This window comes from Acinonyx jubatus, chromosome D2, assembly GCF_027475565.1.
Source record: "Acinonyx jubatus isolate Ajub_Pintada_27869175 chromosome D2, VMU_Ajub_asm_v1.0, whole genome shotgun sequence".
NCBI lineage: Eukaryota > Metazoa > Chordata > Mammalia > Carnivora > Felidae > Acinonyx > Acinonyx jubatus.
Genome location: NC_069393.1, coordinates 71,330,945 through 71,475,123, shown reverse-complemented (window position 1 = coordinate 71,475,123; position 144,179 = coordinate 71,330,945). Strand labels below are relative to the sequence as shown.

At 37.9% G+C, this 144,179-nt stretch overlaps 2 protein-coding genes across 4 annotated transcripts; both read right to left on the bottom strand.

Annotated features, from left to right (window-relative positions):
* Positions 1–4,273: 4,273 nt before the first annotated feature.
* PNLIPRP3 (pancreatic lipase related protein 3) lies at positions 4,274–39,644 on the bottom strand. 2 transcript variants are annotated; one of them, XM_027063198.2, is made up of 12 exons: positions 39,160–39,644; positions 29,313–29,467; positions 24,451–24,570; positions 23,665–23,796; positions 21,278–21,386; positions 17,234–17,353; positions 17,028–17,150; positions 13,800–13,918; positions 10,635–10,767; positions 8,722–8,833; positions 6,197–6,364; positions 4,274–5,940 (listed from the first exon to the last, which is right to left on the bottom strand). In XM_027063198.2, exons 1-12 carry the CDS (start codon positions 39,206–39,208, stop codon positions 5,859–5,861), a joined length of 1,422 nt encoding a protein of 473 aa, XP_026918999.2. In that variant the 5' UTR covers positions 39,209–39,644; the 3' UTR covers positions 4,274–5,858. The 2 variants fall into 2 exon arrangements, with proteins under 2 accessions (XP_026918999.2, XP_053063257.1); XM_053207282.1 differs by lacking the exon at positions 39,160–39,644 and having other exon boundaries at positions 29,313–30,851.
* A 33,614-nt stretch (positions 39,645–73,258) lies between these two features.
* CCDC172 (coiled-coil domain containing 172) lies at positions 73,259–141,526 on the bottom strand. 2 transcript variants are annotated; one of them, XR_008292399.1, is made up of 11 exons: positions 141,333–141,526; positions 140,793–140,931; positions 140,529–140,614; positions 116,976–117,092; positions 115,646–115,811; positions 99,139–99,240; positions 98,678–98,780; positions 84,240–84,327; positions 83,340–83,405; positions 75,294–75,383; positions 73,259–74,116 (listed from the first exon to the last, which is right to left on the bottom strand). XR_008292399.1 is itself a non-coding variant. In XM_015071308.3 (9 exons), the coding sequence occupies exons 1-9, from the start codon at positions 141,423–141,425 to the stop codon at positions 83,370–83,372; spliced, it is 930 nt and encodes a 309-aa protein (XP_014926794.3). In that variant the 5' UTR covers positions 141,426–141,525; the 3' UTR covers positions 82,027–83,369. The 2 variants fall into 2 exon arrangements, 1 of the variants encoding a protein (XP_014926794.3); XM_015071308.3 differs by lacking the exons at positions 73,259–74,116; positions 75,294–75,383 and having other exon boundaries at positions 82,027–83,405; positions 141,333–141,525.
* Between the last annotated feature and the right edge of the window lie 2,653 nt (positions 141,527–144,179).

Sequence of the window (144,179 nt, the reverse complement as noted above, 5' to 3'; positions counted from 1 at the left end):
CCTGTGAACATAACCCTTGTCCTGTTAAAGGTCTAATTCTGGTCTGTTGACTTAAATACGTTTTGTTGTGGAAATAAAATTTCAATTTCTTCCTGTTCTCCAGAGGCTCTACATACGCGTGCCTTTTCATTTTCATTTTTAAGCCAGAAGGGAAGCACTAACCTTTCCTTTTCTCACACTGGCATGTGGAATGATGACTTAGTGGGAGCTCTTAATTAACGAAGAGAGTCTTACATCGATGAACGGTGTCCAGAAGGGTAGCCTACTCCTCTTTGAGACAAGAGTGTTCAAGTAGCATTCTCTGCCGCCACACAATCACACGTTTCTTCATTTCTTTTCAGCGTGAGGTTTCCTGTAGTCGTGGCAAAATGGTGGACAGAAGCTTGGTAATACCATCTGTTTTCATGATCCGTGGGCATCATTCGGCCGTTGACTCAGTTGGGGTCCCTGAACTGTCAGAAGTGAGCCTGAGGGGAGTTTGCTGGAGTATGTTGTCCTGCTCTGGGTGGTGTCATCCTGAATCTACTGAGCGTGGCCTCTGCTTCCTGTGCCTGAGACCCTCAAGGAAATGATTGCTTCTCTGGCCACAGTTCACAGTCAACAGACCCGGATGTGTGTGTGTGCGTGCGTGTGTGTGTGTGTGTGCGTGTGTGCACGCATATGGGTCAGCGAAATTCCAGTTCTATTTCTCCGGGATCTTAGCTATTGCAAAAATAAAGTACACCGAATTCCAAACTGGAATCATGTAGAATAATATATGTGGTAACGACAGAATTCAGAGATGAAACCTTACTGATTTCTGTCTGTTTTGGCTTCCACAAGAGATCATGGAGCAGAGGGTGAAGATGAGAAGAGCAGTCTTTTCTTTGCTTCTCTCACTTCTGTGCCTGCTTCTATCACAAGAGCTTGTCATGATGAATTCTAATCGAGGATCTCCTTTCCTGTGTCCCTGTCTGTGCTGCGCACACCGTGAGAGCAGGGCCCAGCTCTTGTTTCACATATAACTTGCTACTGAGCACAGTGCCAGGCACGTGAAGACAACAGAAGGAGAACTCAGTAAATGTTTGTTAAATGAATAAAAAAAAAAAAGCCTATGGACAGAAAGGAAAAATATGTGACTATGTAAATGTTTGCAACACACAAACATAAACAAATAGGCTTTGCAAAGAAGTAAACATTTGCCCCACATCTTTGGCTCAGTCTACGTGGACATTTAGCCTCTCTCATATTAGAATGAAATCTAATAGAAGCTCCACTCTCCTGAGTCTGAGACTTAAATCACATACAGCAGAACTTTTAGAGAAGCGTGCGTAAAATAAAGAAGCCCATCTTGTGTTATAAGTATGTATTTGGGGAACAAAAAACGTAACGCAGGCAAGGCATACCTATCATTTTTATTACACGAGTTACAGAAAGTGAAGATTTACAAAATCTTTTTAGTCAGAAGGTATATGAAAAAAGATTGATTTTTCCCAAGTGGAGGAGTAAAGACCCCAGGAGGGACAGGGGATTTTTCTGTTTATCTAGCAAGAGCTGAGGTTTTAAGAGGCTGGGAAACAATAACTTGGCAGACATCCCTGTTCCTGATGCCCTGGGCTCGTTCTGGAGAGTTGCAGAGTCAACAAAACCGGAGGGCTCTATTCAGCAGGGTAATTCCTATTGTTCACTCTGATCTGAGGAACCCCGGGGGAAATAGTCACACAACGCCACTGGATATCTGAATTTTCCTCAGCTTCTGCAGGACCCTTAATATCTGCTTCCTCCAGCCCCGGCCAGAGGGCAGAGTTCAGTGCCTCTTGCGGTCACTGGATCTTCACAAGGCCATATGTCCTTTCCTCCACTCTTCCCAGAGCACAAACTCTTGCGGACCTTCTTCCAGGCACTTTCTCCTCTTAGCCTGATGTTTTAGCAACCAGGTTCCCTGCCATCCGATATTCTGTTCTACCCATGACTCTAATTGGTATCACCCTTTCCAATATATAAAGTGCTACCATATACATTATCCTTGAAATAAGAAGAGAAAGAGAGAAAGCATGAGCGAGCAAGACAGAGCTGCAGGTCAGGTGCAGAAATTGCCCGTCTCACAGGCCGGTAGGCAGGTGCTCAGTCCCCACTGCCCAGCATGGAAGAACCTGAACCTTGTCACGTCTCTCAGCCTAAGAATTAATTTACAGGAAAGAAATGTGGGAAACGATACCAAGAGGGTTCCATCGGTTAAATGTGAGAAAATGTACAGGACGAGTGACCTGGTTTATTTAATAACTAGTGTGCAGGAAGGGGAAGGAGGAATTGTTATAGGTAAAAAAAAAAAAAAAAAAAAAAAAGAGACTTGGGACAAGTCAATCGGAGGCAGTGTTTTGATTTTGCTTGGTTCCCAGTTTAAACAAACTCACGGCCCAAAGACATTTTTCAGGAAATCTTGGAAATTTAAAAACAATCTCAGTCTAAGATGATATTAAGGAATTACTGTTCAATTTTTTTTCAGTTAATCTGAAGTTCATTTAGAAATGATTATTGTTAAAACTTTATAAAACGGATATTGCAGCAATGTTAAGCAATTTGAAGTATAAATGGAAGAAATAGTATTATGCCTAGAATTTGGCTTAAATTATTCCAACAAAAAACAAACACAACAAAAACAGGGAGTGTGTGTGCACACACTCATAAATTGGCAAAATTTGAAAATCGTTAAACTATTTGACAAGAACCTGGGGGTTCTATTTAACCGACTTCTCTGTTGCTATGAATATCTGAAAATTTCTACAATGAAAAGTAAAAAGCAAAAATAATTTTTTTTTTAATTTTGAGAAGCAAGAGAGCAGGGGGTAGTTGACAACAGGGCTGAATTCTGCTGAAGGATGGAATAAATGAGTAAGATTTCCTATTCAACTTAGTGATCGGCGGTTGCCGGGAATGTTGGGGAGAGTCGTTCTGAGGTCAGATGGGAGTAGAGGGCAATTTAGGGTTGAACACAATTTTTCCCCCATGGGAGAGACCTAGGCTTTTAAAAATCTGATGCAATGAGAGGTTGCATATACAGAAGAAGGAGATGTAATCAATACCCAAGAAAGCAGGGGAGGGTGAGAGTCAATGCATGGGGCAGACATTGACCTTGGATGGGAGAAGGGGGAGCTCTTCCTTACTAGAGTGAAAAAGGATGGGATGGATGGCCTATGTAGGTAGTTGATAGATTTGGATCAAAAGAAGGGAGGGGCGCCTGGGTGACTCAGGGGAGCATCTGACTCTTGATTTTGGCTCAAGTGATGATCCCAAGGTCATGGGATTGAGCCCTGCATCAGGCTCAGTGCTGAGCACGGAGCCTGCTTGGGATTTTGTCTCTCCCTTTGCCCCTTTCCCCCACTTGTCCTCTCTCTAAAAAACAAACAAGTAAATAAATACATCAATTAATTAAATAAGTAAATAAAGAGGGGAGATTTATTCTCTGATGACCTCTGTTTTCTGTACAAAGTAGGGGGAGAGTTCAGGGTAGGAGGTATAACGTGGACATTAAACAACAACAACAAAAATAGGTAGAATTTAAGACAGTGTGGATGGCTGATTTATAGTTATATCAGCCCTCCCGTGATGTGACTGTCTCAGTAGGACTCAATGGTTCGGGTGCTGCCTACAGAAAGGGAACCCTGGTGCATTTAGGTCGAAGTTTTGCTTAACAGGATACAGAAAAAAAGAGATGGGGTTTAGGGCATTATAGGTATTATTACTGAACTAAATTATCATGCACTTTACGCTGGGATGGAAAGGAAAAGGTTTGGTTGGTGGATTTCGAGAAAGTAGATGGGTAATGGAAATGGATCAGAAGTCACCAGGAGGTCTGAGAATGTCAGTGAGCCTGAAGGGACACAGTTGTGGTCAGAGAGGGGGACGCTCACATTAACAATTTTGGAAGTGGGCATTTGGGGTGACATGATGACAAGGTCTGAGTGAGTCAATGGCAATGAGTGTGGAGGAAGTAAATGGCTCACTGGATTGGAAATCAGTCTTCAGCATTAACGGTAGGTCATTCAAGGAGCAGAAGAATTTCTTAAAATTCCTTGCGCCAACATCTGCTGGCTCAAAATGCTAAGTTACTGTAACGCAGGGCACTCAGAGAGAAAGGGAGTCATTTTTTTTGTGTTTTCCTAGGGAACAATACACACAGAAAATAATGCTGTCACTCTAAACTTTCAGAATCCCTTTGCCTACATAGTTCATGTACAGTTTTTCATCCTCACAACATTCTAATATGCAGGGGGGACAAAAAAGGACAGATAGTAAGATCTATGGAATGGAAAGTTTGTACTTTATTAAAATAGGGTTTCCAGAAGTTAATTGGTTCCCATTCGTCTTTTCAAGCTTAGAAAGAAGCAGCCAAGAAGCCTCTTGGGCAAGGAGGCAGGCCAGGACTCACGGAGCCTCATGCTGTGACTTGATCCAGAACTCTTCCTGCTGGTGGCCAAGCCGTTTTTGAAAGAAAGAAAGGCTGAGCGGGGAACAGCGCAGGCTCAGGACAGCTGCTTTCACAGGAAGGTTTCTTGTCCCCAGAGCCAGGGGGCGGACTCTACCGCCAGGTTGCCAAGGTATGCTGGGTCTGCCACAGTGTTAGGAGGACTCGGACTCTCCCATGGGGCTGCTCATGGCCATCCTGCTCCTGCACTGGCCAAGGCCTGGGGCTGACACGCCCACCAGAGAGCATTTGATCAACCAGACCCCAGACCCTGCCAAATGTGTCTGCAGCTCCTTCCCTCCTTCCAGCGAGTCTTGGGCTCCCATCAGTCGGCTAGCTCCTATTTGCACAGTGGGAAAGAGCCACCCCATTTTGTTCTCTACTGTCTGCCCCAACACAAGTTTAAGTACATCCGGGGGCCTCTTCTTGAGGTTGACTTGGCATTAAGGCATCAAGGAGAATCAAGAAAACTTCTGCAGAGGATCTGTCATCATTTCTTTTTAACAACATTTACAGTAGAGTGCTGCGGGCTAACCACTGAACCCATTAGAAAACAGAGCAAATAAAAACGTTCATCTGTCATTTGCCATGGATAAGGACAACTGAATTACAAAAGACGGAAGGAATTTTTTTAAAAAATTGGTACATTTAAATATTACAGTACTTTATTGCAAACACAAAGGGATAGTCAAGTGCTTTACAAGTGAAATGCTGCCTTTAGGTTAAATGCAAATTTGCTATGGAACTTACAAGGCCCAGAGAGGAGTAATTCTTCCCTGGCAGGGGAGCTTCTAGAGAAGGGGCTGATGATCCTCAGGGCCTATTGCTAACTGGTGTACACGTCACAGATAGGCCCCCCAAATCTCGTTTACTTTACATACACCTGAAGACCAAGGAACAACTTGGAAATACTAATGTACTCTCATCGGTTTTCATTATTAATACATAAGCATATTAACCCACAGGGTTATCATCACTATATATCATGAACTACAGTCATAATTTGTCCTAGCAAGATTTAACAACAGAATAAATATTCTTTAAATCATTTTAGAACAATGATTATTTGACCTGGAAATACTCAAAACGTACTTCAAATACTCAACCAGAGTCTCGCTTTTGCCCAGTGGATTTATTCCAGCACACTTGGGCCTCTCCTCTTCTCATTCAGGGAAATTCCCACACAGCTTTATTTTGTCACTGATACTCAGATTCCTTCAGATTACCTTACCATACCTTGTCCTAGGACTCAGTCTGTTATTAAGGCACTTACGAAGTTTATCCGTGAGGAAAAAATTCTATATAAAAAGCAACAACAACTGTACTTGTCTATCTCATTCACAAAGGCCAAGTTTGGTTCGGATACCAGCTAGAAGGAGATTCTTTCTTTCACTGCTCCCATTAAATAAATCCATCAAGACTGTATCTGAGATTGGCATGGCTTCAGGATCTGAGCAATATTGGGTCCCATAATGTCCTGGCTACAGAAGGTAGATCTGAAAAATTTTATGAGGAAAAAAAGGATATTAATATGATTCTAGTGGGAAAGAGAGACATGGGAGATCTAATTTAATGAGCAATTATTATTTTGTAAACACTTTTGCAAATACAATATTGGTTTCTTAAATAATTTACTTTTTTTAATTATAAAATTTCAAGATATACAAATTTGTAGGCTGGTTGCAAATTTCAAATTACATGTAGGTTTTCGATACCACTAAAAGTTTTAAAAAAGGAAAAAGTAATACTTACTCGTATCCATATTTTCCAGATATATCTATCACCGTTTCTGCTCCCAACTTATTCTGAGAGCGTCCAAACAAAAGTTCCTTCCAAAAGAACTCGATATTGGTAACATTTCCAACATTAACGTCTGCGTCAATTAATTTTGTGTAAGTCATGCCTGGCTTAAGTGTTCCACTGTAAACAGAAAAATTAGACTCAAAAGCTTGCCTTGGGTATTCTTGACGGTGTAGTGAAAGAACATTTGTGGTACCATGAAAGAGAAAGTTGCATTTGCTGGCATTTGCTTGTAGGAGATTTATTCTTTTCGTTCATATTTGATAAGCATCGTAGAATAGCACGGTTATGAAGCTTGAAACAAGGGTGAGGTAAAAGGGAGGCTTGACTAGTTCATGTTGGGGGATGCCTGGAGAGGCATTATCTTGATGGGGTCTCTACAATGAAAGGTCTGGTCTTGGCTTTACAGTATCAGGAACCAGATTTTATTGACCCCAGGAAATGATCAAACTGTCAAGGAGGAGCTAAATTCACAGAAAACTGATCTATCCAGTTCACAGTGGGGAAGTGCTTTCTCTTTACTAGTATTCCAACACTTTCCCTGGTAACTTCTTTATCTGGATAAAAAGAATCAGGTAACCAAACTAGTCATCAAAAGATGTTTTGGTGAACACGGCAATAAAAGAGAGAGAGGTGGATTATTTTGAGGCATAGGGCATACCTAATCCAAGCCCAAATTAGACCAGATGAGATTTCCTCATTCCTGTTGTTTCCCTCTTCCTTTGTTAATTTCATCGTAATGCCTATCTCCTCTAACTGGAAGATAGGTTCCACAAGAATAGGACCTATGGCTCTTTCCTTAGCAATCAGAACAATTCCTGGCACACAGTGGGCATTCAAATGTTTGTTTGTTGAGTAAATGAATGAATGGTGCTATTCCTAGGGCCTGTCTTACTCCATTTCACGTAAAATTAATTGCTTTAATTATCAGGAGGCAGCTTTTCTTTCGAATTCTTAAGGATAATCTTCCTGTTGCCCCCTGAACTGCCTTCACTCAGTGTGAACCTACCATCCATTCTTCATAACAGTGTCGTTAGAAGCCCCAATGACTAAAATATAATCCACAGGGAAGGGCCAGACTCTTGGCACTTGACTGAAATATAGGAATACGTACCATGCAAATGCATTTAACTGACTGCGTTTCAAGGTGAGACATCTACTGTGAACCAGAAATGCTGAATTATCCTTAAAAGAGGATCGGGTGGCTGTGTCACAAGATGACAAGTAGTTTCTTTAGATTTTTGCAAAAGAAATGCAGAGATGTCCACATATTCTTATGCGTTTTTAAGGGGGCAAGAACACCTATCTGTCCCTACCTGCCCCGGGTCAGGTGCCTCTCTGCAGAGCTCAAACTGTCCAGTGTTAGGCAATATTCGTTGGGCCTCAGAGCCACAGGCACATGATTGTATTGAACTGCTCTCAGAGGACTGCTTAATGCAGACATGAAGAACAGGCAGAAATGAGATATGCTAAGACAGGGAAGGGTATTTGGAAGAAAGGAACAGCATGGGTGAAGTCAGGAAGGGAGGAAAGGGTGGGATCTAGTCAATGCTGGGGAGTGCAATCAGGGTAATGTGGCTGAGCTGAAGATGCACAAAGTCAAATGGTGGAAGACAGGGTTCGAAGGGTGGGCTGGAGCCTGTGCATTGGCCAGGATCCAGATGACCACCAACCGAACCCATATGTACAAGCAGCAGCACTGAGGCAAGATGACGTGCACAGATTGCCAGAGCAATTAATCTGTTGCATCCTTCGACTGACAAGTAACCACAAAATCTGTGTTTTTCATACCTCTGCCCACTATTTGAAGATGATGGAAAGCGTAGAGGCAAAAATCGAATCCACTGATTGGTTTACCAAAAGGTAGCATCTAATTAGCGTGCATAATGTTAATTCAGAAATGGATTATAGAATTAAACGACAAAAGTGAAATATGTTACGCAAAAATGCTAAGGCTGACCAAAGGGAAGATTTAGGAAAACTCCGGGTAAAAGGGGACTTCAGCCAAAGGTACACAGTGAACGTCTCTACCGAATTATTCCCGCCTTTGACTATTCCAACACATGTCCTATATCTGTGGGTACTACTCAGCTTCTTAGCAATCTGGCAATTTATATATAAATGTCTTATTCCAAAAGTAAGTTGAATCTACACAAGCAAAAACATATGCTCAAATCTATATGATATTAATGGACTGAATTAACAATATATCTTGTTTATATTGTCTTTATATTATCTTGCTTTATTGTCTGCATCTGCCATCATTTTCTAATATTTTCTGTTTGTAGTTGGAGCCACAGATACCATGATTTCTATTTTATGCCTAGAAAACATGAAGTGGAAAGAAAAGGCAAATGTGGCCTGCCAGCCATGTGGTGTTCTGCTCTAGGAAAACACCGAGCTGCCGAACGAGCCAGTCTGACCAAATGCTCAGTGCTGTGCCACCTGCCGCTTCCTCACCCTTGGCCCTGGCCTACCTGGCTATCACCAATGCCCCTGTTTTCCCAGTGGTTCCACCTACACGGAGAAACATGCTCCCTTGGGTGACATTGTTCCCGTCGAGTCTGACAGATAACTTGTGACTCCAACCTGGAAATTTAAAAAAGAGAGAGAGAAAATGGAGAGGTAAAAACATGAGAAAAGCATGACCTTCAGAGCACATGGATGTGAACTCAACTCTCAGCCTTGAATGAGGCTGTTCATGTTCACGAAAAAAAGACAACTTTATATAAATTGAGTGAATTTTAAACACTGCCTTTAAAATACATATAAATGTGCATATTTTCATTTTACAAAAGTAAATAGTGGAATGACATTCTTTCAAGAAAATTCTTTAATTTTCGAGGCATTTTTATGTCTTTTTAAAACGGATATGGGTGTTTCCTTTCGTCTATTACATTTGTATTCTGCAGCATGTATGCTTTGCACAGCCAGGTTTTTATTGGCCATGGTCTGGCAACGGCTCCAGAACAAATCTAGAATGCCTATTGGGCAAGAGGGTCTGTGCTTTTATATTGAGAAGCAAAGTGAGCCTCCCTTCCTCTCCCGCAGGGCTCTGCGCTCAGAATGCCGGGTTAACGCAGGTCTGGGGCAGTACAAAGCCTGCTAGCAGAATAAATCCCTTGCAAGTGGCCAAGGGTGACTTTTTAAAAAATCTAGAACGAAACAGATCTTTCATTGTGAACCCTGAAATGGTTGTATGTTTAACAACACGTTGAAAAAAAATGCAATTCTTCCAAAAATTGTTTGAAAATGTCTGAAAGGGGAAAAAAACCTACAAGAGAGAACTTTCAGTTCCTGCGTTCAGGGTTGCCAGACTTGTCCTTCCCTCCTCAGCCCATCTCACTGTCACATCTCCACTGAGACCACTCGCCCCATGTTCCCAGTGACAGCAGTGGGGCTTCACCCCGTGAGCCCTTTGGGCCCCCCTCTCATCTGACCTTTTAGCCTTTTTGGTGATGCATCTTCCGTGTCCCATACCTCTGACTGCCTGCCGGGCGCACACGCTCCCACATCCCGGGGCCTCTCAAAACCTTCATCCAGCTAGTCAGAATCATCCTTGACTTCTTGACTTTCTGCATCCCTCAAATCCATTCACCAAGTTCCATTTTGCTTCTGCCTCCCAACTATCTCTGTACTCTCTTGGCTTCTCCTACCTTTCTGTCCAGCTTTACTGAGATGTAACTACCATATAGCACTGTGTAAGTGTCCAGTGTGATATACATAGAATGATATACATATCTTGTGAAATGATCACCACTCTCCGGTTAGTGAACACATCCATCCCTTCACATGGTGGTGAGGCAACACTCGTTCTAACAGGTCATTCTGCTTCCATCTTGTGTCCCTCTAATCCATGCGGCCACGAGAATCATCTTTTAAGAAACCAATCCAATCATCTTAACACCTTCGGTGGCTTTCCATTAGTTCGTAGATGAAGTCCAAACTCCCCACATGGCACACGATTTCATTACCTGACTTAATTTATTTCTCTTGCCTCATCTCATATTACTGTCCTCCTGGTCTCTCCAGTCCTGTTGGGGGAATCTTCTTTCTGATTTAGTTCTCTCTCACCTCATGGCACTGAAATGTGTACTTCCTTCCTACCGGAACGCTCCCATTTCCTTCTCGCTCTTACTCATCTTTCAGGAGTCAGCTTAGAAATCACCTTCCCTCAGAAAGCTTCCTTGACGTGGTTGTGGAAGTTCCTCCCTTGCGTGTCTCCCACCGCGTTTATTATTCGGGATTGAAACTCCCCACTAGTCTCCTCACTGCATCCTCGGAGTCTGGCCCAGCGCCCAGTTATTTAGTAGACACTCAGTAAAAACTGTTGAATTTTTAAAGATAAGTACCTTGAAGCATTACAATAAAACTGAGCTACAATACTTACGGGCAAATGGGGAAAGAGTGCCTGTGTTTAAAAAATAATACCATCTATTAGGCTGCATATTTTTGAGGTGAAATCTATCAGCAAAATGACCCATTGTTGGGCAGCCTTCTTTGGGACAATGGAAGCAATTTCCCTGGTGACAGAAAATAAGAGGTAGTTAGAAATGTAATTAGAAATGTTGACCTTCAATAAACTCCTAATATATTATTAAACTATGATAAATCTTTGAAACTTAAATAAAGCATATGCATTTCAAAATGACTGAGCTGTTGGGATGCCAGGGTGGCTCAGTCGATTAAGCGTCAAACTTCAGCTTAAGTCATGATCTCACAGTTTGTGAGTTCAGCACGGAGCCTGCTTCAGATCCTCTGTCCCCCTCTCTCTGCTCCTCCCCCTCACGCACATGCCCTTTCTCTCTCAAAAATAAATATCTGAAAAAAAATGACTAAGTTGCCTAATAGGCCATCCCGTTTGCAAAAACAAAACCAAGGAAAACAAATGTAACAGAGGGAAAAAAATGGCCTATTAGAAACATAAATAAGTGATATGAACAGACAAGCCATAGAAGAGGGAAGTCAAATAGTCAATAACTATGCTCAGTCTTACTAGGTGTCAGGGACGTGCTAATGAAATCAACACACAATCTCATACTCAGCAGATTTGCAAAAATTAAAAAAAATTGGCGATATGAAGTAGTGGTGAAGACATGGAGTGTGGGATTCTCATTTGCTCCTTTGGGGAATATAAATTGACAGACAATGTCTAATAAAGACAGGAATGCACATATGCTTTGACAATTTCACTTGTATTACCTTCCATAAAGAGACTTCTACACACACACACTAGCAGACATACAGAAGTGCTTACTACAAGTTGCTTTTAATAACAAAAACTGGAAACAACCAAAATGCCCCTTAGTAGGGGAATGAATAAACAAATTGTGGTTGATTTCTCTGAAATAAATACATTAGATCTACATATATCAGTGTAGATCTCAAATTTATTTTATTTTATTTTAAACAATTTTTAATGTTTATTTATTTTTGAGACAGAGAGAGAGAGAGAGAGAGAGAGAGAGAGAGTGCACACAGGCATCATGTACACAAGGGTGAGGGGCAGAGAGACAAGGGGACAGAGGATCCTAGGCGGGCTCTGTGCTGACAACAGTGAGCCCAGTGCAGGGCTCCAACTCATGAACCATGAGATCACGGCCTGATCCGAAGCCAGGTGCCCAATCAACTGAGCCACCCAGGTGCCCCTCGATCTCAAATTTATAAAATTTAACAAAAAAAGCAAATCCAGAAAGATACAGTATAATACTATTTATTTGATATAATATCGGATTCACTTCAAACACTTCAAACACGGCGTGAAGGGAATGTTAGGTAGTTCAATTTTATCTGTACATTTTGAAATCTAAAGCAAGACTGACAAAATGTTAACTTGAAAAAATCTGCATAGCGGTGTTTCAAAATTTTTATTTGTTATTTTAGGATTCGAACGTTCAGATTTATAAACCATGGACATTTAGGTTAAGATGATAGTAAAATATCCCAGGTAAAACTCTATTTTAATGAAGAAACATTCTAACAATAATAAATGAGCTCCTATTTATTAAGAGCTTACCACGTGTCAGGCACTTTTTTAAGCACTTTATGTGCATTTAACTCAATTAATCCTTACAAGTTCCCTTTATTATTATGGTGCTTTTTGTCTCCCTGTTTAACAGATGAAGAAACTGAGGTGCACAGAAGTTAAATTTAATTCATCCAATGTCGTGTGTCTAATAAGCGATGGAACAAGACTGTGAACCACATAGCCTCGTACTAGAATTCCTATTTATGCTATTCTATTCTATTCTATTCTATTCTATTCTATTCTATTTATTTTATTCAATTTTATTCCATTTTATTTTAATTTCTTTTGTTTTATTCTATTTTATTTTACTCTCTTTTATTCTGTTCTATTTACTTTATTTCATTTCATTTCACTTCCTTTTTATGACTGGTTAGAAGCACGATAGAACAGGTCAAGGACATTGACTCCCTGTTCTCTAGTTTGTAGCCATAATTAGCACCCATGTGGCACAAGAGCCTAAATCTCTCCAGTCTCACAGATTGCACCCCATTATCTCTGAATATACTGTGACGCCGAGGGCCTCTTCCAGCTGCCTTCATATAGTAAATGCCAAGATCGCTTCAGCCACTCAGAGCAGCATCTGGGGCCGGAAGGTTGAGGAGGTGGTGTGGAACGAGGTTCCTGGGGAAATGCCAGTGTTTGGCTGGCAAGCTTCCTGAGCATGGCAGTTCATGGGCATGCCATGAGCAAGAACTGGCTGGGGAGACAGAGAAGGTGGCCTGAGGGCATCCAGTCGCCTCGCTCTGTAAGAGCAGGGAAATGCTTATTCCTGTCTAAACACTGCACTTATTCACAAAGTGCTATTACTTACCATAAACTTCAGCTGGAAACCCCACATTTTTCTACCCTGATAAAACAGGGAGTTTAGGTCTCTAAAGCATCAGAAGGAAAATCTTTTCCACTTTTCACTACAAAATAGATTTTCTTTCTCCTTCTCATAGTGATAACCAAATGAAAAATACATTTAGCTCAGATCTGGCACTGTGCACTTTATGACTCGAGCAAAATCAGATTTGGTATTTTGTCCCCTTATTGATCTGTGTGGAGCTCCTGTGAGCTATCTGTGCCTTAGTTCTGCTCTGTATAAATAATTAAATTTTAATAAAATAATTTTCACGTTCCAAGTAAATAGTAACATATTTTGTTGTAGCTATTGATTGGTTCAGCCTTCTCAGGGCATCTTTGAAGATGACATTTAAAATATGTACACAGAAAAATTTTTGCCCCGAACTTATGTCTGTTACGCAGTAGCATCTAATTACTGCATAACAAATGGCCCCAAACGCAAAACTGGATATAATCTTCAAAAGAGCTGAAACAACCAGAATACAAATGGTTGGTTTAGTTATTTAAGCCCTTTAGCAACCTAGCTACTGTTCAGTACTCTGCACAGAGAAAGAACCTATTATTTCCCAAAATGGCAGATGCATTTTTTGCCACATACTCAAAGCACTAATTTTTAGTTGGCTGATCGTGCTTCAAAAACTGACTTGCTAATTAAGTTGCACTACAAAATGCTTTACTTACCGCTTTAAAAGATCTGTAGGATCTACAAGGATAAGCAATAAATGCATCAGGATTGAGGATGCTTTCAATATAAAAGCGATGACTTCGGGCATGGTTGCAATCAAAGAAGGAAGCCACTTCTGTGAAGACAATTTCCAATTAATAGATAGCAGTAAACTGATGAACTGATAGCTGATTGTGTGAACCATTTCTTAGAAAAGTAACTTAAAAAAAAACAGATTATTGACTTGGGAAGTCTAGAGAGCCAGATCTTGTATGCAGGCTTGTATATTGCACAATATTTATCAATGTTACGTATCATTTTCTTTGTATCAAAGAATTCTTTGTGTGAATCTCAAGGGACATTCAAGCAGGGTAAATAAACACATGCAACCACAGATGACTCTGTGTTTGGAGACTAATATCTTCAATGCCTCCCGGATCTTTGACTTAGAGCTTTAAGTATTCTTGCGCACACAGCATCTCTACCTTAGACCCATTACTTCTCTGCCTCTCTCTCTCTCTGTTTCTGCAGGAAGGCTGAACTCCCTCCTGTTCAATCACAAAACAGCCAGCAACAGCAACATTAACCGGTGCACAGCTTCAGCTGACCTTCCAGGTGTGACAGGTAAGAGGTATTATAAAGAATGCTAAGGACAAATTAGTTTTGTCATTGTCAGGCATGACATTATCGCCGCTAATAGTTAAGATTGTTGCAATAATGAGGCATACCTAAATACATTTGTGCATTCTGAAGTTATCATAGTATTCTAGTCATTTATGCTCTTTATCTTGTACAGCAACATGTCTGGCATGGACCATTCTTCTACACAGCTTGGCTGACCTTTGAGAAGTTAGATTTTGTTTTAGTATGTGTGGTAGATCATTATACTACAATAGAGGCCTCCAATGAGTCACTCTTTTTTTAGGTCCTCACCCCTTTGCAGTATCAGGTTACCATTCTTCCTTTCAAGAACAAGGAGCCATTTTTTTTTTCACACACTCTCCCCACCCTGGATTACTAGCTAATCTTGTGATTTGCTTTGACCAACAGAAACATGGAGAAATTGACCTGTGCAAGTTCAGGGTTCTCAGTCTTAAGAGGCTTTCTAGAATCCACTTTTGTTTTCTTAGAATCCAGTTTTTATGTTAAGCAATCCTGGTTAATTGGCTGGGAAGAAAGGCCCTGAAGGATAAGAGACCACTTGAGACAAACCAGTACCAAGACCCCAGATAATGGAAGACCATGTTGGACCTTCCCACCTAGTGCAGCCCCCAACTGGATGCAATCACATGACTTGCATCACAAAGCAAAGTCTCTGCAGAGCTCTGCCTGAATCTTGACCCTCAGAACAATGGGCAATAAAACCATTGTTCTTTGAAGCCATTACGGTTTATCATGCAATAGATAATTGAGACAGGGTAATTTCAGAAAGCAGAGATCAATAATTGGCATTATATATATATATTTTTTAACAAGGACTTCTCTTACATCAGGCCTTTTTGTGTTCAGATTTATGTTCATAATTGTGATTTAGACAAGATGGTTCACTAGCATACAGGAAAATACAAATTTTAAAAGTAAATGATTTCTTAGTAACAAATGTAAAATAGAATATCTTAATATCTTCAAAGTCTTCTAAATCATAACATGAATGATATACATACTTAAATAAAGTTGTAGGGAATTTTATGATGTCTTAAAAGGATAGCTTGTGATCAATGTATTTTACTTGAATCAATTCTTTACAGAATTTCAAATGTCCTGTGTATGTATACACTTACATAAAGAAATATAATGATCTATATTTTATCCTAATAGAAAGGGTTTCAAGTCATAATATGGAAAATAAGAAGACAAATAATTTTTATAATAGGCCTTATTTCAATGAATTTTGCTTCTCTCTTCTAGATGGAATTGGCTTTCTCATTTTGAGTATCTGTAATTCACTACTTGTTTCTTTCCTTCAGAAGGCATTGCAAACAGACCTCTAATCACGTTTATTTTTCTGAACAGATATTAAAACTTTGAAAGTTGTCTCTAGAGAAGAGGAAATTCAAGCTACTCTCAGTGTCATATCTGTGTCTCTTTCCACTACACCAGCCAACTGGAAGTTGAAATAATTAAATCATCTAGATATTCTGACCACATGGAATCAGATAGTGAGATTTAGGGTAATCCATTTATTATCACATCATCATACATTCTACTATTGTGTATTTTATATATTATTGTGTGATATGTTTCATTATTTACGTGATGGTAATATGTAGATATAGAGAATAATGAAATTCCCAAATAATAATTTTTGGTGCCTCATTACCAAGAGCTCTATAGGTATTATTGTTATTGGAAACTACTATAAAGGGCTAAATACTATTTGTTTAATTTGTGGTTAATTTAAATTGTGGATCTATAGTGATTCTGTTAAAAAGTAAGTCAAACCGTATCTCTCCTCTGCTCAAAATCCTCCCATGGCTCCCAACTCAATTGAGTAAAAGCTGAAACCTTTACTATGGTTTATAAAGCCCTGCATTATCTCCCTCTGCCCCTGTTCCTTTTCTAACCTCATGCCTGCTATTCTCCTCTTTCAATTTACGCCAACCACAGTAGGCTCCTCACTGCCATGAACTTCCCAGGCAGGCCCCTACTGCAGGCCCTTTACACTTGCTGCCTCCTACCCATTGGCCTCGAATGCCTTTCTCCCGGGTATCCACATGGCTAACTCCATTAGGCCATCTTGTCAGTAAGGACTCCCTGGCCACCCTATCAAGAATCTCCTCTCCCCACTCAACCTCTACCATCACCCACACCTCATATTCTATTCTATGCTTTGCTTTGTCTCCTTACTCTGTTATTTGTTTTTCTAGCAAATTAGAATATTAGCTCCATCAGGGAGGGGTTTTTGTCTTTTGTATTCACTCCTACATCTGCTGCTCCTGGAATAATGCCTGGCACAAAGTAGGCACTCTCAATACATATTTGTTAAAAGAATGAGCACATCCTCCTTGTTTATACTGAGTGCCTACAATATGTGCGATATTCTGATAGGACCTGGGGATGTGAAGATAACTAAGACACAGACACCGATCTTGCAGATCTCACAACCGGTGGGAGCTTCATACATGTGACTGTGTTTTGCACGAAAGTGTATTTTTATAGTATACTATGTGCAAAAAGGTGTGGATCCTGTCCAACGAGGGAGCTGAATATATAATAGCCAGCTTCATAGTTTAGAAAGTATTTACCTTCCTTATAAGCATTGAAATCAAAGCTAAACAAAGGTGTAATTAAGTCTTCACATCCTGGCATGTGCTTTCCTCCATTTGGGTAAAAGTCAAGGTGACCACAAGCATTAATAGTCCCAGCACCTGAAATCGTTAAAAGCAGGATAAGTGCTTCTAAAATTCTCTTCCACGCTTCAGTGTAGTTTCTGTTTGTTTTAAAAACTTACCAAACTCAAAGAGTAAGCGAACTGCATTTGTATGAATAACATCAACAAAGTTGGCATCTGAAGGGTCCAGCCTAACTTCATTTGGAGTGTTGTGGAAATATGGCCCAGCTGGGTCCAACCCTGGGAAAAAGCATAATGTCTTTTAAGCCAAAACATGTTCTATACAAGAGGATACTGATAGTGTTATTTTGGAAGTACAGATGATAAAGGCAAGGTAGTCATTCCTATAAGATTTATATAGGTCAAACACCACCCAAGGCTAAGTATAGACATACAAATTGAGTATATAAATGCAGGTCTCGATATATTACAATATCAGATTCCTATATACAAGAAGGGCTGTATCTAGTCAATGGCAAAATAGCCAATAAAGTCAGAAAAATCAAAGAGGCTATTCTGGGTCTGTACAGAGACTACCATATTCATAATTAAACTTATGGATTGCGGATGATCTCAAAAGCAACATCTGTACGTAAAAACAAAAATAAAAGATAAGAGCTCTTCAATGTGTAAACGTGAATCTACAAAGCCACACACTTAAAGTAACAGAATCCTAGTTTTCAGCTATGGCTCACTTAGTTTCACTTCATTATATCACAAATGAAAAGCTTGACGTCCAGGAAAGTGCAGTGACTTGACAAGGTCACCATACATTGGAAGCAAAATAGACTAAGAGCCCAGGTGTCTATACCCTCAGCCCACTGTCTCCTGGTCAAATGTCTAATAAAGATAAAGGAAAGATATCTAGAGGTCCCTAAGATGTTATGACCATTCACATACCTACTCATTTACACATCTGACAATTATTTATCGAGCACTTAATATGTGCCAGGTTTAGCACTTGGATGCAAGGAATAAGGCCTAGCCTTGTCCTCAAGGATTTTTCCATCTGATGAGGAAGGCACCCCAATCCGCTCAGTGCCGAGACAGAGGTGAGCATTGGTCTTTTGCAAGCACAGGGAAGTGACATGTAAACCAGTCTTGGGAAATTGGGGCATGCTTCTGCTGGAGATGGGAAATACAAGCAGAGGTCTGAGGGCCCAGAAGAGTCTGCCAGGGTCAAGAGGGGTCACCAGACCTCCAGGGGTAAAAAAGAGACTCTCCATGGCCTCCAGGTGAGGCAGTTAAGCACATTTGGGAAACTATATAGTGAACCAGATTTTGAGGCTGGTGTGCAGAGCTTTAGAACTGGGTGAAAGACGAAGACAGCATTATAAGCAGGAGCCGGATGTAACCTGAACCATGGGAAAGGGTTTGGACGTGATCTGGTTGGCAATGGGAAGCTCTCACAAGTTTGCAACAGGAGAGATATATCTATATTTTAGCAAAATCTTTTTGCTGTGAAGTGGAGACTGGATCCTAGATTGGAGAGGACCCCAGAGCACAGCCCCCTGTGGACATGTGGCATGAGTGGGAAGTGAATATTTGCACACCACACTCCTGGGACACAGCAGCATTTACCTGCCTCATAATCAACCTTCAACTTTAGGAAGTCTGTCTGGCTGTCTGTGTGTTTAGTGTACAGTTACTGGTTAGTTACAAACTTCTGATGGAGTCAAGAGCCCTGTAGAGATGTATCCAAATATAGCAGACACACTTCAGACTCTATCGATCGGAGGACAGGCAAATAGCAGGGAAGAGGGGATCCTGGATTTTTGGTTCTAGCGTGTCTCTGGAGGAAAGGCAACAGAAGGTTCAACTTACAGGTGTCTTAAAATCTATCATTTAGGGACACGCGGGTGACTTGGTAGGTTACGCGTCAGACTCTTGATTTTGGCTCAGGTCATGATCTCTCGGTTCATGAGATCAAGCCCTGCTTCGGGCTCTGCGCTGACAGCATGGAGCCTGCTTGAGGTTCTCTCTCTCCCTCTCTGCCCCTCCCCTGCTCATGCTTACTCTTTCTGTAAATAAACTTAAAAAAATCTATCGTTTAATTTTGCTTTTAACTGGTTTTATTATAAAGCTAGTATCTTTCTTGAAGTTCAGTTCTTTGGTCACTCAAGGAACATGATTGTTCAAAAATTAACCACTCGGAAGGAATATAGGTCAGGACATCCAAATTATAGCAATCTTTGGACTTTCGAGACATTTAAAAATGCATCGTTTCCTGGGGTGCCTGGGGGGCTCAGTTGGTTGTGTGTCCAACTTTAGCTCAGGTCATGATCTCATGGTTTGTGAGTTCGAGCCCCACATCAGGCTTGCTGTTGTCAGCAAGGAGCCCAATCCTCTGTGCGCCCCTCTCTCTGGCCCTCCCCCACTTGTGCTCTCTCTCCCAAAGAGAAATAAACATTTAAAAAAATGTAGTGTTTTCTATTTACTCAACAGGGTAATTCACTTGGCAGGAAAAAAATTGGAGTTAGACAGTTTCTGATTTTTGGAATCAAAATTGAGAAAGGCAAAATCTTCATAAATTTATTGTAACCCAGTGTGATTTTCAATACATGAACAGCAATATTCTTCCCTTTCATTTATGGCTGACATGCCCAAGGTTGGGTAGGCCCCATGAACTTCTGACTTCACACACTGTGCCCATTTCTTCTTTCCCCAGGCTTGAAAACTTAGAGCCAAGGGGGATTTTTGCTACCCAATGACTTCAGAATAAAAATACAGTTTATTATCCCCAGAAAGAAGGGTGGCGGTGGGCTGGTGCTAGGTCTGGGATTTGGGAACTAGGAGAAAGAGGAAGCGTTCAGTGGGAAAAAAACCTGCTGTTCTAAGAGCTGCAGAGGCAAAACCCTTTGTACCCAATTTGGAGTTCTAAACTAGTTTTAGGAAAAAATACGTAATGTTCAAATTTGAATTTAAAGCATATGTATGTATGTGTGTGTAGGTATGTATGTATATTGTTTTAACCGAAAGGAAATGTGCGCCTCGTATGTGCCCGGGTAGGGTGGGGGTGAGGGAGACTTTCTAGGTAGTTCAGAGTCTATCAAAAATGACAGGTGCATGAATAATTGTAAGACCATGCAATACAATAGTTGCATTTCCAGATATAATAGAAGCATATTTCAAAGGGTATGGTAAGCACAGAGAATTAGCTCAGCCTGAGGAAGGTGCTTTTGAAATGAATCTTGAAGGATGAATAGTGGCTGTTTAGGCAATAGCATGCGCTAGGGCACAGAACTGTGAAAGGCCCCAATGAAACATGAACTATTTCTATCACCAGCTAAGAGGCTTTGGGCAATGGAAAGTTCCAGCAGTGAGTGACACGGCCTGTATTTGGAAACATGATGACTTGGCAGCACTCGTGGGGGACTGGGCTGGGGGACCAGCCGCGAGCGGCCAAATCCAGGCAAGAGATGAAGAGAGCCTGAACCGGGTCCAGGGCCAGGGCACGGAGAGGTGAAAAGCAGACAGGGAGACATGGCACGTGCCCACAGAGCGTTGTTGGTTGGGAAGGCAGAGGAGACAGAGGCCAGCCCAACCCGTTGATGTCGGAACTGATATTTCCATCTCCATCCATCTTGGAAGTCAGAGTGCAGGGAACGGATATGATTAATTATCATCCTCAAAAAACCGAATCCACAGTATAAACTAATTCATACTAATTCATCGTCCACACTTGCCTCTGCGATTTGTTTTTAGACTTAACGGTGTATCCAGGAGTAATATCCAACATTTTAGCAACTGGAACAGCCTGGGCACAGGCCTTCAACGAGTCCCACAGAGGCAGCACCCATTGTGAGTGGTGACCCAGATGCGTCACAGACGCCATTCCAGGACCATCAGCCGGACTCTAACTCATCCTCTGTATTAGCTAGTGGTGCAGCGTTGCAAAGCATGGTGTGTGTGTCAGAATGCGTCAGCCACCCTCCACAGCTGGGCGGTCACAGTTGCCATGACTTTGCTGCCCCGGATAATGCTGCCGTGAACACTCCTGAACGTGGATCTGCACGCTCATACTTTGAAAACACTTTTATGTTTTACTTTAGTTGAGTCCCATTTTCTCCTACCTTACATTCGCTTCTGCTACTTCACTCGGTGCGTCAGATACTTGATTTTGTGTGTAAACAAATTCAAGGCCCAACTCCAGCGCAAGCTTACCAGTTATTCTTCCAAGGCCTGGTACCCTTGACCCAGCTTCCCCAGCCAGATGTGCTCCCACGCTGTGGCCAATCAAGTGCACTTTTGAAGGAGAATATCCAAACTTTTTCTGGTAGGGATTTTAAAGGAAAACAGAACAAGTATTTTTAAAAGACCACGTGGAGTGGCTTACATTTTCTTGACATATGCTTGGCATAATTGTCCTTCTCGCACACAGACTGGGGACCAGTCAGGTGACAACGTGACCCCCACATCCACCCACTTCCTCATCTGGCTGCAGGAGCAAGCACCAGGCAGGCCTGGAGGAATGGCTTCTGTCAGGTTCTTCCTGCTGTGCTAAGCAGCCTCAAGGCCCCCCGGAAAAGAACAGCCCAGAAATGGCATCTGTGGCTCTCAGCCCATGTCCATTCTTCCTGAGACCCAACCCTTCCAGCATCCTCCCAATACAGGCCAAATGCAGTCAGACCCAGGCTGTTACCTACCCTACCTGTGTCTGTCTCCTCCAGTTGAAGGCGAATTGATCAAATGTCTGGGATGACTTTGGTCTTCAAAGAGGAGTTTTTAAGAATATTCACAAAATGGCTATGTCCCTAAGAGTTACACACACACACACACACACACACACACACACACACACTCAACTTAAAGGGGAACAAAGGAGCACGCATTTTTAGTTTTATCTAAGCTTCAAGTTCTCTTCATGATAATAGTGAATATCAAGCAATCGCCTTCACTTGGATAAATGTGTCATTTGATCAAATGTTCCACTTTTTATTTTTGCAGTGATGGAAAATAATGACAGTAATGACAATAATCTGTGCTGCTTTATAAAGAGTATTTTCTCTCTGGTTCACAGGGGAATGGCTGCCCAGGATGTCTCCTGGTCCTTAGGCAGCCTACCTTCCACTGCTGCCGTCCTTTGAAATCTCTGCTTTCTTTCCTGGGCTCCTCTCCAGCCCTGGTATCTGAGATCAGCCCTCCTCGCCCTCAGTCTTCCCCTCCTCTGTCTCCATCAATTTCCTGCACATTTAGCTCAGCAAATGCTTTCCCCTTCAGTCCAACAAACATTTCCTCTCCTACGAGCCACTCCTACTTTTTGTCCAGGCCCTAGAAAAGTCCACAGCTCAGGCCTCAGGGTCAACAAAACAATTCACGAAAGTTTAGGACGACTTTTTCTCAAAGAGGAGATGAATCTGATTTCATCCTTTGGGTACAAGGACCCATTCTAAGTACCTTCTTGTGCCCTGGTCTCCTTTGACAGCAGGAAGAGCTGCCGAGCGGTGTGGGGGAGCAGGTGAGCACTTGGCTCCCTGACCCCTCACTGCGCTCGGGGTCCCAATATCACCTCCCATGGCCTCCCATCTAGGTTAGCTGTGGCTCCAGTCTCTCTCCACCCCGTTGCCTTGGACTCATTCACAGCACCGTCCCCATGCTTTGTCAGAGCAGGAACACGGTCTCGCTTGCCGTGTACCTTCGGGGACTAGAACAGTGCCCAGCCCACAGCAAGTGCAGAGAAAAATCTTTGTTGAGTGAATGAATGAACCCTCCTTAAGAGTCTGAAAGGGTCATAAATCTTTAGATTTTCCTTCACTGCATTTTATGGTGGGAAATTACTTTCCATTATGGTAGGGCATTCGGAGATTTATAAATGTCTCAGGGTATATCCCTCATAAATAGCAAAGTCTATTTGATTCTTTTAGAAAACGTATAGGTCATTGTGCCTGGACTGGACTACAGACCTAACTAATTCACTGCCGTAGAACCCAATTTCTGGAGGAAAATGTATTTCACATTCTAAACAAATAACATTCATAAGAGGGGAAAAGTTTCTCATCATCAAAGATAGGTTTACAATGCAACGAAAACTACCCAGCATGAGAGGGTCCTGCAAGTTGGTCCAGGAGGCCACCTTGGGGGTGGGGGTGGAGAAGCATTTGGTGAGGAGCCTGTGAAGGGACACTGCCACCAAGTGGCGCTTTGTAGAACCACAGGCGCTTCTTTCCCAGGAAGTAATCTCCCTTTTCCAGTCACCGTACAGGAATGCTTATAGTATCCCACCTGTTCAGAATTTGTGTAAGCTAATATAAAAGCCATACAACTGACCCAAATTCTTGGTGTTATGATGCAAAACCAATTACACATAATTTTTGAAAAAATCAACTTTTGGGGCACCTGGGTGTCTCAGTTGGTGAAACGTCCAACTTTGGCTCAGGTCATGATCTTAACGTGAGTCTGGGTCCCGCATCGGGCTCTGTGCTCAGAGCCTGGAGCCTGCTTCGGATTCCGTGTCTCCCCCTCTCTCTGCCCCTCCCCCGCTCACGCTCTGACTCTCTCTCTCTCTCTCAAAAACAAATATTAAAAAAAATTTAACACTCAACTTTTCTTACCATGAGAACATCAGTAAGATATGCCACCTCGGCACCGACAACGCGGAGGTTGTTTACCGCATGGATATATTCCAGTGAACCGTTAATCCAGTCTACGTTAATGCAGTTCACATCTTCCACTTTGAGTAGCACCTGGGGCAAAGATTTATTACAAGTCTCGGAGAGATAAGAATTGAAGAAAACCAAAGTGACCGAACAAGGGATTCCATAATAAGAAATAACACTACCAGGTACTGAAAACCTCTTATGTGCTAGGTCCTGTCCTAACCCTTTTACATATATGAACTGATTTCATCCCCAGTTACAGATACGGAATCGGAAGCACAAATAGATTAATTAAACTTGCCCAGGATCATAGTAAGTAGAACCATGGTATGAATTCAGGCGGCCTGACTCTACTATACTATATGGCCTTACAAATAATTGCTTACTATGTTAGCACTCTATTAATCTTGAGTATCAGAGAGGAAAATTAACTTCTTGGAGTGAACCTGGAAAATTTTCGCCCTTAAGTGAGAAATTTATCGCATCATTTAATCTTTTGTCAAAAGTGAGAATTTATCAAAGAATAATTATTAAAAGAATATGCTCCCCTTATAATCTACGCAATTCATAATAAGTGAGCATAAATGGGAAATGGATAATTCACTTGGGGCCTTGGGACAAGGACAATGTGAGTAACTGAACGGAGGGATCTCCATGAATGGGCATTAATGTATGTGAAGTACATTCCCATTTAACATAGAGCTTTTGTCTAGTAGAGGGAAGAGTTTATTCACATCATACATTGCACATGTCTTGCTGCCATTTTCCATCTGATTTCCATCCGGGTATGTTGATATGGGTCATCTTGTCTGTCCCAAAGTGTGAGGCTTGGATAGTTCGATAATTAACTGCACTGATCTCCTATTTCAAGCGCAAAGAGATGAAGGTTAAAAAAAAAAAGAATTTAAAATTATTTGATATTTAGTAGAATTATTCTGTCTGCTCAAAAGTCTTCCACTAAATTGGATTGTTAACAACCTTATTGAAAACATTTTAACCAAAGAAATAGTTACTGTGACACACTGCAAAATACTAAGAAGTTATTAATGTGTTATAAAATACAAAATACAAACTTAATCACCAGGAAGGGCAAGTGTGTGGTTTTAAGGCACTGTTTAGGTCAGGGCTTTAGGACTGTGTTGGGTCAGTTTCAGTCAGGACTTCTGTCAGCCTTACTTTTGTACAGCATTTCTCTGTTGCCGACGTGATTCATGAGTAGCGTGTTACTTGAGGCTGAAAAGCATGCTACAAAGGTGGCAAAAACAGGTTGTTCACCCCACTTTAAGAATGAGGAATAGAGGTTAGGATCTCACCATGTGCAATACAACAGCTAACAATAATTTTATGTAATTACAGTAAATGCTCTTTTGTACTTCTTGTGTTTTGTTGGATACTTTTTATAACCAAACTCAATTTAAGTGATATGATGAATTTAAGTAATTTCATTATTAAGAGAAAAATGAAAAGGCACAAGAGAAGAAATGCGCAAAATTCTATTTTGAGAAAAAGTGAATAGTCTAATCAGCAAACTGCAAATTTGACAACGGTGAATCCTAACACTGGAAAGCAACACATTTAGATACCTATGAAATTCAAACAAAGAGCCTATTACCAGCTACCTGTGATTAATAGGAACGTGCAATTAATCATATAACTTGCCGGCTAAAGTATCTCCCAAGATGGTGAGCAAACAATTATGAGAATCCTAAATTAGTTTACATGGCAATTGTAATAGAGCTACACTTAGATGTGCCTACATGCTGGGAATTGTTCTAAGTACTTTGTAGAGTAGCTCATTTAACTTTCACAACACTGTGAGGTAGGCACTAACTTTACAGATTAGGAAAGAACATGATGAGAAGTCACTTGCCCCGAAGCACCTGGAGTGGGTGCTGAGTCCTGGAGTGGGGGCTGAAACCCTCATGGTCTTTCTCTGAAGTCATGTGCTTCACCACTGAGCTCTCCAGTTAGGATCTGATCCTACTGTTCTTTACTGATAGGGCCCAGGGCAGATGTGGGATTTGCTGAGGCAGATAATAAAATCAAGTGTACCTGGGCCTTCCCAGAAACACTATTCTGCTAAATAATGGAATTCTAGTGCAGAAACCTTTGTCCATCTATATACCTAAAAGAATCCAAATGCTCATTCCAATTCCAGCTGAAGTCTCTTAAACACCAACTGTGTTTCTACTTCTATGCTCCCCCTCAAAAGAGTCTTATTTGGGAAAAGGAATTTGGTAGAGAAAGTTTGTTTAATCTTTCCCCATCACAAGACTCGCGGGAAGCGGGACCTTGTGATAGCTTCAAGGTAGCAATCTGACAAGGATTGTGAGGTCCGACCATCCTCCACTGTCACAAAAGCCCTGGAAGAATTTAATAAAATAGAAAAGGTAGAAAAAAACACTATTTTTCACTTTGTATGCCATCTGGCACACCCCTATGAAGTGGCATACTAACTTAGAAAATGTGAAACTTGAAACAACATCATGGAATCAACTCAAAGAAGACAACTCAGATTCTGCCATCACAAGGACAGAACCTTAAAAGGGTGTTGGGACAGAACAGGTCATCCAGAGAAAGGGCTAGTTAAAGTCTCAGTGTTTAGCTGGGTGCTCAGGCCTTTACTTGGAACGTTCTTATCTTTGAGGAGTTAGAACCTAACTGGAATGAGATCAACCCATCCTACAAAGCATGACTGGATGATCTCGTTTCTAGTACGTCAAAAGTAGTCACTGGTTAGATATGTTCTAGCCTGGAGAAAAGCTGCAGGCACAGAAACTACCATGATTATGTCAAATGTGCATCACCAGCAGCGACTGCATGAGCCACTCTGGGGGACAGTAAGTTGGTTTTATTCTTGCAGAAATGTAGCTGTGAAGACCTATGACTCTCAGAAGAGTCAAGTTTATTGCACCATGTTCAGCTTTAACAATTCCTCTATCTGAGAAAAGAGTACATTAAACCATTGCCCAGTTTACCTCTGCTTCCTCATAAACGAAGTCAGATTTGCACAGTGTAGCATATGGGTCAATTCTGGTTTTTACTACTGCATCCTGACTCATCCTATATCCTCACTTGTTGTTATAAAACACTCTAACAACAAACCCTTAGGCTTCCATCCATTGCAAAATTCAAGTACAGATCTGGTTTGTCACATGGGTTTTTCCAAATGGAAGGGAGTGGTAAAGATATGAGTAACATTGTTTTTATGGTCCCTTTATTAGGAAAGTGCTCAGTGTCTGATATTCTCTACATTGCCTTTAGGGCCCAGACTGTCCTAAAGACTGACCTTCATCACCTGTTTTAGTGCCCGTTCTCTACAAAACTTCGGGTGCATGGCCACTGTGCAGAAAGTGAAAGGACCCATGAGTCCTATGAGGACTGAAAGTCAAGACTAGGGGTATAGTTAGTCCTGAATGCACACATACACCCTGGAAGTCCTAAGCAAACAGTGAAGGTGCTCCAAAACATTTTTATTCAACATAGATTCTCTTTACATTAAAAAAAATTGTGGTAAAGTATATGTAATGTAAAAATTACCATTTTAACCATTTTCAAGTATACAATTCAGTAACGTGAAGTCACTCACATTGTTGTGCAACCATCAACACCATCCCTCTTGAGGAATTGTCTATCATCCTAAACTGAAATCCTGCACCCATTAAACAGTAACTCTCCATTATCACCTCCCCTAGCCCCTGGTAACTATTATTCTGCTTTCCATCTCTATGAATGTGACTATTCAAATAGGTGTTTCATATAACTGGAATTATACCATGTTTGTCCTTTTGTGTCTAGCTGATTTAACTTAACAAAATGTTTCTAAGGTTCATCCATGTTGTAGCATCTACCATAATTTCATTTCTTTTAAAGGCTGAACGATATTCCTCTCTTCGCTTCTTGATAGTTATAAAAATCAAATTTTTAGGTACAGTTGCTTTGTAAGTTTCTCCATACCCAAAATAAGAATTTTTCTTCTTTGTTTTAGATAGAGCCATCATCTACAGCGCAAATGGCACATGTCAGTGAAGAGTCATGTGTCCCCGTGTATGTGTCTGGTACGTAGATAGCTACAAATCAGATCCTGTTTGTAAGAAGGCAGAGCAGAAGGCTGTCTCGGCTGGGTCTGATGGAAAGTAAGCCTCAAGGTTTTATAGGTGAAGGTAAAAACTGGAAATGTCATTGCACTGGGGAGTGCTCTTTCTCTGGCTCGCGCTCCACCTGGGTCTAGTATCATGCTTTGTTTTTTCTCTGCCCCTAGGATAACATCATTCTTGGGTTTCAACTGTCACCACTGGGTAGAAGACTTTGGATCCTATTTTTCCAGGTCTAGATTCCCACAGAGTTGCAAGACGAAAATCTCCAATAGCCTACACGAACCTCACTTGTCCAACATGTAACTCATTCTCTGGCATCCCCAATCAAGTTTTCTTGTTAAAAGGGTCATTATTCTTCCCATAACTCATGTGTAAAATCTCCAGGCAGTTTATGATGTTTATCATGTCAATTTTCTATTATCATACTCATGTTCATTCCATGGCTCAGGCTAGTTCCCCGAGTCCATTCGGAATCGCGCCGTAGTTTTCTAGTTAATCGCGAATAGCACTTTCTGTGATGGTGGAAATATCCCGTGTTTGCACTGTCCAAAATGGTATCCACTAGCCACATGGGACTATTAGCACTTGATATGTGGCTGGTGCAACTGAAAAACTGAATTTTTAATTTTATTCCATTTTAATGCCACACGTAGCTCACGGCTACCATGTTGGGGGGCATAGTACCAAACAGTCAGGAAATCACCTGCAGGCTTGCCCGGCTCCAGTCAAGATGGTGCACTGCAGCCAGATGACTCTTCAGAAACTACCCGTGGGACCCCCTGACTCACAGGATGAAATCCAAAATACCCAGGAAGGAGTTACACAATTTGTCTCTAAACTACTTTTCTAACTAACTCCATATTTTGAGGACTTCCTTTCAGTCTAACTCAACATATTGTCATTCATCAGATGTTCTCTCCTTTATGTATTTGTCCACGCCTTTTTTTTTTTTTTTTTTTTGGTCATTTCTCTGTCTGCCTCTGCTTATGCAAACCCTTCCCACCTTTCAGGACACACCTCAAAACACGTCTTCCTCAAAGCCTTTCTGGCTCTTGTCCCACCCTCAAGGGGAAGGTAAGCCTTTCCTCACTGCTCCCAGATTCTTTTGTTTGTATCTTATGTAACAGATCATAATTTGTGCTGCAACAGAGGTATTTATATACCCCCTTTCCCCTAATATAGTAAATTTAGGACACTGTCTTATTTATTCAATTTAATACACGAGGAGCCTGTTGCCTATTTACAGTCTTACATGTGGAAAGCTCCCAATTAATATATGTATCAAATGAAATATCAAATTTACCTCCTACGAAACGACATACTCAGACCAATCTTTATACTTAAATACTAGGGCAAGTATGATGAGAAAAAAAAAATCTAGCTCACAATATTAAAAAGAAATATTTGCCTTTAAGTCAATAGTTTATCCCAGTGTAGGCTACTGAACCTATAGCTACATCTTATATCTTGGAATAACCTATGTGCGAAGGCAGCAAGTTATCTTACCTGATAAGCTTTGGGATTATGTCTCGTGTAGAGCAGAAAGCGAGTGTTTATCTCTTCTGGAGACCAGGGTAGACCTGCCAACTGTCTTGACAAAGTCCCAGTCCATGGGAAACCATCTTTAAAGCACCCCACCCTTTCATAGCAAACTTCTTTTCCTGTGGCAGAAAGATTGAGTGTCAGTATTGTAGGAACCAGGCCCAGAGAGAGGTTGTTTCCTACCATGAGGCTTAATTGAAACTGGTCTTTAAGTTAAACAAGTCTGATTTAGGGGGAGATGCTCTTCAAAAACTGCTCTCCTCTCTCCTTCCCCCACCACCCTCCCAATATCATGACCATGACCTTGTAGATCACAATGTTGCGGATGAGAGCACAGGGGTTGTGGGATCAGACGTTCCTGGCTTTGGGCAATTATTTTGCCTCTTTAGAGTCTCAGTTTCCTCCTCTGTGATGTGGAGATAATACCACTTACCTTACAGCCTTGTTGGGAAGCCTAAACGAACTATCACACGGGACAGCCCTTGTCAATGGGCCTGGACATAAGAGGGATACTGTGTGTTCCCTGAATTTCTGTCTTTTCTTATCAGGCTGAAAGTTTTGGATGAAATGGACCCTGGAGTCCCCAGGACCTAGCACTATGCCTGACACACTGTAGGAGTCCAACGTCGGTCTTCTGGGAGTATAGATAACAGCAAAGTTTCATTCAGTTTTAACCAAGTCTTTTCTGGAGCTCGCCTCACTCATGTCTAAAATGAGACGCTTTGGGCAAACTGAGTCTTAATGTTTCTGTCATCCACCGACTCTGATTGATCTTTTCACCATGGCCTTTCTTTTTCATTTACTTTTAACAGCCCAAAGCAAATAACTTTATTTCATACTGTTTTATGGAGACATAGTTTAACTTGTTCAATTATAACGATAATTATTTATTCAATTTAGCATTGAATTATGTATTCAATGTGTTATTATGATTTACTAAATTGGTTGGCATTTATTCAATATATGGTTATTCATTAGTATTGGCTACAACTGTTTGAAGTCTTGAATTTGAGCATTTCCTTTTCTCACTTACCAAAAAATGCTGAATAATTCTTTCACTCTTAAGTCCACCAGATTTTACTTTAAAATCTTAGGAGATTTTGCATTTTCTCCATTCCCTAACAATGAGATTACCCGCTAAACATGAAGAGAGAGGATAAGGAATTAAATTTTTTTTTAATCAAACAAATGTTTATACATTAAAAAGAAATTGTACAGATGAGCAACATCCGTGCTCACTCCCAAACGCAGCCCTCTCCCTAGAGGTGGCTACTTTTAAACATGTCTGCTGTTATTCTCGTGGTTACCCCCACATCTCTATATAATGTGCTAACACTGCCAAGGTTTGATTTATTAACATTAGTCACACATGATCTATTAACTTGCTGCAATAATAAATGAGGATTTAACCCACCTATTCTTGGGATCAGTCAGGATCAAGGCAAGAAACAAATCATACCGGTTATTTTAACTGTGAGAGTTTAATACAATGAATTGCTATCAATCAAGTGTTGGAGAAATGAAGGCACAAAGGGGCCCATGTGGTTGCTCACAGGTGGCAATTGCAGAGAGCAGCTGCTAGTGGAAGGCTGGTGGAAGAATCAAAACGAACCAAACCAAAAGAACCAAACCGAAAAGTCAGTCAGATGTAGAAACTTGAAGGAAGGGCTGCGAGACCCTGGCGGGGAGGGGTGCTGTCTCCAGAGCTGGGGTTTGGCCCGTGAAGAGGGGTGCTGGCTGGCTAGCACTGGCATCTTTGAGTAGGCACCGTGTGCCTGCTTCTGGGTGTTTCTGAACAACTGCCAGCTGGAGCCACCGGCTGCTACCCGGATGATTATTTGTCATTTCTGGAAAAACAGACAGGAACCAGGAGCAGAGAAGAAGGAACACCATCTTCCTCCCTCCTGGAACCTCAGTGTCCCTCTAGTGTCTCTATTGACAGAGCTTCTCTGGGAGTGGCCAGACAGGCTGCACTGTGGTGGCACGTCCCAGCGCTGGCCAAGCAAGGGCTGGCCTGAAACTGCTGGGGGACAACAGCTCCTACAAGCCCTGCGCTCCACGCTGTCTCAACTCCTCCTCCTCTATAGTCAATAACCCTGTTTTTAGCTCATTAACTGGCTTCCACTGTGAACTGAAATAGTAATAATCTATTTCTTTTTTTTTAATGTTTATTTTTGCGAGACAGAGCGAACGAGTGGGGGAGGAGCAGAGAGGGAGACAGAGAATCTCAGGCAGTCTCAGTCTGCTGTCACTCAGGCACTGACAGTCTGCTGTCAGTGCAGAGCCCAACGTGGACTTGAACTCACGAAGAGTGAGATCATGACCTGAGCCGAAATTAAGAGTTGGAAGCTTAACTGAGCCACCCAGGTGCCCCAGTAATCTTCTATTTCTTGATTGATACCTCATACTCCTTATAACCTGACTCTCTACCTTTGCAAGACGAAGTTTTAAGCCATGTTACCTCTCTTCCCTTCCATCTTCCAAGGTCCGCCAGCAGCACTTTGACTTCATATTGTCAAAGTTGACAACATTCAGACTTTGTTCTATGATCATAATTAAGTCTTTTATGTTTTGTGGGTAGGCTGGCTCCAAAAAATTGAAAGCCAATAAACAGAATTTATACGATTATGACTAGATAAATATTTTTCCTTTCACAGCCAGCTAGCATGCTGTAATTACATTTGTTTATCTGCACTTTGTTGTATGGTTACCCATTCGCTTCAAAAGGGGAATATTCACATGAATTATCTTTTCTTAGACATGAATTGCTCGAGATCAGTGTCACTTTGGTTTGCTTCATATTTGGATCATGCTTTTCTTGTAGCATTTTCATTTTCCTGGATTCTCTGGTTGCCTTTGTTTTCTCTTGTTGTAAGTGTAAACATGTGCCTTCTTCAGTATATCTCTACTATAGCTCCTCAGTCAATATTTCTCATGCCTGGAATCCATTCTGTTTTTTTTTCTGTTGAGGCACACATATGTCCAGTTCTAATTTGGATCAATGAGTTCACATTTGGATCGTTCTTTTCTAATACAACCTTCTGTTTTTTTCTAGAATGTCTACCTGCCCTTGCTTTTTGCACGCCATGTCTCCCCCTCCCCCATACACCCAAATTCTCCACTACATTATTCAGTCTATGGAAAGGAGTTTGGATTTGGAAATAAAGACTTGTAAAAACTGTATGTTTCTTATGTTTGTAACTTACCAGGGTTATTGGTCACTATGCCTTTTTCCATAAGGAAATACCCATAAAAAGAATATAAAGGTAGAAGAAACTAGATATGATGAAGGAGACTGATCAAGATTATAAAGTATCAAAGCCATTTAGTGAAAAAATGGAAAGATTAATAGTTCTTTAAAAATAACATGTTTGCTACAAAATCAGTAAGTTGATACTGGGCCAATAACTTAAATGGCCCACATGACAAAGAATATAGTTTTAGAATGGTAGCGTTAACGGTATTATGCAGCCATTGAAAATGCTTACAGAGATTTGTAATGAAATTTGTAATGACAGTGATTATGTTAGTGTGTTGTGCTGAAAAGGCAGGCTGCAGAACTATGCATGGTTTTATTTAAAATGCATGGGGAAAAAGAAAATTTAAAGGAAGTGCATCAAAATGTTAATAATGGTGAGAAAGCATGGGTTTTATTTATTTTTTGAGAGAGAGAGAGAGAGAGAGAGAGAGAGAGAGAGAGAGAGAGCGCAAGTGGGTGAGGGGCAGAAGGAGAGGGAGACACAGAATCCAAAACAGGCTCCAGGCTCTGAACTGTCACCACAGAGCCCAATGCAGGGCTTGAACTCACGTACCATGAGATACGTGAGTCGGACACTTAACTGACTGAGCCACCCAGGCGCCCTGAGGATGCGTGGTTTTTATTTTCTTGTTTACCCTTATCTATGGTCTTAACTTTTTAATAATTAATAATGGTAACTCTTAAGTCACAAAAGAAAAAAGACTACTTCTCCAAATTATGTTTAATTAATAATAATTTAATTAATAATAATTAAAAGGGCAAAAACAGACTGAGCCCTAAGTGTCACATATGTGAGGAAATGAAGACTTAAAAAAGTGACCACCCTGCCCAATGCGTCATTGTTATTAAGTTGGTGGGGGGGGGGGGGGGAAGAACCATGATGCAGCTCACTCTATCACTAAGTAGAATTGGGAGGTGCATTAATTAGCTTTTGTTAGGTTATGTTGTAACAAATAGTCCCCAAATCTCCTCGGCTTCCCAACATGAAGGTTTAGTTCTCGTTCATGTTCTATTTTGGCTGCAGTAGTTTCCGGTTGGCTGTGGCTCTGATTTACCAGTCTTCTTCCTTCCAGGATCTAAGCCAAAAGAGACCCTGTCTGGAACATGTTGCTCTTGGGGCAGAGGGAAAGGGCAGAACCATGGTTGAACCATGCAAATGCTCTTCATACAGGCATTCGAACTTGGCACTGCTCTCTGCAGGTCATGTAGCCAAAGGTGGGGCTGTAGCATCCTCTTCCGGGGAGGGGGAGTAAAGAGTGGGGAACAACACTACCATCTGCAACAGAAGGGTATGCAGGTTTACATTTTTATAGGTGCCACTGGAAGGAAAACCTTTTGTCATTTTCATTTGTATTCCTTGAATTACCTAAATACCTGAATATCTTGTGCATTTCTGGCCCTTGCACATGTTCTGTGGGTGGGGACATCTTTGTTTCTGATGTACATTTTTCTAAAGTTTGCTTTTTTCTTATTTATTTGTAAAAACTCTTCAAATAGTAGAGAGATTTGGTCCTTTTCAATCAGACATTGAGAAAAAATATTCTAGTTTGCTGTTTTTGTTTTTGTTTTATAGAAATTTCACATTTCACTCAACAAAATATCAGTCTTTTTCTTTATGGCTTTGGGGTTTCATCTTGTTTAGAAAAGCCTTCCTTACTTCAAGATCATTAACAATTTCACTTTGTTTTCGTTTATATTTTTCTTGTTTCACTCTTTTACTTTAAATGTTCATTGATCTGGGGTTTATTCTGGTATAAAGAGAAGATTTCATCTAGAAGTTCAATTCTCTTGGCCTGAATTTATACAAAGTATAATCATTTCAATGTCTTCCACACCTGTGGTTATTTCTCTTTATTTAAATCTGTCATCACAGTTTTCCATTTTTTAGTTTTATTAGACAATCACAATATACATTTATCAATTGTATTGCTTTACTCCTGTTCTTCTAATGTGTTAACCTTTACTTTTATTTTTATTCATGAAATTCTTCCTTCAATGTTACTTGTTCTTTTTCTAGTGTCTTCAGTTCTTGGGTCATTGCATTTTGATATATTCTGCAACTGAAGTGTTTTATTTACTCTTTGACTTCAACGTTCTTTACTATAGCACATTAGGTTTAATTGGTTAAGAAATCATATAAGTTGGTATATTAGTTCATGTTTTCTTAACTTCCACTTTCTAAATGAGTAATTTTTCATACCGTGAGCAGCCTTTCCCAATGACAAGAAATATCTTGAAAATGGACTCATTAATTTATTCAAGAAATATTTATTTGAGTGTCTATTATGTGCCAGATATTGTTCTCAGCATTAGGGAATCAACCGTGGAAAAAACAAGCCTAGCCCTGGTGGAGTATAGCCCAGTGGGTGTGTGGGGACAAGTAAATAAATAAATTTATTTATTTATAAGTAAATAAAGTAAATAAATAAAGAATAAGAATAAGTAAATAAAATGAAGATGTGTATGTGTTCAGGTGAGGAAGGTGTTGCTATTCAAATAGGGTGGCCAGGGAGGATCTCACTAAAACAGGTAGCATTTGAATCTATAGCTGAAGGGGGTGAGGAGCAAACTGTGGGGATTTCTGGAAGAGGGCTGAGGGAAGAGAGCACACAAGCCTCTGGGGGAAGGAGCATGGCTTAGTGTGACAGAGGACTTATGACACGGCCACCCTGATCAGAGCTGATGGAAGAGTGGGAAGTGACAGGTCCGTAACACCTTACTCTGCAATTGCAAAATCTAAAATCCTCTGGGGGAAAGAAGTGGGATTTTGATTTTTTCATTCGTTTTTCAGTTTGCAGAAAACTCATTTGGTAGCAAAAACTGACCTGAGGCTATACATATTCGTCATCCTAATTAATGAATGTTCATAGATTTTACTACAAAAATATCCATGTGGTTGTGCTACCCAAGATTCCTCTCAGGGTTTTGTATTTTACAGTATACTTAAAATTAGAAAAAAAAAAGTCTGAGTTCTGGGACATATCTGGCCCCAGGGAGTTGAACAAGGGATGATGGACAAGGGATGGTATTAGGAAGGTAACAGAGGGCTAAAGCATGCAGCACTCGGCAGATCATTGGAAGGACTCTGGCATTTACTCCAAGGTGAGGGGCATAGCCATCAGAGGGCCATGAGCAGAAAAGTGATGCAGACTGACTTAGGTTTATTTTGTTTTAGGAATATACTGAAGCAGGACAAGGGGGGAGGCACAGAGATCATCTGGGAGGCGACTGTAGTAAATTAGACAAGAGACAATGGTGTCCAAAGTCAAGGTGGCAGCAGGGGAAGTGGTGAGAAGTTGTCAGGTTTTGGATAAATTGTGAAGGAGGATCAATTTACTGATTAATTGGCAGGAAGGTGTAATAGAAAAGTAGAGGATGATGTCAAGGTTTTTGGCGAAGTTCCTGGAAGGCTGGAGTTGCCATTACTTGGGGAGACGCTAGAATTCTAGACAGATTTGGGAGTAGAATCAAGAGCTCAGCTCTGGGGACACCTGGGTGGCTCAGTAGGTTCAGTGGCCTACTCTTGATTTCGGCTCAGGTCATAATCTCACGGTTCGGGAGTTTGAGCCCCATGTCAGGCTCTGCACTGAAGTGCAGGGCCTGGTTGGGATTCTCTCTCTCCCTCTGCCTTTCTCTCTCTTTCTCAAAATAAATAAACGAACGTAAAAAAAACTTAACAAAAAAGAGCTCCGCTCTGGATATGCAGCTTTTATATGAATTAGATACATAAGTGGAGATGCCACAGAAGTAGGTAGATATATGAGACTGCAATTCCAGGGAGAAGTTCAGTTGCACATAGGAACTTGGCAGTCATAAACATAAAGTTGGTGTTTGACGTCATGAATATGGAGGAGATCACCAAGGGAGTGATGGTAGGTACAGAAGAAGGATGACCTAAGGACAGAGTCCTAGGACACTCCATCATTGAAACATCAGGAAGGCGAGTGGGGATAAGCACAGAACACTGACAAAAAGGCCTACAAGAAGTAGGAGGGAACCCAGAAGAACGTGGAATCCTAGATGCCAACTTAAAAATGTACTTCCAGGGGAGACAGCAATCAAGAGTACCAAATACTGCAAAGTCTAAGTGGATGAGGATGGAGAATTGACCACTGGCTTGTCAACATAGGAGTAACTGGTGACAGTGACAAGGGAAGTTTCTGGGGCGAAAGCCTGATTGGACTGAATTCAAGAAAGAAGGGGAGGAGAAAAAGAAACCCCATACACACAACTCAGAAGTGGAGTTTTAAAGATGGATGGGGTACCTGGGTGGCTCAGTTGGTTAAGTGTCTGACTTTGGCCCAGGTCATGATCTCACAGTGTATGGGTTCAAGCCCTGCATCAGGCTCTGTGCTGACAGCTCAGAGCCTGGAACCTGCTTCAGATTCTGTGTCTCCCTCTCTCTCTGCCCCTCCCCTGCTTGCGCTCTGTCTCTGTCTCTGTCTCTCTCAAAATTGAATAAACATTTAAAAATACATTTTAATTAAAAAAAACAAAAAGACGGATGAAATAACACATGTTTGTGCTGCTGGGAATGTTCCAGAAGACAGGAAGAAAATTGGTAAAGCAGGAGAAATAGAAGAGAGTGTGGTTGAGTGCACTCCTTGGGCAGGTGAGAGGAGAGAGTGTCTAATATACAGGAGGAAGGGTTGGCCTTTGTTGCAGCAAGAACAGCTCATCTCTTGTGAAAGAGAGAAGGCAGAACGTACAGGCAGGTGTATGCAGCTAAGTTGGATAAATGTGGTACTGGGAGCTCCGCAAAGGTCTCTTCTCTTTGTTTCCATTTTCTTATTGAAATGGGAAACCAGGCCATCAGCTGAGTGTTGGTAAGCAGGGAGGTGTTGGAGATTTGAGAAGAGGGGAGAAAAATGAAAGAAGCCAGGAGCCCAGGCAAATGAATGGATGAGGGAAGAACAGTAGGATGGCTTGGCAGCCTTAGGGTCACCTTCTGTCTGATAACCATGACTTTGCAGTGAGGCAGTCAGCATGGTGTGTGTTTTTCTCCAGGCACAGTCAGCTGCACAGAGATGATGTGTTGGATTTAACCAGTGTTGTGGTTAAGCCAAGTGAAGCAAAAGCAGCAAAGAAGTCCAATGTGTATACCAAGGAGTGATTATGATTGGCCATGGCATTAAACTGAGGAGAGAGTTGGCTGGCTGCCAAAAAACTTAAAAAAATAAAATCATAGTTATATTAAAATTAGATTATATATATATAATAGTTATGCATAGTTATATATATATGGGGAGTAGTATATATGTATATATATATATATATATATTTCTACTGCACACTTATATTCATTATAGAGCCGCTATCATTAAAAATTTGAGTCTCCATCACATTTGTATTATTACCTGCATTGGCATCTATTAAATTTGTAACAGAGTCCATTTGCATTTAGTTCTCTGGTACCTGCCAGAGAATTTGTGTTTAATTCAATAAACCTTCAAACAGAAATCACTTCCTACTGAAAAGTAAATTTTTCCGATGGGTATAGGGAAGTCTTATTAATCACAACTGTGTCTCCAGGGTTCAACACAGTGCCTGGCACATAGTAGGTGATTGTATTTGTTGATTAAAATAAAACATATTAGCATCCTTGTTCAGAGAGGACTTTGAGAGAGGACAAAGAGGCCTGAAGTCTGGAAGGAGGAGAGACCACCTGAGAAAAAAAAGGTGACAGTATAAGAACAATAGACCAGGCAAGACTTCACTCGATTCTGTTCTAGAACTGATCAGTCTAGCTGCTTTCAGTATTCAGTAAGGACTGTCGGGGGCAGGAACATTACAGAAAATAGAGCACAGTTCCAGGAATATACTGAAACCAACAATAGATCCATCCACTTTTATCCCACAGAAAAGATCTGGAGGGCAGGGAGTAAAAACACTGAAATTCTTCGATTCTATTTTGGTTAAAACATATCAACTAACTTTTGTTGTGCTTATAGGAAGAACACTGAACCAGGGAGGTAAAAACAGAGATAAACAACAGCTACTACATAGGAGATGCCTGAAGAGTCCACAATATAAAGAGCACAAGTCCATGAATATTGAGTAAATGTGTAAGAAATGTTCACAGACCAAAATCTCTTCACAAAAGCATGACCCAAAATAGAAAAAATCAACATGGAAGTTCCAATCACCATTAGTCATTCATTCATTCATTCATACATTCACTGAGCATCTACAGTGATTCAGATACTGAAACCAGAAATATGAATGTATTTTCTCATTTATTGCTACACACTTACCTTAGAAGTGAAGGAATCAAGACTTTAACAGATAAGTTGCTTCACCAAGGCCATAGGCTAGTAAGCATAGAGCTGGGAGCCCAGTACAAGCCATCCAGCAACTTTTATATTATTGGAAATAGATACTTCCTATATACTTATCAGATTTAGTATTACTAAATTGATTCATTTCCCTTAGATATTTTTATGACAAATAAATCAAAATATAAACAGAGCCAATATTCTGAAACCCGTATCAATCACATTCTGGATGTGACTATACTCCTTATTTTCAAGGAACTAATAAATTAAGTCTTACCCATTGATGTGCCAAAGAATAAGAGAGCAGCAATCCAAATTCCAAACATCGAAGTTGCTTTTGAAAATCACATCAACCCTTCTTGAAGATTTTTAATCACGAAGTCCCCTCACTATAAAATATTAAGCAATTTTCTTCAAAATGTTATCACCCAACATTTAAGTTCTAGGTCCAGAGGAGTGTGGAGTTCACACGACCTTCAATCCCGATGCCCTGCAAAGTAATGCGCCCTAGCCTAGACTACTGGCTCCACATTAAGAGATATAATTAGCAAGGTGTGCCTTCCATTAGGTGATTGGTAGTTAAAACCTCCGAGGTTTTGATGTTTCATCATTAGCAAGATTTTGGTTACACACAATCTGAGTCACTCTTGAAAGTTATTTTAAGGCTTTGGGAGGGTAGATAACAAACATCGAAAAGGCACAGTCTTTCCAAACCAGAACCATAACTTGGAGTATTCTTCCCCTCACACATGTCGAAGGGCAAACAAGCAGACCCTCCTGAAACATGTTAGGACTTAAATAATGAACGTGGCTAATAATGGCTAATCTGCACATCTTGTGTGGCAATACAATGTTGCAGCTGCCATCATCTGGAGCCCAACCACCTGGATCCAAATTCTGGCTCTGCCACTTATTAGCAGTGACCTCACACTAGCAAGCCTCACTGCACCTTTCTTCACTTGTAAAATGGGGATAATCATGGTTCCCAACCCACAGGGTCATTTGGTGACGGAATTACTTATTATATAAATAGTATCTCGTGTATAGTACTGTAGTGGAGTTAATTTTATTAGTGATTTTTCAACTATGTTAATGGTTATAAGAACAAATTTATGTCCACATAAAATACAGCGTTACATCATGGCACCTGGGCCACGTAACCAACTCTAATGTGATGCGAACCTGCATTTTTGGCTGCTACATTGACTTAAAGTGATGCAGTTCACAGATATCCTCAGTCGAATTCTCAATTTCTAAATGCTCATAGAAGATGGCTGAAAATATTTCTTGGTGTTTCTTTACTTTTTCCCTCTTACCATAATAACATGACGATATTGAAGCATTTATGAAGCATTCAGCCCTTTCATACAAACCTTGTTACATTATGCAAGGATCAGACAAAGAAGAGGTTAAGACCAAGAGTAGTTACAAGTCTTGGGTGCTTTATTTGGTTGAACTATTTCCTGGAACTGGTAGCAGCCAGTCCACCATGGCATTCAGACACACAGTAATTAGAGAAAGGGCTATTCAGCAGCTCTGAGCTTGGTGTCTGGGGTGCTGAATGTCCAGCGACTACAAAACACATGCTCTAAAAGCTTCACCAGTTGCCACTGGTCATTTTTCCAGGAATCAATGTTTTTAGCCACGCACGCAGGATCAGCATAAATAGCATCATCATCAATAGCACCTCTCAGAAGACAGCCTCTTATTCGCGTCTCCATCCCCAGGGACAAGCACAATGCCTGGAATCTAGCAGGTGCTTAATGAACATTTTTATATGAAAAAAAAAAACAACAAAGATCTATAGTGATAATACAGGAATTTTTTTCAAGCCACGCTCTCTTCCATGTTTTCATAGCACTTTTCAATGACTCTGCTATAGCTCTTAGCATGTCATGGAATTGCTAGGCATTTATCTGTTAGTTTCCTCCCCTAGACTGAACTGTTCTGAGACAAGGACTAGGTTTTGTTCATCTCTGGGCCCCCAGGGTCTAGCAATAGATCTATCACAGCAGACACATGGTCAATATTTGTTGATAGAAAAAAAAAACAGTAGCCTTAATTTTCATTGATCTCATATCATTTGAGGAAATTCTTACTCTAGACAGATTATCATTCTGAGAGTGGAAGACTCATTATACTTTAACAATTATATTTAACGAGGATCAGATACTGATGATGACATGGCTGCTTGCTGAATTCATGGTAGTTCTGCCTGAAAAAATGTCACACAGAGCAGTTTAACAATAGCTTTTAAAAGTTCATCACAAAATCAAAGCTCTGCTTATATATGACAGCACATCAAAATGAGGAAAAACAGCAAATCAGTTGTATTCTTGATTCAAGAATAGAGAATAATTCAATTAATTTTGTCCCTGATATGATAAATTATGTTTAGGATTTAGTAAGGCAGAGAACCTTTAAAGATGTCATGATGAATATTTCAATATTAATGTCAGAACCCTGAAGAATATGGCTGTAATTTTAAAAAGCACTTTTTAGGCTATTTCTTAATGCATGGCATTTTAAATTATCCAAGATTTCAAGGAGGCTGGCATCGTGGCCATTTTGGTGAAGCAGAGAAAGAGTGACATACAGGGGCGCCGGGGTGGCTCAGTCGGTTGAGCATCTGACTTCAGCTCAGGTCATGATCTCACAGCTCATGGGTTTGAGCCTCGCGTCAGGCTCTGTGCTGACAGCTCAGAGCCTGGACTCTGCTTCGGATTCTGTGTCTCCCTCTCTCTCTCTGCCCCAACCCACTCGCATTCTGTCTCTGTCTCTCTCAAAAATAAATAAACATTAAAAAAATTTTTTTTTAATTTTTTTTTCAACGTTTATTTATTTTTGGGACAGAGAGAGACAGAGCATGAACGGGGGAGGGGCAGAGAGAGAGGGAGACACAGAATCGGAAATAGGCTCCAGGCTCTGAGCCATCAGCCCAGAGCCTGATGCGGGGCTCGAACTCACGGACCGCGAGATCGTGACCTGGTTGAAGTCGGACGCTTAACCGACTGCGCCACCCAGGTGCCTCTAAAAAAATTTTTTTAAAAAAGAGTGAAATACAGTGACAAAAACCTGAGTAATTTTAGCACTCATTCATTCATTCACCAAATATTTGACTGGCTACCTCATGCTCGGTACAATTCTAGTTTCTAGTGATACATCAATGAATAAAAGACAATAAGGACCCTGCCCCCTTGAATTCTACAATGGGGGAGGCAGCCAATAAACACAGGAAACAAGTAAAACTCTAGAGTACAGGGAAAGGTGGTTCAAGTAATTGGCAAAAAAATAAAACAGAGTGAAGCAGGTTGGAGAATTTGGGATTTGACTGGAGGAGAGGGTTGCTATTAAGTTTGGATGGTCCAGAAAGGCCTCCTTGAGAAGGTGATGTATGAGCAAAGAACCTGGAGGAGGTGGGGGAGGTAACTACGTGATTCTCCAGGGAGAGGGGCAGGTGGTCCCAGGCCCTGAGACAGGAGTGTGCTTCCCGTCTTTGAGAAAGTGCAAAAGGCCAATCTGGCAGGAGCAGAGGAAGAGGAGTAGGGGATGAGTCACGGAGGCACTTGGGGCCCGAGTGGGTAAGGCTTTATTGGTCATTTGTGGCAACTTCAGCTTTTCTTCTCAGGGAAAAGAGAGCTAGCTGTTGGAGGGCTCTGAGCAGAGGAGACCTGGGCCGACTGTGGCGGTAATGGTCGTTTGGCTGTCTGTTGCCAAGAGACAGAAGTGGGGCAAGGGCAGAAGCTGGAAGGCCAGCTAGGACGCTATTTCAGTAATCCAGGTGACAGATGACGGTGGTTTGGAGTAAGAGGTTGCCCATAGAGGTGGAGGGAAGCGGACTGACTCAGGATACAGTTTGAAGGTAGAGCCATTAGGTTTCTTTCTATCTCTGTTCTTCAACTCAGCTCTTGAAGGATGCAATGATACAAGAAAGTCCTCAGTGTGTTTTGCAGAGGTAGAAAAATCTACTCACTTTTTTTTTTCCTGTTTCATTCTTGAATAACAGATTTTCGCTCATGAGTATTGTCAGAACAGTTCTTACGACGTTTGAAAGGACAAGAGTATTTTGATGAATTTGTTTGGTTTGGTTGGTTTAAGGAATGTAAGTGTTGGGCAAATTTTTAGAAATGTATTTCTGAAACAGATTATGCTTCTAAAGTCAATCTTTGTGATAAGGCTTTATTTGTATGCACATTTGGTAGTAATACGCCTCTTGTAGGCAGACATAAAGCAAGAATCTCATGTGGAAGTATAACCTCTACCAAGGAAATATGATTGTAAACTATTACTTTGTGAACTATAGGCTATAATTAGATAGTCATCACACACTTGTTAAATTATACAGAGTAAAAACGTATACTGCATCAGCACGACTCATTATAATTACAAGTTACTCTAGAGGGCTTCTTGAAGTTTCTAAGTAGTACACTTTTCATAATAGTAATTTACTATATTGGAATGTGTATTAACATTACACCTTGAAAAATTAATTTCAACTTTCCCACATTCAGCAAAGAATTGGGAACATCTAGAAAAACATCAGTGGCAAAGAGGCAATCGCAAGGGAAGGAGAGGTTAGGAGGATTCATAGTGACAGATGATGCGTGAGACTGCAACACAGTTTGAAAAGATCTAAATTCTAGAAGCAGGCTCTCACTGAAGCAATATAGCATGGGGATTTGGAGCCTGGACTTCTGAGCTGGATCTGGATTCACGGCCTGGCAGGACCTCTTTAGCTGTGCGATCGTTGGTAACTTAACCTCCCCGAGCCTCAGATCCCCTGTGCACATTGGTTAAATAGGTAAGTGCCCTCATCTTCCAGGCACTGATTGTGTTTTGAATGTTTGCAAGTTTGCCCTTTCTCCTCTATCCAACTCTTCGTTTCTGTCCTTCCCTCCCTGCCCAGGTTTATCGAGGTGCAAGTGACAAATTAAATTGTATATAAAGTGCACGATGTGATGGTTTGCCATACATGCATTGTGGAATAACTACCATCATCAAGGGATGTCAGGGTGTTCTTGGGAAGATGAACTGAGCACATGTTCCCAAAGAGGCACACGTGCCTCAACTCAAATGCTCCTCGTGCCCACATGAGGCACGCAGTAAACGATAAAGGGAAGCTGCAACAATAATTACTATTGTCGTAGGTCCAACCCAGTCTCCTGTTATGTGTGGGGTGCTACGCCACGAATGTTATTGAGAGAGGCTGGGCTACTTGTTCAAATGAGCCCAGGAGAAAGGCAGGACTGGAAGGGAGGGTCATCCATGGGTAAGTATTCCGTGGGAGCAGAGCGACAATAGGGAAGTCTGTATGTGGACAGCTTGTGTAATTACGTAGGAATTGTGGGCCCAGTAGAAACAAACCACAGGGAGAGAGAGTCACGGAAAACAGGCTCATTGGGAAGCATGATGTAGTAGTTAGATACGGTGAAGTGAGGGATGATTGCCGGGTGAGGACATCAGGAAGAAGAGCAAGTATGCCCAAGGACAGGGAAGAAGAAGGTGACTTATAGGTTTAGAGCAGAGGGAGGAGACATGATTGGCTTCAGCAGGGATTGAACGTGTTCCTGTGAGACACTTGTTCCATGATCAACAGCATTCCTAACCTTGATTCGTTGTTCCGTCATATACTTATACTCATCACAAGGAAAACCAGAGCTTAAGTAGATTGGCATAAACCCAGCCCAACACATTTTAAAACAACTCCAATGTTCACCCATCAAAGGACTCACCACGATTTTCAGGGCTCCCCACTGGTATACGCGCTCTCAGGGCCCCTGCCGGGGGATTCACAGCATTTCACCTTTTTGCTAAGGGATCTAGACCTCATTTGCGTAAGTCTCTTTCTACTTTGGCTCGCCTTCTATCGCACTTCCTCTTGCATGGGTGGTGCTGGAGTGACTTGGGCATTTCTGGGGCCCAGTTAAGGGCGATTTAGGGAAACATTTTCTAAGTATCTGACTCCACTGTTTGATGCTTGGTTGCTGACAGCTTTTAAGCCTCACCCTAACCTCCTTCCTTTCTGTCCCGCATCTGGTAACCCGATAAGAAAGATAAGGATGCTCCCCCTTTGTGGCATGAGTGAGAAGTCCAAACATGGAATCCCCTGCACATACATGTGTGTGGGAGCCCTTGCCTCGGCCCCACCTCCTAAGCACCGTAAAACCTCCAAGCCAGTCTCCTTTTTCTGGTGATTTTTAGACCAGCATGGGTGTCACCCTCGCTCTCCCCAGTGATGCATAAGGTAAGCAGTATTAGCTCATTTTGTTCTCACGAGTCCCCACAAGGTTGCCATTGTATTGCAGTTTTTCATTCAGATAAGAAAGGTGAAGTTACAGAGGTTAAACAAGTAAACCCCAAGGTAATTATGAAAATTGAGCTAGGAATTGAAGCCAGTAAAGCCTCCAAACATTGCCCAAATGGTCAGTACCCCCTGCCCTCTCTCCTGTATTTACTTTTTTCTGGCTCTTGAAACACACCTCCTTATTTTCTGTTTTCCTACCTATTTTTTCTATGGATTCTCTGGTTCCATTGCTGGTGGCTTTTTCAATTTTTTTTTTCTTATTCTTCAAATACAATATTTCCTCCAAATTTTCTCCTTTCCCGACATGGTAGATTCCTAGATGTTTCCACCAGTGGCAAGAGCGTCCCCTCCTAGGATTTCACGTTTTGTCTCTATGTTAGAAACTTGCCTTCATCCTCTTTCCGAAGCTTCTGGCCCAGCAAGGCCAACTGTCTTCAGGACCTTTCCAACTGGGTGTTTTGAATGAATCAGAGAGTCATCCCATTAAGCAAAAAACTCTTTTCTCTCCAAGGAACTCTTCCTCACACCTTCCCTGTTTCTATTGTAGGAACTGTTATTCTTTGAGTCATGAGCTGGAAACATCCAAAGCATCTCTGATACTCTCAAGGGTCCTATTGGTTCTTCCTCTGTGGGGTCTCCCTCCTTCATTTCCTGTGAGACTCACCATCACAATCCCCGGTCAGGACTTCATCTCTTGCCTGAAATTTTGCTCTTCTCTCTGCAGTCATGAATTCTAGGTGTTATTTACAGACCCACCATCTTGAATCACATCTCCCATCACATTCTCCTCAACGTCTCTGTTGAACGAAGCTGAAACTATTTAACTTGAATAAAGGACCTCTTTGTCCTCCACTCAATTTAGCTTTTGAGCCTTCAAGTCCACACCCCTCCACACCCATTGCTCCTGTTGACTTGCTGAGGTTTTTGTTCCTGCTCGTTCTTGCACCTTGATGGCCCTTCCCCACCCTTCTCTATATGCTGAATCCTCCTCATAATTCAAGGCCCAGTTCAAGTGTGACAGTATATTTCCTGAATATTTCTCCTGATTCCCTCCAGTCATATAAGATTTCTTCAATTTCTGAATACTCACTGTAACTTGTATTATTTTTATTCTTATAACTTTTCATTGTTATTCACAATTTTAATATTGTACCATTCCATTGTGTTTTCTTTTCTTTTTTCTGTTTACCTTTGACCCCCCCCCCTTCACCCATTTCTCCCCTCCTTCATTCTCAATCTCTGGCAACCACCAGTCTGTTATCAGTATCCATGAACTTGATTTTCTTTTTTTTTTCTTTATTCCACATATAAAAGAGACCATAGGTATTTGTCCTTCTCCGTCTGACTTATTTCACTTAAGCATAATGCCCTCTAAGTCCATCCATATTGTTGTAAATGACAAGATTTCATTCCTTTTTTATTGCTGAATATTATGCCATTGTGTGTGTGTGTGTGTGTGTGTGTGTGTATGTGCGTGCATATGTGTATACCACAAATTCTTTATTCATTCATTTATCCACTGATGGATACTTGGGCTGTTTCCATATCTTGGCTATTGCAAAACAAAATGCAAATAATTATTTTTATCCCTCTTATAACTTAAAAAAGGTCTCAAATTATTTATTTTTTCATCTTCACTATTAAATTGTAATAAACTACATTGTAATGTAGTAAATTCAAGGCCAGGGATATATATTTGTATGCTTATTATGATACCTGATGAGTACAGTTTTTTTTTTTTTTTACAACAATGATCTTTTTTTTTTTAAGTTTACTTATTTATTTGGGGGAGGGGGGAAGGGCAGGGAGAGAGGCAGAGAGAGAGAGAATCCCAAGCAGGCTCTGAACTGTCAGCACAGAGCCCGATGCAGGGCTCGATCTCACGAACAGCGAGATCATGACCTCAACCAAAATCAAGAGTCAGAAGCTTAACCAACAGAACCACCCAGGCACCCCCATGTTTGATTACTTTATTCCTCTACTTTGTCTAAGTCCAAATTCACCAGCATATGGTGCATGGCCTTTCTTACACTACCCCCTTGGGCTTCTTCCACCATTCCTCACTTTACATGCCCTTCAAACGGAACCACTTAGAGCACTGCAACAAGCTAGCTCTGCCTTCATTTCAGCCATTTTTGCAACACTATTTCCTTCCCTCCTCTACTGGGTAAGATCTTAATCTTTCATCCAAATCCACTTCAGGTATTACCTACTCTCTGAAATCATACTCAACCTTCAAGTTGCATATCATCACTTACTATGGGCTCCCACATACTTTAGAGACATCTTCAACTCTGACACTATTACATTATAATTAGTGACATTTTGGACTGTCCCATCTGACCCCTCCTTCAAATTAAGGAAATCAATGCCTCATAGTTGTCTTTGTGTTTCTCACTACCATGTAAGGGGCCTGTCACTTGGTGGGCACTCAAAACTTCTAGAACAGATACTTGAATAAATACATGAGTGAAAGAATAAACAAAGGAAGGAAGGAAGGAAAGAAGTGGTCTAAATAAATATTGAATGGGCTCATCTTGATTTTGCTAAACATATCAAAAAAATAGAATTCTTGCCAATGGTCCAAATTTCTATTAGTCTTCAACAACTTTTGGGAAAGGAAGCAACTCTATGAGTTTATTCATCCCATTCTTCATGTTTCTAGTACATGAGGTTCTTAAAAAAGAAAATCAACTGCAGGCCTGGTTTCCATTCTCAAGGATCACTGTTATGTATTGCTCTCCTTGATATACTAAATAGGTATGTGTATCCCAATGTAACAAATGTATATATTTCCACAAAAAATAATTCCAAGAATTCAACTTTGGTATTGATGATCATTTGTCTCTAATCAGGCTAAATACTGATTATTTCATTAACTTGCTCAATATTATTTATTTGTTTCCATATTTCCACACTGTCTAGTTGCCATCTTTTTTTTGTTTTTGTTTTTGTTTTTAACTTTTAACTTTTATTTAAATCCAAGTTAGTTAACATATAGTGTAATAATGATTTTAGGAGTAGAATTTAGTGATTCATCACTTACATATAACACCTAGTGCTTGCCCCAACAAGAGCCCTCCTTAATACCCACACCTGTTTAGGCCATCTCACCAGCCGATACCCCTGCAGCAACCCTCAATTTGTTCTCTGTATTTGAGAGTCTTTTATGGTTTTCCTCCCTCTCTCTTTTTATCTTATTTTTAATTCCCTGCCCCTGTGTTCATCTGTTGTGTTTCTTAAATTCCACATATTAGTTGCCATCCTAATGAATTTAAATTTTCTGAGAAAAAGATGACCTATGGGTAACTTGAAGACAATTGGGCTTTCTCTTTTCACAAGAGACGCAGTATTTGGGCTGTTATAGGGAGAATGGAATGCTGCTATTTGAGGTTTATTGAATACATATATCCTTAAGCTCCTTATGTGATAAATCACAAAACACATTTTAACCAAGTGCTTATTTCCCTCTAGCAGATTTTATATTTAAATTTTACACGACAGTACATGATATAGAAAAGACAACTCAATTTGACATCTGAAGACAGTTATGTGAGAAAATTCTCTGGATACAGAGGGATACATAGAAATAAAAGGTCTTGGTCTCTATTTCTGATACAGCCTCTAGCTAGCTATGGCCTAGGAAAATAGACACTAGGTCAATAGACATTTTTTTTTTTTGCCATACTTTCTGAGTTTAATTTTCTTCTCTATAAAATAAAGAAGTTAAATGTTGTGATCTAAGCTCCTTTGTAGCTCTCAAGCAGTCTAAGCTTTAAATTCTAAGGATCACATTCTTAGATACTTGAATAACATCATCTTGTGAGAGAAGGAAAAAATTGACAAATTTGTCTCCCTCTCTCACAGTAATGCTTGTGCTTTAACCATAAGACCAACCTAAAGTATGATTATTTCTTGCTGTCTATGCTGACGCAGTGTTTATACCAATTAGGTAGTGTGACTGTTGCCACCACCCAGACAGGAGCTCCTCTGTTGGGGCAGGATATCGTTAAATAATTTTAAGAATTGGGTGGCTCAGTCAGCTAAGCATCCGACTCTTGATTTCAGCTCAGGTCATGATCTCAGGGTTTGTGGGTTCGAGCCCTGCACTGGGCTCTGTGCTGATGGTGTGGAGCCTGCTTGGGGTTCTTTCTCCCTCTCCCTCTGCCCTTCACCCCACTCACACTCTGTCTCTATCTCTCAAAAATAAGCAAATAAACACTTAAAAAAGTGAAGAATGAAAGACTTGAATTTCAACTAAAAAAAAAAAGGAGAAACAAAAAACAAAGAATCAGTATGTCTTGATGAGTAAAGGGACTGATTTAGGTTCAGTCAAACCTGAGACCTTGCAGTGGCATAAGGAAAATTGAAACCACTGTTATTTCAAAGGAACAGGAATTGAGATCAGCTTTTTCCCTTCCCATTGTGGAAGGGGATAACAAGGAGGCAGTAACAAGAAACTAAATACCTTGAAGCTCCACTTTAAGGATGAAGCCCCATTCTTAGGCTGGGAGTCTTCTAAGAAAAGAATGGGACCAGTTAACAGAAGATTTCAGGGGGAGTCTTCTAAAAAGAATGTGCCCAAACTTGTTCATTAATCACTTCAATAGTATCTTTGAGAACCTTATTGCAGGGAAAGCACTTGTTATAAATAGGATATTAGGGATTTAAATATTGAATCTGCCCTCAAGGAGACTATAGTTTAGTAGAAATCATCTGCCACATACAGTAAAAACTCCAAAACCAGACAGAAGGCAAAATTTATGAACTGAGTAGAAAGGTAATAAATCCAATGTCAGTGACAATGTTCAAGGAGAGGCTGCATGACTGTTTGGGGTGACGTAAGAGAGATTTATACATCCGGTAGGAAGTTAAACTACATGACCTTCAAGATCCTTTCCAACAAATGCTTTGTGGTTTTATTAAGACTGTCACTATAGTAAGGATTTTTTAAAACACAAGATTGTCTGATTTTCTGTTCTAGTCACATCTCAGTTAGACGTTTTCCTCGTACAAATGTATCTCTATTATTTGGTATCTTTTTCCAACATTAGTTTTTAGAACAAACATTCTTAATTAATTTACTTAAAGTATGTCTGAGAATTCAATCAGAAAAAGTCAACAGAGATATTTAAAACTATTTCTAAAAGGCTAATATAAACATTTTTCCCCAATATCATCACGATGGATTTTTTTAAAGGAAAACTTCATTATTTTATATAATACAAACCAGAAAAACAGGGCTAATATAATAATCTGACATACATTTATACTTTCCATTCACTCTTCATACTATTTTAGCTTTAAGATTAATTGTTCAGGGGCGCCTGGGTGGCGCAGTCGGTTAAGCGTCCGACTTCAGCCAGGTCACGATCTCGCGGTCCGTGAGTTCGAGCCCCGCGTCAGGCTCTGGGCTGATGGCTCGGAGCCTGGAGCCTGTTTCCGATTCTGTGTCTCCCTCTCTCTCTGCCCCTCCCCCGTTCATGCTCTGTCTCTCTCTGTCCCAAAAATAAATAAACGTTGAAAAAAAAATTAAAAAAAAAAAAAAAAGATTAATTGTTCAGAATCTTATTTCACAGCCACTCAACTTTTATTGACTTTGATATTGACAGACTTGGTACAAGTTATAAAGCCTTATGTGGCGTGATATATAATTAAAATACTTTGTCTCGTAACTTATATTAATGGGTGCATGGCAGAGAATGCTGATTTGCCTCTGAGAATGTAAACCTCCACTAATGAATTTATTGTGGAAAAGCCTATTAGGGCCATTAACCACCTTGTCTTTGCCTTCCATAGTCAAGTGCTAGCAGCTTAAATTTTTCAGAATGTAAAGCCACTGGATCTGGATTAGATGAAACTTAAAAAAAAAAAAAACTAGTAAAAGGGCAATTTGGTTTCTAAATTATTGCGGTAAGGAAGACTCTCACTGCTGTTCCTAAATATTCAGACGTGAATTCAGTTGAATGGCACTGAGTTATATAAATAAATAAGTAGCAGGATATGGTGCGTTGCTTATAGGTAAAGATGCATACTCTGTTCTTATGCCTGAGGGTGATAAGGCTTTAGCAACTAATTTAGCTACCCAAACTGAGAAGAGGATGCTATGTTAACCGGAAAGCAAATTTATTAATGTGTAGGAGAAAAATTCACTTTTGAGGAGAAAAGATACTCTGGTGCCTAGTCTGTCCCCCAGGCCAGATCAATAATGTTGCCGTTGCTTGGTGAGCACAGCATCTGATCAAGGATAGCTAGCTGAATGATATTTATGGCTACTGCTATCCATCTAGAAAAAGACCAGTGCATCTATCTCCACAGTAACAATATCCTTGAGGCCCCTGGTTGGGACATTTTTCCCCTAGATAGTGCTGGAGACACTCTGACAAATTCTTGCTATTTGGAATCTCTGCTTATAGATACCATAAAGGTTGCTTTCTTTAATACAGTCTTCCATCAAAGGATGATTGAGCATCATATAGAGGCATAGGTCAAAGCCAGAGTACTCATTCAAATGCCCACAGGGACCAGCTAGTCACAGAAAGAAGTGAGGTAAACGAGATGTGAGAGAAGTCAAGTGTTGGAAAATAACCAAACTTACTTTATTTTTCTTGAATATAGTGCGAACTGGTATGTATGATATTCTTAGAGATATCTGAAATTTTAAAATACAAAAAAAATCACAGAAATAGAAATGTTTCATTACTTGAGTTCTTTCTCATTTGTTACTTCTGGACTTATCATGGAGACATAAGATAATTACCATCAGATCATGTCAACCTACACCACAAGTCCGTCGACTAGGTGTACTCAGTGTCATATGCAAAATGTACTCAGTGTCATATGCAAAAATGGAGTTTACAGGGGCTCCTGGATGGCTCAGTTGGTTAAGCATCTGACCCCTCGGTCGCGGCTCAGGTCACGATCTCACAGTTTGTGACATCGGGCTCCGCGTGTCAGTGCAAAGCCTACTTGGGATTCTTTCTCTCTCTCTCTCTCTCTCTCTCTCTCTCTCTCTCTCTCTTTCTCTGGCCTCCCCCACTTGTACTTTCTCTCAATAAATAAATAAACTTTAGGGGCGCCTGGATGGCTCAGTTGGTTAAGCGTCCAACTTTGGCTCAGGTCATGATCTTGCGGTTCCTGAGTTTGAACCCCACGTCAGGCTCTGTGCTGATAGCTCGGAGCCTGGAGCCTGCTTCAGATTCTGTGTCTCCCTCTCTCTCTGCCCCTCCCCTGCTTGCACTCTGTCTCTCTCTCTCTCTCTCTCTCAAAAATAAATAAACACTAAAAAAATTTTTTTAAATAAACTTTAAAAATTTTTTGAAAAATGGAGATTACACACATTGGTGCTACTTAGCATGTATAGACTCTCTTTACACAACGCTTTGGGTCTGGAAATGTGTTTGTTCAGTTCTGGCATTCCAATACCATTGTATTTAACTTTCAGTTATGATACTCAGTTCAATAGTGTTAGTGGGTAGCTCTTGTTTTCATATTATCAGTCAGTCTCAAATTATAAAGGTAAATTTTCTAATGTTTAACTGTTACTTTATTTTCCTAAAGTTTAAAACCCAAAAACCTTTTCGGAATTCCATTTTCAAGCCCCTAGCTTTGGTAATGTAGTTCTAGCCATGACTTTCATTTTAGGAAAGTGATTTCAGTGCAGGATAATGGGCCAGATTATTCTTTGCCAAATTAGTTTCTTAAAGACACAGTTTCACTTCAAGTGAGCAAATTGAATCATACGTTTGTGTAGCTGTTTGTGAATGCCTTTGTAGAGAACTATTCAAAATTGATAGGTTCTAACATCCACCCGAAAGGCCAAGACTTTAATCCACTTTTCATTGTTAGAGATTGAGTAGAGATTTTCTCTTGAATGACATAAAATTATCCAAAAATATCCTTTAGCCCTCAGCCACCTAAGTCCATGTACTGCAACAGGCTACAACCGTATACATCTAACTTATAAAAAGAAGCCCTGGAATATCTGTATTTCATGCTACGGGGATTATCCAGTTCATGGTGTTAATTACAAGCACATTCATGGTATATTACATTTTAAATTCTTTGGCACAAAGCAATTCCTGGAAAATGATGTAATCAGGAGACCTCAATCCTAGGTTTCCTGGGGAATGATCCTTTCCTAAATTTCAGTTTTCACATTAACACTGTCCGTTGCAAGAGCTGAATCACACTGACTGATTTTGACCAACTGCGTTGCCTTTTGCAAACTTCCCTAGACAAAGATCAGTCATTTGCTGAGTCCAATCACAGCCTGTCATCTTCTGACACATAAGCATTCTTGTCAATATCACCAATTCAATATAGCTGACGATGTGATATTATTCAAATCTGTGCTCTCATCATCTTCAATAGAAAATGCTGCAACTGATTTAACTTTTTTTTTTTTTTTGGTACAACTTTTCTGTAACTGCTAAGACATAACTTCAATATTCAGGTCAACAGTACTTCCAGTAAGATTTCAATTTACAAATGCTTGTCTCTGCGCAGAACCCACAATTTCTGCTGTATTCTATGATGCTCTTTCATAAACTTGCCATCCATAAAAGCTTTTGTGGTCTGGGTAATTTTTTCACTTAATATATAACCTCATTTATAGGAGTATCAGATATTTTATTCATAATCAAAAACAATCACTGACATTTCAATCCTATTCTCAGGTTAAGTTTTTCATTTCTCATCTTCTCCATACACCAGTCATAAATCTTATGATTTGTTTCATAATGGTTTCAGATGGTTTATTTCATATGTCACAGCCTCTTAAGTTGTGGTTCTTTCAATACAGGTATCTTTTATTTGCATGTTATATATGGAATAATATTCTTAAGTTAATCAAAGAGAGATGATATCTTCCACTGTGCCTGAATCAAACATCTTCTCCCATATTTGGTGGAGGTAGGCATATAGAGAAGCAATTCTCTTCTAGAAGAAACAAGCACAAGTGGCAACTGAAATGGGCTTCAACATTAGAGAAGCAATAGAGGGTGATGGTGATTGTGGCTAACAGAAGATCCAATGCTCCATCTAAGGTAAGAGTCGCTGCTGCTCCATATAAAAAAGGTGGCTAATTATTTTCATGCAGGAGGGCAGATCTAGTAATGCCAACATTTATTTTTTAAAGGAGAAGCTCACAATGATTGACTAAATTAAAAAAGGAAAGGAAAGGAAAGGAAAGGAAAGGAAAGGAAAGGAAAGGAAAGGAAAGAAAAGAAAAGAAAAGAAAAGAAAAGAAAAGAAAAGAAAAGAAAAGAAAAGAAAACTACAGGCCAATAGGCCAGACAGAATAGATCAGCAAGTGGAATCAGTCCCATAGGCAATCAGTATACAAACTCTGCATTGAAGTGTTAGATATTTTCATAGAATTTTACTTTTCGGAGACTATATCAATCACTGTGATTAGGATATTATATATTCCCCAGCATCTCAAACATTTGCAAAATAATTTATAGATATCAGTTCATAGTGTGAATCTCTTATTTTCATCATCCCAACAGGTTCTCTCTACTGGTAGGGATGTCGAGCGCATGGACCTGCATTCTCTGCATCCACCATCATTTAGAGAATGTCATGTGATACGGTCTAGCCATAGTTCTGAGATTTATGAATGGGCACATGACCCAAGCCAGGCCAGTCAGAATCCTCCTTGGGTTTTTGTTTAAACGTTGATATACTCATTTTTCTTGGGGCTCACTACCAGAAAGTGCCATGGCATCTAGAATTACTTAAGGTCATTTTTGGCACAACACAAAAAAAGAGTATAATTCAAAATTATGCCAATATGGAGAAACCTATCAGAGCCTAAAATCTGAAGAAAAGAGATAAATAAGTTGATCATAATATCATTTGAACTGTTGAAGCACGCCATCTCTAAAACCAGAATTTTCCTTGGTCTTCCTAGTTACCTAAACTTCTTGTCATAGGCTGATTTAGTGTGGGTTCTGTAACGAGCAGACAGTCTTTACTCCGTCTGACTAGCGTGTTTAACTAATATTACCCATTATGTCTGAGTTGTTTGGCAAGCTATATGATCCATATAGTCCTAAATTTTCTCTATTACAATATACTATACTTAATCACAATCTCTATTTAACATCAATTTTATGTACTAGATTTGGAAAACTTTACCTGTAAAGAACCAGATTGTCAATATTTTAGTCATTTTGGGCCAGAGGTACTCTGCCACAACTAAGTCAACTCTGTCTGTTAGTGCAAAATCATCCATAAACAATCCATAAACAAATGAACCTGGTTAGGTTACAATAAAACTTTATTAGTGGCACTGAAATGTGAATTTCATATAATTTCACATGTCATGAAACATTACTCTTCTGTTGATTCTTTTCAACCACTTAAAAAATCATTCTTCACTTGTGAGCCATATTTGGCCTGCAGGCTATGGACTGCTGACCTTGTCATAGATTATAACCTTCCTAAGGTGAGGAAAGAGTCCCATCATCATCGTGTCCCCAGCAGTAAGAGACAGTGCTTGCATAGAGCAGCCTATCACTAAATATTGAATGGGTAAATTAAAACTCAAGGAAGATCAAGATTGTGGAAAATTCAGTTTTCACACACAAAAAAATAGTTACACACTAGAAATCATTAAAGATTTAAGGAACCCAGGGGCGCCTGGGTGGCTCAGTCAGTTAAGCGGCCGACTTCGGCTCAGGTCATGGTCTCGCAGTCAGTGAGTTCGGGTCCCGCATTGGGCTCTATGCTGACAGCTCAGAGCCTGCAGCCTGCTTCAGATTCTGTGTCTCCCTCTCTCTGCTCCTCCTCTGCTCACGCTCTCTCTCTCTGTCTCTCAAAGATGAATAAATGTTAAAAATTAAGAAAAAAAAAAAAGATTTAAGGAACCCAAAGGAAGGTCATCACTTCTACCCAGTTGTCAGGTCCCTCCTCTCCCCTTCTCAAATCTCTTTACAATCTCCCTCCTGAATTTCCCAGGAACCTCAACTTTTTCGTCTTCTGTTATGCAGATCCATTTTTTTCTCTTTATAACTTTTACCCCTCAGCTTGCATATTGAAACCAAAGTATTCGGCTGAACAGAGGGATCTACTCTATAATACATGACTAACCTTCCAGTTCTATTAGTGACGTCCTCAACAGGTCATTGGTCTCAGGCAACACGCTTAAAAACGTACTTTTTTTTCACACATAAAGTGGAGATGGTATCACCTATTGAACCAACTCCATACGTTTTCTTTTTTGGTTGTTTGTTTTTAAGCTTATTTATTTATTTATTTTTGAGAGAGAGAGAGAGAGACAGAGAGAGAGAGCATGAAAGGGGTAGGGGGACAGAGAAAGGGAGAAAGAATTTCAAGCAGGCTCCGTGCTGTCAACGCAGAGCCTGAGGTGGGGCTCGAACCCACGAACCATGAGATCATGACCTGAGCCGAGATCAAGAATCACACCTTAACCTACTGGGCCACCCAGGCACCCCTGAACTCCATACATTCTCTTAAAAGTTTCACATGAACTAGTAAACATATAGGATTCATAGGGTTTTTTTTTAATTCTCAAAAAAAAATTAACACATGAGTAGATTTTAGTAGTTTTCATGATGATCAGTGTTTATAAGGAATGTGATCCTGCCTGCTTAACAAAATAGATCGAATCTGTTACAAAGGGGTGGTCATCGTAATGGAATTTCTTGTCCTAAAAGAAAAACAAACTGGACTTCACAGGCTTTCTAAGAAAAAAAATCAACTACAACCAGGATAATTTTCATACTATATTTTTTCTGAACTGAAAATCTTGTATTCAACAAATTTCGAACTATTAATGCATGAAAATAAAAAATGACAACATCTAAATTTTAATTGTGTAAAAAAAATTAAAAACTCAGCCAGTCTAATCTCAAAAATATGAAAATTTACACTTTTAGAATGTTATGCCCTAGAAAAATGTGCATATTTCTAAACATCTTTTAAAATGACATTTGATTCTAGTGGAATCTTTTTCTCTTTCATTAAGCTAGAGGATAAACTTAGGATTAAACTGCCTCGGATTCTGTGTCTCCCTCTCTCTCTCCCCCCCTCCCCTGCTCACGCTCTGTCTCTGTCTCTCAAAAATAAATTAAAAAATGTTAAAAATTTTTTTTTTAAGTTTTAGTCTTTCATACAATAATGAACAAATCTCTTTTCAAAATCACCTTTAATGTTTTGCATAGCTACTGTTGCTAAGATTCTTCCTTGTTTCTTTTTCTTGAAAAAGAATATTATGTTATGTAGCCTATGGGGCCCTCTTATCCGATCTTAACTTCTGCTATCGTAAGTACATAAAACTAAAAATCTACACAGACATATCTTTGTTTAAAATAAAGACTGACACATGGAAGTGGTTAGATTTTAAATTGCTTTAAGTATTTGCATTATTGTCCAAACCATAAATTCTCACAAATGTAGAGTTTGGGTTTCTAGTCCATACCCTCCAGTTAATCTGTCCATTTTTGCACTTGTCTGTTTACGAAGTATGAAGCTAAAATATAAAATAACTAATTCTAAACAAATGTGGTTCCATTATTTAAGAATAAGATGAAAATAACTGGTTGCTTTAATACTAAATAGAATTATAATAGCTCTCACTGGTTGTCTCTGTTTGGCTCCACAAAATCAAGTGTGGACCTAGGATGAATATTATTTCTCCTCCTCTATTACTGTAGTAAGTAATATCATTTTCCGTAGCTGACATGGAGGAACTTTTCAAAAGAGATTTTACTCTCATCTTTTTTTTTTCCCCTTGAGGGGGTGGCATGGGGAAAAGAGAAACAGAGGAAGGAAGGAAACGAAACCAAGTCCAGCTGATTTTCCAAAAAAGATAATGTGTTCTCAGTACCTCTCAGTTGTAGCTCCTAACTGGTAGAAACCAAAGTTATTCACAAGTCTAACTTCCCCGTTACACTGTGAGTTCTTCAAGGACAGGACCCTGTTTTACTCATCTTTTTTTTACCCCCCGTGCCTAGCACACATGTGCAAGAGAAGTAGGAAGAGTTTAGCAAGAGTGTTGAAAGAATTAATGAATGGGCAAAAGGCCAATGGTTAAGATTCCAATGGGTAGCCACGGCCCTATGTCCCTCTAAAAGGTAAATAAAGACAATGTCTCATTAGCTAGGACTGTAGGGTAAGCCCCCCCAAAAGAATAATAGTTATTGTTATTGATATAGAAAATAATTAGTGGAAGCCCCTCAAAACTTTGCATTCATCTACTGAGATCTGAAAGGTTGGGTTGGTTTATGATTGATCACAGGTTAGTAGGGATGAAAGAAACGTCATTGGATTAGAAACTAACAAAAATTTTGCATGTCAAAGACCATTTTAATCAATTGTTAGAATTTTCATTCCTTTTGAATTCCTGTGTTGCTTATGACAATATTTTAGAACGAGGCAGGGTTAGAATCACTTTTTCACCAAGTAAAGAGCTGCTAGGAAAAACTGGTTTATCTTCTATATACTTTCTGGAGACAAAGGTGAGATTCTATTGAAAAGAAACAATACAGGAAAAGGCATAAATAACTAACTCATTCTCAGTATTCCTGGTCTCCATCCTGGTATTCAAGTAGATCTTTTGTTTTAAAATGAGCACTTTGGGACACACTGATGAGTTTGACATTGATCAGTATATGTCCTAAGATTTCCTTTGCACGAAAGAAACAGATGTCCCTGGGCAGTTTATGGAATCTGCTCATGTATTTGAATAACGCCTCCCATCGTTATTGCTTTACTTAGAATACTACCATTGATTATTACAGCCACAACATCATACATTGCTCAGAGATTATACCTTCAAAAATAGAACCAAAAACTATGCTGCTTATGGTAAAGGCTGGTATATCTATTTCACCATTTAACATTTTTGGATCTCTTTGACAACATAGGACAAAAATCGAATGTGGAGTTACCAATAAAATCCTCCCAAGTTAATTTCTGACTGAACTCAGCCCAATTAAGTTCACCAGCCAATGAGACCCCATAACCAAACACCACAATAAGTAAAAAAAAACAAACAACCATATCCGGACACTAATGTTGTCCATATCACACAGGCAGAAATCTGTTGCTCACAGAGTCAACAGAATGTAGGAAATTCATGTGTCAGAATGCAAGGAGACAAGCCAAATCTGGCTTTGATTATGCAGGACCTAAAGCTTTATCTGACTAATTCAAGGATACAATGTGTCCATCTTCTCAGGACGTGCCACTTTGAGTAAACATGCCCTTAGGATGAAGACTTACCAATATTATAACAAAGTCTGTAACTGGATGTGAATATTCATGTGAACTATAAACCGTTCTTACTCAGAGGTCCTCCACCAGGGCATAGGTTTCAGGACCTATGGCATAGGTTAGCAATAGCCCTTAGAAATGGCCATGACTTGTCTACGGCCATACCAACCTGAACACGCCCGGTCTCGTCTGATCTCGGAAGCTAAGCAGGGTCGGTCCTGGTTAGTACTTGGATGGGAGAAATGGCCATGACTTGGTGATGTCCACTGCAGTTCTTGGAGTCAATCAACAGTGAGTACTTCCTCACATGGTCTTTTGCACTGATGAACATCATATCTGACACGGCTAGAGACAGTGCAGAGAGCTGCAAAGGGAGACACAGCTTACGGGGGACAACTTACAAAAATGTCTTGGGAAAGACATGATTCATTAAAAATGCAGGTACAATAAAATGATAGTATGGCCTCAGTTGTTGAACAATTTCCCAAAATATAATCTGGGGAAACGGGCACTTACAAACTGTAATTCTATCTAGATTCAGATATTAAGCCATTTTACTTAAAAATGTGTATCTTTTTTGGGGGGGGGACTGAAAACCAATTAAATTAATAAAAAAGGGGGTATCAGACTAGTGAAACAACCCCGCAGGCTCTACCCAAGGCCCTACAGAAAGGTTTCAAACCTAAAGCCACAGAACATTTTGAGAGGCCACCAATGATCCATCAAATAAGAATCTAAGCACCCATATTCAGTGCTTACAAGGTACTCAGTTTTTACCATATTTTCATTCAATAAACATGAATTACTGCAGAATTATTTTACAGCCCACAAGAAAAATGTTGTTCCATGATATTAAATTTACCAGCACAGAGATGCTGTTGGGAATATCAAGCAGGTACTGAGTTCTGAATTTGTGCCAGAACATTACAAACACAAACCACAATTTCTTCGGCTTCACATTAAGAAATCAGACGGGGCTGAGGGAGAAAATGTGTGTTCTTCAGGGACAATGCCCTCCAAGTAAAGGAAGCCCTTGATACTATCTCAGAGTCAAGAGGTTCCAGAATTATGTCTGCAATTATGTCTATATAATTTACATTGATTACAAGCTGTTCTCTGGGCTGCAAGGAGGAAGCCTGGTGGGGGTAGGAAACGGGTGGTTAGATAAATAGGACTTGGACTTTCTGACAGGAATCGCAAGGAGAATCTCAGCCTTACTCCCATGGAGTCAAGTGTCAGTGCGTCAGTAGGAGGAGAGATCCAGAAGAGAATCCTCAGGCTCAGGAATATGTCCTTTAGTGGCCAGGACAGTGTCCAGGGATTGTGTGTGTGTGTGTGTGTGTGTGTGTGTTTTCCCAAATAGAAAGGAGACCAGCAGGCTGCATCAGAACCACGTACTAGAGATTTACAAGGGGGGAAAACCCACCTGACAGAGGTACATCAGTGTCACCCATACTTCCAATTTCCACAATAGCCTACAGAGGAGGGCCACCCAAAGGCGGAAAAAAGAATGATCTTTGGCTCTGAGCCACCGGCAACAAAACAGACCTTGATGCCTCAATTATAGTGACTTGCAACTGACAGATGGCTAGATAGGACAGTTTCTGACTCAGAATCTGAGTGAATGAATCAGTTTGTCTGTGTTGGTATTAGACAGTCTGTGAACTAAGGGGTTATTTGAACTGCCTTCATGGTTGCCTCCAGCAAATGGTCAGGCAGAAAGGATGCTGTAGATAACAAAGATGATCACAATGAAGAAGACTGCTGTTAAGACTCACTGGGTTTTGCATCACTCCAGGCTCATGTGTCCCACATTAAAAATCAGAGTCTGTCCAGGGCCGCCTGGGTGGCTCAGTCGGTTAAGCATCCAACTTCAGCTCAGGTCATGATCTCAGGGTTTGTGAGTTCGAGCCCTCCCGCATCATGCACACTCCTGTCAGTAACGGTGCCTGCTTTGGATCCTCTGTCCCCCTCTCTCTCCGCTCCTCCCTCCCCCTCTCTCTGTCAAAAATAAACACTAAAAAATAAATAAAATAAAATAAAATAAAATAAAATAAAATAAAATAAAATAAAATAAAAATCGGAGTCTATCCAGTGAAGACAAGGGGATGGTGCCTCACCTGGCTTTAGCGGTCTCTGAGTAAACTCTTGAGAATTCACAACACAATCCTAAAGGCTGTTCTACCTGTTGTACCTACTTTTCAGTCATTTTATAATAGTGGGTTTTGTAGAGAACTGTGGAGTTACCAGGGTTGTTTTCCACCATGGATATTGAGGAATCCAACTTGGAAACACATAGTACAGTATCCATATATCCCTACACTTCTTTAGGCATTCTATAATTTCTCAAAATAACATTGCATACTTTTCAATGTAGAAGTTGTGTACATCTTTTGTAATATATCTGTATTTTCCAAAGTATTTGATGTTTTTGATGCCTTTGTATTTAGTATTATTTAAAATTTAATTTTTTAAAGCTTATTTATTTTGAGAGAGAGAGAGACTATGAATAGGGGAGGGGCAAAGAGAGAGGGAGAGACAGAAAATCTGAAGCAGGCTCTGCACCATCAGCAGGGAGCTCGATATGAAGCTCGAACTCATGAACTGTGAAATCATGACCTGAGCAGAAACCAAGAGTTGGACGCTTAACTGACTGAGCCACCCAGCCTTCCCTAAAATTTAATTTTAAATTGCTCATTGCTCTTATACAGAATACAATTAATTTTTGAATACTGCCTGTGTATCTTGTCTTCATGCTAAATTCACTGGTTAGTTCTACCATACTTTTGGAGGATTCCATAGAATTTTTAAAATACTCACTGATGTTGTCTTTGAATGAGGATTTTACAACTTTTTTCAAATTTAGATGTCTTTTGGGGTGCGTGGGTGACTCAGTTGGTTGAGCATCCAACTCTTGATTTTGGCTCAGGTCGTGATCTCACAGTTTGTGTGTTCAAGCCCCGCCTGGGGCTCTGTACTGGCAGTGCGGACGGAGCCTGCTTGGGAATCTCTCTCCCCCTGTCTTTCTGCCCTCGTCTGCTCACACACTTGTGCTCTCACTCTCTCTCTCTCTCAAAATAAATAAATATAGAAAAATTAGATGTCTTTTTTTTCTTTTTCTTGCCTTAATGCACTATCAAGAACCTCTAGTACACTATTGAATGCAAACGGTGAAAGCAAACTTCCACACCCTGTTTCCAGTCTCAGGAGAAAGGAGTTAGCATTTCAACTTTAAGTATGATGTGACCTGTAGGCTCTTTTGTAATGCGTTTTACCGAACTGAGGAGGCTGTTGTCTATTCGTAGTGTGTCAAGAGGTTTCATCATGATGGAGTATTGAACTTTGCCAAGTGTTTCTCTGCATGTGTTACGAGTTTTTCCCTTTATTCTATTAAGGGGTGTACTCCATTCGCTTGGTGTTCAAGTGTTAAATCAACCTTGTATTTGTGGAATAAACCCCACTTCACCATGATAAATTATCCTTTGTGTATATTACCAGGTTGTTAACAATTTTGTGTTATGTTCGTGAGAGTTATTGATCTATACTTTGCTTTTCTTGTAATATTACTGTTAGGTATCTGGGTTATTCTAGCCTCATGAAAGAAAGTATAAAATATTCTCCCCTATTATACTTTATGAAAGTTTGTGTAGATTGGTTTTATTTCTTCCTCCAATGCTTGGTAAACCTCATAAATGAAGATATCTGGGGTGGTTGTTTTCTTGGTAGGAAGGTTTATGATTACAAATTCAATTTATTTAATAGATACAGGCTTTTAGATGTTCAAGACGTATATGTTTTGGTAATTTGGTTTTAAAGAAATGTGTCTATTTTATGTTGCAAAATTGATTGGCATAAAGAAGTCTGTAACATTCACATTATTCTCATACTGTATACAAAATCTGTAGTGGTGTCTCATCATTCCAAACATTGGTAACTTGTGTTTCCTCTTTTCCTTGATTATATTTGCTGCAGTGTATCAATTCTATTCGTCTTTCAAAGTATCACTTTACAGGTTTGTAAAATATTATTGTATGGTATTTTCTAATTTGCTTTTTTTTTTTTTTTTGCTTAAAAATGTATCATGGACATTTTCCAAACTGGTAATATAAATATTCTTCAATTTTTAATAGTTGTATAATATGCCCTTGATTTAAGTCATTTCCAAATTTTTCAAAACTATAAATGTTGCTGAATTCTCATTTACAAACGTTCACACAACCCATGCTTATAATTGGTAGTACCTGCTAGGTTATGAACCACAAATTAAAATGTTGAGATTCCCTGAAAATATCGTAAGAGGATGCTTTTTTCTTCCTAACTTCACCAATACTGCTATAATCATTTTTAAAAAAATTTTGCCAACTTCCTAAGTGAATTTATCTTGTTTTTATTTGCGTTTCTTTAATTATAAATGAGTTTAAGCATCTTTTTATATGAGTACCAGCCTTTGTATCTTTTTCTATTAATTATTGATATTCCTGGCCCATTTCTTTTTTTATTAAATTTTCTAGGTTCTCTCTGCATTATTCATGTTAACCCCCACTTATTACCTGTTGCAAATTCATCGTCCTGGTTTTGTGTGTTCATGTGTTTGTGCGTTTGTGTGTGTGTTGGAAGTTTTTCGTTACAAGTATCAGAAATAGATGAATGCTTATAAAGCACCTGGCATGGTGAATAGCAGGCATCCAGTGATAGAACTACTCTTATTAATCCCGTCATGTGAATGGTTGATGCCAGGAGCTAACCCCGTTGCTTGTCCTACTGAAGTCTGTTAGGAAGCTAAATGCTTCATTTTCTACACACTTCTGACTTATATCCGACTCCTCCCCCCACACCAGTCACGGAGAACGACTGCTTTCTTACTTCCACATTCTGCTAACCAGCTAACTTTAAATCTTCTACAGGAAACGGAGTTTTAATTAATATAACCCAACTCACACTAAAACACTGATACCATTTTTCATGACAAGCATCAGAAAACAATTTAAATTCTTATGACTCATACTTGAGAACAAAATGTCCTCAGACAGTGGAACACAGGTGTAACAGGTGTCGGTCAGCCCTGCAGTCTCTGTCTCATGCTCCCCAGATGAGAAATCATAACGTACTCTGGATAAGGAATGAAGAAATGTTGACGTAATTTGCTGTATTCCCTGTGTACCTTCTGCCACAGGAAAATATTTTTGTGGACTATCTTGCTCAGCTTGATCTGACAGGTCTCAATGACATAAACTGTTTGTGCAGCTGTTATTAGATAAGATGGGCATTTAAAAAAAAAGAATCACAGGATGCATGTGAACCCAGGTGAAAAAAGTGGTGGTTTCCATGAGGAATCAAGAGAGTGCGAGAGCTGACAGTTAACCACATTTGGAAACAAGACTTTTCAAATGGGAAACTCTAATTACTCCTGTATGCTCTACCAGTAAATCCTTTACCTAAGACTGATACCTTCCTTTGGCCCAGATTGATTAAGCCCAAACCAATTTTCTGTCATTGAGATGGTTCAGCTACTAGGAAATGTTGAAAGCTGGGTGAATATTAGGACACACAATGATGTGTGTCCTTACATATTTTATCCCATCTTCAAGCAACCTCATCTACATTTTTTTTTAAAGTTTTTTACATTTATTTGTTTTTGAGAAACACAGACAAAGCATGAGCGGGGGAAGGGGCAGAGAGGGAAGGAGACACAGAATCTGAAGCAGGCTCCAGGCTCTGAGCAAGCGGTCAGCACAGAGCCCAATGCGGGGCTCGAACCCAGGAACCGTGAGATCATGACCTGAGCCGAAGTCGGACGCTCAATCGACTGAGCCACCCAGGCGCCCGACCTCATCTAAATTTTTAACAAAAACAGTTCATTCAGTGACTCATTTATTCAACAAACGTCTTTTAACCACTCACTAAAATATTTTTTCCACTCTTGTATTTTTAGTACCTAGCACTGGCCTTGGCATAATCGTTGTTTAATAATCATTTATTTGACAAATAAAATAATAAATGAAATCAGGTGCTGTGCTAGGCAGGATGGGTATGTTTTCATCCCTACCTTAGTTGACAGCATTTGAAACAGCTGCCCATCCTTTTCTTCCTTAAAGTTCTGTTTCTAGGCACACTCTATGTCACACTCACCTGTTTCTGCTCCTACCTCTTGGGGAAATCCTCACTGTTCTTCCTCACTGTTCTTCCCTGACTCCTCCTCTACTTGCCCATTAACTTTTGGGAGTTCCTTCAGAGTCTGTCATAAGCCTTCTACTAAGTCTACTCCCTCTTCCCCGGTCATTTTATTCATCTCCAAGTCTTCAATTACTGCTTCTATGTGGACAACAAATCTTTATTTCCAATCTGTCTCTCTCTTGAGTGACAGATCATAGATCGAATTGTCTCTGGGTTTCTCCCCTTTGATCTTACAGACACCTCACATTCATCTGCATCAAACTGGAGCTTATCCTTTCCTCTTCACCTTGCTTCAACATGCTTCTACCCCACAACAGCAGTCCCATGCAACCTAGTGTTCAAGCTAGAAAACTGGGAGTCATGTGTGAGTCCTTTGTCTTCTTTACTTCTTTCTACTTCGTTCTATGCAACCAATCATGAAGTCTTCTTAATTCTAGGGCTTAAATTTCCCCCAAATCTGTCTCCTCTTCCCCAATCTTCTTTACAATGATTTTGGTCCAAATTGCTCTCAATGTTGACCTCCTCCTACTACAATAGGGTTCAATCTCTCTGCCTTCAGTCTCGTGCCTCTTCAATTTCTTACCCATACTGTAGTAGGAAAGAATGATTCAATGTAAATATGGTCATATTCTTCTCCTTCTTGAAACTCCTTGTCCATTGACCTCTAAGTAAATGCAAACAGCTGAAACAGCTTAATAATGCATTCCAAGATCTGGCCTATGCTGTTTCCGTACTATATGAGGTTCAGTTCCTTGAACACTCATGGTATCATTTCTTACCTCAGAGCTCTCACCCAGGTCCTTCTGTCTTCCCGAAACACTCACCTCCCATCTCCACAACACCCTTCATCATGCTAACTCATTCATTCTCTCCGTGCCTATTACCACAGTGCTCTTACAACTTGTGTCACACAATTTAACACATAATCTGTAATTTTTTTCTTCCCCATTAAAATAAGCTTTGTTAGCGCAGGGACAATATGTTTATTGAAATCCACCATCTTGCTGGCATTAGCATCAGTCATGTCCAGTACATTGTAGCCACTCAATAAATACCTGTTGACTAAATGAATGAAAAAAATGGCATTCAAACAAAAATAAAATAGAGTCTCTGCCCTCAAAGAGGCTGGAGGAAACAGAGAGGCAAAATGATTAATTATAATTGAGCCAAAATTATGTGTCATGACGTAGATATGTGTAAAAGTTAAACAAGAGGTGAAGGGCTGATTATTTTTGCCTGTATTGAGAAGGACCCAGAAAGGCTTTATTGAGAAAGTGACACCTGAAGCAAACCTTGAAGAATAAGTAGACATTCACAGTGCTTGGGATACAGAAGAGTACTTTTGCTGGTAATGCCCAACATTAATTCCACCTCCTCGTTGTAACAGCACTACCATTTTCTTTTGAAGAACTAGCTTTCTCTTTCCTCAGTGGACTGATCTCATTCCTTGGAACCCCCCCCCCCCCACTCTCACCCCCCGCCAGCCACCCCAGAGTGGCCTGGCCAATCAGAATCGTAGAGAGTGGTTCAGGTGCAGGCACCTAGTCCATGCGGGCCAATGAGAACCAGTTCAGAGACTTGCCAGGACTAGTAGAGAAGGAGCACTCTTTCCATGGGGATAGCTAGACTGCGGATAAAACCCTGAAGCTGCTAGTAGCCATCTTTGCCACCATATTGGCAGAGTTCACCAGCAGATGAAGCTGCAAGAGTGGAAAAAGTGGATCTCGCGATGGAGACAGAGTGTGGTCTAATTCCTTTGTTTAAGCCCTTGGACCTAGCTGTGCCGAAGGCTAGTACGTATTCCAGGACTTAACTACTTAAGCATGAGACAGCACATTCCTTCTTTGTTTTTTTAAGCTAGTTTGGGTTGGATATCTGATCTTTTACAAGTAAAAGTGTCCCAACTTACTCAACATTCAGTAATTAACTACTTGAACGTGTACAAAAGTAACAGGCAGAAAACACAAAACAAGGTTTCAGGTCAAAGGAATAAATGGCATTAAGTGAAGGAGGAAATTAAGTTTTAAACAGCTTAATTTAACTTCTCTTAAAAATGGGAGAACATATATACATTCCTGTTCTCAGCAGCCCATAGATGCAGGGCATTTCATGCTTCTTAAGGCACCCACCTGAAGGTTCCTTTTCCCCTGTCAAATTGTCATACATAATAATGATACATTATAAAGAAATTGTCCAGTTTTGTTCAAAGAAGGCTATGTATTTTGTTCATGTTCTGAACAAAAAGATTGAAGGCAGTGTTACAGAGCTCATTTATTATCTCTATTTTCAGCTATTACAATCAATCCTTAAACCAACCATTATGATGTCATTCCTCTTGACACGCACCAGGAAACAATTCCTATTCTTAATTTATAACCAAAAGATTTGCATAATCTGTACTATATTCAAACAGCATATATTATGACTAGAGCATTGCCAGCTTATGATGACGTAGTTTCACTACCTTTCCTATATGATCAAATTACACATCTACTGAAGTAGATCTTTTCAACTTGTCTTGTGTAACTTTAATATCACAACTTTTCTATACACACAAAACCTCATTTCTCTTTCCTAACATAGTTCAAACATGGTTCTGTTTTAGACAGTCTTATGCCTGGCACACCTTTCTTTTTCTTAATTGGAAATCCAAAATTTATATACTAAAGAATTTATGTAACAAAAAATATTAAAAGGGCCCGGTTGGCTTTTGTATCTCTACAACTCAGGTTCTAAATTAACTTCAGCATTTGCTAAAATGCTCTAGTAGACAGAAGTTCATAGGCTTAATACTAGTGCTGAAAATTATACCTGGAGATCCCACTAACTTTAAACATCATGATCTCTACAATCTTAAGAAGGAAACTAAATGTAATATAAGGGAAAAATAGATATGCCTTACTTTAACTGTAGCCTTGCCTAAACTTCCTCTAGTCATAGTACCCTATGGCCTAAAATATCCCATACTGGGTATAGATGTTCTAACATCTATATGTTATATAGTGAGATATATATATATATATATATATATACACACACACATATATATATATATATGTGTATATATATATGTATATATATATAATAGTGAATAATAAATGAAAACTAAGAAAGTTTTTGGCATTTATAAATTAGCTTGATAAATGAGACCTCATGGATTCCCAGTTAAAATATTTAATTTGTTCCAGCGTACATTAAAACAAAACTTTCAAAGATAGAAACTTATTATATAAGGCCTAATTAATAAAGGATTGATCATCTCACCGCTTCTCCATTTAATAGTCCAATTTTTGCCTGTTTTTACATTTTTACCTGGAAAAAAATAAAGCACATTCTGTGGTGGATTACTATAGACTGTAAGTTACCCATTAAAGCTCTATCCCCAATATCCAATATTCTTAAAATTACTGATTCCATCCAGTCAATAACTATAAATGAAATTGTTCTATCCCTTGCTTTGTGTAGAGATTACATGGGTGCTTCCATCGGTAAACACTTATCAAACTCCACTCAAAATCTGTGCATTTTATTGTATATGAATTACATCTCAAACGGTGACTTAAATTTAAAGAAAAAACAACTGCAAAAAAATATATAGAGCGTTGTTTCACATAGCAACAGTGTGCTTTTCACGTAAGCTAGAGAGGACTTTTTTCCTTTAAAAACAAAAACAAAAACAAAAACAAAAACATGTACTTTTACTGAAGTCATTATAAGTTGATTTATACTGCCTTGCATGAGCCCATTGTTGTATTTTAGGAACTTTGTGAGCCAGCTGTGAAGCTATTGTTATCTTGAAATTGGCCATGGTGGTAGCCTTTACAACACATTACAAATCAGGGCTCCTCCCACCCCCATCGTCTCAGAGAGCTGGTTTACTAGCACGTCACCGTATTTGATTTATATTAAAATAAAGATCTACTTTGCATGTCATGTTTAGAGTTATGGTCCATAAACAAAGCAAACTTCCCAAAAAATAGTTTTATAAAGATTATTTGTATTAACACAGACTATCAATCTCTCCTTGCCTGCTCCCCTTTACTGCTGCCAGGCAGTAACTTCAACTTTTTTGGCTGTTAATTTTTTTAATGTTTATTTTTGAGAGACACACAGAGAGAGAGAGCACGAGTAGAGGAGGAGCAGCGAGAGAGAGGGAGACACAGAATCTGAAACAGGCTCCAGGCTCTAAGCTGTCAGCATAGAGCCCAACGTGGGGCTCGAACCCACGAACCCTGAGATCATGACCTGAGCCAAAGTGACCCAGGTGGCCCTGTGGCTATTAATTTTTGAATTTGCTTTCATGTCACTAAATAACATGCTGCTTTTTGTTTTCTTTCCAGTTTTGGCATTATCTGCTGATTTTCTACATGGAGGATATGAATTTAGTCTTTTTTCCCACAAAACATCTACCATCATCACAAACACATTTCTTCCCACCTCTAGCCTTCCAACATTGTGTTATACTTTAGTTAGATCAATAGTCAGTGTTTACACTGATATGATTATGAAAATATGTATAGACAAGCTGTGTAGGATTATGATTGGTATTACTCATCCTTCCTTGCACACCTTTTTGTTTTCTCTGGAGTTAGTAATATTCTTGTGATTTATTTTATTTACTGAGTTTTCTATATACTTAGCACTGACCAAAACTCTACTCCAGTTGTTTAAAATTCCTCTCAATATTTCCAACATGTAAGTATCGTAGAAATTCCACTTTGGAAACACCTCTCTAGAGGCTACTCTCATTCAGATCAGTTGCTCTCCAGGCTGATACACAGCTTTGATCCTGAGAGTTATCGTCTCCTTATCTATAAGATTCTCATTACCTCGCTTGTGAATTGGTAAAACAATTGTTGGATCAGTCATCCTAATATTGTTGAGAAGTTCAAAGCATTCTGACTCCTGATCCCTTAGAGGTGACCTAGTTTTCACTTTGTAAGTTCACAGGATCTTACTTTTGTCTTTCATATTCTAAAATCGTGTGATGATGCCATTTGGACAGCAGGTCTATGCATTGATTCTATTAGGCTCTTAATGGGTTCTTTCAATCTAAAAACTCAGGTCCTTTAATTCTTGAAAAATTTCTCTGCTTTTTCTGTTCTCTTTCCAAACTCCTATTATTTAGATATTGAACAAAATGAACTGATTCTCAAAATTTACCTTTCTCTCCTAGTTTTCCTCTTTTTTGTTTTTATGCTCTACTTTCTGGGACATCTCCTCAACTTTACCTTTTAGCTCTTTTATTTTAAAAATCTTCTGATAACATTTTAAATTTCATTTATTTGCATCTTATAATGGCAAATATCTTCTCATATCTCAGGATATCAAGGATTTTTTTTGAAGTTTTCACTTCCCTGCATACTGTCTTCCAAGTTGCTTTTCCCCCTATTTGTTTGGATACGTCCTCTTCTTGTTAAAGGTATGTCTTGTGGATATTGATTGATTCCATTTAAGAATGAGGCTGTAAAATGTTTTAAAATTTCTGGACACATGGGTGGTACTTGTCAGCTGTGAATTTCACTCTAGAGTGATCTGGCTGGACTGTTTCATTGAAAACTTTCTTTCCTTAAGTCTTTTCTGTTGAGCTTCCTCAGAGAAGGATATTCCAGTCTTTTGCTTGGAGTGGTGTGGTTCTCAAACCTGAATGTATATCAGAATCACATAGGTGGCTTGTTAAAACATAGAATGCTGGGCCCCACCTATAGCTTTTCTGAGAGCCCTAAAATTTGCATTTCTAACACGTTCCTAGATAATACTGATGCTGTTAGTCCTGGGACCATCCTTGGAGAATATTGGCTGGCCCTTTTAAAGGATATAAATTTGATTGTCCAAAACAAGACCTAAGTTAAAGAGTTGGACTTACAACATTTAGAATGTAAGCTTTTCTTAATCTCTCTGTTTTCGGTAATTATACTCCATCCTCAACAGCGCCTGGTACTCTCTGTCCAGAGGCCTTCTGTTTTACAGTTTCCAGAAAATAAGCCTAAGATCTTTTGCCAGAGTTGGGGAGGGGCTGTTCCTAGCTGGAATGGCGAAGAGGATCTAAGGATCTAAGGGTCTCAGGGTTTCTTAAATACACATTCAACCAACCAATCCCTTTTCTTTTCAATTCTACCTTTACCTCCCTCCCCTTATAAAGGTACATAAGATTGCCAATTTCCAAGTGTTTTGAGAATTCTTGAGGGGAAAATCAAGACGGTTTTCACCTTTCTCTCACCAGTTTTGGAAACTGGATCTACTTTTCTCAAGTTTGCTAAGTCATTGGCTAAGTCATGTCCCACTCATCCATCTACTTCCAGCTTCCAAATTGTGTCACTACCAGCTCTTCTCCATCATTTTCTCTTTGCCGTTTTATGCTTTTAAAAGAAAATCATTAGGTTAAAGTTTGTGTTTAATCTGCTGCCTTTAACTGGAAGTTAGATAACTCTTTAGTATCCAATAAATGATATTCGCAGACTAATTGTATTTCAGAATATAGACGTAACAAAAGCAGATTGAACCATCCCCTAAAGTTCTGCCAGGCTGGTCAGTTCAGTTGTTGCCGACTTGGCAAAAGCTATAAACTATGTCTGCATGGGAAAATCTGCTTCACAGCTTCAGACTGCACCTCTCCCACAGCCAAATGTGTCATGGGTCTGGGATACAAGCCACACATAGAAATCCTGGTGTCTCAAAGCAAGACATCAACGTGATTGGACTAGAAGGTTCATCTTTGCATACAAAGAACAACACTAAAAACATTAATACCATGCTAAGGTACTCTATCTGTTCCACATGGTCTTCTGCCCAAGAACAATGAAAATGACTCACTGAGCATAATTATGCTAGCTCCTAAGGTCAGAATTATGCTAGCTCCTTTATACGCTCTGTCTCATAGAATCTTTACAACAACCCCACACAATAGGTATTATTTTACTCTTTTATTACCAGTTAGGTAACTGAATTCCAAAAGGGTTACGTAACTAACCCAAGGCCACACAGGACAGGGCAGAGCCAGAAGAGGAATGCAGGCCTGTCTAATTCAAAAGCTACCACATGACCATTTTGAAATTGAGTGAGTTAAAAGCAAATACAAATATTTACTTTGGACACAAAACCCAAGTGAATTTCATAAGGCAACACAGTGTACTTGAATTTAAGTTTTTTACAGATTTGGAACACATCTTATTTTGTGTAGGTATGACCTATACACCATCGGAGCAAAACTTCAAGAAATACTCATTAAATTGAATTGAAGACGGTTATAATATATTTAATAGCTCTATGCATAATACACAAGAACAGGTTCATTCAAGACTATTGTATCTATGTCTGGCAAGTCACTAGACAGACTTCTGCCAAGGGAAATCAAAAGGACAGATAACCCCTCAGAGAAGTAATACACAGAAGTAATAAAAGTAATATTACTTTTATTATTTACCATTACTTACTTACCATTACTTTGCAATATCTTCTGTCTTTCTAAATAAAAAGATTCCAAACATTTGAACCAACAAGGTGGTTTTTCCAAAGGGTACTCTGAGGGTGGATAATTTTGCTTTAGTATATAAAGGTCACTCCAAAGTTTTATGTTCTTTGGGGAGTCCTCCAAATGAAGATTTTTACCAGAGAAGAGAGATTAAACTAGGGGTAATGATCACATTTTCCAATCTAAAAAGGGGACCAAACTCCTTTTATTATCCGTGAAAGTAATCCAGTAAAACAGATAAACAAGATAAGAGTGGGCAACAAGGGAAGTGAAAAATAAGAGAAAAAAATTTATTAAAACATATTTGGCAGAAACTCAGAAAGACAGAGATGTTAACAATTAGGACAAAAGGAGATGAAGAAAAAAATGCTAACTTAGAACTGCCCATGAAATGTCTTTGTTATAGAACTACAAGACCCACTTGCCTGGGAGGGGGGGAAATCACTCAACTACATTATGTTTTCACTTTATTGCAGGCCAGAAGATGGGCCACAGAATCATAAACAGTAAAATGCCATTAACTAATATTGAATTTTTCTTTCAATTTAAAAGGACTTGCTAAGAAACTGAACACAAAATGTGCCACACAGGTAAGAAGGCAGCTTAGCCTGTTTTAGAGAGCACAAGCATTTCATCGATGTGCTAGGCAGAGTAACGCCCCCTTCCAAAGACGTGCACATCCTGATCTCCAAAATCTATGAATATGGTGAGTTACGTGGCAAAGAGAAACTGGCTGACCTTGAGGTAGAGAGACAAGACCGGACTGTCCAGGTGGGCCTCATAATCACAAGGGTCCTTGTAAGTTGAAGAGAAGGGCACAAGAGGGAAACCAGGGAGACTCAACGTGAGAAGGACGTGGCTTACTGGGCTGGCTGGAGTAAGGTGCAGGAAGGGGTCATGTGCCACAGAATGTAAGCGGCCCCCAGAAGCTAGAAAAGGCAAGCGTTCTATACATCCTACCCTAGAGCCTCCGAAGGAACGCAGCTCTGACATCTCGCTTTCAGTCCAGTGAGGCCCACGTCACACTTCTGACCTCCAGAACTGTAAGATAACAAATGTGTGTTGTTTTAAGCCACTAAATTTGTGGTAATTGTCACAGCAGCAGTGGGAAACTAATACATCTGACCAGCCACTGCATGTAAACTCATTGTTAGTCTTCCCTTATTCTTTAAAGCAAGCCAGTAGACCCTCATGTTTTGCACAGCAAAAATAAAACGATCACTTTTTTGTTACAACAAAAATTGACTCTATTTTTCAGTTTCAAATAAATGTATTCCCAGTTAAACTCAATTAAGGAGGTGTTATGAAAACAGAAATCAGAACTGAATTAAACATGTATTTGTAGCCTGTTTAGTACATCATCGTCATTGCATAGTATCGCTGTAGCGTAGCCAAATCTGCTTCTTTCTTCACTTGCAGAATGGAGTAACCAAACACCCTTCCCTAAGAAGAACTTCCTCCACTGGTTTATATGTAGTTCTTAATTCTTTAATTCTAGTCGTCTGTCATCAGCTATGTTTTTCTAGATGCTTCCTCCATTCCTTCTAAAGTGTTCCCATACTGGTGAGTATTCCCAACTCCCCTTTTAACAATATCAAGCTGTGAATGTGAATGGCCAATGGTAATTGGTTGTACTGAGAGCAAATTTGAATTTGGGGGTGGGGGAAATCACCAGAACAAGAATTTGAGAAAGAAAGAATTGTAGGTACCTATTCAAAAGTTAATATTAAGTAGGTTGTTTTTTATTTTGTTTCAAGTTTGTATTTCAATTCCAGTTAGTCAACATATAGTGTAACAGTTTCAGGAGAAGTACAGTTGTTCAAATCTTCCGCATTCCCCTCCTTTCACCAAGAGTACTGAAGATGATTAGGTTTCAAGCCAATCTATAAAACTTAATCAACCCGTTAAGTATGTGAAGTGCAAATTAATCATATGCATGAAGTCTTCCACACGTACTGGGTACCTGCAATGTGCAAGGCACTTTGATATGAATTCGAAATGCAAAGATAAATGAAAATTCTTGCCCTCATATAGTTCACAATCCAGAGGAGACTAATAATTATACCACTGCTAGATAGTACTATAATGTGCATTTAGCAAAGGTTCAGTGAGGCAGAGAGGGCATACTTGATTTGCCTGATGGTATAAGGAGACACGTGGTAGAGAAAGAAACACTTGGGCCATATCGGAAAGGAATGAATATTCTTATTCCAATTACCTCCACTTGCTGGGAAGGAGGAAGCAGTGGCCACCATTGGAGAAGAGGCAGTTTAAACAGCCTTGGTACCTGGTTAACTTCTCTCTGCATCTATGAAAACAAAACAAAACAAAACAAAACAAAACAAAACATCTCTTTGTTGCATTTCTAAACCCAGGCTACGTTTTATGAATTGGGAAAGATAGCACTTATTAGAGAGCATTGAATTTAGGTAGTCCTGGGTTCAAATGTGCCTGGAAACTGTCACTGCATTATCTTGGTAATTTTCTCAGGCTTTCAACCTCTGGTTTCTTGGCTATAAAGCAATCACCAACATCACCATCTTCCAAGATAGTGGTGAAGAGTAGAGATGGTTTATATAAATCACCTAGCATGAGAGATCAAAAATGGAATTCTGAATTCGGATTCTAACACCAATCCACACATAAGTCAAGTGTTCATGGATCAGGAAATTCACCGAACTCTTCAAGAATCTCTGCCAAGTTTAACCCAGGCCCCTCAGAAAATAAAGCAAAATGCAACACAACTAAATCCATCTCCTATTTAACTGAAGAATAAATCTAGCAGCTCTGAGTCTGAATTGTTTTGTCACTTGACAACAATTCTCAGGAAGAAGTGTAAGTTCTGTAAGCAAAAAGACCACATCTTTGTCACCTTCGGTCCCATACTACAATTATCATGATTTCTTGTGTAGTAGGTGCTAATTTTTCACCTTAAAATGTAGTGATAGCCTGCATGCATGTAAACGATAGAGATTATACTTTCTTGGACATTATAATTTTGAGCTAACAGCAGCGCCAAGAATATATCTCTACTAAATGATTTATAATGTGAGACAAGGAAAATCACTCAAACTAAATCCATTTATTTAAGAAATAAGCTATTTGAGTACATACTATGTGTCAGGCACTGTCCTGGGCACTGGGGAGACAGCAGTGAAAGACATAAAAATCTCTAACTTAATGAAGCATATATATTCTAGTCTGAAAGACTGAATATGACAGAGTTTATAACTAATAAAAATAATAGGATAAGCACTAAGAGAAAAAGCAGAAAGGAAAGGCAGGTTATCAGGGAGACTACGGCAGGGTGGTAGCCATGTTGTGATGGCAAGAGCTCCCCAGATTCTACAAATATTTTGAAGACAGAAACAACAGGATCTGCTGGTGGACTGGTCATATGAAATGCTGTCAAATATTCGACAACTAGGATATTCTTGGAGTCAACAGAGATTCACCCCAATTTCCCTTCATCAACAGAATTGTGCTAGAAACTATTTTAATCACTTAACTCCTGAAACAACATGAATTCTGTAGATGTTCAATGACAAGGAGACAGGAATTTTAAAGTAAAGCTTTAAAGAAAACACATATCTGGTGATAAAGGTGATGGGCAGGTCAATTGCCAAAGATCTTAAACAGAATGACTGCACTTCATTTGGTGGTCCACCAATTCATGAGTGAATCTTTGAAGATTAAAGATCAACAGTAAATAACAAAGGTTAACAAACTCAGAAGTTATATAAACAATCAATTTAATTTTACACTAACTTTTCATGCGGTGTCACAGCGCAAGTTTTATGTTTTTTAATTCAAAAATAAAGAAGATGTCTTGATTAAATAAGCTAGGTTCTTTTAATGTTAGCAAAAGTAGAAATAGTAGTATTACTAAAATTTCACTATTACAGCCCTTAAACTTTATATTTTCTGTAGGATACATGTCATACTAATTTGAAAATTAGTATCAAATACATATTTGAAAATTATATATGGAACAAATGAAAATTATAGATAGAGATTTAAAATCTATATCTACATAAATGGGGGAAGGAGGGAATAAAGGAAGGAAAGAAAGGAGAAAGGAAGAATCACTTGTTTATAAGGATTTGTCATTCCCAAATTTCCTCCATTTTTAGCTCATCTTGTTCAAGGTGGTACCAACGAAATCCAGCAGATGGCATTCATACATTTTTCTAAATATGGTGCTGCATAAAACCAAGATTGCTTAAACATTGTATTTCAGACCAGAAAGAGCGAGTAAATCACAGTCAGAAGCAAGTGCATTTCAAAATTTTCTATTACCATGGAGAAATAATGCTTTTAAGCTATTCTAATGCACATTCATAGCTTGCAAGCAACTTACAATTTTCACTTCCTATTCTGGTAGCTGGTGGAAAGTAGGCATTCAAAGCCATTACTTGCCAATCAACAGCTTGATAATAGAAAGCTGTAAGTAAACACTTAGAGACCTACAAACTTTTTCCATGATGGGATATGGAATCATTATTTTCTTCTAGTTTCTTTTCAACGCTTTTATTGGTTGTTCTACAAAGATAGGTTCTGAAATTAGCAAACATTATTACTGCCAATTTTTAGCTAAGTAAACATAAACTCAGAAAGAGTAAAAAATGAGAGGACAGAGTAAGAATCTATCAGCCAGGAAAGAATCAACAATAAATGAACCTAATTTCTTTAACTAGAGAATCAATAATTTATGTTCAAATTCTCAATTAATAAATATGGGTTACATGAACAAGTTAATTAAGGAGCCATATTTTCACATACACTTATTGAACACTTCCTAAATGCCAACACTGTTCCAGGCTTTGAGAAAAAAAAATGACGTATAAGTAATACCCCTGCTCTCATGGAACTTGTGTTTCATTGGTTAGAAACAGAAAAGAAAAAAAAAGACAAGAAAGATATCAGAAATGACAAGTAGTACGAAGAGCATTAAACTTGAATGTGAACATGTGACTACTTTAGATCGACTGTTTAAAGGAGGGCTTCTTTGAGGAGGTGACATTTCAGTTGACACCAGAATGATAGAGCAGAAAACCATAAAGAGATCAGGAGGAGGAGCATCCCAGGCAAGAGAAACAGTTCCTGAAATGATCCCAAGGCCAGAGTGAGCCTGGCCTATCTGGAGAGCAAAAAACCCAGTGTGTCTGGAGAGGAATGTTCAAGGAGGAGAGTGGCATGATACGAGTTCTGGGAGGTTGCCAGGAGTTGGGATGGATGGATGGGAGAATAGAAGGGGAACAGAAAGAAATGAACAAGAGTGCTAATTTCAGGTTAATCAGAGATTCTTTCATATGTTGCTCTTTTTGGAAGTTTTTCTGTTAGTTCACAATCCTGCCTTAGCAAGTACTGAAACATGAATATAACACTTATTATTTGATATTTTAAGAAGATGCCACCCCTTAGGTTATCACCTTAAATTATCAATGACCACAGGGTAGCATTGAAAAAAATACATCTGTAGAAAGTATAATAAAGTGGGATGAATAGGTATTAATTTCAAGCGATATCCGGGAGGTAAATTTTCAGTAATACTTGAATTGAGTCTGTTTTGTACTGATTTGCCCTTTTCTATTTATGGAGTGTAAAAGATATTCTTAGTTAATGATTTAGATTCACAGATTCTGATCGATGTTTTCTGGTCCACAAAGGTGTTTTAAGGGATTCTCAAATTTCTCTTATATTCTAATATTTATTTGTTGTGTAAGATTTTATTATAAGCAAATTTTCAAAAGCAATGTATTTTTAAGGCTGTTGGAACTGAAGCCCAAGCAATTAAAATGTAAATAAAGAGGCCCACTGCCCTCTGCGACCTCACACAAATCAGATTATCAATCAAAATCTCAGTTCCTCATGCAAAAACTGGGATATATGTTTAGTCTCCAACTAGAATCTCAATAAAGAGATGTGATTTTATTGGATAAAATTATTTTTATAAATACAACATTGACATTTTGCAAATTTTAATTGGCAATAGATTCTAGAGCTGACATTGCACTGACCTCAGGATTACTCCCATGTCACCCATTCCCAACCAGAAGCTTTCTTGTGTAAAGTCCACAAAAACTGTCAACAACCACACCATGTAATGGTGGTTTGAATTTGCAAATACTTTCTCTCAGCAATCACAAAGCCATATCCAGAAATATTCATTAGTAATTATATTTGCATCTATTAAATGTAGATTAAGAGGATTTTATTTTAACAAGATTTTATTTACCAACTAATTAGAATGACAATTTATTACAAGTATGAAAATAATTAACTTAGAATTAATAGAGTAGTATAGCTTTTCTGGTTGTAAGAGAGAAATAAAATCATTTCTCTCCCACTCTGTGGACCTTGTTTTGCACAGCTACTTATATCAGTCATTGTTATTAATTTCACATTTTTACTTACTCTTTATTTTCCTAGACATTTGAATTCTGGTGCTGTCAATTTCATAAAGGTCTTTTAAAGATAAATGTGCTATGTATCAAAAGCAGTTGTTTAAATAAGCTTTCAGTTCTGACAGCTTTGCTCTTGATACTTTTCACAGCAGCAGCAAGGAGAGCATTTTACCGTCAGTCATGGCTTTCTTTGTAATGCTTCCTTTTTCTTCCTCCAATCAAAGTAAATATGTCCTTACAACTAGCATTACCCTGCAAAATGTTTCCTCATGTTTAATGAACATGACCCTCAGTATAATGAACAACAACAAATAAACAAATGAAATCCCGATACTCCCTTATAGAACAGGGAGAATTATTACATTATTTCCTTCATACATCAGTCAGTGTCATCTCCATATTATTTGGTCAAATGTCAGTAAATGAACTTAAAAAAAAAAAGTTTCTTTGCCGGCATGATAATTAGATCATTAGTTGGCCAAGCAGAAATTTACTTAACTTGAAAGTATAATGTTTAGAAAGCGCAAATGCAAGTAACTATACATTCCTACCTCTGACATTTTCAAATACAACTTCATCTTCCCCTTTCTTCCATCAAAAAAAAATCTGTTGTCTTAAGATAAAAGGGCCACAAAACTCCAAGACTTAATCCCTGCTTCAGGCTAATGACAAAAAAAAAAATTTTCATTTTTTTAGTTCATATCCTGAAAAAAATTCCCTTGACAGAAAATGCTCTGAACTAGACTCCGAAAGGCAAATGCATTTGCTTCATTTCAGTTTTTCAGGATGACAAAGGAGAGAAGAGTCACGAAGAAACACAGAAGTTGACCTCAACAAAATCTGTTTCAAATATTAATATATTTTTTAGAACATTGGACAACTCCAAATTTCAAATGTTATGCTAGAAATAAATATTTGAATGACAGAACACCTTACCCTTGTACACCCAGGATTAAAAATCATATCATATTTATTTCTAATCATGTCACCGCACTGCTACTGTTTTCTGGGCTGCAAATAAATGACTTATTCATAATAATGTGACACAGTTATGTATGATTGATTGGTATGAAATAGAAAGGGACTTTGTCCTCAGTGTAAGCTTAGAACAGGGCCTGTTCAGTGCCCGCTATCCGTCCATCTGCAACCAGCCAGCTGAATTACCCTTCTGGTAAGAGACTCAGTAGATTTTCTCACAGTATAATATCCACTCTACAATAAATTACCAATCCCAATTGCCTCTGTTTTAAGACATTTCTAGATTGCAGTTCATCATAATTCTATGACTTGAACCTTATTTAGGACTCTTAACCATCTCATCATAGTTTTTCAAGGTTCAAGGAGAAAAAGACAAGCAGACAAAGTACTCCTCAATTTTTGTTTCTCTTATAAGAGAAAACACTGCTATTGATAAAACAATGAGTACTACAGAAATCTTCTTGACTCTCCATACCTTAAAGCTTTTCCTTTTCTTTGATTTTTTTCCTTCCGTTTCAATAATTAGGGCAGGGAAGGAAGAAAGGAATTTCTAGTCTAGTGGTCACGCTCCACATACTATAATTTTGTGGCTGTTTTTCCCCTAGCCAAATAGTGCCATTAATCAGCAGGAAAAATATGCAGCAAAGTATCTATACATCCTCGTATTATCCCCAACAGAGAGCTGAGAATGAAAAAGTTGCTTCTGGAAGAACTTCTGTCACAGTAAAGAACTATGGTGGCGTGCCCAGAACCTTGGAGCAGGATCACTGTTACTCTGGGTTAATTTGAGCTTTGGTTATAGATCAGTACAAGGAAAATTTAGTGAATTCACTTAGTGAATGAGCATTCATTTAAAAACTGCCTTTCTGTATAGCCAAAGTCTTGCTTCCAGAATAATTAAAGTCAGTCTGAGACACATTTTTACCCAGAAATTTCAGTTATTTATCCTACTTACGAGGTTTATGAATACTAATTCTTAAAAAAACTAAAAACTGACCAAATCTACTACTGATATTTTACTTTGACAGTACAGTTCAGTTTAGTACACTGTGATTTCTATTGATTGTTGTATTTCCTTTGTTTGGTAAAACTCTTCCTTTGATTACATTGATTCTAGAAGTCCCAGTTATTTTGTCTGGAATCACATGGGTAGTGCTTTGAATTACTCTAACATGTAACACTAAAATATTCATTTGATTGTTTGAAAATTACCTTAAATCTTAAAATATGCATTTTAAGCATTCTGAAATAATGAAAATACCTCATCTTCCATTTTTTCTCAAATTCAGTTCATATGAATCCTGATTCCATTAGTGAATATTTAATCTTGATATTCTGGATGATACACATATGAAAAGATAGTTGTATCGGTAAGAGTTTATTCTGCGTATATGTCATTGCATGTTAGTTATGCAAATAAGTGGCATATCTGTAGTTTACATTAATATTTAGCTACAAAACCAATAATGAACAAAAATTATTGGTAAGTGTAAGAGGCTTTATGTGTAAGCTCAATCTGCATATTAATAATAGAATACACATTTAATAAGTAGATATTCATGAGACTTAGAATTTAGATAGATAAATGGACTAAAATAAGACAAAACTGAAGTCACGACTAATCCCAATAACCACTTTCCGCTTTATATTTGCATATAAAATAGGGAGCAACTCCCTGGTACCATTAATTTTTTTCTTCTTAAGCAAAAATAATTTACTATCAAATATTTAAGGAATCAAAATAAGAAATCACTTCTGAAAATGCAAATTACTTAAACAGATGGCAACTGCTACACATCTCAAAGGAGAATTTTAACTTTACTAATTAAAAAAAATAAGAGTACAAAACAACATACACAGAAAACTATACCAAAATAGGACTTGCCCTGAAACTAGCCCACCTCACTGTCGGTAGATAGAAGACATCTGTAAACATCTCATATTTGATGTTAAACTAATTCAACTACAGCCGCAAAAGAAAACATGATTCTAACATTTGCACTCCGAACTTTGCAATATATCCCCAAATAGGTTTTGTTCCCCTCCCTGATTCACCACAGTTTAGGGCATTGTTGGACAATTTCCATCCACTTTTTTTTAGAAACTAGTGAAAAATACACCTTCCTAGGCGGGATTGCTAACTGTAGGAAGCTATGTGTTGCTGCAAATTTGGTGGAAATACCATGTTTGATCCAAACGTGAGTTTTAGTTGCGATGTTTCAGTCCACCAGCGAAATGAATCCTGATGGCCATAAGGAGATCATGCACCTCCCCAGGTGGATGACTTACTTCATTCTAACCAACACCGGCACTGGGAAGAGGACAGCAGGCACAAAATGCTGGGAAATGGCCGCAGGAGCCCCAGACTTAACTCTACAAAAATATCTAGAGAAAAGGGGAGAAAACTGGCTTTTGTAGATGAAAGGCCTCAGAAGACTTCTGTCAACAGACATTTTAAAGATTAGAGAAGGATTAAAATGAAAGTGAGCATCTTTGTTGAGGGAAATGGCACCAACAAAATGGGATCAATAATCTGATCGTTTCTCCCCACCGGTGTTTGACCAGACCCAAGGTAAACTGCAATAAAGAATGAACATCACAAAGTACAGATCAGCTTAAGGGTCAGGAGAGATAAGAAGCGGAGAGCACAATATCCACCTGTCCCTTCTTCTTCCTTTAGAAATAAAATCAAATCCCATAAGAAGCTTTAAAGTTCCACCAAGTAACAAGACATTACATTTTAAAAATGGTAATATGCCAATTCTAGATATCAACAACTTTGAACATTCAGAACCACACGTTTTCCACAAAAATCTGTTATAATGGGCACAGTTCGTGTATCCATCACAGGATTTGATTTTAAGGTGCTCTGATCAAACCTTGGATAGCTTTGGTCAATTGTCCACAAGTTATTTGTTTTCCTGAAGATCTTTCTGTGCCAATGTCTGAAAAGAAAAATATAATAATTTTTCATGAGGAAAAATGAAATTCTTATTGAAGGAATTCCATAAAGTTCATGTAAATTTAGCACAACAATAAATGGGCTTTTCTCAATTTTATTTTTGAAAATTTTCATAAAAAATTTAAATTTTAACATAAGCTATTGGAACACTTTTAAAAGAAATGTTTACAGAAAATAAATATGAAACAAAATGTAATGTAATAAATTAAAATGACATTTTAACATATTCTAAAGCTAGCTATATATGTCTTCCATTAAAATAGAGCATGGCAAATACTGCATTCATTTTATAAACAACCAAAGAGGTTAAAAGCAATTTAAAGTGCTCCCACACAATCCAAAAATAAGTTTCCAATAATTGAATCCAAAGTTCTTGAGATCATAAAAATCTGTAATAAAAAAGTTTTAAGATCAAATATAATAAAAGTATAATTTGTGCCTATCAAAAACAAAAAGCTTTTAAGCATTATGATAGTTAAAATCCTTCAGTGCATTAATCCTCTAACAACTGTTTCAGTCAAGGGAATGTTGTGAGGTCAGGTTTGAATTTTTTTGAAACTTAGTTTGAAATTGTATGTATTCGCTTTGAAGAGAACTTGCTTTATGTAGCACCTAACTCTCCAGGAACTCAAAAGACTTCACTGACTTAGATCCTGACTTTAGCCTGGTTCGTTGGTGCAGTTTTAATTTTTGTATCTAGTGAAAATCCATGTGAAGGGCAAACCACTAGATTGACGATATATCTCCCGGCACACCCATTCTCACCAATGGGTACAATAATACTGGACAGAAGTTAAAGAATCACTTGGTGGCTTACCAACTCCAGAAATTCTATTTCTGTTTGGAGAGCTTCATAAGCAGTTTGCATGTTGTCTTCCTTACAAAGTTCTAATTCTTTCTTAAGTCTGTTTTAAAGGAAAAATTCATGCTATGAGTTCAGCAATAAACTTTTACAGTAAGTTTTGGTTATATGGATAATGGCAGATTTGAGTTTAACACTAAAGAGTTTGGAAAGAAATTTTAATTCTCTAAAGACTATATAAAATTTGCAGAAGAAAAAAAAGCTTCCATAAAGAAAAAGGCAGACTAAATGCATAATAGGCAATTTTATGTTAGTTAAAAGAGCATCGCAGCTTAGTGGGAAAAATACAGTACTGTCTGAAGAGCTCTGTATTAGTCCTGGCCACTAACAAGCTGAATAACTTGGCTAACTCATTTCGCCTCTCTGAACCTAACCTGAAAAATTTAATTACAGAAAAAATTGACCTCTGAGATTTCTTCTTGCACTAAAATTAAACATTAACTTCATAGTACACACATGTAATTAGAATATATTTTAATTTTAGAGTAAGAAAGCAATACTTCTTTCTTCCAGTTAAGTCTTTAATCCTTAGAATATTCTGAAATTTAAAAAATATTTTATGTCTGTATTTCATGTAAAAAATAGTGAAAAGTCTTCTATTTCTAGCATTACAGACTTCCAAAAAGAAAAACATAAGCAAAAGCCATGAATGGCAATTGGAGAGGTAGAGAGCAAGGGCAGCCGGGGCAGGTGAGGCCAACCTAAGGGCGGATACCAAGAGCAATCCTGATGTCACAAACCTAAGCCAGTTGGGCCAGCCCCCAGGTGCAGAGACTAGATCAACTCGAACCTCTGCTGAGCTCCAACCCTTAAGGAAAGTCTGAAGGGGTCCTAGGCCAGTGGCATTCCCTGGACGCTAGGAGAAGCAAAAGAAAATCCTCTTGGAAGGAAAGTTGAACATATTTAGACCTACAGGCCTCCCACAGATTAAGAGGAAACCATGAGCTCAAAATCAGAGATCACCCAGCGTCCAAGAAGGCAAGTAAAAGTTAGAAGACACAATAAATAATACAGTATATCCGTAATATATGAAGAAGTACAAGTCAATAAGAAAAAGACAACACAATGGAAAATGGGCATACAAGTGCGTACACACACACACACACACACACACACACACACCCATACACACACCTCTACCAGATTATCCACAAAATGTGCTCAACTTTGTTAGTTATCAAAGAAACAGAAAAGAAAAACACAATGAAATGCTTGACACACATCAGAATAGCTAAAATGTAAAACAAGCAACAAGTATTGACAAAGATTATGACCATATGCCATAGGGGCTGCTTCTTCATATTTGGTTGCAGAATGAAGATGAGGAGAAATGTGGCTAACTCCCAATGAACATGTAGTGTGATTAAGAAATAAACACTCACTGCACATCACTGAGATTTAAGGGTTGTTTGCTTCTGAAGCATAATTTAGTCTAGGCCATTGGGGGTGGGGTGGGGGGCGGAATTAGAAAGTCTGGAGAAACTGAACATTGATGGCCACTAACACTCAAAAAACAAGAGGCACAAGGCCTCCTGATGGGAAAACATTCCATCTGTGCTATAGCTTTGCCAAAAAATCTCAACCTAAATTTGATCAAGCTTTTAGATCCAATTACCAATTTCCAAAAAATATATTAGGTCAAACAAATACATTTAACCATACAATGGGAACATAATCAACTACATCCAAATTGTGGGAAACTCTACAGGATAAAAAATGTAATTTCCTTAGGGTGCCTGGGTGGCTCAGTCGGATAAGCATCGGACTTCAGCTCAGGTTATGATCTCACAGCTCATGGGTTCAAGCCCCACATCAGGCTCTGACATCTCAGAGCCTGGAGCCTGCTGCAGATTCTGTGTCTGCCTCTCTCTCTGACCCTCCCCCACCCATGCTCTGTCTCTATCTCTCAAAAATAAATAAATGTTAAAAAATGTGTTTAAATCTTAATTTCCTCAACAAATAAATTACAAGTTTAAAAAATAAAAGAAAATAGGGGAGATTCAATATTAAAAGAGATTTAAAAGACATCAGGTCACTGTCATATGTAGACCTTATCTAGAACATAATACAGACAAACAAAAAACTGACAGCTATAAATTGTAAGTGTGAATACTGACTAGATATTTGATATCAGTTAATTATTATTTGTTCAATTGCTATTATTTTATGTGTAATAATGGACTCCATGGTTTTTAAAAGTTATTTCTTAAGAGACATACTAAGATAAATATATAATAATGATATGATGTATATGATTTGCTTCAAGTAATACAGAAGAAAAACAAGTGGAGACATAGATGAAACATGACTGGCCATAAACTGATAACTGTTAAAGTTGAGTGATCAGTACATAAGATTCATTATATTTTTCTTTTTTACCTTTGTATGTGCTTTAAATCTTCTAAAATAATTCTCTTAAGAAACAGAGCTTAGCAAAGATAGTGGTCATAAAGTCAAAACACAAAAATCTGTTATATTTCCATGCACCAGCAATAAACAATTAGAACATATCACTTAAATTAAAACCACCATTTTCAACAGCATCCAACACTGCAAGGTACCTAAAATTAAAACTTACCAATGATGTGCAAGATCGACAAACAGAAAATTCTAAAGTTTTATTAAAAGATATTAGAAAAACAAATTGAGGTATCCTAAGTTCATAGACAGGAAGTCTCAGTTTAATAAAGACATACAGTCTCTCAAAAGTAACTATGATAGTAAGTACAACTGTAACCAAAATCACAACAGATTTTCATGGATATGATAAGTTGATTCAGAACTGTATATAAGGACACCTGGGCTGGGTGGTTCAGTCTGTTAAATGTCCTACTCTTTTTTTTTAAGTTTTTTATTTATTTTGAGAGAAAATGGGCAAGCAGGGGAGGGGGAGAGAGAGAGAGAGAGAGAGAGAGAGAGAGAGAGAGAGAGAGAGGAAATCCCACACAAGGCAAGGCTCAATCTCAGGAACTGCGATCATCATGACCCCAGCCAATGGGACACTTAATCGAATGAACCACCTAGAAGCCCCGTAGCATCCTACTCTTGATTCAGCTCAGGTCATGAACTCAAGGTTCCTGGGGAGAAGCCCTATGTCAGGCCCCACACTCTCAGCACAGAGCCTGGTTGGAATTCTTTGTCTTTCTCTCTCTTTACCCCTCTCCCGCTCACACATGCACACTCTCTCAAAATAAATAATAAAATAAAAACATTAAAAAAAAAGAAATGTACATAAAAAGTAAACAGCCAAGTATAGCCAACATGCTCCTGACGAAGACCAAAAAAGACAAAGGGGGTGTCATACCTTGTATCATGACTCCTTATTAAGTAATTAAATAGTTAAAATGGAATAGTATGCATTTAGTAGTAATTGACACAGTCTTATGCAGAAATCAACAAACTGACCAATGAAACAGAAGAGAAAGTATAATATGAAATATATCCATGTTATTTTATTATTTTTTTTATTTTTAAAAAAAAATTTTTTTTTCAACGTTTTTTATTTATTTTTGGGACAGAGAGAGACAGAGCATGAACGGGGGAGGGGCAGAGAGAGAGGGAGACACAGAATCGGAAACAGGCTCCAGGCTCCAAGCCATCGGCCCAGAGCCTGACGCGGGGCTCGAACTCACGGACCGCGAGATCGTGACCCGGCTGAAGTCGGACGCTTAACCGACTGCGCCACCCAGGCGCCCCATATTTTATTATTTTTAATAAAAGATGTGACACTGTAGATCACTAGAGGAAGAAGAAACCATCCAATAAATGTTGCTGGGACAAGTGGTTATCCATGTGCAAAAAAATAAAAATGGATCTTGTTATACACATAGAATCAATTTCATATAAACTAAAGACTTAAATGTGAAAGGCAAACCTTACAGATTGTTAGAAAAAATATAGGACAATATCCTTCCGATCTTAGATGGGGAAAGAGTTCTAGCACAAGACACAAAAATGCTAACCACAACAAAAAATGACTGATAATTTAAACCACAGCAAAAGTAGGAACTCCAGTAAAGCACAACAATATAAAGAACTCCAAAACACAAAGCAAAAACAAAAAGCTTCATAAGTTGGGAGAAGATATCTTCAATGTGTAATAGAATCCAAAATAATTAGAAAATATAAAATAAAAAACTTCTAGAAACCAGTAAAAGACAAATACTCAAAAACCCAGTAGCAAAATAAGTATGAAGCATTTTACAGAAAAGAAAACACATGGTCTATTAACATATGAAAAGAAGCTCAATGACATAGATGGTAGGGCAATGTAGATCAAGACCACAAAATGCCATCTTATGTCCCTGAGATTGGCAAAAGTTAGTAAGTCTGAAAATAAAGTATTGAAGAAGTTGGAGATCACTGGGAAATTTTATCATGTGCTAATGGAAATACAAACGAGTTTAATCACTTTGGAAAAATAGTTTGTTGTTATCATGTAAAGTTCAACATTCATGTGCCTTATATGCAGCAGTTCTGCCAGGAGTAAAACTTTAACTCTTATGCGTGTGCACCAGGATGATCACCTGAGCACTGCCAGTGAAAACAAAAACTGGAAGCAACCCAAAGGTGCATTGAAAAGAGAAAAGAGTGGCGCCTGGGTGGCTCGGTCGCTTAAGCGTCTGACTTCGGCTGTCATGGTCTTGAGTTTGTGAGTTTGAGCCCCGCATCAGGCTCTGTGTTGACAGCTCGGAGCCTGGAGCCCGCTTCGGATTCTGTGTCTCCTTCTCTCTCTGCCCCTCCCCCACTTGTGCTCTGTCTGTCTCTACCAAAAATAAATAAAATATTAAAAAACAAAAAAAAGAGAAAAGAAAGTTGTGATATATTTACATATCTACACTCAACAACATAGGTGAGTTTTAGAAACTAAGTTGAATAAAAACAGTATCATACCATTTTTACATAACTCAAATATAAACAAAAATAAACAATATGCAGACATATATATAAATGTATGGCATAAATTTAAATAAATCATAAGGTAACAAAGAAAATTATATATAAGAAAATGGACTAAATGCCATATCACTAAATGCCATCACACACACACACACACACACACACACACACACAAGGAAATGAAACACAGTGTAGGACAGCAATTACATGTGGAGTAAGGAAAGGTATGGAATAAAGGAGGAGCCATGGCTAAATGCAAGGTCTAGTTTAGTTCACAGGCGCCTATTATATTATTATACTTCATAACTTACACATAGTTAGGGAAGAAAAACATAATTGTAGGGATGGAAAAGGAAACAATACCCTATATATGTGAACTTCATTCTGTTCTGAACTTCTATGAATTTAATAGTAAATAGGAATCCTGAAGGAATGCTTACATAGGAAAGATAGAACAAGTTATTAATTTTTGAGCATTAGATGTTTACACAGGCATAAAAGCCTTATAATGAATATTTTTAAAAAGTGGAAAACTGAATGGAGAGTTACAATGTACTGTGGAGGCTGCTCTAAAATGTACTTCAGACCTCATTTGAATATATTTATCTTTTCAAATAAAATAGTAGAGATCTTTCTTCCCATCATACCATCCATACGTGCTCCTCCCTCTTTTCAGTTCAAACGGACTGCAGGTTCTCTAAGATTGTTTATGCCCATCAGAACTGGGCAGTGACCACTTTCCCTTTCAGTTAGCTAACAATAAAAATGAGAGACTACTGAAATTAAGGAGGGCAGTTAGAGCAAATTATAGGAAGTATTTCACTATTCAGCATATAATCAAGCTGTAGAATTTAGATCTGCACTTAAAGAAAGAATTGCTGTTGCTAGCTTTAAAAGAGGCTAGATAATAATGGTATGAATATTAATGCATTTGCAGCTAGCCAAAGCCATATAATGGTAAGCAGATCTCATGCTTCAGTGCATAGACTGATTGCCTATAGGAGTCAAGAAGGACTTCCTTCACCTGCTGCACAATAACTAAGGGCAGTTTGCATTGGTTATTGTCACCTTTCTCTGAATCATCAAATAATGACAAGGATGGGCCAATATTGCTAGTTAGCTTTGCAAAACTTATGTTCCATGTATTTTTATGATTTCCTGCGCCATTCCAATTTTTGTGTTACTTCTGAGTGCTAAAGAAAAGCCTTTACTGGAAGAACACTCTTTTAAGCTATAGAACTGTACACAAGTACTATTAAAGTGGAAAGAAGGAAAAACTTCACCCAAAGGCCTAGTACACAAACTCAAATGACACTAAAATTTAGGTATATTTCATCATGCTCTTTTGTTTCCCTATAATAGGGACTATGTACACTTACTTCCTAGTTTTTTCTTTGGCTCAATGTTATTACTTACATTTCCCCCAGTTAATTACACATGCCAGTTCACACCATATAAGAAAAACATATAGTGATCCAAGTGGCTACATCAGAGTTAACTTAATCATTCATTTATAAGTTGTTTTCTACGTTTTTCTACCATAAATGACATTTCTATGCACACCTTTGTACATAAAGTTTCTTCTGTACTTAGAATTGTTTTCCTTAAGACAGAGCTCAGAGGTGGACTCTTAGATTAAACGGCATAAATATTTTTAAGTGCTTACAATGATTTATTTTATGTACATAAAATTGCATTCCAAACATATGCAATGAATACTGCCACAGCAATGTATTATCTCCATACCATACTCTTGTCAATTTTGGTATGGTCATTTAAGAATGGCTTTCAAAATTTGATAGAAAAATTGTATTTACTGGCTTCAATTTGCATTTAATTGGTAAGCAGTATAACTGCATTACTATTTGACTTATTTGCCCTGTTATCCCTACTAACTTGTATAGTGTATGATACAAAGTATGCATTCTATGCATGTTTGGTGGATAAATACATGAATAAAACTATCGACTTTAGTGTTTTCTGACTGATTTTTCATCAGCTGATTATGTGGTAAGCTGTTATCTGCTGTTTGTCATAATTACTATAAATTTCTCTCAGTTTATCATCCCATGATGCTGACTTTTTTGACACATGAAATTTTAAATCTTACATGCTAAGTCTATTAATCTTACACATTTTGGTTTCCTTGATCACACCAGAGGTTTACCAAGTAGTTCTGTCTACTTTTTGCTAGTGTTTCCTTGGCTTGACTGTCTTAGTATTCCTTCTGTATATTAACTCATATGAAAATTATTTTAGCGCCACTTAAACACATACTATTTTTTAAGACATGTAGGTCATCCTCTCTCATGTACAATTTATTTCTGAAAATAGGCTTCAAAGTTGAATGTGTGAAATCAGGGTTTTGGTGTCCTAATTATCCTTTCTTCAGTCCAGGCCACAAGCAGACAGTTACGAACCTTCACAGGTGTGTCAGTCTGAACCAGAGAGATCTGCTGAGGAGGAAGTAAAAGAGAGTGGGGTCCTGCCAGCGGCTATTATTACAAATCCTGGGTGAGCTGAATTAGGCATCTTCTTTAACCACATACTTTCTATCACCTTCCTTACCCCCATGCCAAAAGGGGTTATTCGTAAAAGTAACATGTGAAAACGGAAAAAAAAAATCTGTTTTCCTTCAAAGACACCAATGATTTTTGAAAATGATTATTGTAACATTATACATGGCTTGTACAATAAATAGGCAAAATTATTTCAAAGTTTAGGAACATTTACGAATAGTCACATTTATATCAGAATATAATGTTTAAAATAATCAATTGACTCTGTCATCAAAGTTTCCCTTGTATTTACTTAGAAGCTTTAATAACTATAGAATGTGCCAAGAGTTCACAAAACAGGAGATTTCTATTAGCTTGAAGGCTACATAATCAATGCTGTAGAGACACTTCTGTTAGTGAATAAATGATGAACTTTTACTAGAAAAGATGCAGAGTCAACAGAAATATTCAACATAGCTAAGAATAATCCTGGAATTAAATGGAGATTTTCATTTTTTTATAAATGCTAAAGAGAGAGAGAAAGAAAGAGAGAGAGAGAGAGAGAGAGAGAGAGAGAGAGATGGTATGGATTGGCTATAGATATGTAATTATTTGACTAGTATTTTCCAGAAACTTTACTGTTGAGATCTTGTTATACTTACTCATATAGAGTTCATTTTTATTGATAACACAGACTACTGCAAAATACATGTGCATTATTTTCTCAGTGTCACCTGAATAACAATTCCTGTTACTCTACTAAATAACGCTTATTCTGTTTTTTTTTTTTTTAATGTTTATTTTTGAGAGAGAGAGAGAGAATGAGCAGGGAGCAGCAGAGAGAGAGAGAGAGAGAGAGAGAGGGGAACAGATCCCAAGCAGGCTCTGTGCTTGTCAGCATAGAGACAATGAGGGGCTTGAACTCATAAACTGTGAGATCACGACCTGAGCTGAAATCAAGAGCCAGTCGCTTTATCAACTAAGCCATCCAGGTGCCCCAATAATGCTTATCCTAAATAATGCTATAGAAACACCCCCTTAAGTATTTAGGGATACATGTATAAAAATGTCTTTAACTATGAAACTTTAAAAACTCTTGTACACCCATCAGAGGGAGAAAGGCTACATAAATATGGCATCTCCATGCATTAGCAGTAAAAAAGAATGACACTAATCAGTACAAACATGGGAAACGTCCATAATATTTTGCTAAGTAATAAAGCAAATTGCAGCCCAGTAAGTGCTAAACACACACACACACACACACACACACACACACACACACAATACACACGACATGTGTGTGTGCACACAGACACATACACAGAGATACATAAACCCTGAAAGGATGCATGTCAAACTTTCAACAATGGTTACATTTGGGGGGGAGGTTCTGGAGTAAGGTGATAAGAGAGGAGACTTTGATGTTTTACGTTTCTGTAGTGTTTGAATTTTGGATTCAGTCAACATAACCTACTCTCAAAATTTAAAAACACCTCTACACATTTGGTAAACTAAAAAATATAAATGTGTGTAAATATACACATTTATCTGTGTATCTTTTAGAGAGGTTGGGAGTGTCTGAATATCATCCTGTATTTATGCCTTCTTATAAATCGAAGGACCATCAATGTGACCTCTACATCCAACTTAACTGGATGGCTTTTTCACTGAAAAGGCAACAGCACTGATTTACTACTTCATATAAATGCATTTAGAGTCTCTCAGTAGGAGGTGTATATTAACTTTTGTGCAGTTTCCATTGCAAATATCTCTTCACAAAGCCTCACTATCTTCAAATGTTCAGAAGGACAGCCCCATGCTGTTGACTCTGCAGCTTTGTTTCTGAAATAAACTTCCTGTTGTATTAAACAGGCACAAATATTGGTTATAAAAAAAAATGTAAAACCTTCTAGAAATATGTTTTGTGGGTAAGAAAAATGCCTGAAATGCTTCAAGTTGTCTGGCATGTCACTATTTGGAGCAAATAAAAAGTCATGATCAAGAGCTGTATTTTGTTGACCCTGGTGTTGGGTAATAATAAAAAAAAATATTTTCTGTTGGGAGTTTGAAAGGGCCCAATATATAACATTCTTCTTTCCTCACTGAATTCTGCCCTATTGAGAAATAAGCAAAGCAGAAGATATCGTATTTACTACAAATATGGCAGATACTGGAGAATGTGGCTTATATCTGCAAGCAAAGGATTGACTAATATTGAGCCCCAGAATTAGACTAAGGTAATACACACACCATTAAAGGCACAACTGGATGCCATATGCTTTCTCTTATGTAGTCCTATCACTGTGAAGCTTATGGGACAGAGGAGCAGAGTGGAACATACACTATGTGAGGTAGGCCACCTTCCAAAGAGACAGGCCAAAGAAAGGGGCTAGCTCCAGCTTACCTTGCCAAACTCACCAGTCAGACTGAGTTGCTCGTCCTCACCTTCGAAAAAGAAAGGAGAGTGTTGGGGAAAGGCTTGGGGGGGGTTAAACTCGTAAAAGTCAGGAGTGAAGAAAAGAATTCCATGGGGCTATCCCAGTGGTGGGAATATACCATGCCTTTGTAAATAACATTCAAAATAGGTGAAGGACTTTACCTTCTTTGTAGTGAAAATAAAATTATATGTAGACTCAATCGCTGGAACATTTATTGAACACCATGTGCCCTTGATTGTGCTAGATGTGAGACTGATCGAAAAATGAACAGGAAGTAGAGGGAATCCTCAGTTAAGTGGGATAGGTTGACACACATAACTATCATAGAATATGATTAATGATATAACAGAATTACAAACATATTCTCTATGAACACAGAGAAAGGAAAAGTAGAGGAGAGTTTTCATAATTTATTAGAATCATTTATTCATTTATTTATTTAATGCCTACTATATGCCAAGCTCTGTACCGATGTCTTGGATTCTGAGTATGCAATGGTAAACTGAGTAGACAAGATCCCTCCTCTTGTTGAGCACATGGCAGAGAGAGATACTAACAAGATAAATCACATAAGTATGTAATTACAAAATAGAATTCGTGCTATAAAGGAAAAATACAGGTTGTTATTTTTAAAAAATAACAGAGGGAGGGCTTCTCTGAGCAAACATTTCAACCGAGATCTAAAGGACAGGGTATGTTCCACCTAGGCAGGAGACAGGCAGGCAGAAGGGCTGGCAGACAATTTGGGGAGAAGGAAAGAGAGACAGAGGTCCTCAAATGGAAAAAAAAGCTTGGATTGCTTGAGGCAGCATAGTGAAGAGGGGACCATGGCTGAAAATAACATCAAGGAGATGGTCAGAGGCTATATTGTGACAAGGCCACACTAAGGACTTTAGGTTTTGTTATGTTCATTATGAAGTCATTGAATGATTTTAATAAGGGGATGACATGATTCAATTTACAATGGATCAGCCTGTGCAAGAGTGGATGAGTGGGAGAGAAGAAGTAGAGAAGAAGAGAGACTTACTGTGATCCAGGTGAGAGAGGGTAGTGGCTAGAACTATGATGTTAGCAACGGGGAGAGAAAATTGGAAGGATTCAAGAAATATTTTGCAGACAAATCAATAAAACTTGGTAATGGATTAGGGTAGGGTGAGAATGATGAGGTTTGTAAATATGTCAAAAAGGCCTGCTACATTTTAGGTTTGAACAAAACCCATAAAAAATGACACGTGAGCTGGGCCTTAAGGACTAAGTTAGATTTTAGCTCATGGAGAAGAAAGAAAGATACTGAGGTGTGAAGAAGTCCTGTGGCATATTTGGAATTCCATAAATGGTATTCTGATGCAATAGTAGTATAGGGCACAGATTACGAAGACCTTTGAACTCCACATCCAAGTACTAACCAGGCCCGACACTGCTTAGCTTCTGAGACCAGACTAGAACAGGCATGTTCGGAGTAGTATGGTCATAGACAAAACCTTTGAACTTCTGATAAAACTTTTGTGTTTGCTTTTTTGCTTATTTAATCAGGGCAGCATCACTTCAGATCTATGATTATATCAAACTGTTGGGTATTCAGGACTGGAGCTTAGGAAAGAGAGATTCAGGACAAATATTTGGAAATTATATGTGATCATTAGAACCATTACAACATATGAGCCAGCCCATAAAGAATACAAAGGAAGAAGACAATCAATGATTAACCTTTAGGGATCCCCTGCATTTAAAGGACAGGTGGAAGGAAAAATGAGAAAGAAGCTTGAAAGTCACGAAATCCACATGGATAATATGAAGTCAAAATGTAATCGTAAGTAATTATATAATTATACCTAATTATAGAGCATTTCTATGTTCCAAACACTGTTCTTAATTTTTACTATACCCTTGTGAGGTAGGTGCTATTATGAACCTCATTTTATAGATCTAGAGACTGAGGTACAGACAAGTTAAATTGTTTGTCCAAGACTACTCACTCAGTAAACAGCAGAGCTGAGATTCCAAGGGGTTTGTAATCTTAATCTCTATGGTTACTGTCTCTTAAGAACCTGAGATTTATCATTTCTATCCTCCCTGAACTATATGAAAAAACAAACAAAACAAAAGAAACAAAAATCACAACAACTAGATCAGTCATTATTGTACAACCTTCTGGGAGCTTCTTATGGATTAACCCAACCTTTGATTTAAGTGTTAATCACAGCAATATTCTACAAGTTAGCTGACTTAACATGATCCCACACTCTTCAAAATAGAACCTTTTAAATAAATAAGCATCTTGGTATTTACAAACAGGAAAAGATTACCTAAAGCAGAGACCATCAAACCACTGTGAATGTAAGTACCGAGTCTCTACAATAATGGATGACATCACAATAGTGTCCAACAAATAACCTGAACATGACAGATTAACTTAAAAAATCATTATAAAAGAATTCCAATAATGTAGACAGAATAAAATATGTATAAAAATTTCCAATTACTAAAAGTAGAAACAATAAGCTCATACAAATAAACTAACAGTAATTTTTTTTTATAATTGCTTTCTTACTGGTTCAAGTTTAATGAAAGTAGAAGTACAATTATAATAACCTTAAAATAAAACTGGTTCTCAACTGGGGACAATTTTACCCACCGCTCTCTGCCCAGGGGACATCTGGCAATATCTGGAGACATTTTTAGTTGTCAAGGCTGGGGGTGGAAGGTGCTAGTGGCATCCAGTGGGCAGAGGCCAGGGATGCTATTAAACGTCTTAAATTGCATAGGACTGCCCTCTCACAACAAAGAATAACCTGGTCCAAAATGTCAACAGTGTGAAGTTTGAGAAACCCTGCCATAAATATAGCATCTATACCCATAGAAGTTAAACTTGAAAATTTAGGAAAAAGGCAACAGAATTCAGTATACATTTGAACAGGATGTTCAAATGGAACAGAATATTCCAAAGTTAGGGATAAAACCAACTTAATTTTGGCCTTCATGTTATGGAATAAATGTCATATCATTTCTTGCCAGCATAAGACTCTTGTTATACTAATTATGAGACTTATGGCCCTATTTCCTAAAATCTTTACACTCAGTACTTTGACTTGGTTCTTTATACTTGAAATAACTTTTATAGAACATACCAGTTGGCAAAATAAGCTACACATATCAAACAATTTAAAGTGGGAACTGGTAAATAACTGCTAAAATGCAGAAAATGGACAGTGTATACAGACTGATGTTTCTTTCTATTCAAATTTCCTGTCACCATCTGTGAAGGAAAAAACACTCTAACAGACTTTGTGTGTTTAATTTTAACCCAGGGCAAATTTTTATGACTGAGTGATAAACCCACAAAACTGGAGTTCACATCCGAAGTCCTTACACTACTAACCATAATGATACCAGTGGGCATTATCATTTTTAAAAGTGTAAAAAAAATCAATGAGCAGATTGTCATTACAGAAACGCATTCTGCATCACACATATCACCCAAGAGATTGATATTTCATGCTTATAAAACTTAACATAAAATTAAATTGCAAATATTTTCTCACAATCTACTAAAAGTATGGCCTAAAGCAATACACTGCTAATATGAAGCATTTGTTCAGCTCTAGTGGACATATTTCTATATGATTTATGTAAAAGAAGACTTCATTTGCTTCTCATAGATTCAGTAATGAGGTTTCTTTCCTTATATTTTAGCCTAGAAAGTATATGAACTTCTTTGAAATTAAGCCAGAAAATATAACATTGAATTATTAATAAATAATAGTAAAATTAATAAACCAAAGGCTTTCTCCTTGTGTGTATGACTGTGTTATTTCAAACGCCAGCCTTTCTTTCATTATCCAAATGCATAAAAAGCATCTAAACGTTCCATACAAAAAATACATTTCGTTCTTTCAGCACCAAACCGGTAGTAATAAATTTCAAGAAAAATAGGAATTTGTGATTTTCCCCCCTTAGATCTAAAAAGATAAAAAATAATTTCAATACTTTTTTAAAAAGTTATGAATAGGGGCACCTGGGTGGCTCAGTCGGTTAAGCGGCTGACTTCGGCTCAGGTCATGATCTCGCGGTCCGGGAGTTCGAGCCCCGCGTCAGGCGTTGTGCTGACAGCTCAGAGCCTGGAGCCTGCTTCAAATTCTGTGTCTCCCTCTCTCTCTGCCCCTCCCCTGCTCACCTCTCTCTCTCTCTCTCTCTCAAAAATAAATGAACATAAAAAAATTAAAAGATAAATAAAAATAAAAATTACAAATAACAAAAAGGGGGGTTGTGGAACCAACACTTTGTCTTAATCTATTGGCATGTGAATAGCACTGAGTCCATGAGGCAGAAAGATAAAACTGATTTCAGTATTATCAACCTGATACCCTGTGAAACTTACATATCGTTCTTTTTAGCTAGTGAAGCGTTTTCTCATTAGCATGTTTCATAATACACATAGAAGGAATTAATGTCTTTATTTGGAACTTAAATTACACATTCAGTTTTATGCTCAAATCTCTTTGACAACTTGAAAAATTACTAGATTTTATACCAAAATGTAATAGGCAATTCTTACCTTAAGCATTCAGCATCATTTTGAGGCTTTTCATTGATTTTTACTTTTTCTGCCTCTAGGTATTTGGTAGTACAAATGGCTTCATTCTTTTTACCTTCAAAAACTAAACAGTTAAGAAAATGCTTACAATCTTTAAAAAATAAACAGAAGAGCTACCTTCATTCATTCATAAGAACAATACTCTAATTTTTGGTGCTTCATATAAAATGTATGTACTAATGATTTTTATTTTTCTACTTTAACATAGCAACTAAAGACACAAAAAAGATCTTAACAAAATTTATGACATTAAAAATACCAGATCTAACACTAATCATTTCAGTATTTTACCTATTCTTTTTTTACACCAATAATAATACTATATCCCAATAAATTAGTACAATCTGAAAGAATATTATGACCCTGTTATGTGTATATAACTATATTAATCAGCAAAATAAACTAGCTCATAAAGATAATACCTTTAAGTTTTCTCTGCAGAGTAAATAATTCTTGTATTAATTCATCCTTTTGTTTTTGAAGTTCACTTAACTGGCCACTATCATGTTCCATTGTCTTCATTTCTAGAAACAAATAGACAAATAAAAATCACATTTTAACTATTTAGGCTTTGCCTTAAATACGTCAGCAGGTATTAACACTGTGTGTGCGTGCACGTGTGTGTGTGTGTGTGTGTGTGTGTGTGTGTGTGTGTGTGTGTGAGTAGTAATAATAATTTAAGCATCATATGGTCAATTCTAGGCCTCAAAAGGCTTCCTCTGGCCATCTAGAACCTGTTTCTAGTAAACTGACCAGGATTCATTAAGCAACAACCAGGTACAAAGGAATTAGTTGGTGGTTGGACCACCAAGAGATAATTCCAAAGAATGTAATATCACTAAGTAAAACAAGATTCCAAATAGGATAGTAATAAAACTCTACCCTTCATAACTAAAGCATATTTAAAATAGCATTCCCCAGTACTCACTGTATGGCTACAAACCTCCATAGTATTGGTAGTACTATTTTTTCTACCTAGAATGCCTTTCCTCTCTTTATTCCCACGGTAAATTCCAATTCATTCTTTAAGATTCACCTAATTTTTCAAAAGGTAAACAATAAATCAGGACACAAAATTTCTAGCACATGACACTAAATTAGTAGCCAACTTCCTTAATGTACTCATATAAATCAGTAAGAACAAAAGTGCAGAAAAATGAACAAAGAATATGAGCAGACTGTTCACAGGACAATAAAAATATAAGCAGTCAATAAATTCAGAGAAAGAAATTCAACATCATGCAAAAATCAAGGAAATGCTAATTAAACCAACACATAAAATAACATTTTTACGTGTCAGATTGGCAAAGATTAAGGTCAGCGATAATGCCCAGACTGGTAATGGTATAGGATAATAATATAGGAAAACAGGCACTCACTTATAGACTTGGTAGGAAAATTAATTAATTCAGTGCTTTAAGGAGTATAATTTGGCATTGACTCCCTTAATATTTTCTTCTGATCTAGCAGTTTCTTCAGTAGATTTTGCCACACAAATATAGTCACAGAAGTATAGGGAGATATATACTCAGATAGTGAGAGGCCCTTATTGATGGTCATGTTGGTTGTTTCTTGATTTTTATTTTTATTTTGTTTTGTTTTCTTCTGAAATCAAGGACCACCAGTCCTTCTACCTGTGCACTTTCCTATCTTCTCTGGGAACTGAGAAGTGCACACTGACGATGCGGAGACTGCTTGGGATTCTGTCTCTCTCCTCTCTCTGTCCCTCCTGCACTCTCTGTCTGTCTCAATCAATCAATAAACGAACAAATGAACAAACAAACTGAAAAAAAAAAAGAAGTTGAGTCTAATCCCCTCCACTTGAGTGTGGGCCGACCTCAGTGATCTGGTTTGAATAAACGGAATGAGGTAGAAGTGATGCTACCCAATTCCTGAGTCTAGATCATAGGATGATAGAGCTTCTCTCTTGAATTTTCAACTCTACTTCTCCATGGGTTTTGATCCATCAGCATTTAATATATTCAAATATCTCCCATCTCAAAAAAACACTTCCCCGGTAAAAACCCTCCATTGACCTCATACCCCTCTGGGTTACTGGACTCTCTGTCTTCTCCAGAGAAACTTCGCTTCAAGGACTTGTGTGCACTCGTGATCGCCATTTCCTCTGCTGCCACTGCTCAACCCGTCTTACGACCTGGTTCTTTCTTTCTTTTTCTTTTTTTTTCTTTTTTTTTCTTTCCTTTTCTTTCCTTCCTTCCTTCCTTCCGTCCTTCCTTCCTTCCTTCCTTCCTTCCTTCCTTCTTTCTTTCTTTCTTTCCTTCTTTCTTTCTCTCTTTCTTTCTTTTTCTTTCTTTTTTCTTCCTTCCTTCCTTCCTTCCTTCCTTCCTTCCTTCCTTCCTTCCTTCCTCTTTCTTTCTTTTTATGAAATTTATTGTCAAACTGGTTTCCATACAACACCCAGTGCTCATCCTGACAGGGTTTCTGCACTTTCTTACTTCCTCCATCTGTTGCTTTCTCTAAAGCTCACCAGGGACCTCCTCTTGCTGCTTCTTAGTCCTTATGGGTGACAGTTTGGCAGCAAGTAATGTGGGTTGATCACTCCCTCAAACACTCCCTCCTGTAGGTGAATTCGTTGTCACACAGTAATGTTTCCTGCCTACCTCTCACATTGTTCTTTGCCGTTTCCTTTTCCTTGCTTTGAAAATCCTGGGTTCTATTATTTTCTTTCAATACATTTTTCCTGGGTGACACTCAAATTTAACAGTTCCAGCCAAACCTCTCTCAGCACTTTTGACTTATAGACACAACTGTTCAACATTTACACTCAGATCTGTCACTTGGCTAATCTCTATCGGCCTCAGACTTCAGTCTGGACGTCACTTGCTCGGAGAGATCTTCCTCAACTCCTAGTTCACATTAAGTTCCCTTATTATATGTTCTCACACCATTTTGTACTTCTCCTTTTGAAGCAGTCATTAATTCATAATTATCTCTTTCATAGTGTTGGAGACAGAGCATTAAATAAAACAAAGTCCTGCCATTACAGAGTTTAAAGTCTCATGTAAAAATGTTAAAAAATACTTAGAGACAGGCTTTGTGAAAGTACAAAGACCAACAGCATTGGTCTTTGGTCCAGGTACCATGGAGGCAAATCTATTAAAATAAATTCATATTTCTGGAAGAAAGGATACAAAATACAGGGCTCCTACAGTATTTGTGGTATCAAGGACTTTTTTCTTCATCATTTTTATAGACGAATAATTTACAGAAAGTACATCCATTTACAGCATACAATTCTATGAGTTTTGGCTGTCACAATACACTCATGAAACCACTGCCACAATCAAGAAATTGTATATACACTTCCTATCAATTCCTAAAGCTTCCTCTGCTGCTTTGCAATTTACTCATTCTCACCCAGGCAACCACTGGTTGACTTGTCACATGCCTGCTTATTGTCACACACAGTTTGCATTTGTACGTAGTGTGTGTTCTTCCGTATCTAGCTTCTTTCACTAACAATATCATTTTGAGATGCATCCATGATGTCTATGAGCAGATTTGTTATTTTTTACATCACTGAGTATTCCTACGGCATGGATATACCAATTTTGTTTATCCATTTACCTCCTAATGGACATTTAAGTTATGTTAAGTTTTTGGCTATTGTGAATAAAGTTACTAAAAAGTTAGTGTGGACATATGTTTCAATTTGTTGGTGTATCTAGTTGTAGGATGACTGGGTCATACAGTAAATGTATGCTTAATGTTTTAAGAAACTGCAAAATAATTTTTCAAAGTGTGTACCATTTATTTCACATTCCCATCACTACTATACGAATTCCAGTTGCTCCACATTCTTGCCAACACTTGATATGACCAGTCTTTTTAATTTTAATTAAATGAATGCACAGTGATATTGCATTGTGGTTTAAATTTGTATTTTCCTGAAGACTAAAGATATTGAATATCTTTCCATATGTCATTGGTTATCAGTGTATGCCCTTTTGTGAAGTTCAAATCTCTTTCCTCTTTCATAATCAGTTGTGTTACCTTATTAACTTGTACGGGTTCATTATATTCTAGATAACAGTACAATGGCAGATATACGTATTGCAAATATTTTATCCAAGCCTGTGGTTTGTCTTTTGATTTTCTTAATAGTGTTTTTCAAATTTAAATCGAATGTAATTGTTTTTTCTTTTATGGTTCACGTTTCTGTGTCCCATCTCATTGCCTATCCCAAGATGGCAAAGATTTACTATTATGTTTTCTTCTAGAAGTTTCATAATTTTAGCTTTCATCTTTAGGTGTATGCTCATTCTGAGTTAATTTAATATGGCGTGAAGATTTAAGAATAATTGTTTCACAACAGATGTCCAATAGTCTCAGCACCATTTACTGAAAAGACTGTCCTTTCTCCCTGGAATTGCCATGCTACCTTTGTTGAAAATCAATTGACCCTCTATGCAGAAGGCTATCTCTGGACTCCTTCATTCCAGTGGTACATATGTGCCTATTTTTAAGCCAATGACACATTATCTTGGTTACTATACCTTTTTAGCAAAATTTGAAATCAGGAAGTATAGATCCCTAAATTTTGTTCTTTTAAAAAATTGTTTTGGCTATCCGAAGTAATTTGCATTTCCATATAAATATTAGAATCAGCATCCAAGGCATAATAAAATTTGATGGGATTTTTACTGAGATTCTCTTGAACCTATGATCAATTTGAAGAGAACTGTTCTATTAACAAAACTGAGTTTTCTAATCCATGAACATGATAGATGTATTTATTTAGGTCTTCCTTAATTTCTATCAGCAGTGCTCTGTGGTTTACAGTGTAGAAATCCCTGATGTCTTTTGTTAAATTTGTTTCTATTTGTTTTTTTTTTTATTCTGTTTAAATGGTATTTTTATTCCACTTTTCAATTGTTTGCTGTTAGTATATAAAAATTCAAGTGATTTTAAAACATATACCTTGTAGCCTATAACCTTATTATATTAACTTACTAATTTTGGTAATTATTTTGTAAATTCCTTATAATTTTCTATATAATCATGTAACCTTAAATAGAGGCAATTTTATTTTTATACTTTCTGATCTTTATACCTTTCCTTCTTCTTGCCTCATTGAAATGGTTAAAATTATTAGGACATCCAGGGCCATATTGAATAGAAGTGAGAAGAATGGGCATCCTCACTTCATTCTCAATCTTTGTGGAAAAGTATTTAATATGTCACCATTATGTATAATATTGGTGTTCAATATTTCATCATTAAGTGTAATAGTAGCTGTAGGCTTTTCATACAGGTTCTTTATTAGGTTGAGAAAGTTCCCTTCTATTCCTGGTTTTCTTAGAGTTATATAGGACTGTAATGATCCATTTACCAGTCTCCCTTTCCAGTCCTTTGCTATAGCTGTCACATATGCAAGTGACACACATGTAAACAAATCGTCTCTACATACATTATAAATTCCACAAGATGATATATTATTTGCTTTAAGCAATCATATGCATTTTTTAAAATCAAGAGAAAAAAATAGGTATTTATATTTCTTTATATTTGCAATTTCTGATTATTTTAATTCATTATGATCTGAGTTTCTCTCTAGTGTCATTTTTGCTTCTACTTAGAGGACTTCCTTTAGCATATCTTGTTGAATCATGATGGCATTGGATTCCCTTAATTTTTATTTATCTGAAAATGTCTTTATTGTAACTTCACTTTTGAAGGATATTTTCACTGGATAGACAAAATTTTCTTTCAATATTTTCAAGATGTTATTCCACTGTCTGCTTGACTTCATCATTTCTACTGACAGGTACATAGTCATTAGATTTATTGTTCTCTGTTTTCAAGATTTTCTCTTTATCTTTGGCTTTTCAACTGTTTGACTATTATTATGTGACTAGGCCTGGATTTCTTTGAATTTATCCAGTTTGGGTTTGCTATTTTCTCGAATATGTAAATTACTGTCTGTTAGAAAATTTAAGAAATTTTCTGCCATGATTTGTTCAAATATATTTTCTGCTAATTCTCTCTCTTCTCCTTCAGAGACTCCAATTACATGAATGTTAGACCTTTTAAAACTGTCCCACAAGTCCCTAAGTTTTTATTTTTTTTTTGTTTCATTTTAATTTTTCTTTGCTTTTCCAGATCGGACAATTTCTATCAATCTATCTTCATGTTCACTGGTTCTTCTGTAAGCTCCATTCTGCTATTAAGCTCATTTAGAGACATTTTTTTAGGTAATATTATCCTCATTTTATCATTTTTATTTTCTATTTTTATTTTTTAAATTAATTTATTGAAATTCAAGTTAGCTAACATGCCATGTAGTATTGGTTTCAGGGGTAAAACCTGTGATTCATCATTTACATTTAACACCCAGTGCTCATCCCAACAAGTGCCCTCCTTCATGCCCATCACCCATTTAGCTCATCCACCCACCCACCTCCCTCCAGCAACCCTCAGTTTGTTCTGTGTATTTAAGGCTCTGGTATGGTTTGCCTCCCTCTTTCTTTTTTTTTTTTTTTTTTCAAGTTTATTTATTTATCCTGAGGGGGGAGGGGCAGAGACAGAAAGGGAGAGAGAGAGAGAATCTTAGGCAGGCTTTGCACTGCCAGCACAGAGCCCAGCACAGGGCTCAAACCATGAACCCTGAGATCATGAACTGAGCCAAAATCAAGAGTCAGATGCTTAACCAACTGAGTCTCCCAGGCGCCCCCTTCCTCACTACTTTTATCTTATTTTTCTTTTCTCTCTCCTATGTTCACCTGTTTTGTTTCTTAAATTCCACATATGAGTGCAATCATATGATGTTTGTCTTTCTCTGACTTAATTTCACTTAGCATAATTCGTTCTAGTTCCATCCATGCTGTTGAAAGTGGCAAGATTTCATTTTTTTATATATGAGTAATATTCCATTGTACATACATACCATGTCTTCTTTATTGATTCATCAGTCAATGTATATTTGGGCTCTTCACATAATTTGGCTATTGTTGATACTGCTGCTATAAATATTGGGGTGCATGTGCCCTTTCGAATCAGCACTTTTGTATCCATTGTATACCTCGTAGTGCAATTGCTGTGTCATAGGGTATTTCTATTTTTAACTTTTTGAGGAACATTCATAATGTTTTCCAGAGTGGCTGCACCACTTTGCATTCCCACCAACGGTGCAAAAATGTTCCCCTTTCTCTGCATCCTTGCCAACGTCTGTTGTTTCCTGAGTTCCTGATTTGAGCCATTCTGACAGGTGTGAGGTGGTATCTCATTGTGATTTTGATTTGTATTTCCCTGATGATGAGTAATGTTGAGCACCTTTTCATGTGCCTGTTAGCTATCTGGATATCTTCTTTGGGAAAGTATCTATTCATGTCATCTGTCTATTTCTTTACTGGATTATTTGTTCTTTGGGTGTTGAGTTTGATACATTCTTTATAGATTTTGGATACTAACCCTTTACCCATTATGTCATTTGCAAATATCTCCTCCCATTCTGTCAGTTGCATGTTAGTTTTGTTGATTGTTTTCTTCACTGTGCATAAGCTTTTAATCTTGAGGAGGTCCCAATAGCTCAGTTTTGCTTCTTGAGACATGACTAGTAAGAAGTTACTGTGCCAAGGTCAGAGAGGTTGCTGCCTGTTTTCTCCTGCATGATTTTGATGATTTCCTGTCTTACAGTTAGGTCTTTTATCCATTTTTAATTTATTTTTGTGTATGGTGTAAAAAAGTTGTCTAGTTTCATTATTCTGCATGTCACTGTCCAGTTTTCCCAGCATAATTTGCTGAAGAGACCATCTTTTTTCCATTGGCTGTCTTTCCTGCTTTGTCAAAGATTCGTTGGCCATACATTTATGGGTCTATTTCTGGGTTCTCTCTTCTGTTCTATTGATTTATTTGTCTGTTCTTGTGCCAGTACCATACTATCTTGATGATTACAGCTTTGTAATACAGCTTGACGTCTGGAATTGTGATGCGTCCAGCTTTGGTTTTCTTTTTCAACAATACTCTGACTATTCAGGTCTTTTCTGGTTCCATACAAATTTTAGAATTGTTTGTTCTAGTTCTGTGAAGAATTCTGGTGTTATTTTGATACGGATTTCACTGAATGTATAGATTACTTTGGGTAGTATAGACATTTTAACAATACTTGTTCTTCCAATCCATGAGTATGTAATGTTTTTCTACTTCTTTGTGTCTTCTTCAATTTCTTTCATAAGCTTTCTATAGTTTTCAGCATACAAATCTTTTACCTCTTTGATTAGGTTTATTCCTAGTTATCTTATGGTTTTAGTGCAATTGTAAATGGGATAGATTCCTTAATTTCTGTTTCTGCTGCTTCATTACTGGTGTATAGAAACGCAACCAATTTCTGTACATTGATTTTGTATCCTGAGACTTTGGTGAATTCATGTATCAGTTCTAGCAGTTTTTTGGTGGAGTCTTTTGGGTTTCCCATGTAGAGTATCATGTCATCTGCAAAAAGTGAAAGTTTGACTTCTTCTTTGCCAATTTGTATGTCTTTTATTTCTTTTTGTGGTCTGACTGCTGAGGCTAGGACTGCCAGGACTATGTTGAAAAAGACTGGTGAGAGTGGACATCCTTGTTGTGTTCCTGACCTTAGGGGGAAAGCTCTCAGTCTTCTCCACTGAGGATGGTATTAGCTGTGGGTCTTTCATATATGGCCTTTATGATGTGGATACATGTTTCGTCTATCCTTTCTTGAAGTGTTTTATCAAGAAAGGATGCTGTATTTTGTCAAATGTTTTTTCTGCATCTACTGAGAGGTTCCTATGGTTCTTATCCTTTCTTATTAACGTAGTACATCATGTTGATTGATTTGTGAATATTGAATGAGCTCTGCAGCCCAGGAATGAATCCCACTTGATCATGGTGAATAATTCTTTTAATGCACTGTGGAATTTGATTTGCTGGTATCTTGTTGAGAATTTTTTCATACAGATTCATCAGGGATATTGGCCTGTAATTCTCTTTTTAGTGGAGTCTTTATCTAGTTTTGGAATCGAGGAAAAGCTGGCTTTATAGAATCAGTTTGGAAACTTTCTTTCCATTTCTTTTTTCTTTTCTTTTCTTTTCTTTTCTTTTCTTTTCTTTTCTTTTCTTTTCTTTTCTTTCTTTTTTTGGAACAGTTTGAGAAGAATAGGTATTAACTCTTCTTTAAATGTCCGGTAAAATTCCCCTGGGAAGCCATCTGGCCCAGGACTCTTGTTTGTTGGGAGATCTTTGAATTTTGATTGAATTTCTTTGTTGGGTATGGGTCTGTTCAAATTTTCCATTTCTTCCTGTTTTAGTAGTTTGTATGTTTCTAGGAATGTGTCCATTTCTTCCAGATTGCCCAGTTTGTTTGCATATAATTTTTCACAGTATTCTCTTAAAATTGTGTTTCTGTGGTGTTGATTGTGATCTCTCCTCTTTCAGTCATGATTTTATCTATTTAGGTCCTTGCTTTTTGATAAGTCTGGCTAGGGGTTTATCAATTTTGTTTATTTTTCAAAGAACCAGCTCATAGTTTCATGACCTGTTCTGCTAGTTGTTTTTGTTTGTTTGTTTCTATCATTTATTTCTGCTCTAATCTTTATTATTCCCCCCCCCCCTTTTTTTTTTTTTTGCTGTATTTAGGCTTTATTTGCTCTTCCTTTCTGAGCTCCTGTAGGTGTAAGGTTAGATTTTGTATTTGGGACCTTTCTTGCTTCTTGAGATAGGCCTGAATTGCAATATACTTTCCTCTGAGGACTGTCTTTGCTGTATCCCAAAGTGTTTAAACTGTCATTTTTCATTTTCATTTGCTTCCAGGTATTTTTTTTTAATTTCTTTAATTTCCTGGTTAACACCTTCATTCTTTAGTAGGATGTTCTTTAACCTCTGTGTATTTGAGGGCTTTCTAAATTATTTCTTGTGGTTGATTTCAAGTTTCATAGTGTTGTGATCTCGATCTTTTTGTACCTGTTGAGGGCTGATTTGTGATCCAGTATGTGATCTATTTTGGAGAATGTTCCATGGGCACTCAAGAAGAATGTGTATTCTCCTGCTTTAGAATGAAATGGTTTGAATACCTGTTAAGTCAATCTGGTCTGGTGTGTCATTCAAAGTCATTGTTTTGCTTGGATGATCGGTCCATTGTTGTAAATGGGACATTAAAGTCTCCTACTATTATGGTATTATTATCAATGCCCTTATGTTTGTTGTTAACTGATTTATGTATTTGGGTTCTCTAAGTTGGAGGCATAAATACTTAAAATTGTGAGATCTTCTTGATGGATAGATGCCTTAATTATATAATGCCCTTCTTCATCTCTTGTTACAGTCTTTGTTTTAATATATAGTTGACGGGTAGATGTTTTTCCATCCCTTCACTTTCCATCTGCACGTTTTTAGGTCTAAAATGAATCTCTTGTAGGCAGCATATAGACGGATCTTATTTATTGTTTGTTTGTTTTTGTTTTTTTACATTCTGATATCCTATGTCTTTTCACTGCAGCATTTAGTCTATTTATATTCAGAGTGATAATGAAAGATAAGAATTTAGTGCCATTGTGTTACCTGTAGAGTTGGTGTTTCTGGTGATGTTCTCTGGTCCTTTGAAGTAGCTGTTGCTTTGGTCTTCTTTTTTTCTCCACTCAAAGAGCCCCCCCAAAATTTCTTGTAGGGCTGGTTTAGTGGTCATGAACTCCTTTAGTTTTTGTTTGTTTGGGAAACTCTTTATCTCTCCTTCTATTCTGAATGACAGCCTTGCTGAATTAATTTAGCACATTTAATGTTTCCTGCCACTCCCTTCTGGCCTGACAAGTTTCAGTGGTCTGCTAACCTTATGGGTCTACCCTTGTAGGTTAAGGACCTTTTGTCCTTAGCTGCTTTCAGACTTCTCTCTTTATCTTTGTATTTTGCAAGTTTCACTATGATATATCATGGTGTTGACTTGTTTTTATTGGTTTTGGGGGTAGTTCTCTGTGCCTCTTGGACCTGAATACCTGTTTCCTCCCCCAGATTAGGAAAGTTCTCAGCTATAATTTGTTCAAATAAACCTTATGCCTCCTTTTACCACCATTCCTCTTTTGGGATTCCTATGATATGGATATTGTTTAATTTTATGGAATCACTAAGTTCTCTAAATCACCCCTCATGGTAAGTTTCCTTTCCCTTTTCTTTTTAGCTCCATTATTTTCCACAATTTTGTCTTCTGTATCACTTATTCTCTGCTGTTTCTTCAACCCTCATTGTGACTGTATCCAGTTGGTTTTGCATCTCAGTTATAGCATTTCTGATTTCAGCTAATTTTTAGGTCTGTGATCTCTGCAGCAAGGGTTTCTCTGGTGTCTTCTATGTTTGTTTTTTTTTCAAGCCCAGCTAGGAGTTATGACTATTGTTCTAAATTCTTGTTCAGATATATTGCTTATGTCTGTTCTGAGCAAGTCTCTGGCTGTAATTTCTTCTTGACCTTTCTTTTGGGGAGACTTCTTCTGTCTTGTCATTTGGCTAAGTTTCTGTCTTCTACACGTTTTAAATGCTTGTTATATTTCCTGAACCTGAGAGTAATGCTATATTCAAAAGGGCTCATACACTTCAGAACCTGGCACTTCAGGAAGTGTTTCTGATGTAAGCTGTGTGCACTGTGCTGTTGTGCTTTGCCTGCTTTTTCCCACTGGCCAGTACTCCACAGAGTTCTTCCTTACTTGCTGTGTGGGGTGTTTGGACCTTTAGGTGAGCTTTCATTTGGTCATTAAAATGTGCTTTAATTTGTTTGGAAAAAAAAACGGAAAGAAAACCCTGATCCCCAAAAAAGATAAAAGGAAAGGGAACAACAACAACAACAAAATGTAAAAACAACAACAACAACAACAACAAACTATAAGGCTGATTCCAAAAAAAAAGAAGGGGGGAGGTAAGAAAAGAAGAAAAGAAAAAAGAAAGAAAAAAAAGAAGCTTGATCCTAAAAAAAGAAAAGGAAATTTAAAAAACAAACAAGACACATGAACCTGATTCCAAATGAAAAAAAAGAAGAAGAAAGAATAAAAGTAAGTCTGATCCTGTTTCCACCAGAACTGCAGATGCTGTTTTGAAGCATTCAATTTTCAGTATACTTGGTTCACGCAGGGTGCTGGCTGCTCTGGTCTTCTGGAAGAGAAGCCTGCTGCATTGGCTCAGCATCAGTCTTACCTCAGTGAATAAGTGGTTGCCAGGCATAGGGGGATAGGATTTGGTGTAAGTGGGTCCCACCTCCACTGGGGGCCACTGTGTTGCACTCTGAAGTCCCGTCTTGTTGATAATGGGGGGGGGGAAATGGCACCACCTCAATCTCTCATCCCTTGGCTGGGGATGTCACACCCCCTACTGTTCAGGCAGCCCTCACAGAATTGTGAGGGCAGTCGACTCACCCTGCACCACAACTCTCCTGCATTTTTTCTTTGGTGTGAGGCTGGGATTCAAAACTCAAGTCTTAAAGTCCCTGGCTCTTCAGACCCAGCCCCCTTCTCTAGAATAGAGTTTCTCCACACTGTGAAGTTCTTTGCCCCTGAAAATCAGGCCCACACCTGTGCAATCTGTGGAATCTATGGTATAGCACTGCTAAAAGCAGCAAAGGTTGTATTCCCTCTGGGTGCACCTCTGTCCCCTACTGTTGAAAGGGCTTTTGCCGGCACCTTCAGGGTCTTTTGTCCTTGGGGAGGCAATATACCCTCTTCCAAAAGTACTCCAGGAAGGGAAAGTTCTCTCTTAATGCACCCCAGAGATCTCTACACCATGCTTTGCAGTCTGGGGCCAGCTCCCTCCCCGCAGGAGCTTGCACCACAGCTCCACTCTGGAGAAAGGCACTTCCAAAGCCTCAGATTTTGAGCTCTGAAGACCGTTTGCAAAAAGAACCCTGCAACACTCAGTACTTCTCACTCCCCAGTCTGTTGTCCACAGAGGTTTTCTTCTTGTGCAAACTGATGCCGCACTCTCTTAACCCCTCTTAGTCTCCCTTTTGTCTCTCCATGAAAAGGGTTCAGGAGTGCTGTTTTCCTCTCCCCCCAATTCACTTCTATGTACCTCGCAACTACCACACTGTCTCCCTCCAACCTTGGAGATCCTTCTGCCAGTCTGCAGATCGACTTCCTGGGTGTTCTAAGTGATCTGACCTCAACACAGCTGAATTTGAGGGACTAGGAAAGTCCAGGGTCCCCCTACTTCTCCACCATCTTAACTCCTCATTTATCAGTGACATTTTTATTTCAGATAATGTATTGTGACATTCTAAAATGTTCTTTTTTTTTTACATTTTCTATTTCTCCACTGAGATTACCTGTCTTTTCATCTGTTGCAAGTGCATTTTCCTTTATTCATTGAGCATAGCTCAATAATAGCTGCTATATAATATTTGATAATTCCAATATCTAGATCACTGTGAGTTTGGCATCTCATGGTTTTCTTCTGATACTAGGTCACATTTCACGGATTCTTCAGAGGTCGAGTGATTTTGGATTGCATCCTGAACATTGTGAATATCATATTGTGGAGACTTCTGATTTGTTTTGGTAATAGCCATCCTAATAGGCGTGAAGTGGTATCTCATTAGGGTTTTGATTTCCATTTCTCTAATGACTAGTCATGTTGAGTATCTTTTCATGTGCGTACTGGCCATATCTTTGGAGAAATGTTTATTCAAGTCCTTTGCCCATTTTTTAATTGAGTTATTTTCCTAGTGTTGAGCTGTAGTTCTTCATATAGTCTGGACACTAAGGGAACTTGGCAGACTCAGTTGATACAGCATGTGACTCTTGATCTCGGGGTCAGGAGTTTGAGCCTCACATTGGGTGCAGAGACTACTTAAAAATATTCTGGATATTAATCCCTTATCAAAGATAGGATTTGCAAATATTTTCTTCCATAAGAAAACACAACCCATTATTTCTGAGAGTTTTGTTTTTATTCTCTTGATAGTGTCTTCTGATATACAAAAGATCTTTATTTTAATGAAATACAACCTATGTATTTTTTTCTTTTGTTGCCTGTATTTTTGGTATCCAAGAAATCATCTCCAATTCCAATATGACGAAGTGTTTCCTATATGATTTCTTCTAAAAGGTTTATTGTTTTACTTCATAAGCTTAAGACTTTGGTCCATTTTAGCTAATTTTTGTATATTGTGTAAGGGAAGGGCCTAACTTCATCTTTTGCATGTGGTATCTAGTTTTCCCTGTACCATTTCTTGAAAAGACTGTACTTTTCCATTGAATAGTCTTGGCACTCTTATTAAAGGTAATTTCACCACATACATGAGGGTTTATATTTGAGTTCTCTATTCTATCCCATTTTTCTATATGTCTGTCCTTATTCTAGTACCACCATTTTGATTACTGCAGCACTTTAGTAAGTTTTGAAATCAGAAAGTGTGAATCCTCCAACTTTATTGTTCATTTTTATTTTTCAAGACAGTTTTGGCTTTTTGGGATTCTTTAGGAATCTATATGAATTTTACAATGGGTTTTTCTATTCGCGAAAATAATGCTGTTGGAATTTTGCTAGGGATTACATTGAATCTATAGATCAGTTTGGGTAATAATGTCATTTAACAATGTTAAGTTTTCCAATCCATGATATGGGATGTCTTTCCATTTACTTAGGACTTCTTTAATTCCTTTGAGCAAAGTTTTATATGGTTTTCAGCACACAAGTCTTTCACCTCTTTGGTTAAATTTCACCTCCTAAGTATTTATTCTTTTGGATTTATTATAAATGTAATTTAAAAAAATTTTCCTTTTTGGATCATGTATTGCTCATACATAGAAATGCAACTTACTTTTCTGTGTCGATTTTGCATACTTCAACTTTGCTGTATTTATTTATTAGCTCTAGCAGGTTTTTGTGTGTGTGTGTGTGGTATCCCTAGTTGTTCTATATATACGAGCATATCATCTGGGCACAGACAACATTTTACTTCTTGCTTTCCAATTTGGATGCCTTTCATTTCCTTTTCTTGCCTAGTTGATTCGGCTAAAATTTCTAATATTATGTTGAATAGAACTGGTGATATCCATTACTTCTCACAGAAAGTTAGAGTATGTATCTATTTAACTTTATATTCTACACTTGTAGTTATCGAATAGTACACATCAATATCACCTAAGGGACTTATAAAAAAGTTATGTTCCCTATCCTCTCCCACAAAGATTCTGATTCAATAGGTCTGGGATGAGATTCAAACATTTAATATTTTTTAAAGCTTCCCAGATGTGTGCCTCTGTCCTATATTCTCTACCCAAAGTAATTCATCTCTGAGAACCTTATTTCCTTCATCTATAAAATGAGATTAAAAAGTATAATCACCACATTTTCTGAGGGCTTAACTATGTGCCAGGCAGCATTCTATGTGCTTCAGTATTATTTCATTGAATTCTCACAACAATCTTTGTTAAGGTCATTACTACTAACCCCCATCTTTACAGATGGGAAGGCTGAGCCAAAGAAATGTTAAATATGTTGCCCCAAATCACACAATTATTAAATGGTGAAATTCAGATTTAAATTAAATCAACATGACATTAGCATTTATAATCTTTAGGATGATGATGATTGTTATACAGTATAAGCCCAATAAATAGTAATTAAAATAATAGTTGTCACATGCAAAGAAAATAATAAATTATTCATATTGATAGCTCCAAGTCAATAAAAAAGTTAAATGTGTTTATTATTCTCCACCTACTAAAGCCATCAAAGTAAGAATACATTTTAGAAAGGCTTCCATTAAAAACTAATTTCCCATTGAATATCATTTATATTTTCATTCTCTATTTCCTCAATTCCCATTGACTCCAATCTATTACTACCAGTCTTCCTCTACTGCTCTACTCCACGATACTGCTCTTGACATCTGATCGTCAGATTAACATCCTATTTTGATTTCCACTAATTTGAGGAAAACATTTTTTGCTTTTGGTTTCCAAAATATTACTCTCTGCTGGTTCTCCTCTTGCCGTCTTTGACTACTCTGTCTCATTCTTCTTTCTTTTCCTAAATGTTATGCTTTCCCAGTTTCTGGCTTTGGTCTTCACTCCTCATCTATGTTCTCTCTACATATTTTCTCTGAATGAGGTCACAAACTCCTCTGGATTCAGTCCCAAGCCTAATACTCTAGCTCTGATCTTTTACTAGCTTCACAACCAAATTTTCCCTTGCCACTTGGGCATCTCCCTCTGTATATTTCATAGGTATCTCCAACTAAAAATGCCTGAAACAAAACTCAATCTTTTTGTCCAGAAAAGGCTATAGTTCCAACAGGCTTCTTTCTCTACCTCTGCTCTTCCTCCTGGTACCATATTCTACCCAATCTCTGAAGTTTGAAAACTATGATTCATCCCTGCCTTCCCCTATTTCTATTCACATTTATCAGTGATAAAGTCCTGTCATTATTCCTACACATCTCTTTAATTCACACTCTCTTCTCCTTGGCAATGACTTTAGCTCAGAATCTTATCACAGATTGCAATAACCATATAATGTTCCTGAAATGAAATTCTCCCCACTCCACTGTGTAACCTTGTTTCCTAGTTTAAATTGTACTGATGGTAAATGAGGATCACTGCACCAGTCCTATCCCTATTATAGCGTCTATCACATTGTACTATAAATATCTGCTTCCATATTTGATTGTTCCACTTTTTAGTTTTATATCCTGATGACCTAGAACAGTGCCTATCACGCAACAGAGAGTAAATAGATATTTGCTTCTTGAATGAATGACTAAATGCTCTTGTCACACTTACTTCTAAAGAACGTGGGACTGCGCAATAAAAGATACACTTTCATTAGGATAATTAAGAAAAAGGTAGAGGAATAGCTATGAAATAACCCAAATTGCTTGTGAAAAAGTTAAATTTCTAGAAAATCCATTGATTCAAAATAAGTTAGTTTTGTTAGTGGCAGATAGATAAATGAGGTGGTACTTTGTACTCATACCTCTTTTCAAAATGTTTGCCTGGTTTTCTAAGTCAGATATTTCAATCTGGACATTTTCTTTTATCAACAGCTCTCTTTTCTTTGTTACTTCATACTCATTATTGAAGTCTGTAATTTCCTTAATAAATTTTTCCTCCTCTTCTATGACTTTTTTCTTTGTAGCCTCCTAAAAAACAGAAACAAAAGACCAAATATAGATGTTAATTTGTAACAATATTTTCTTTAGTGATTTACAGTGCAGTCATTTGGAATTATTAACAACAAAAATATATAATTGTATATCCTGCTATTATTACAAAGTGCTTTACTCCTCTAGCAATATTAATAAAAGAGCTGAAGCTATTACATAATGACAACCAACTATTCCCATGTGGAAGTTTTATCCTTAATGTTTTGGGAGTATTACTGATGTAGAAATTCTACTATTTATCTTTGTATCTGTGTTTGTGTATTAAGCTTAGAGCCGTATGTGTCATTCTGTCACTGCAATGTGAAATTGGGTAAAATAACTAAATGTCCAAACGTGAAAATAAAAATCTATACTCAAAGGAATAACCGCTAAAGAAAAAAGACAAATAAACAAGGAAATCCAAAGAACCCTTTTTAAATATAGGTAAAGAAGGTAAAATTATATATTTATTTCCAATTCAGTTCTATGAAATAGCTTACATTCTATGAAACATCAACATGAAGAAGAAGTAAGAATTTCCAAGAACTCTGGGCAATGCTCGAACATAAATATTATTGTATTTTTCTATTTTTTCAAAGAAATGTCCACTGATTGTGAACTGCATTGAGAAACTGGCCATATCATATGTAACCACCAAATCTGTTGATTCTGAAATCAGATAAATATTTTTAGTATTTCTAAATATATTTTCTTTTGAAATGTCAATTAACTATAAGTCACATTCCTAAACTGGCCCTGTCATTTAAAACTACTGAGTCTATTGGTTCTGACTTAAGATAAAAAGATAAAAACTATCTTTTCACCAACATCTGTAATATGACTAAAGTGTGAACCTCTCTGTCTTTCAAAAGCATTAAAACCAAGGTCTCAAAGCCTGAGCAATTCAAATTAGTTTCACCGTTTTTTTAAATGCTTATTATAATTGCAAATAATATCTATATTGCATCCCTGCCAATAGAACTCTTTCAAACTGTATTACTCTACCAACTGGTTTTAAATAGCACTTAATACTTTCCATATCTGAATAGGACTATCTGCCAATATGCGTACAGATAATTTTCTAAAAGTACACCTAAGTATATTTAAATACTTTTCAATACAGTTAGTGAAACAGACATTTCTTAGCGGCTGAAGGCTTACAAAGGTTTGGAGAAGCATATTCCTCTGGTTTATAATTTCACTACACTGTCTTTCTAAGGCATTTTCATGAATCTTCCAAAGCTGTAAGAGGAAAGTTTTTTCAGAGAATTGCTGAACCTTTAAAATGAAAAAACAGAAATCAGAATGAAACAATTAGTCAGACATTTTAGGTGTCTTAGTTAATAGAACAGATCTGTATAGTGTAAGATATTTTGTATTACACTTAAATACAAAATAAAATTCACATTAAACATCGTATTTTATAGGTACTGTCACATATTTTTTATAAGTGTTCTATAATTACAAGTTTTATAATCTTTCCCCCCAATTAGACTATAGGCCCCTCAAGGGCAGAGAATGTGTTTTCTTTTTTCTTTCCAATACCTAGCACATTTCTTAGCTTAGGTACCAAAGTTTTTTGACTACACACACTGAAATCTGTTGCAAGACAGCTTGTGTTAAAGAACAAGTTTCTATTCTCATCATTTATAAGGAAGATATGGATGAATTAAACATGTATACAGTATGACTAATAAAATGAGATAAAATCTACAAACCACAGGAAAAACCTAGTCCCATGACTACAGTTATACTAAAAAAACACAAATCTGCTAAAGCCTTCAAATGCTTTTGTGAAATCATTTTTTTATTTTAGTACCTCATTTGGTTCTAGTTAGCAAAAGACATAATAACATTAATATCAGATATGTAACTATTATTTCATTTGAGCCATAAAGAATAGCATCTCCTGAGACCATGAATATTGAAGTGAAAGTCAGGAAGTTTTAATATATAAAAGCTAAAAATGATGCCAGACTGGAAATAATCTTTCCTCTATATTCAGTACTGGCCTTCATAAGAAAGCATCACTTTTAGTTTGGGGCTGTTCCCATCTCCACAGTGGAAAGAAAAAGGAAATAAATTCAATTTAAATTGCAGAAAGCAAGATTTACGGTAGCCATAAGAATTTCCTGAAGGTGAGAGACAGGGTGTGAAATCTCTGTCCCAGAAGATATTGAATAGTAAAGAGCTTAGGAATAGTCCAGTCCAGAGGCAAAGGGTTGGCCTGAAAGATATTTTGAAATGATATGGCTAAAATGTCCTGGAAATATTGGCACTAAAAAAGTAGCAGAAAAAAAGTAACAGGAATAAAACAGAAAATATGATGTTGCATATATGTAATATCATGGCACGTCTGCTCACACCTTCAGTACTTGGTACCGCTCTCATCAGCTCTATCTTAAGAAAGACATCAATCAAAAATGATGAAAGAGATGTAATTTTCATGACCAAAGAAACTCAGAAAAAATTGTTTTAAAACTGGGGGCAGGAAGAATGGGGCAGTTAGTTATTTTACTGTCGAGAAAGACAGAAATTAGAAAACATAAGGCCAGATCTATAAAATCATCTAGAAATTGGTCATAATAGCAAGCAAGAATACGATCATGAATTCTATTACATTTATTTAGAATAAGAAAATACTTCAGAGCCACTTACTATTTATTAGTAAATGAGAATGAAATGAGTTCCAGAAAAGTGAAATTCTTTAATAAAGGTAATATATGAATTATGGGCAAACTCAGGATTGAAAATCCAGATCTTTTGACTTCCTTTCTTCTAAATTATGACTAGAACTATTTCAAAGTAATAGAGATACTTCTGGAACTAAAAGGGACTTCAGTCTCTGACAATAGCAGAAGTTCAAAGTATGGAAGTTTGAGAAAGAGAAAAATGATCAGACCCTAATGAAAGAAGATTGCTTGCAGTCTACACCTACCTCCCAGAGCTGCTATTTTGGACAGTAACCATGAATGCCTGAAAAACTGCCAGGACCAAATACTGGGCTGGATAAATTTTGGCTTAAGCCAATAAGGTGTGTCAGGTATTATGCCCTTCAGAATCAAAATTCCTGAGTTTGGGTTGTTTCTGCCACTGATCTGTTGTGAAAGACTTTTGGTAAAACCCAAAGATGAAGAAAATATTACTTACAAGGTTAAAAAGTTTTTTAAATATGACATAACCAAATTTATTATTCAAGTTCAGAAAAGCCTTATGTTGAGAACTAAGAAATTAATATATTAAAGTGAGCTATTAGATAAGTTGGTATTTAATTGGAATATTTTACCACAATCTGAAAAATGAAACCTGTGTACCCCAAATGAAAAGTAAACAGCTATTCAAACAAAAGCTTTGTAAGAAAGATGTATCTATACATTTCCTCTTCCCCTAAATTCCTATGGGAATTATCATTTTGAGGTCTTTTCAGCTTCTTTGATATATTTTTTTAAATTATTGGCCTGCTTCTCCTCATCATTCCCCTCTTCTGTCTTACACTCTGTCTTTATCTTTTACTTCCACATTTTCCTCCTTAAATTAACCTTAAAAAGTCCTAGAATCAATAACTACAGAAAAATTACAGTAACACTAATTTTTAAATTTACTAGGGTCTGTGATTAAAACATTTAATACAAAAAGGAATTGGCAGGTAGAGGAAAGAGCCTAATAGAAAAAGAGGCAGAGTCTGAGAAAGCTCAAATCAGTAAGGTTAAAGAGGAGATGCCCACAATATGCTGATTCAAATGGTGAAGACAGCAATAAGTTAAGGTTGCAGAAGCTACACAGGTTTATTAATAATAGAGTTCTTCATATTTTAACGAAACCAAAAGGACAAAGACTTTTGGATCTTCCCAGTTCCTCTTGGCCAAGTATGTTGTTACTCTTAAAAGCTGAAATAGCTTTTCAAGGCCACCTATTTGCAGAATGCGTTTCTCATTATTCCTTTTGTTCTGTCTGTTATCACAACCAATCTCATAAACTATTTTTTCACATTCTTGTGTTTGAAAGCCAGACTTACTGAGGTGTAAAATTTAGGTAAATAAATCCAAATATAACCCCACACATATTGCTATGATCACAAGGTCATTTCACAGAATAAACCATCATCAGAAACATCTCTTTCATTATAAAAGTGATGGGTGGAGATCAAAACTTGAAAGATGCTGGAAGAAATGTGAAACTGTGACTTAAAAATAATTTTAACTAAGGTATGATTGACATATTATATTAGTTTTGAATGTACAACAAAATTATTTGATATTTATATACATTGCCAAATGATCATCAGAGAAAACCTAGTTACCATTTGTCACCAAAGTTATAAAATCTTATTTTTTTTTCTTATGAGAACTTTTTAAGATTTATTCTCTTAGCAAGTGTCAAATATGCAATACAATATCACTGAGTATAGTCACCACGCTGTACATTATGACCCGATGACTATTTATTTTATAACTGGAAGTTTGTACCTCTTGACCCTCTTCACCCGTTTTGCCCACCCCGCAAACTCCTCCCAGCTGGTAACTACCAATCTATTCTCTGTATCTCTTAGTTTGGTTTTGCTTTGTTTGTTTGTTTTGTGTTTGCATATAAGTGAAAGCATATGGTATTTGTCTTTCTTTGTCTGATTTATTTCACTTAGCATAATACTCTTCAAGGACCATCCATGTTGTTGCAAATGGAAACATTTCATTCTTTCTAATGGCTGAATACTATTCCATTATAGATACACACACACACACACACACACAGTAAAACCTTGGACTGAGAGTAACTTGTTCTGCAAGTGTTCTGCAAGATGAGCAAACATTTCTAATAAATTTTAACTTGATAAATGAGCCATGTCTTGCAGTATGAGTAATACGTGATGCCAAACGTCACATGATCACAACGGAACCAATGGTTCTTCTCTCTCTCTCTCACTGCAGAGGAGGAGAAGAAAAAAAGGCAGAGGAGTATCCTCACTTCAGATGAGATTAGGGATATGTGTAAAATGCGGGAAAGTGAAAAATCTTGTAGAAAAGCACCACCTGAATAAGGCTGTAGCAGTGTGAGCAATGAATCTGTTTCAGGACAATGCAATGTCACATTTCTATGAAATCCTCAAAAGGAGTCAAAAGCAAGTGTCATTGGATAGGCTCCTTGTTAAAGTTGCACAAAAAGAAAAAGATTCCATTGACCCAACAGATAGCAGCGATTTCATTAGGGACAGTGAAAGTCATCCTACACAACAACCCTCCTCTCTCTTGTCTCCCTCACACCAGCCACGAAGGTTTTCAAAGGTAAGTGCAGATTTATGTTTATTTTTCTTTATGTCTTTTATTTTCTTTATTATTATTTCTTTATTATTCTTTATTATTAATATTCTTTATTATTATTTTATTTTCTTTATTATTTCTTTATTACATTACAGTAATGTTATCATTCTTATATGAATACTGTTGGGTTGTGGAACAAATCATCTGAATTTCCATTAATTCTTATGAGGACATTCACTTTGATATACAAATGCTTTGGATTACAAGTTATGTTTCTGGAATGAAATACGTAGGTATATATATATATATATATATACACACATATATATATGCATATATATATATACACACACATATATATGCATATATATACACACACATATATATACACATACATACATACATGTATATGTATGCATGTATATACATATATATACATACACACATATATATATACATACACACACACACACACACACACACACACACACCCCACATCTTCTTTATCCATTCATCCATTGATGGACACTAAGGTTGTTTCCCTATCTTGGCTATTGTAAATAGTGCTGCAATGAACACAGGGGTGCCCTTATCTTTTTGAATTAGTGTTCCCATTTTCTTTGGGTAAATGCCCAGAAGGAGAATTGCTGGATCATATGGTAGTTCTATTTTTAATTTTTTGAGGAACCACCATACTGTTTTCCATACAGTTGCACCAGTTTACATGCCTACCAACAGTGCATGAGGGTTCCCTTTTCACCACATTCTTGTCAACACTTGTTATTTCTTGTCTTTTTTATTATAACCATTCTAACAGGTATGAGTTGATATCTCATTGTGGTATTTGATATGCATTTCGCTGATAATTAGTAATGTTGAGCATATTTTCATATGCCTGTTGGCCATCTGTATGTCTTCTTCGGAAAAGTATTTATTCAGATCCTCTGTCCATTAAAAAAATTTTTTTAACATTTATTTTTGAGAGACAGAGACAGAGCAGAGTGGGGGAGGGGCAGAGAGAGGGGGGTACACAGAATCTAAAGCAAGCTCCAGGCTCTGAGCTGTCGGCACAGAGCCCTACGCAGTGCTCGAACTCACGGACCACAAGATAATGACCTGAGCCGAAGTCAGACGCTTAACCGACTGAGCCACCCAGGAGCCCCTCCTCTGTCTATTTTTTAATCAGATTGTTTTGTGTGTGTGTGTGTGTGTGTGTGTGTGTGTGTGCATGTCTATCAGCTTTAGCAAAGCAGCAGGAGACTGCAGAGGTGGGCATGCCCACTGGCATTAGAAGGCCAGTTGTAGACTGCTGTGACTATGTGCACCCATCAGTGCTAGCAAGGTAAAGGGAGAGCGCAAAAGTGGCACCCACCTCCCCCTCCATCTCTGGAGAGAGTCCCGACAGGCCCCTGTCCCTCTGGCAGATGCTTTATAATTAGCAAATAAATTTCTCCTTCGCATATCTATAGTCTAGGTTCTTTTCAAACTGCTGTTTTGTATTGGGTTCCGGGGCTAATGACTGTGTAGATGAGCCCTTTAAGAACAGAATCCCAGTTCCCTACAGCCCTTTGGATCTCTTGGATGTAAGCACCATTGGTTTTCAAAGCCAGACATTTTGCAGATTCATCTCTCCTGTGCAGGTCCCGAGGGTTTGTGTGTCTGATGCTGACGTGCTCCTCAGGGAGAAGCTCGTATTTGTGAGCTTCCTCCTGATCAGGGGTTGCTGTGCCAGGGTGGGGTTTCTGGTGAGACTATGTCTCTGCCTCTCCCACCCTCCCGGTGTGGCCCTGTCTAGTATCCTTTGCTGTGGAGGCATTTTTCAGCTAGTTTTCAGGTCTTTTTCAGAGAGAATTTTTCCGTATGTGGCTGTGGATTTGGTGTGCATGTGGGAAGTGAGTTCAGATATTCCTATATGGCCATCTTGAACCACCTCCCAAAATAGTTTTGAACATGTCTTATGGGGGCAGGTTTGAATTGAAGCACCACCTCATATCCATGGTAGCTTGAACATCTTATGATAAACACTTAAGATGCTACTGACTCTATCTCCTGCGTTACCCAAGAATATCAAGAGGCCACAACAATAAAAAGGGTAGAAGGTTCCTAGCAGCAGTAATACAAATTTCTTTCTCATCTCTCTTCTTCCTCTGACTACAAACGAAGAGAAAAGATTTGCATGCCGCCTTAAAGTTACATTCTAGAATCAAATAGCCAAGCTTTGTGAGAAAATATTGCTGTTTTGGAACTTTTTAATTTATAGCACTGCCAACACTCTGGTTAATTCTGCTTCCCTCAGCAATAAAGGTCTTTCTTTCTTTCCCTGTTTTATTCCTCTTGGGATATTTGATTTTTCAACAGAGCTTATAGTTTTCCCAGTGAGCTGACTTATCTGGTCAACTAGGTCAGTTTTCAGCATAGCCATGATTTGTGACTCTTCACTACTCTTGCTGCCTGGGTGCCTTAAGGTATTTTTCTACCAGAAGAACTTGAAAACTGAAAATGACTGAGAATTCTAAATTAATGTTTAGGTCCACATAAGCAAAGTACAAAGCTACTCTGTTGTGATTGCTATTGCTTAAAATATTCTCAGACTTTAGGAACTGACGTTTTGCTGATTAAACGGTCTGCCCAATAGTGTAATAGGCAACTCTACATAAGAAAACATAGTTAATGTACATTTCACATTTGTAACATCATAGCAATTGGGGGAAAGAATGTGTTATGACTATTACGGCAAAGACAGTTTAAATGTTAGAGTACATCAATGAATATTGTATCAACAGCAGATATTAAGGTTTTATAAAAAAAATCTATTTTTTTATAAATGCATTTCTTAACCACGATGCAGTACTTAAAGAGAAACTCTCCATGACACAGTAATCCTAGTTTCAATGTTAGGAAATATTAGTTCTTACAATGGCTTATAAGGCTTTTCATGATCTGTGCTCCCTTATTCCCTTTCCAACCTTATCTTCTACCATTCTCCACTTCAGTCGCTCTCTCCAGCCACACTGGCCTCCTTGATATTCCTCTGACATACCAGGCACACTCGTTCCTTACGGCCTTTGTATAGGCTCTTCTCTATGCCTGAAAATCTCTTTCCCCAGATTCCTCCTGGTTCGTTCCTTTACCTCAATCAAGCCTTTGCTCATCTCTCATCTTTTCACTGAAGGTCATTAGGATGCCAGAGAAAACCACTGCAATTTAAGTTTCTTCTGGAAGTTCTTATGAATGCAATGTGGCAAGAAGAAGGAATAAGAGATATAACTATCCAAAAAGCCAGCACAAAATTCTCTTTCATTTGTTTAGGCAAATGCCATTATTATATACCTAATAAGTCCAAGAAAATCTACTGAGAAACTGTTGGAAATAACAAAAATTCAGGAAGGAGATTAGTAACAAATAGATACCAAAACTAAGTATCTTTTCTAATTACCAACAATAAACAGAAAAAAAAGCATGGAAACAATCTCATTTATAACAGCAAAAACCAAATAAAGAAAACACAAATAAGCTTTAAAAATATCTGAAAGCTATATGAAAAAAATTTCTACTGAGGAATATAAAAGATCTATAGCATTTAAAAAGCTACATATCAGTAAGAAAAAGACAAGGAAAGGATATGAATAGGTAAAACACATAGTAAATATGAGCAATCTATGAACAAAGTAATAAATATAATTAAACAGGAAATTCAAATTAAAACTATAAAAAGACATGTGTCTTATATTTGCCAAAAGAATAGATAATTTCAATTATATGAGTAGTGAAAATATCAGGAAAATAAACTGGAACAACTTTTCTGGAGGACAATTTGGAAATTATCAAAAGCCTTAAAAGTATATACCCAATTGGTGTAGTCGGTTAAGCGTCTGACTCTTGATCTCAGCTCAAGTCATAATCTCACGGTTCATGAGTTTGAGCCCCACATCACGCTCTATGCTGATGGCACAGAGCCTGCTTGGGATTCTGTCTCTCCTCTCTGCCCTTCCCCAGCTTGTGTGCATGCTCTCTCTCTCTCTCAAAATAAATAAACTTAAAAAAAATTTAAAAAGTATATACCCACTGATAGAGCAATTTGATTTCTAGAATTTTATCCTAAAAAAATAAGTGCACAAAGATGTATGTCCAAAATTATCACCACAGTGATATTAATAATGGTAATTTATTAACAGTAATAATAAATGTTCGTCAGTAGGAAAGTAGTTAACTAAAATACGGTATAGCCATTGAATGGAATACTATGCAGTTACTAAAAACTGCTTATCTAGATATATATTTACTGACATATGCAGGATACATCAAATTGAAAAAAAACCAAATCATTTAAGAAAAAAATATATGCACTTAAATAATTCTGAAAGAAAACCTATGAAAATATTAACTATATATTGGAACTATGTGGTAGTTTTCAGTCTGCTTTTGGCTTATCTCTATTCGTGGAATACATTGCAATTAACACATGTTACTTTTATGAAGAACTCAAACAATTAAAGCCAGTTTGATTCAGGAAAAACAAAATGTCTACTGCATGTTCACCAAATATCATGGCACGAGGTAGCCTACCTCCTGAGACTATAACCCACTCTTCCAGTGGCAACATAAGCAAGGGCTCCTAATAAAGATGGAGAGGAACAGGATCTCGTAATAAAGAGAAAAAGACCATTGTAGAGTAATAAATCCATTTTCCTACCGTGGCAGTCACGTATCTCCCATTCCTTCCTCTTTTCTGTCTTCTCTTAGGAGGAATTAATAGAATTTTAACCAGGACAAACTGGGCTGTAGTTAAAGCCATGGAACTAGACTGAAACAAAGAAGCTGAGGTAGGCAACCTTTCAACTTATCCTGAGATATTAATTCAGGCAATAACCACTCCTAAGGCCACATGGGTACCAATGGCTACATGAGAAATTCTCCCCAGAAATATCAAGATCACAGGCACAGCTGCAATAGCCAGTTTGCTCTTGACCTCTTCCATTCACCTTTTTTTGAACCCATCTGGTATTACAAAGTCCAACCTAAATCTAATCTTCTCAAAATAACCCCCATACTCCAAAATTATTCTTCCCCTTTTCCTCAAATAAAACTCCCATTTCCAAAGAACTGCTGATTCAGCTAGATATTAATCTGATTAGGGAAAGAGCAGTAATGCACAAATACTGATAGGCCAAGAACACCTTGTAACGATACTTCTTAATCTGAAAGGCTCATGGGGGAGATACTCTGAAATAAGGTGATTTCTATGCTATTTGACAATTCAGGAGGCAGTACCTTATCTTACCTATCGCTACATCTTCCTATTCTGTCAGGATATAAAACAATGGAATGCTGAAGGCAGTGATTTTTCATGTACTGCTTTTAATGGAAGAACTATAAAATGTCACAGATTCTTTAAAACATACATTTTCCTCCTCATAATAAGAAAATTTGGCACATGAGCAAGAAAAGATCATACCTCTGTCAAGTATACTACAAGAAAGCGGGTTGGGGATATTCACATCAACTTGTCAACCATCAGCTTTGGCTTTAAGAAGACAGTTCATTCTTTTAAGAATTCGAGAAAACAAGAATGGGATTAAGAACAATGCATACACTGTATCTGTTGGCAAACTGTAAATCTGAACAGTTCTCACATAATGACAGCATGAATCCCACCAAAAAAAAAAAATACTGTAATGGAAGATAAGAGAATTACCCAAAAGCTTACAGAGCAAGAGTACTGTAAATCTCTGTAATATAGTAGTACAGGATACAAAAAGATACATTCTGTTAATCAAGTCTGTGATGTCCTCAAAAGGATACAAAGGTATGTTCCCTTAAAAAAAAAACAAGAGCAAGTAAGTACATAAGAGAGTAATATACAAATACACGCTGAGATTAAAGGGAAGACAGATAGTTAATGAAATAAAAAAGAACAGGATTTAAATTTGCAGAGTATTCAATAACAGAAACAACACTGCAAAAGATGGAATCAGTAATATAAAATATAAAGAGTTCTCCAAGGCTGCTGAGAAGTAGCAAATAACAGAAGATCGTGGGTTCAGAGAACAGAGAACAAAGATCTAAGCTCATCGGGAATAGGGGTACTTGAAAAAGAAATCACAAGTAATAGTTGAGGTTCAAATGGGAGGCTCACCCATGGTTTAGACAAAACAAATAGATGCATCTGTGAACAAATTTGGAGTTGTTAAGATAAAAAAAATCTGTACAACCAACCAGGGTAGAAAAATGAAAATGGTTACTTAAAAGGAATTGTGAAAGACCAGACTGATTTCAGCATTTCTCTTCTGCATTAAAAATTTCAAAAATCAGTAGTGCTACTTGTTTTGATGATTATCAGGTGTTGTATGTAAGTACTGAATCACTAAAATGTACACGTGAAACTAATATTACACTGTGTGTTAACTAACTGGAATATAGATAAAAACTTTAAAAAATCAGTGGTGCTAGATCTACATAATTTTCTAAAAATAGGTGTGAGCCAAGAATTTTGTATGCAAACTAATACTCATTCAAGTGTGAAAACAACAGAAAGAAATTTAGGACCTTAAGGGCTTAGAAAATCCATGGGACACACATTTTTCCTGAAAAATTACCTGAACAGTTATACAGATTGACCAAAAGGTAAGTAAGAAATAAGAATTCAAGAATGAGGAAGTTGAGGCATTAAGATATTGTAAACTGAAAAATTCTGGTTAATATGGCAGTCTAAGCAAATGTGAGCAGGACCCACTTTCTACTCAAATATAAAGAAATGCTATATAAAATAGAACTACATTTCAAATAGACATTGTTTACATAGTCAACTCAAAATCAAGAATGGGAAATCGTCATGCCAGAAACAAAGAGGTGACTCAGTGTAAAATGGTGTGGTAGAATTTAAGCCCAATAGATATCTTTGAGACTGGGTTACAGGTATTAGGGACTAATGTTTCCAATGCCCAGATAAGACCAAAAGTCAGGACCACAGGGAGCTGGAACTGGGATCACTGAATAAAGTCAGGAATTGAGAAGTGTCTTTGCCAGCTATGCAGGTGGAGTAACAAAGCCCCCTTCATTGTAGAGACACAGCAGATAAATGAGCTGCCGCCATTGAGCCATGAGTGGAAGGAGTCATCCCTGAGAAGCCCAACCCCAAGCTTGAACTCTTCATAAATATGAGATTCGTATATCTCCTATTCATGTAGTGCAGAAACCCTAAGTTCAGAAATTAACATCAAAACTGGTCCTGAACAGGTGAAATATGTAAGGCTATGAAACTGCTTCATAGGGAGACCTTCCTTATGAAGGGAATATTTGGTACTCCCAGGAATGATAGGCTCTGCTAAAGGTAAGTTCACAATAGAAAACTTTGAAGCTCATAAGGAAATATATCATTACATAAGAAAGTCATGAGATGAAACAAACAGAATTCACAGGAGAGAACAGAATTCTATGAGAAAAGGTTTATTTATTTTTTTTTTTTTTGGAGAGAGAGTGCAAGAGCAGGGGAGAAGGGCAGAGACAGAGAGAGAGAGAGAGAGAGAGAGAGAGAGAGAGAGAGAGAGGGGATCTTAAGCAGCCTCCACACTCAATGTGGGGCTCCATCCCATGACCCTGGGATCATAAACTGAGGTGAAATCAAGGGTTGGATGCTCAACCAATTGAGCCACCTAGGCACCCCTATGAGAAAAAACTTTAAATTAACTTACTCAATAATATTTATTTAACACTCACTACAATTCAGGCACTGTTCTATACTGGGAATAACGGTAACAGACAAACTAGATGAATTTGTATTCTTTGTGGAGCTTACATCCCATTGTGGGAAAACAAATAATACACAGATCTATATAAAATATGTCAAGAGGCAGTAAGTGTTACAAAATAAAGGATAATGAATAGAGAGGGGGGGAATGGGGGGATGCTATTTTATATACTGGAGGTCAGGGTGGGTCCTCTACAGCAACCATTACCAAACTTTTTAGTCGCATGACTTTTCTTGTCTTTAAGAACTTTATAGTCTTAAAAAAATATTGTAAACATTTTGGTTTTTTTTTTTGCAAGCTAGACCTATCAATATTTTCTGTATCAAATATTAAAACTGAGGAATGTTAAGAAACATTTATTAAGAATAACAATAGTAAACCCACTGCGTGTTTAAAAATATGTATTTATGAAAAGACAGTATTTCTGAAAAAATAGTAAGAAGAGTTGCGTTCACATTTTTTGCAAATCTCTTTAATGTCTGGCCTAAAGAAGACAACTGGATTCTCACATCTACCTGTTTATTCAATCTTTTGCAATATGTTTTTTTTTTTTGTCGTTGTTGAAATAAATGAAGAAAATGTGGCCTCACACAGTATATTTTAATACCCTTTTCAAATGATTGTGGGTATGCTTTATACTGCACCCAAACTAAACTGCTGGTAGTCCGTAAAGGTTAGTTGCAATGTGGAATCTGAAACTATTCCAAAGACTTTTTCCTCTTCTGTTACAATAAAATTTATTGGTCTATCTTGTGCTTTGAGAGGATCTTTTATCCATGCATGGTTTCCTAACATTATGTGCTGGTCATTTGGAAAATACCGTTTCACTCAACTATTCAAATCCTCCAGATGTTGATACATTTCAAAATATGATACTAAGAAATAACATTCATTAATATCATCACCAAACTCATCAGAAAAATCTTTAAGTATTGGGAAACTGTCAAACTTATAGGGGCAGGTAAGAGTCTTCCAAAATTCTAATTTTTGTTTGGAAGGTTGAATATTATCAATGGCAAAATATTACTAATACTACTACTACAACTACTTAACTATTCGTTGTTTGCCTTGAAATGTCAGGGTTACTTCATTTTTGAAAAAAATTTGCCAAGTACTCAAGTTCAAATAACTACAGCCTGTCAGTTATTCAAGTAAAAATGGTGTTCCAGAAAAAAAAGAGAGCTATTTCATACTGCAACTCATCACACACAGTATTGAAAACTCATATACACAGTGGTCAACTTCAAAACAGTCATGGCATATAGTGAAACTGGTGGGTTTTATTTTTTACTGCGAGTTTACGACAGTGAAAAATACAATGACTGCTAGCACAGTTTGGTGTCACTGCCTTGATTTGTGCTAAGGCACCAACACTTTTACTCACTGCCTTTACCCACCATCAATGCGCATGCAAGCATGGTGAAAATGGCAAATAATGTCTTTGCGTTATTAAGAAAATAGTTTGACATCACAAGACCTCCTGAAAGAGTCTTGGGGATGCCTTTGGCTACAGATCACATTTTGAAAATCATAGCTCTAAAGTGGCAACTGCACCCTAAGATTTTCATGGGACTGGCCTTTTCAAAAGTCTCACATTCCAGTGGAATGGTTGGCCACCCTCCAGAAAGAGACCTAAAAGAAGTGAGTGTACACAAAATACCACTAGCTGACGGAAGGTGCATTTCGGGAAGAGGAGACACCAAGTGCAAAAGCCCTGAAGTCAAAGAACGGCAGAAAATTAGATTATCCTCAGGCAGGTAGGCTACTAGAAAATGCCCAGTACTCAAATACTCAAAGGACATCCAGTGACCTCATGCATTTTCATGTTTTAGATAATTACTCATGACAAATATGAAAAGTTTTTCTTTATAGAACTCCACAGAAAAAAATTAAAATTACACACTTTTTTTTTTTAGAAAAGAAAACATCAAGAATTTTAAGTTTTAGGACACCTGGGTGGCTCAGTTGGTTAAGCGCCCGACTTCAGCTCAGGTCATGATCTCACAGTTTGTGGGTTCAAGCCCCGTGTGAGGCTCTGTGCTGACAGCTCAAGCCTGGAGCCTACTTCGGATTCTGTGTTTCCTTCTCTCTCTAACCCTCTCCCACTCATGCCCTGTCTCTCTCTCTCTCTCTCTGTGTGTCTCAAAAATGAATAAAAGTATTTTTTTTTAATTTTAAGTTTACAGTTAAGTTTATATACTTGAGGCTGTTTGATGTCAACTCTCAAATTAAGGTAGAGAGTCATTGTGTAATTGATTTCCAATTATTCATAGTGTGATTTAGAAGTTGCTTAATGAATGTTTGTTGAATGAATAATTCTCCAATGAGTGATCGGAGATATTTATAAATGAGGAACACAGTTAACTGATTTTCTAAGAAATCACAAATCAAAAGATAAACTATTGAAAAAGGATTCTTTTCTGCTGTATAAGGAGGTCAGCAAACTAAATTTAATCTCACGCTTTTTGCATACTGAGCCACAAACTTACTATTCTTTAATTAGAGAACCATTCTCTCAGTTCCTGGAAAGGAAACTTTTTTTTCTTCCTGTTGAGAACATTTCTCACATTTCAAGCTAAACAATTCACTTAGAGTAGCTCTTGAAAGAAAGAAAAGAAAAGAAAGAAAGAAAGAAAAGAAGAGAAAGAAATAGAGGCACATGTGGTAAATTTTACAATTAGAAACAGTGCAGTAGATTTTCCACTTTGTGAATCCGAGCCAGGAAGTGTGCAACTTTTGTGATTTATAAGCACTTGCAAATAGAAAGGCTATCTGGCATACTGTTATAGAGTTTGCTCTACACTGCTATTATCATGAAATATTCTTTGGATTTTAAGATCGTGAAAACAAAGTTGAGAAAAAGGAGTTCAATAAATGCTATACGTAATATCTTTCATTTCATTTATAAATGTAATCATTCCAGTTCTATCAATATGAAGAGAGATCACTGCTTCTCAGAGACCAGCTCTCCACACCTTACAAGAATTGGAACCGTGCAAATGACCATTAATCAAGCAGCTCATCTTACGAATAGATGTGCCAAATGGCCAATAAGCACCCGAAAAGATGTTCAGCATTAATGCCATTAAGAAACTTGAAATACAAACCAAAACCAAAGTATAACCCAGATACCATCCCACACCCGCTGAGATGGCTATAAAACAAAAACAAAACAAATTAAAAGCCCAGGAAACATCAAGTGTTGGTGAGGATATAGAGAAATTGGAACCCTGCTATATTGCTGGTGGTAAAGTAAAATGGTGCTATTGCTATGGAAATAGTGTGGCATTTCCTCAAAAAGTTAAACCTATACTTACCATATGACCCAGAAATTCCACTCCTGGATGGACTACTCAGGAGATCTGAAAATGTGTGTTCATACAAAAACTTGTGGACAAACATTCATAGCGGTATTATTCTTAACAGCTAAAAGTGGAAACAACCCAACCTTTAACCCAGGTCTGATGAATGGATAAACAAATGCGGTAGATCTATCCATACAATGGACTATTATTCAGCCACAAAAAGGAACAAAGTGGTGATACATGCTACCATATGGATGAACCTTGAACACATGCTAAGTGAAAGAAGCCAGGCAGCAAAGGCCACCTATCATATAAATCCACTTACATGCAACATCTGGAGACAGAAAGTAGATTAGTGGTGACCTAGGGTTGGTGGGGTATGAGGGGGATGGAGGGAGATGCTAAAGGTATAGGGTTTCTTTGGGGGGGGAGGTGATGAAAATGGTTTGCGATTAGTCACAGTTGCACAACTTTTTGAATAGGCTTAAAAACACTGTTTTGTAACTTTTAAAATGTATCTTTATTTTTAAAAGTAACATAACAGCTATGTCCCCACCCCCAGCTTAAGAAAGTAAACATTATGTGTACAGCTAAAATGCCCTGTATACCCTTCCCTGATTACATTTATCTTCTACCCCCATCAGAGATAATCACTATCTTGATGTTGCTACTTATCATTCCACGCATGTCATTATACTTTCACTATATATTTATAATCCCTCATAAGATCTATTATTGTTTTGTGTGGTTTTAAATGGTATCATACTTATGTACTTCTATAGGTTGCTCTTTTTTTTTTTTTATCACAGTATTATGTTTTAGAGCTTTGTTGATTTGGTGGGGGGGGGTCATTATTAAGTGGCTTTTTCACAATGACATTTAGTACTTAGAATTCTGAGGTCATACTCCCTGGAATAATAACTAAATCTGTTAAATGTCTTTGCCTAATTTTTTTAAAATCAATTCAATCAGGTGATTTCTTCAAGCATCTCAAACCATCATTGAGTTCTTGTCCAAAATAAAGGAATTTTAAGGCCATGTTAATAACATAAAGGCTTTATAAGGACCCCAACATAAAACAAGTCTTACTGGACAGAGGGATAACTTACAGAAGAAAACCTGGCATTATATACTTTCATATATGATAAATAATACCAAGATTAAATGACAATCAATTAGCCTTACATATTTCAACCAACTACAGGGACTCTCTACATGGGCCTTCTGGCTTCAACCACTGAAATATTTGTTGTAGAAACTGCAGGTGCCTCAAATACACATTCTTCCTTTCCTCAGTTAAGCATTACTTCTCAGAAACTTGTACCATTCCTAAACTGTCCACTGAATTTGGGAGAATTTTCTACTCTTGACTACAATTATTGAGTTAGGGATAGTCACATGTCACAATTTGTAGAAATGACAGGAAAGGAGGTATCTGATGAGGCTAATTTACTTGCTTTTCAGAGAAAGCTTCTGCAAACTTCCTTGTCTCTCCCCCTGATTCAGAACAAGAAACCATGCGACTCTAGGAATTGTTAGTTACTTTTCGGGGAACACAAGGACAACCAGCATTCTACCATTCTTCTTTATTAACAAAATTACAATTTTATTCAGAGGAGGAATGCATCCCCTTAAAAGTATCTACATTCCCAGGCTCCATTTTCCAGGCTTGACCATGTGACCATCTAATCCTTGAGATGCAGGTCTAAGTCCTTAGAGAGGCCTTCCCTTCCACCAAAGCAATGATAAAGCCACATGAGGAGAAGTCTTTTATTTTCATGTTCTCCTCTTCTTCCAGCTGGAATTCAGATATAATGCCTGGGTATGGAACAGTACTTTGACTGTAAGGATGAAAGCCACATGCTAAGGATAGTGCAACAGAAAGAATGTTTTAATCCTTAAATCTTCCAGGATTTCCTTGAGCACCTTAATAAATGGCTTTGGATTTCCTACTTCCACACTTCCCATTACATGGAAAAAAAAATAAACCTTTATTTGGTAAAGCCACCATGGTTAGATCTTTGCTATAGGGAAGCTGATGCGATTCCAACCGACATAACTTCTGAATCCAATGTTTGGTTTTCAAATACGTAAGAAAGTAGTTTCTCAAAATTGTTTAAGCTCTTTTGAGTTGGATTCTGTTTTTTGCCACCAAGAGCACCCTAAACTGATGGAGCCCTCTAAGAAAGGAGTAGTACCTCTGACTTGACTCTAAACTCTCAAGGGCAAAGGCTGTATATTACTCATCCTACCCTGCTGCCTGACTGAAATGGATCTCTGCTAATGAGTAGCCCATATGATTACAGGGAAACCTTTGTAAACTCACAGTATTACCTTGCTTGCATAAGGCCACCCAACTGGAAAAGCAGAGGAACAAAGAAATGAAACATTCTTATTAATAATTTCATTAGACACATAGGACACATATTCATCAAAATTGCTGAAATATCAAAGCAAGGAGGCTTTTAATGAACCATGCCTTTGGTTTGCTTTATGTCTCCAAACTTTTCTACATCCTCATCCTGTCCTTATTCCTTTCTTTATACTATACTACAGTGGTTAAGAGCAAGACCTCTCTAGTTAACCCCACACAGATTCAAATCTTTTATCTATTACCTCTTACGTGACCTCGTGTTAGTTACTTAATTTCTGAGTCTCAACTGTCTCAAATGAATAAGGGTGGAATAATTCTACCAACCTAGCCGAGTTCTTGTGAGAATTAATTGAGATAGTGTTTGTAAAATGCTTACCATAAGGCGTGATATACAGCAACAGTTTGCTCAATATTACCTCTTATTTTTAGTTTGTACAACAGAGGAGGTATCCCTCCTTTTGTCTAAGGCTAATTCTTACCTTATGCTCTGGGTCCCATCCTCCTTTGACTTCCTCAGAGACTTTTAATTATTGATTATCTTTACTCTCTAGTCTTTTTTTTTTAAGTTTATTTATTTTTGAGAAAGAGAAAGAAAGAGAGAGGAAAAAAAAAAAACTTGAGTGGGAGAAGGGCAGAGAGACAGGGAGAGAATCCCAAGCAGGCTACACCAGCTCAAACCCACGAACCATGAGATCGTGATCTGGGCCAAAATCAAGAGTAGGGTGTTTAACTGACTGAGCCACCCAGGGGCCCCTCTCTAGTTTTTATCTTTAATCTCTCTCTGTAGAGCCCTTCCCAAGAATATGCAGAACAATGATGATGGTAAGGATAATGATGAAACCGGAGATAGGATCTGAAGATAAAAGAATTGTCCTTCGTCAGAAGGAAGGGCACTCCTTCATAACAGGAAGAAAAGGGGAGAAAAATGGGTCTTCACATAGGCAGGTTTGGAGAACTGTAGGTGGGAAAATAAAAAAATCTCCTGTTGGATGGTTTCTATTTTCTCTGAAACAAAAGGCAAAGTTATCTATCGCCTAAGTGTTAAACAGTTCAGAAGAGACAATAAAATGTATAAAAATAGTGAAGGTTTAAGTAGCCACTACAGAGGGTGAGAAAGACATGTAGTAGTATTTCCAGGCAGTGTGGAGGTCTCAGTTGAAGCTGAGGCTAACATTCATGAATACTGGATCCAATCTCCCCTGGAATTGTCCAAGTGCTGACACAGCAGCAGGTAATTGGTTCACTTAGAGTCGGGAGTCTTGCAAGGGGGCGGGGTGTGAAAGAAGAGGAGAGAGAGGAGTCAGGAGGAAGAGTGGAGTGACCAACCATGAAATCTAAGAATAAAGAGGGAAATGAATGAACAGACAAGTACTAGTGGAGAAAGACAGAAATGGATTCACGGTTCAGATGAAATTGAAAAATATAATGGAAAAAAATGAAATATTTTATTGATTTTGAAAGTGAAGTGGTTTTAAAGTGATGGCAAAGTCCAGAGTATGATTATGGAAATAGGTGGCTGAGGTGGAGTGAGGAAAAAAGTCACTGAAAATGTGGCAACCAAAGAACTAACAGGCCAGGGTGGTAGCTGAATAGTCCATATGGACAATGACATTCATAATGATGGGGAGAGTGGAGACAGAGTGGAAGCCTGTGACCAGGTACCAAATTCTAAATAACAAGTGAGTGAGTAGGGTAACAGAAAAGAAAGATGGGAAGGTATGGTAGAACACAGTATGGGCCACCATAAGAGGGTGGAGAAATATTCTGGCAGTAGCATGGGGGAGTGAAGAAAACATCTGCCAAACCTCTATGAGGTATCTTCAGTGTGAAAGAAAAATACTCTGTAGGATAGATTCCAGACTCAAAAATATATTGACTGGCTATGGAATTATACACACGACCAAGGTGAATGCAAAAGACATAATGTACCTAAAGTTTTATACTACAATTTTAGAAAATCAGCTGTGCATGTTCAGGACAGGAGGGATTTTGCTTAAAGGACTCTCATGTAAAGAAGTCAGACAGACTGTAAGCAACTAAGTGTAACTACCCCCAAAAGTGTCTTGGTCACAATTAATGAAACTATAGGAATATATTAAATTGTGATAAGCAGAATTTCCATGTTACTTGCTAAAATTGAGATTAAACAATTCTCATGTACTGCTTTTTAAACACTGTTGATTAGAGGGAAGAAATAATGCCCTTCTTTTATTTATGTTTTAAGTAAATTTTAATCAACAATAAAATTAAGAAGGATATGAATTTTTCATTGTTCAACTTTTACAAAATGAAAAAATCTTAGTAACAAAACTCCCTTTCAATATCATAAAGAACAATTTGTGATTTTGTTCGTTCCATAATTAGGTAATAGAGTACTAACAGACATGACTTTTACCTACTGTTTTGGGTGGGTCCCTGGAGGGAAGGGTTTTTATCAACTTAAAAAAAAAGAATATGTACATTTTGAAGAAAAGTAAAAGAAGCCCCCTTAAGTGACTTGTTTATTTAAATATAATTTTCTTTTAAAAATTCATTAAATATTATCTTATTATTGTTATAATGTTTATACAGTAAGTTAAAATTGGGAGAAGAAAAATTAAGCAAAATAGCCTCAAACTTTCCTCCAGTGATTTTCTCTTGAGGCAGTATGGCATTATGTTAGGTTTTATGCAATATGTGTATAAAGATTAAATGCCCAAATTTTAACTATATACCATTTTTAAAACAAACAAACAAACAAACAAACAAACAAACAAACAAAGATACCTTTCAAATGCTTAGAAGAAACTACAAATGTTCTGTGGGTCCTTTATTTTGATTTGCTCAGTCTTTGATTTGCTCTGTCCTCAATACTATAAAACCTTTCCTTGACTATCAGAAGCTTTAGGTATATTGGTAAGCATTAATGCAAATCCAGGGCATGTTCTTGTCTTTCTGTTTTCATATTACCAAACCTAACCAGCCATACTGTAGCCCTCCAATTCACAAAGTACTCATACTATATAATCTTGAGACTTTTGCAACCATATATTTTAAAGGACTCATCGAGCCCTGAAAGGCAAATGATATCATTCAAGTTCTAATTACATGCTACCTGAGTTTTACAGAACAGAAAAAAAAAAATGAGTACTGTACTTCCTAAATACATTTTTTGACCACAAGCCACTTCCAAAATAAATGCCCCAAATATTTTCTGAATGTATCACTGTACAAATAGCTCAAGCACTGGCCTATTCAAATTATGTTCTAGTTTCTCCCTATGCTGCTTCCACTTGATAAATTGGTCAATAAATGCCAAGTCAAATATTCAAGTAAATATATTTTCATTGTTATTGGCAGACATATAATTAACTCTGAGAATAAAAGATACAAGAAATCAATTTATGATTACTTCTTCAGTTGTTCCCATTAGTCATTTACATTATAATTGTGGTTCCACTTTTAAAATCTTTATCCATACACATACACACACACACACACACACACACATACACCACTTTGACTATATTATAAATCAAATTATTTGAATTACAAATTAGTATTGTATGAACTGTGAACCTCTATGTTAATTTTATTAGTAAGATACAATTGTACTATTACCCACGTATATGAGCGGATTAAAAAACAATGCACATTTAAGAGCCTATATTAATTAGTAATTTCAGCAGATGTTTCTAAACAATGTTAAGGATTTGCTCTGTCTTTTCTCAAGTATAAATATTTGAGCCAACATTTTTTAAGAATGTGTATTTAGCCACAAATTACATTTCCATTTCAACAAAATAGGCTGCTAAAAAAGAAAATAGTACAAAGAGCAAGCCTATTTTTTTTTCAAAGAAGATATAGAAAGAGGAATTTTTTTTTTAACATTTGTTATCTGTCAGGTCAATATCTTCACCAATCCAGGAAAAATACATTTTGTATAAAAACTTACATAAGTGACCTTTTAAAAATTTGTCCTAAACTAAATGCAAAAGCTTCAGATACATTATTATATGTGGATTTCATGAAGAATAAAACTTAAGATGAGCTCAAGAAATCTGTTTCTTTCTTTTTTATATTTCAAAAAATTTTTTAATGTTTATTTATTTTTGACAGAGAGACAGAGAGAGAGTGCACGCACAAGTGGGAGACACAGAATCCAAAGCAGGCTCCAGGCTCTGAGCTGTCAGTAGACAGCCTGACGCGGGGCTCAAACTCACCAACCATGAGATCATGACCTGAGCCAAAGTCGCACACTTAACCGACTGACCCACCCAGGCGCCCCAAGAAATCTGTTTTAACAAAATATGCTATCATTACTCAATTGTTACTTTCATTGTGGTAGCTTAATTGCTTTTAATTCTATATCATGAACAAGTCATTTAACCTCTGTGTTTCCTCACCCATAGAGGGGGATTCGTTACGGTGCCTCATCACAGGATTCCTGGGAGGGGTAAAGGAGTTAATGTAGGTAAAGCATTTAGAACACTGCCCAGCACACAGTAAGTGCTCAGTAAGTGTTAGCTAAGCATTACCTAATTGCATGTTTTGCCTATTACTTTTATTAGCTTCCAGTTACCAATCTTGAAAGTATCTTAATTCTTTTTAAAGAAAAAGAAAGCTACATCACGGCATTCTTAATGCTCTACCCACTGCATCAGTTTACAATATTGTTGTTAGTAGCTACTTCGTCCGCTACTCACAAGCAAAGCAGGACCTAGGGTCTCACTGAGTAACAGTTTGAAATTCTACTTTGAAAGACAGCACTCTATTATCCTACTATTAGTTCTCATCAATTCATTCAAACGCCAAAACAAACTATGTGCTGGGCACTGGATACAAGTTGTGGGAACAAAAGACGGGTAAGAAAAAAATGCCAGACGTGTCGTTCCCCAAACAGTGAGGGATACAAACACAAATACAAGTATGTACTGTTGTTTAATTGTAACGTGGTACAATGAATGCTATAATAAAGAAATTTTCTAAGCTGTCCAAGGGCAGGCTTCGCAGGTCACCAGGTAAATAAGAGATCTAGGATTACTTTGTTGAGAAAGATAACTGGAAATCCCTCGCACTGGTTAAAATAGACATATTTTAAGCAAACAGACTTCCTCAAACAGATTTGCCATTGCACACAGCTTGTTTAGTTTATCTCTAGGTGTTGAACAAATATTTTTGAATGAATGTCTCCCCCACGTCCCCCATAGCAAGGCCTTCATTAGGGCATACTTGGATGATGTTCGTAGCTCCCTTCCTCCCAGAGCTCAGAGAAATCTTCCTAAAACCACTTTTATCACACCACTCCCTGCTCAAAAGCCTGGAATGGTTTCCTCCTATTCCCAGATATCAGCTCTCTGCTTTGACTAGATTTCTCTCCCAATATGCCTTGGGCATGATTCCCTTTTGTTCATATCCTCTCTCTGCCCCAAATGCTTTTCTCTTATTACTTATTTCTGCCTTTCCAAAATCCTACCCACCCTTCAAAATCCTCCTTCAAGAAGCCGTCAGATTTCCTTGCTTCTATTTAAAATAACATGACTTTTCAAATGACGCAGAAAACAGAGAGATGCTAGTGAAAAAATTACACTTTTGGATGAAAGAAATGTCCAACATGTCATAGGGAACTGAACAACAAATGGCAGAGGTTGGTTCGAAAGCTACATTCAATTGTTATATCAACACAGCCCATTTCCTAAATTATTTACTATTCAAAATTTATACACTGCACCAACTACCTATTGAAAAACTTTTTTTTTTTTTTCCCAGTGACATCGGGCTCTTTTAGAAGTTAACCATCCTACAACAAGGACAATCAATTCTTCATTACTTTTAAACTGGTTTCTTTAGGGCAAGTTCATATTAGAATGAGCCTCACGGGACTCAGTGCTTGAAATATTACCCGGCAACATGCAACTCCACTAACCAGCCTAGTAATGTGCCTCCTACTGGAAGGACAACTAGTTACAGGATAAAATATCCTCAAGAACCCCAGTTAAAACAGATTTTTTGTATCCCAAGTGACAGTGAGCATGCTCCACCGGTCAATCTACCTTGGATTCCAACTTGATTTTCTCTTCATTCAGCATCTCAGTTGCTTTCTTAATGTCTTCACGACATCTGTTAATTTCCGACCTTACTGTAACACAAATTAAATCCTTAAACACCTCCACCTTTCTCAAGCCCCCGTGTCTGTTGATGTAGACAGCAGATCCCGCCCCCCCAAACCCGCTCTGACTTCGCCTGCGGGGCTGCCTTATGCTCCAAGCCCCCATCTCGAGGAGCCAGAGACCCCCGCAGGAGACAGAAACACCCACCTTCTCGGATCAAGCGGCGACTCTCCTCCGCCTGATGCTCCGAGAAGATGATGTGCTGAAACAAGGACTCTAAACTCATCTCAGGCCCGGGCTGCCACGGATCCTTCCTGGGCCCTTCAGTATTTGGTAGCCGCGGGTCCTGGAAAGCACAACAGGGACAAGGATTGTTCAGGGCTGTTCTTCCTGCATCGGCCTCAGCCCGGGTCTCCCGAAGCGGGACGCGAGCCCGGCTGCAGGCCTTTGTTTCCCCTGTTCATTAAGGACTGACAACCGTTTTTCCCCCACGCTCTGCCCGGGACAGCAACTCTGCTCTCCTTCCCTGGCTGAACGCAGCTCCCTTTCCTTCAAGGCCCTTCTCAGAGTTTCTTTTCTGTGCTGATGGCAAATAAAAATGGAGGCTCCGAGAGCCGAGGCTTTGGAGCCTGCCGGGGCAGCAGCCCTTTGTGGCCGGCCTTTTCCTCTCCGTCCCCTCCTCTCTTTTAAGGAGAAGGGCCACATAATGCTCCCTCCCTCAGCAAAACGTGTACTTGCTCACAATACCATGGCCTGGAGACCTTCCTGCAGGCGAACGCCAGCGCCTAGCCTTGGCCTCACCTGCTGTGGACGTAAACTACGGCGTCTCGTTGGGTCCATCTGCCTTCAAATGTTTTGCTTTGCCCATGTGGCCCCAAAGGTCTTAAGACCTCGCTTGGGCTTTGGGGGATCTATCTCCAAGGCACAAACACCCCGTGTCATAAAGAACTAAGTACTCATGATTCTAAATATAAACCGCAACAGCTTATCCTTTGACTGTGGCAAAGACTGCTATAAATGTGCAATGTCTGACATTCCGCCTTAATCATTCCTTTGTAATCAGGGCATATCTTTTTAGTCTGCTTTAAAATTAATCATTGCCTTTTGTAATCAAGCTTCAGTAATGTTAACACTTCGATATCTGCACAATATGTGTCAGAGACCAAAGTGGTTGCTAATTAAAGCTTAAACATGAAAGGCACCTTTGGGACTTTTGCATGGGATTTTTAAATTAAAAAATAAAGTATTTTTTTAGTTTTAGTAGGTCAAAATTGTAATACTATAATAAACATTTATCTTGATTTATGAATGTAGCATTGACATTGGCTAAACTTAAAAAAGTAATTTTTAGTTAGATTGTATTAGAATTGAAAGACGGCAACATCATCTGTCACATCATCTGTATAAGAGACTTAATTAATACTTCATTAACGCTGTAGCATATTTGGTTATAAGTTTTAACCTATTCCAAATTTCCACCTCAATTTCCATCACGCCATGTATGATTATAAGTTAATTTTTAAACTTTATTATAAAAGAATATGTACAGAAAAGTGAATGATATAGAAAAGAATTGCCCATAAACATACCGTTCAGAAGCAAATATTAAGAACATTTTGGCTACTGCCTTCTGAGTAATCCTCCTCACCTTGAATTGTTCTTTCCCAAGCTTGAAAATATTATTAATAAGTAATAATTACAACTAATGCTATTTATTGAATGTTTGCTGGGTACTACTCTGAACACAACAATTTTTACTATTACCTTCACAGTATTGGTATAGAAAACTGAGACACGGAAGAGTTAAGTATCTTGCCAAGGTGGCAAAGCTAGTATATGGCAGACCTAGAGCTGAAACCAAGAAATCTGAGATCAAAGACCATGAATTTAATTTTGGCTTTGACTCTGTTTTCCTTTGATTACATCATAAGCAGTTTACCATTTCATTGAAAACTCTTCATAAGTACATTTTTCTATCTTCATAATCCCCCATCATGTGATGCATGTGTAAAATTTAGATGTACTGAAATAAATTTGACTCTTTTATCTGTTTAAGGATGGAAAACAAAACTGAAATTGTGGTTTGAACCATTTTCTTTGAGCGCTCGTTTGGAGGCTTATGAACTGTGCCACAGCACTGTCAAAGGAAAGGACTTCCAGAAGATAAATTATATCACTAATTAATATCACTCCCTTCAGAATTATTTCCCGTGGACTTGCACAGGGAGCAGCCTCACAAGGAGGCTGCTTTTCAAAAGCATGCTGCTCTTTAACATCCCAATTTTATTAGTTATACTCAAACTCACATTTATTATTTAACATGTTCTTTCTGTACTGAAACTTGGCAGAGTGGAATTTGGGCAGCCTTTGGGGAGCCTGGTCGCCTCACTCATGCAGGCGTATCCAAGAGAGAACTGTTGGAAATTCTGGAATGGGGTAAGGGGGGAGAAATGTCTTCTTCGTCTTCTGCAGTATGTAACAGAGTATTTTGGTGCTCTTAAATCCCAAGTTCAATTCTTAGAGGTACCAAACTATAGGTACCTCTAGGCATGGTTCCTTTCTTTTAGTTGTTCAAACAAACATGACTATCCAAGCCCACAATCAAATTCTAAGTGTTTTTTTAATAATGAGTAAAAGTAACATGTTACGATATTAAAATATTGTTATCGTGTACTAGCTTTATTCATTTGTCATATACTAGCTTTATTCATATATTGTATTCAGTAATATATTCTTATAGATATACATGCTAATTACATTCTATAATATTCAGAGCAAGGGTAGCATTACTTAAATTGATGCCAAATAAAAATGGTATATGGCATGCTAAAACTAGGGCATACCGTTTTCTGAAAATGTTATCTTATATGTATAAAAAAAAGTGATTCATTCGACAACTGTTTAATGAGTCTGCTATTCAATCAACATTCACTCAACAAATATTATTGAGCATCTCCTATGTGCCATATTAGAGAAACAACAACAGGATTTAATAAAAACACAACTACATAAAAACTATTTTTCTTCCCCCGGATATTTCTAACCTCATTGGAGAATTATTATATTTTTCAGCATTTTGGCATCAGTATAAACAACTGCTCTCAGATGTTCCAACAGATGTTCTTTAGAAAGAAAGCCAATTATTTGCATTATGATACCCACATATGATTCTCAGATCTAAACTTTCCATCTGTACATGTTTCATTGAATTGCATACCTATGAAATATAAAAGTTAAGATCACTCATTGTCTCTCAACCTCAGACTTGTGTTCATAAAAACTCTAGCACCTGGGTTATTGAGCCATTGATAATTGCTTTGCTAGAAGGCCTTACATAAGGCTAGATTGCTCTTGTGATTTAAAATGCATTTCCTCTCCTTTCTTAGATTGATGACTTCCCTAGGTTCTAAACCAGGCTTGCAAATACCCACTAGCCCAGGGCATATATATTGCAATGAAAAGAAGAAAAGTAATTCATTTATTTTATGTTTTTCTTAGGGCATCTGCCAAAAAGAAAAACAAAACGTAGGTTCAACCAAGTTTAACAACCATTTATTGAGGATCTACTAAGTATAAGAAAGTCTCTGCCAGGTA

What these genes read in the sequence shown, in the direction of transcription:
- PNLIPRP3 (XM_053207282.1), bottom strand. Translation starts at nt 29,534, where the DNA reads ATGGTAGGAAACAACCTCTCTCTGGGCCTGGTTCCTACAATACTGACA. An exon ending in AGGCCTTGGAAGAATAACTG is followed by an intron (nt 17,354 to 21,277) that starts GTAAGCTTGCGC and finishes GCTTTTTCCCAG; the next exon opens with GGTTGGACCCAGCTGGGCCA. An exon ending in CCTACAGATCTTTTAAAGCG is followed by an intron (nt 10,768 to 13,799) that starts GTAAGTAAAGCA and finishes TTCTGTCACCAG; the next exon opens with GGAAATTGCTTCCATTGTCC.
- CCDC172 (XM_015071308.3), bottom strand. Translation starts at nt 141,425, where the DNA reads ATGGACCCAACGAGACGCCGTAGTTTACGTCCACAGCAGGTGAGGCCA. An exon ending in AAATCAAGTTGGAATCCAAG is followed by an intron (nt 117,093 to 140,528) that starts GTAGATTGACCG and finishes TTCATTTTAAAG; the next exon opens with GTTCAGCAATTCTCTGAAAA. An exon ending in TCTGCAGAGAAAACTTAAAG is followed by an intron (nt 98,781 to 99,138) that starts GTATTATCTTTA and finishes TTAACTGTTTAG; the next exon opens with TTTTTGAAGGTAAAAAGAAT.